At 40.3% G+C, this 143,700-nt stretch overlaps 4 protein-coding genes across 7 annotated transcripts; all 4 read left to right on the forward strand.

The window, feature by feature from the left end:
* Window positions 1–1,343: 1,343 nt before the first annotated feature.
* FBXO3 (F-box protein 3) lies at window positions 1,344–21,945 on the forward strand. Its single transcript, XM_082484955.1, has 11 exons — window positions 1,344–1,500; window positions 4,858–4,947; window positions 8,259–8,422; window positions 10,909–11,023; window positions 13,583–13,787; window positions 15,411–15,456; window positions 17,712–17,796; window positions 18,652–18,774; window positions 19,243–19,358; window positions 19,754–19,944; window positions 21,641–21,945. The coding sequence occupies exons 1-11, from the start codon at window positions 1,394–1,396 to the stop codon at window positions 21,764–21,766; spliced, it is 1,368 nt and encodes a 455-aa protein (XP_082341081.1). The 5' UTR covers window positions 1,344–1,393; the 3' UTR covers window positions 21,767–21,945.
* A 5,415-nt stretch (window positions 21,946–27,360) lies between these two features.
* LOC309673640 (CD59 glycoprotein-like) lies at window positions 27,361–34,107 on the forward strand. Of its 4 annotated transcripts, none has more exons than XM_082485486.1 (4): window positions 27,361–27,437; window positions 30,111–30,183; window positions 30,865–30,966; window positions 32,480–34,107. In XM_082485486.1, the coding sequence occupies exons 2-4, from the start codon at window positions 30,129–30,131 to the stop codon at window positions 32,671–32,673; spliced, it is 351 nt and encodes a 116-aa protein (XP_082341612.1). In that variant the 5' UTR covers window positions 27,361–27,437; window positions 30,111–30,128; the 3' UTR covers window positions 32,674–34,107. The 4 variants fall into 4 exon arrangements, with proteins under 4 accessions (XP_082341612.1, XP_082341610.1, XP_082341613.1 ...); XM_082485484.1 differs by lacking the exon at window positions 27,361–27,437 and adding an exon at window positions 27,590–27,643; XM_082485487.1 differs by lacking the exon at window positions 27,361–27,437 and adding an exon at window positions 27,669–27,685.
* Window positions 34,108–41,877: 7,770 nt separating this feature from the next.
* On the forward strand, window positions 41,878–88,338 carry LOC309674011 (uncharacterized protein). The gene is made up of 29 exons (XM_082485916.1): window positions 41,878–41,935; window positions 46,086–46,143; window positions 46,801–46,944; window positions 48,019–48,165; window positions 49,330–49,452; window positions 50,069–50,236; window positions 50,613–50,798; window positions 52,217–52,339; window positions 52,534–52,647; window positions 54,562–54,883; window positions 55,240–55,349; window positions 55,735–55,852; window positions 56,572–56,663; window positions 57,630–57,780; window positions 62,101–62,210; window positions 63,084–63,174; window positions 64,057–64,190; window positions 65,792–65,901; window positions 66,172–66,340; window positions 66,711–66,815; window positions 67,081–77,862; window positions 78,269–78,420; window positions 79,943–80,102; window positions 82,849–83,001; window positions 84,143–84,310; window positions 85,241–85,338; window positions 85,681–85,815; window positions 86,727–86,841; window positions 87,658–88,338. The coding sequence occupies exons 2-29, from the start codon at window positions 46,099–46,101 to the stop codon at window positions 87,814–87,816; spliced, it is 14,484 nt and encodes a 4,827-aa protein (XP_082342042.1). The 5' UTR covers window positions 41,878–41,935; window positions 46,086–46,098; the 3' UTR covers window positions 87,817–88,338.
* Window positions 88,339–92,751: 4,413 nt separating this feature from the next.
* LOC309673544 (actin, aortic smooth muscle-like) lies at window positions 92,752–106,917 on the forward strand (the record flags this gene model as incomplete). Its single annotated transcript, XM_082485341.1, has 8 exons — window positions 92,752–92,880; window positions 94,417–94,545; window positions 98,763–98,873; window positions 101,646–101,730; window positions 102,955–103,116; window positions 103,761–103,955; window positions 105,363–105,544; window positions 106,774–106,917. The coding sequence occupies 8 exons, from the start codon at window positions 92,752–92,754 to the stop codon at window positions 106,915–106,917; spliced, it is 1,137 nt and encodes a 378-aa protein (XP_082341467.1).
* Between the last annotated feature and the right edge of the window lie 36,783 nt (window positions 106,918–143,700).

Here is a 143,700-nt window from a genome sequence, read left to right on the forward strand (position 1 = left end):
AGCTGGTGGCTCTGTGGTCTGTGGCTCAGGAGAGGACGTGGCCGTGCATTTGGGTTCCAGACGTTCCCGCAGCAGCGACAACACTTGGCCATGCAGCCGTGCCTGAGACACTGGGCTTCATGCAGACCTGGCAGCTTGGCAGCACAAGACCTCAGGTTTGCAAAAATTTCCAGACTCCTATTGCAAAGCCGGGACTCAGACTCCTCCTCGAAGGTCTTGGAGGAAATCAGTTCTAGGGACAGTGTTCTGGAAAAAGATGCTTTTCTGAAATGAATTAAAATGAAATGAAACTATGCTTTTGCTGAAAATATATATCTTTCAATACACTGTGGAATAAACTTTAAAAATATCTGATATTTGCATATAACCTTAAGATGCAACACATCTTTTTGTTTTAAAGATATTCAACGCAGTAAATTTATTTTCCCATCTACATGTACCATGACCCTTTTTATTTCAGTCCTAGTAGATTCTAATCATCCATTAGAATCAGCCGACAGAGGCTGATACAAGCCAACACAAGCAGGTTTGTATTTGTCTCCTCGGTGCTATTCTAACATTAATTCTTATCCCTTTGGTAAATGGAATACCATGAAGGAATTGGAAGCAATCTGATGCTGGACGTAGTCAGTACCCCCATCTTCAGGGACATCTACGGTCTGATCCTATCAGGACATACCCACATGAAGATTTGGTGGTCCAAATACTTCAGCTGAACGCAAATTACTTTTCCGTTTCAGGAAAGCAAATCAAGAAGCTTGATCTCTTAATATTCTTTAAGAGCAAAGCACGGCAAGCCCCAGACTAGCTGAAGCGTTGACAAGATGGGCTCCCGCCAGTTGCCTAACCACAGGAGCGAGACGCCATCTGCGACGCCCGAGGGTAACGGGGACACAGGCCCAGGGCTCGCAGGTGGCCGCGGGCCGCCGAGGCCGCTGCTGTACCGGCACAGAGGCTGGAAGCCCAGTGACCTGAGCTCCGGGGGCCGGGAGAGCAGCCCAGCGGCGGGGGGCACCTCTCCCAGCGCGGGGGCCTCCACCTCACGGCCCCCACCTGAGCCAGGCCTCCTTCTGGGGGGCCACGTTTAACCGCCGAGATGGCACCGGGGGTTGCAGATGGCCACCTGCCCTGGCCCCACCGCTGCTCGGGGAACCTCCGCCGGGTCAGCATGGGGTGACGCGGCCTACCCCGCGGCCCGGTTCCCCGCTCCGACCCCCAGGCTGAGGGCTGAGGGGCGGCCGCCGGCGGGAGGAGGCGGGCGGGCCGCGGCCTGTAGGGGGCGCTGCGCCCCCCCTCCCCGTATCGCCCCCCCCACCCCCCGCCCCGGCGGCTGACAACGGAGCGGCGCGAGGGGCGGGCGCGTCCCCGGTGGCGCCGCGGGACGTCTCGCAAGATGGCGGCGCCCCTGGACATGGAGCCGTCAGCCCTCAGCCTGGAGCTGCTGCCGACCGACCCGCTGCTCCTCATCCTCAGCTTCCTCGACTACCGGGATCTCATGAGGTACGGGAGCGGGCCCGGGGGCTCCGCCGGACCGGCGCTGTCGTGGCTGAGGGGAAGGGAGGGCCGAACCGGGCCTCGGCGGGGGGTGGGGGAGGCAGCGGCGGGCCGCGGGGCGGGGCGGGGGAGCGGGGCTGAGGGGCGGGAGGCCCGGCCTGCGCTTGCCGGGTGAGCCGGGGCCGGCGGCTGGGGTCGGGGGAGCGGGGAGAGCTGAGGGGGTGAAGGCCGAGGGGAGGCGGCGGCGGGAGCTGCCGACGGTTTGGGCTGACACAACTTTTGGGTGCGCGAACGGCGGGGCCGGCGAACGAGACCGGGGGGGAGCGGTCTGGGGGGGGGGGGAGGGGGGCGGACGGGCACAGGGGTCCCAAAGCGACCGGATCTGGGTAGGAAAAGGGTTTGGCTCCTTCTGGAGGAGCTGCCGTGTGGAGGACATGTCCTAAAGCACCGTTCCCTTCCAGAAACAGTTCCATCTCCCCCCCCCCCCCCCCCCATCTTTTTTTTTTTTTAGCAAAAGGTAACGTTCCCTGGTTTTCTCACTCCCACCTATGTTGTCTTTGTGCCTAAATTACAACTCATAGAATGGTTTAGGTTGGAAGGGACTTTAAAGCTCATCTAGTCCGACCTCCCCTGCCCTGGGCAGGGACACCTCCCACCAGCCCAGGTCGCTCCAAGCCCCGTCCAGCCTGGCTTTGAGGTGAACCAATAACTGAATTTGTGAAGTCCATAATTCGCCGAAACTCTTGTGTATCTACGGGCAAACAAAGGGCAGTCTTGTTGCCAGTAAATCTATTCAATTATTTGAGCGAGCTGCTGTTTGAGGAAAGCCAAACAAAATGAAATAGGGCGATTTTTTTTTTTTTTTTCAGGCAGAAAAACCTGACTGAAAGTTGCAAGCTCTTCTTAGACACTTTACTAGATGGTTGAAGAGTTATGGGTGAAGATGAGAGTATATTTTCAGCTAAAACCTTACCAGTGAAGCACAAGCACTGGCAGTGATTGAAATCACAGTATTTAATCAAAGAGGGAGAAATACGTATGAATAAAATAGAATATTATCAAAATGTAAAATGTATTGTGTTTTGTAAAATGTATTTCCTTGTCAGGAAATCTAAGGACGTCAGGGAGAATTCTGTTACCATAACAGCAAAAAAGAGATTATGCTTCAGCAAAAATTGTAACAGTTGTTACAAGTCCAGCATGGATGACTTAGTAGTAGTTGCTAATGATGTAGTAAAGGCACTGCCTATTTTTGTTATGTATTTGGCAAAATGAGATAGATTTTGCTGTGCAATGACAATTAAATACTGCGTAGGTTTCTTATTTATAAGGTCAGCAATGGTAGTTTTGCATAACTGACTGTTTGTAGTACTGGAAGTGTTCATTGAGGAAATCTCTAGGTTGCTTACATTTGTTTTAGTGACATGTATATGCTCTGACCAGCACAAACGTTAGAGTTTCCCTAGTGTTCCACAGGTTGGTTAGTCTGCTGGTGGCCCTTAAATAATGGAAAAGCTGACAGATGACCAAATATTTGTGTAATTAATGAGAATGGCTTTTAATTGCATCTTTATCATGTTTGAAGCCACCTGTTACTGTGATACCCCAGTGACTTTCCTACCAGAAATTACTGCTTGATTGATAGACACCAATATAATGGATTTCTGCAAGGGCTTTGACTTTGGGATATTTCCCCATCCGTCGATTCCCCACCCCACACCCCCCAAAATATGTCCCCATTACATGAATGAAGCTCTTACATGGCCAAATGTCAAGGTATGAAGTGAATGTGTTTGTGCCATTTCACAGGGTAATGACAGGGCATACAGCAGAATCGCTTTACTTTTTTGAGGTTGATTTTTAAATATTAATACAATTACAGTTTAAACAGTTTATAATGGATATTGGGGAGGAAAAAGAAGATTGGATTGAACATGTAAATACGAATAATTCTGGAGTCTCAGGTGCAACATATTTTCACCAGCCCTGGACTTTGGCTGATTTTACTTATTGAAGACAAGATTGAGAGGCATCTTTATTTCAGTAGGTAACTACGTCCATTTACACTGCTGGTCTTTCTTACTTACCAGTTTCTGAACTACACTGAAAAAAACCCCAACCAAAAGTAGTAACTGTAAGCTTAAATTTGGTAATCTCATTTGAGGTATTTAGGTGTTAATCACAGCCATTAAAACACGCACCTTAACTGTTAGAGCAAGCTAGCAGAGGAAATGATGTTGCCACATCTAAATTGGTGGTGTCTTTTGGGGAGTTTCTTTAAAGCACAACTGATATTTCAGCTCAAACACAGAAGGAAAAAGGTTTATTGTCTGGTGTTCAGGTTAGATTGAATGAGGCAATAATTTCTTTTAAATTCTATGAATCTGTGAATAACACAATCATTCCCTGTATTACTGTTCTGCACATTGCTGATACTTTGCCGAACATTCTTATTCATATAAATACACTGAAATGTCTTGTTGTCGATACCAGTTGTACATTCCAGAAAGACTTTATGACTGTAAAAGTGTATATGGGAACAGACTGCATTTGATGGCACTTCCATCGCTGCTTTTAAAGAGCAAGTTAGCAGGCATCAGGAATATAGGTTAGCTTTTGCTCTCGCCCTGCATCAAGCCAGGATCAACTTTAATGATTTTTGAGGACAGTTTTAGACCTATATCCTACAGGTTTTTTAATACTGCATTTGCAATAGTGCTGTATAGTGGAAGATACGATTCTTTTAGCTTCCTGAAGTAGCAGTGTTACCTGTAATGCAATGGCAAGAGCTTATATATGGTCTTCTTTAGAGGGAGGTTACAGTACTCATTTCCAGGTCTATCACCCTTTGAATTTTACCTGTGTCTGTTTCTGGTCGTGAAGTTTGTTACTTAAACAATTTAAAGCGGAAAGTAATTTTGTAATACTCAAACTGTATGGTTTCAGTAGCTTATTGTTTGAGCTTTCTGTAGTATGGAAATAGTGGAAAAGATAAGGTAGAGCCTGACAGTTCAGATAAAGCGATTTAAATCATAATAACTAGTCTGTGCTACTGGAATGCATACTGCTGGTGGAGTGGAGTCAGACAATGTTTACGATGGGTAGGTCTACAGGATGACCTGCTTTACAAAATTACTTAATTGCTGACAGTTCTCAAAGTGTGTAGAAAAGTAGTTCATGACATATACAGCTGTAGTGAAGACTTTTAACCATTGTAAGCACAAGTCTAAAAAGGACAGTTAACTAACTTTCAAACTCTGCATTTATTTCATGAGAATGCACCGTGTTATACACTGGTCAGTATTTATCCCTGTTTATTTTGCTGCTCTTTTGCAATCAAATTTAATGGTTTTATGTTTATAGTTGCTGCTGCTTAAGTCGAAGATTAAATCAGCTATCAAGCCATGATCCATTGTGGAAAAGACACTGCAAGAAATACTGGCTTATTTCAGAGTAAGTGTGATTGTTTTAAGCCTTTTTTTCTGTGAAAATAAGGCTCATGTTATTGTGCTGTCTGTTTATGTTCATGTTACTTCTCTTGACTGTAAGACTGAATTGGTATTCACCAGCTTCTCACCAGCTTCAAACCGATGAAAAGTTAGAGGTGTCAAAAATGTACATTCATGCAGATTTTTTTAGGAAGTTAACAAGTATTAAAAAGTTTTATAGATGGGTGGAGAAGAGATATCCTGCTAATGCCTAGGCTGAAGGAGAAGCTGCAGCTTGAGCTTCTCAGACACCAAATGTTCTATGGAGGAAAGTAATATTCTGAGTGCTGTAATAATGATGGGTACAATGGGATGGTTGTGTCAAGGGTGGCCATGACTGGAATCACAGAATAGTTGAGGTTGGAACGCACCTTTTGAGATCCTCTAGTCTGACTCCCCTGCTCACGCAGGGTCATCTAGAGCAGGTTGTCCAGGACTGCGTCCAGTGTCCTGTCAGTGGGTACTGCTGAGAAGAGTCTGGCTCCATCTTTACTCCTTCCCATCAGGTAATTGTATGCATTGATAAGATCCTCCTGATCCTTCCCTAGGCAGCTCTCTCATCCTCTCTTCATGTGAAAGATGCTCTAGTTGCGTTATCATCTTTGAGGTCCTGCACTGGACTTTTTCCAGCACACCCACACACACCCATATCTTTTTTGTAATGGGGAGCCCAGAACTGGACGCAGTACTCCAGATGTGGCTTCGCCAGTGCTGACTAGGGAGGAAGGATCACCTCCCTTGACCTGCTGGCAACACTCTTCCTGTTGTGACCTATGATACTGTCTACCTTTTTTGCTGCAAGGCTGCATTGCTGGTTCATGGTCACCTTGGTGTCTGCCAAGACCCCCAGGTTCTTCTCAGCTGGCCGGCCCCCAGGCTGTACTGGTGTCTGGGGTTATTCCTCCCCGGGTGCAGGACTTTGCATTTCCCCTTGTTGAACAGGAGATTCTTCTTTGCCTGGTGAGGTCTCTGAACAGCTGCACAACCATCTGCTGTATCAACCACTGCTCACAGTTGTGTAGCATCTGTAAATTTGCTGAGCGTGTATTGTCCCATCATCTGGGTCATTAATGTGGATATTAAATAGTATTGGCCCCTGGATGGAGCCCAGGGGTATATCACAAGTGACTTGCCTCCAACTGATCACCCTTTGGGCCTGGTCATTCAGCCGATTTTCAGTCCACCTCACTACCTATCTGTCAAACCCATACTTTGTCAGCTTCTCTGTGACAACATTAGCAGGGATGCAGTTTTGAAGGCTTCGCTAAATTCGTAGTAAACAACATCCACTGCTCTCCCCTCGTCCATCAAGCGAGTCGCCTCACGTAGAAGGCTATCAGGTTGGTCAAGCATTATTTCCCCTTCCTAAATCTATGCTGACTGCTCCTGATCACCTTCTTGTCTTTCGTGTGTTTGGAAATGCTTTCCAGGAGGATTTTCTCTGTCATTTTCCCAGGGAAGTCACATTGGGCTGTGTAAAATATTTTACATACGTGGTTCTTGGGGTGTTGTGTTTTTTTAAAAAGCTCACTTTCTGTTCTGCTTGCTTGCATTGAATGTCTGTGAAGTGGAAGCTAACTATAAAGCTATCAATCCACATCTTTGTTAAAAAAAGCATGTTTTTCTCAAGAGCTGAGAAGGCTCGTGGAGTTGACTGAAGTGAATTAGCAACCAGTTTTGTTACTGCTTATCCCCTCTTTGTGTCCTGTTTTCTAGACAGTATCTTTCTTTTTAGATTGTAAATTGAGAGGATTATTAACTGTGTATGACTGCAGCGATCAATTCCCTATATTTTTCCATTATTCAGGTTATGCAGGTGCTCCTTGTATTACATAAATAGCCTAAGATGGCAGAACAGCTAGTGATAAGGAGTTAATGTATATGCATAAGTGGATGAAGAAGGTAATTTAGGAAAACCTTTCCAAAGTTGTCGTTTGCAATCTATATTATGTCATATGGACTGTATTAAAAATGAACAGCAAAGTTGAATCCACAAAGGTAAACACGCTGGGCGTATTCTAATTATATGCAACTTATGAAGATATAACACAACTTGTAAAATTTTGCCTTGAGATTCACTGCATGAAAATCCTAAGCAATATTCATACTAGAATCCAAACTAGAAAGAAAAACCTGGTGGGGGGGTGTGTCAGGGAAAGAAGGTAAGGAAATGGGAAGTTCAAACTGAGTACCTGCTGCTTTGGAAGAACAACTCAGTGTGTGTATAGGGGAAGATGAGGGGTTATAGGGCTTTGCTAAGGAGAACTGGCTCTGGGGTTGGTTTCTGAGATGCTGGCTTCTCCATAGCCAAGAAAAAATGAGTAATGAAGGCTGTAGTTAATTTCTACAAATAACATTTGGAGGGTGAAAATATGCTGAAACTTTCTCACCCGCTGAGAAATAATTCACTTTGGGATTTTATCTTTTGCCTCTTTGGTTTGACATTAGTTTATCTAACTTCCCAGATTAAACTTAACCTACTTTCTTCCCCCTCTTCTTGATCTCTTCTTGAAGAAGTAAGCTGCTTCTCTCCTTTTTAGAGCTAGAGAGATCTTAAAGGTGATGTGAAGACTTCTCACTGTTTACATTTTTATTTAGGTGTACGAAGCTGTACTAAATCTTTTAGATTCAGCGTGCTGATTGAAGGTTGAGGAGTTGGAATATTTCCTAAAACAGAGATGTAAGGGCTGCTACAATTTGGAGGCAAGCATCCTTTGTCAGATGTTAGTCAGGGCTTTTTTTGGCAGCCTGGCTTCCCATAGCCTGCTGTTGTGCCTGTGACAAGTACAGAGTATGCAGTAATTCCTTAAGAAACTGTCTTTCTAGATCAGTGCACGGAGTTCTTGTTTAACTCTCTGGTTTACTCCTTAATCCTTACTGGGTAAATAAAGCAGTTTGTGACTAATGCAGTAGATCAAAAAATGTGATTTTTTTTTTTTTTTTTTAAAAGTCTTCTCAGCATATGTGTGGAATGTGATGTGAATTACCTATTCACCAGTTTTAAGATTTGATAACACGCAGCACTCTGTTTAAAGGAATACTGTTTCTAAATTTTCCCCTGATACTAAGTACCCCAAATGTTTCCTAATTCTTTTCCAAGTTGCTGTTGAGTAGATACTGGAATTAATTGGGTTTGTGTAGCTCACGTGGCTGAAAGTGTTCCTGGCTTAATATTAAGCATACTGTTTCTTCCAAATAACAAATATTAACTTCTTGGGTTTAGAAGCCAAGTTTTTTAGGATGGTATTTAAATTTATTTTCTTCATGTCCACTTAGAGAGGAAAAAAGTAAACGAAATCAGACCTGGAAAGCTGTCTTCATCAGTACCTACTGTGACCTAGGAAGATACATCCGATACTATGCTACATTGAAAAAAGCCTGGGATGACCTCGAGAAATACTTAGGACAGCGGTGTCCTCGGATGATTGGTTCTTTGAAAGGTACAGTGTAATACCTGCCGTCTCTAGTAGGCTGGCTGACGCGTCATTGTTTGTGATTGAGTTTCATACTGCTTTCATCCTAGGTGTGTGTCTCAATTACCGGAGCCCTGAAAGTCAAATAGCTGTGCTTTCCCTTCCCCTCCAGTAAATAAGTAAATCGGACCACGTGTATAGTCCTCGCCCAGTTACTAGTGATCCATAGATTCTCTGAAGATTTCTTTTCAGAGAAGAAATCAAGATTATCTTTTTTTTCTAAGGACCACTCTATCTTCTTTATCTCTGGATAATCGGGAAATGAATACATTTTAACTGCTTTTGTCTTTGGTTGCTATGACTGAATTTTTTGTTTTCTTGTTTATTATAATTTTTTAGTCTAATAATACCATTACTTCAAGGACCTGGGACATGTTGGTGTGATTTTGTGACACTGTCTTAAGACCTAATTAAAACACTTTCACATGAAGGCAAGCATTTTTAAAAAAGCCAATCAGAAAGGAGGTTTTTTCTTCTCTTCTGTAGGTCTTGCTGTGTTCCTCTAATGAAGGTAAATTAGTGGCTGAACAAGAATTTACTTTTTTTCCCAAGATTCTGTTTTCAAATTAAGCTTGTGCTTTAATACTTGAAGTACTTCCAGTGTTCTGGTTCATAAATCTTACACAGCAAGACATACAGCAAGTTTGGACTTTTATGGTATAGGGACAAAATAGCTCTTACAGTTTCAACTGTATTTCATTCTTCTGTATGAAACTGACTTTAGATCAAGATGTTTGATTTAACGTGACCTGTGAAATTAAGAGAAAGCTATAGGCAATGATCTCTTTCCTACGTAAATCTTGCATGCTCCTTGGCTTGCTGGATAGTGCTGGATTCTTAAGTTTTGTGAAGTATTTGTGAATAACAGAGCGTGGTTAGGACTTAATACTTATTGTTTTCTTTAAAAAATTTTTGGTTTGTTACTTCTGATTGTTAGTGAAGGAACGCCTTTTTAGGAAAAGGCCAAAAGGGCACAGGCCGTAGCACTTGATGTAGATAACCTACCTTGATTTCTGTAACTTCCATGCTGCTCTATCGAAAACACAAACTGCACTCAGATATACAGAACCATTGAATTGTCAGTCAAATATTTTGCTAATAAAATGGAAAGTATCTGTGTTGGAGATGTTGAAATGGACAGATTTTACCACAGTTTTACTTTCAAAATCCTCCCAAAGAATTTGGTGCAATGAAGCTTCTCTTTGGCTACGGAAAGACAGAAATAAATTTTAAATGATCAATTTCCACACTTGTATAGCGATGGCAGGTTTTAGTAGGAGCTCTTCCATAACTTACAACTTTTTAATACCATTTGTACAGGATCTTGTTTCCATGAAATTATGCCATATAAGTGAAACCAATAACAAATATGGAAAGGGTTTCCAAAAAAAAAAAAAAAATCACCCAAAAAACCTTGATTGGAACAGACCACACAGGCCACCCAGTTGCTCTTTGGTAGAAGTGAGGGTGCGGAAACTCCCTGAAGTGTGTGTGGAGGTGTAAGAGTAGTTACTCCCCACCCCCTTCTGTTGATGATGATATGAAAATCCCCTTGTGACAACCCATTTATTACTTCAGATTCCAGGGAATGTTGGCTGCAGCCAACATTTCTTTGTTACTGATTGGACTGGAAACTGAAAGAAGCAACCCTTAGAATGATGAAAGACTAAAATCAACATTGCCTAAAAGTTTTAACTGGGACTTAGCTAATGACGATATTGTGGGAAAAAGGTTTATTTCACTTTATAAATACTTTCTGCTTAAGTCAGGCCTGTTGAGGTTTTGTTGGATGGGGATTGGTGCTGTATTAAGTAATCAGTTAATGTAATCAGCTTCTTTTCAAATTTACATAGTATTCATTTTGTGCCACCTAGCATACAATAAAGTCACCAGATGTTTACTTGAGTCCATGCTTGTTTGATCCAAAGCACTGACAATTTCCATGCTTTGTATTTGAAATACTTGATTTGTAGTGATTCTGGCCACAGGGGAGGATTCTTGAGACCATGCTAGTAGACAGCTGCGTCCTAAAGTTGAACCAAATTTATATTGCTTTTGTATGCCTGTTAGTTCAATTTCTCTGAATTGTAAGTGGCAAAATACTTTGAAATATGTATTCCTTTTGTGATGACATAAAAAAAATCCATAATGCTAAGGTTGCTGGGGCTACTTAAAATTCTCTTTGGCAGTTGAAAGCATGCTGTTATGGCTGAAATGTAGCTAGTTTTTGACTTATTTCTAGCCATGCAGCTCTGATGAAATGGTGTGAAATAAAATTTTGAAGGAGAGGTCTTAACACAAACCTGATTATTCACCTTTGTCAAGAGCAGCATACTGGGCACTTGGGGGCAGAGTAGTGAAGCAGCATTAAATCTGAGAGTTTCAGAGGAGCAGCAGTTCTTGATTCCGCCTCCAAAGCTGCCACTTATTACTCTGTTTCTTTTTGTACACAGAGAGTGTGCGGGAGGAAGATCTAGATGCCGTGGAAGCACAAATAGGTTGCAAACTCCCTGATGACTATCGATGTTCATTTCGTATTCATAATGGACAGAAGCTAGTGGTTCCTGGGTAAGGAGTGAAAACTACATACCAAGTTATTGATTCCTTTTGTATTTTGTGAATACTTTATTTATTAAAAAGGTAAAATGTCTGCTGAACAGGACAGGTGAAGCATTAAACGTATTGTAACTGAGTGACCGCTTGAAGTGACACTTCTGGAATTGGCTATCTTCTAGTCTCATAAGCAATTAAAAACACGGTGTAGATTTCTAATTGCTCAAATTACTCTTACACTTCAGTCCTTTTTCCTAGTAAAAACCTTTATCTTTTTGTTGTAGTAACTAAAACTTCCAACTGTTAGACTTTTAATCATACCACTGTAAGTTGTTCCCCTGAAGTTTTGCTTTGTATTACATAAGTAAATTAGCTTCTTGCACTGTTCAAGTTTCATTATTTAATAACTTTTTTCTTTAAAATAGTTAAGGAATAACTTTCAAACCAGGTAGTGATTTAAAGTAGAATCAAAATGTCAGTTCCGCAAATTAGGTTGTCTCAGTAGAAGATTTTACAATTTTATGCAGTTTCAGGAATTAAAAACTCCTTTTACATCAAGGTTAGAAGGAAAATGACCAAACATAGTTTCTTATTTTCCAGCTATAGAAAAAGTTTACAGGTCAGGACTTGATGAAGTGCCGCAAACATCGGTTGGAAAGCTGGGGCAAATCATTGCAGTGTCTGTAGGGGGCAATGCCTTCACTAGTAAATAAGGGGCAGCTTCCTTCAATTCTAGTGCTGGATGTGCAGAAGGGATACGGGAAACAGTTTTATGCAACCATAAGGATGACTTCTAGTTCTGTTTCTTTTCCAGGAGAGACTATTTTAGAGAGCAGATAGGTGCCCTAGTTCTGTAGACTTCAAGTGGAGCTCTGCAGCTTGTGTGCTTCCTGCTCTTCCTACTATTTCACTCCCACAAAGCCTCTGCTGTGGTGATGTGCCTGTGGAAGGGCTGCAGGAGCAGACATATGCCTTTGGGCATGCCTTTCGGCTTGAACGACTGCCAGTGGGCTGTCCATTGCTGTGCCCTCGAAGCGAGGACCTGAGCCTTACCCACAGGTTGACAAACGTTTTTGGTGGAGTCCTGGCTGGGGGACTACTCAGATCCCGTGTGGGATCCTGGAGCAAGGAAGGCTGCCATGCTGCTAGTGGAAGGTGTGGTCTTACTGTTGGGGACAGGCTTGCTTTCTTTGTGGGAGATGAATACTGGAAAGATCAGGTGTAGGTGTTGGAAGTCTATGCAGCAAGTTGTTGGCATGTTAGGTCAGAAATGGAGGAGATTCAGGACTAGTTGTCGTTAGATGCTTCGGATTTCAGCGTCTGGATATTAGCATTGCTTTTCAAACTGTAGAATGTGCTAATTCCAGGCAAGACTACATAAGGAAAAAGAGGAATAGAACCTGTTGCCCAGGATGGGAGTAGCTTATATCATGCTGACGTGCAGCAGCTTGCGCCTGAGTCACTGCTTTCATAACACCAGTAAAAGCTTAGCATCTGAAAGAGCTTACATCTGAGAACATCAGTGAAAGGCAAATTAGAAGGGAGTATGGGTGGGGAGGTGTACGTTACAGGTGTGTGTACTCTTCTTATTGCTAAGCGCACTGCTGTAGTGTGTGCCCTTGTTGATTGCTTTGATCATGTTACCCCTTTTTATCATTCTTCCATTGTCTGCCCCTTTATTACATTGAGCGTAGTTTGCTTGGGCTTTTTTTCACCCTAGCTCTCCTGTAGCTCAACATTCGTATCAATGTTAACTTTAGCTTCCGATGCTCACCTCCGTTCCCAATCTGGTTTAGACTAGTACAACATTTTTCCAAATTTATATATCCTTTTCTTATGTATAGAGAGGCTCCTTTTACTGTCTTCAACGTCACATTCTTATTGTCAAAAAACAAATAAAAAAATCCCATTCTTTGCTTGCAAAAAGCGAGAGGAAAAAATTCAGAACACAGTTGATGGCCTTGCCATGTCATGCTGATAAATATTGTCTCATTCTTTCCTTGTACGTCTCTTTATTTGTGTCTGGATGCCTTAGTTTTTATACTGGGATTATAATCTCTCTGACTCAACAGTTATTTTCCTTGTTTACTTCTCAGCCTGTTCTGCAAAGCATATAGAGCACCTTGCTCACTGTAGTTTTGATCAGTGGCTGTTACTATAGCAGCTCGGTAGTCTAATTGAAAAAGCGTGGATGCTTTGCTAGTAGTGAAATGAACTTGCACAAAACTCGAGATACGGAGCACTGGTTATTATTATATTATGCTCCTATAGGAAGCTTCAGCTGTGAAGGGCTTCTTTGAAGTAGTTGCAGGCATGATGGGTATCACCAATACAGTTTAAAATGGTGCTTTGGGATGCACAAAACATACATGGAAGTGTTTATCCTAGAGTCATCAAGCCTCCCTTTGTGAAGTTGGATGTTGTGAACTAATAACCTAGATGAAGTCTAACATCCAGGTGCTCATCTAAGTCTAATATACATCTAGAGCAATACTAGAATCAATGTGTAGAAATCATTGCATTGTGAGTTGTGCCTTCTGTTTATCTTTCCTTTTTTTGTTGTTGTCTGTGAAGTTTGATGGGAAGCATGGCACTGTCGAACCACTACCGCTCTGAAGACTTGTTGGATATCGACACAGCGGCTGGAGGTTTTCAGCAGCGGCTAGGTCTGAAACAATGCCTTCCTCTTACTTTTTGCATTCATACTGGCCTGAGTCAATACATGGCCCTGGAGAGTGTGGAGGGACGAAATAAATACGAGATCTTCTATCAATGTCCAGTAAGGAAGATATGTTTATACTTGTGAATGTACTTTTCTAATGATTGATGGTGCCCCTTTGCTTGTTATCAGATACCTGAAATATTTTACATAGCATAAGGTGAATGCTAAGAGATCGTAATTAGTTTGTTACTTGCCCCTGAGTTGCCATCTGGTTTTCATCAAAGCCCACAAGTGGAATGGTGAGTAAGTGAGAGACATTTACATGAAATTGTTAATGGCTGAAGCAGTTTCTATAGATTCATGATAGTGGACAACATTCATCCTTATTGGAAAGTATTATTTTAATGTATTCAAACTATGGCAGGTATATACTCTTGTCCCTGTTTCCATAAGGAAGAAAAGCTTCTCCATTATGGAAGATCAGCATCTGTCTATATCTTCTCCCTGAGATGTTAAATGTAAACTTACTATAGTAAATGATACCCTCTGGATTGTAAGCAAAACTTACTCTCCAGTGAAAGAACAAATTACTCTTGAGCAGCTCCTTGTAGAACATAATTAAGTATCTTTCATAATTCTGATAGGAGTGGTATTTTAAGATAGCCATGTTGTTGACAGTGAAGCCTAAGGATATTATACCTTACACCTTTTAGCCTGCCCTTTCCTTACCCATGCCCTGACATCCTCCCCACCCCAAAAAGAAAGCAGGGTGAGTAAAGGGTGGGGTTTTTTTTGTGTGTGGGTTTTTTTTTTTTTTTTTTTTTAAAGATGGGGATCTTCATCCTGCTATGGAGGCAAACGGCCATTTGCTTTCAAAGCATGTAGCGATGAGATTTTTAGGGAATACCTTGATCATGGATCACTTGAAGGAAGTTACGATTCCCCTTTGTATTGTGCTGCGTATTTAAACTTTCTGGATAACGCTTGGGAACTCGGAAGGTTACTTACTTATGTTTTGGTTCCTCTGTGGACAGTGCTGCATATTGCAGGGGAGAATATGGTAGTACAGGAGCTGGGGTTGTTCAGCCTGGAGCAAAGAAGGCTCAGGGGAATCTTATCAATGTTTATAAATATCTGATAGCAGGGCATAAAGAAGTCAGAGCTAGTCTCTTCTCAGTGATGCCTGCCCAATGACAGAAGAGGAGGCAGTGCTCACAAGCTGAAACACAGGAACCTTGATCTGGACGTACACAAAAATGTTTTTGCTGTGAGTGTGGCCAAACGCTGGAACAGATTGCCCAGGGAGGTTGTGTAGTCTCTGTCCTTGGGCGGGACATCATCCTGGGCAACCTGCTCTAGCTAACCCTGCCTCGAGGAGAGGAATTGGACTGATCATCTCCAGAGATCTCTTCCAACCTCAGCTATTCTGTACTTGTGTTCTAAGGCAATATTTTGGGGCTTCACTTCTTGATCCATTAAATCTGATTTTGTATGCATGAGCCTTAGTGGAATGTTCAAGCTGCATATTCAGTGACCACGTGAGCACTCATGGGGACAGGCATGTGTGTTTTATATATTTGAATATCTGACTGGGAGTGTAGTGATATATTAAACAGACAGGTTTTAGGTTTAGTGAATATAGGGAAAGTGTTGCCTTTGTTATATTTCAAGTGTTGAATATTAACCTTGGAAGTCTAATGCTCTCCTTCTAATACATCCATAACCTTCTTTCCCTTTTAGGACCAAATGGCTCGCAATCCATCTGCTATTGATATGTTCATTACAGGTAACACTTTAGATTAAAACATTTTGCACAATATTTTATTGCGCTGTTTAGAAAATGCATGTCAGTATGACTTGAACAAAGCAAGTGTTCTAAATTTTCTGTGCTACTTGTAAGACTCAAACCTGCTTTAAAACACCAGCAGTTACTTGAAATGAGATGCAAGGTTTCTCTATTAAAGCTTGTCCTTCTGCGTGTCGTGTATACAGGTCATTCAGTGTACTAACCTGTCTAACAAGATGAGCAAAACCTTTAACTTAGCTATCATGGGGGTGATGTATGCAGTTATTAAATGCAACACCCAAGTGGACAGAAAGATTGCCTTTTTTTTTTCCCCCAGAAGTTTTTGCAACCATGTTAGACGTTGAAAATATTTTGTATTGCTTAATTAAATCTAATTAACTATAAACATAGCTGCAGAAGAAAACCTTTCTGGATTTTTGATCTGCCTCATTGCTTTGTTCAAAGGGTAAAGGAGGGAAGGGGTAAACTGTGTAATAGTTGTTTGGTTATGTAGTAATCTGTTGTGATCATCTGTCTGACGTGTACGTTGGCTGGAACAGCGTTTCCATTATTTCTTTTTGTTAGTCCACTGGAATCTGGTAATTGTGGCTGTATCTAAATTCCTTTCAGTGAGAAAGCAGATGTGTAATAAATGGCACCAAAATTAATATTGAAATTTAGCCTTGCACATTTCTTAAGAAATATGTGTTAATGTTACAGTGAGAAACCACATTAGGCAATGTTATACCATTGCTGGTTCAGGTTGAAGGTAATCGAACTCTTAGCCACACTAATTTAGGAAACCTTTCAATGTACTGATTAATTGTATGAACTCATTTCGGCGTGAAGTAGTCAACCTGCTGTCTGTATTACAAAGGTCATTGCAGAATGCATTGTGTGCTTTAGAACCATCATACGGAAGATGCAGCAAAAGCTCAGGAGTTCAGTTACTTGCTTCTCTCCACTTGAGGATGATGTAATACTTCAAAGCTACTCTATGGTGAATTGGTGTTGTTGCTTTTATGGAATTAAGTCAATGATGAAGTGATCTGACATCATATTGAAGTGTATTCCACTTGGCTGAAAGGTTTAATCTTGATTTACCGCAGAGTGGAGTGAAAGTTTCATATACAGCATTTGTCTTGTCACTTTGAACGTGGCAGGGTCCACTCTCTCTGTTCAGAATTACTTTATACAAGGTTTGCATTTGTGGATTAGTGGTAGAAAGGAGGATAATACACTTGGAGTTCCTTAGACTTCCAAAAGATCAAAGGACATTACACATAGCTCTTGCTGAAAGGAAGGAGTGGTAAGTACACTTAATCTAACAGGAGTGGTAGTACTTGATAACATGTCAGTGAAGGCGATGATAATGATTTCTTAGTATTTCAGCTTAAATCCAGTTTTGTATCAGTAATATGTATCAGTAATACTGACACATAATTGAAGAACTCCATACTTTTCTATTGCACTTTATATTCCAATGCTTGGAAGATTTATGGCTGAAAAATTATTTTATGGAGAGCCTGTATCTCTCGTCTGAAACTCTCTTCTTTTGAAGAGAGTTGAATGTGACAGCTTGACTGTCTACTTAGAAATCAAGCTGTTCCTAATGAATGGCTGTAGGTGTATGAAAAGCTGTTCTCGGACAATGGCTGTAAGAGTATGAAAATCCCATGTTCTTTGGAATGACGTACAGCCGTAGTCTTCTAGGTTTGTAGCAGGAGCGCAGAGTATATCTGTGACTTACCCCTGGTTTTAAGGAGAGGGAAATTCTGCAGCTTGCTAGCATGTAACTCTGTTTGTATGGAAACCTGCGTATCAAAACTAAATCCATAAATCCACCAGCGGGCTTGCATGCCTCATGTAGGTAGAATAGTTGGAAACAGCTTTACAAGTAGTATAGGCCGCTGTACTTGTTGTCTTTCCCAGTCATAGCAGAAGAGTCGTGAGCAGGAAACCAGATGATGGGAGATACTAGCATTTGAAAACCATGATTATAATGTGAAATACTTAGCTAAGAGACTCTTTGTTTGCTGTGAACGTGCACCCTTAACTCTTAGTTCTTGGTTGGTTTCTCCAAATGATCTTTGTTGGTAGAATGGCCTGGAATATGGACTGACTCAGCTAAGTAAGTCTGAGAGTTTATTATAAAATATTCAAAGCTTTAAATTGTTTCCTTGAAATATTTATTGGAATGGATTTAGTGGTAAATTTGCCTGTTTTTATGAATACTTTTCTTCTTTGATATCTAGGTACATCTTACTTGGAATGGTTTACATCCTATGTAAACAAAGTTGTAACTGGTGGTTATCCTATCATCAGAGACCAGATTTTCAGGTATTGTGACTGGGATTTATAACCTCACTGCAAGGTTTTGATGCTTCTTTTAGAATGATGACTTCTTTCCATGTACTTACGGGAGTCTGATAAAAAAGCTGATGGTGGAGAGAGAAGAAAGGACATGAAACTTACTGTAGATAAAGCTGTATAAAGTTGTAAAACACAATGCTTAAAGAAACTTTTTTTTTTTTTTTTACCAGAAGCTTCTGAGTTTGTAACTTTGTGTTAACGTGACTGGAATTTTGCACTATAACTGATCTGAAGCTTAGCGAACAGCATAATATATATTCTGCTTGCCATGAGTGTGCTGCAGCTGCAGGACTGGCCTGAGTTATTAAAAAAGCAATTATTTCAGTTAACTGGTCTCTAAAATAACACTGTTGAATTTGTAAATAAACAGGACCTTTCTGGTGTTTGAATCTCCATGCGGTTTTTATTTCTTCTAATTATAAGCAAGAACCTTAATTCTGTCAAACTGAGATGCTATAGAACCGAGTTCCTGAGGTGTAAATTAATTTGCTGTAGGAGTTGCTAGTTCTTGTTTTTTAAATAGCATAATGACACATCTTTAAACAAGTGTGTCTTCATTGACTTCAGATCAAATTATACACCCAGCTTAATGCAAGCATTAATGGAGGTACAAAGAGATCCATAGCTGTAGGAGTTCAGGTCATGGGGAAGTATAGATCATGAAGACACTGCATACATCCTTTATTTAAATGACAAATAAGAATTACTTTTAACCTAGCACCACAGTGCTCTTATTAGTAATCAACTAATCACTTCACGTTTTTAGTTTTCTGTATTGAATATACAGAGCTATTTGCTGAGTTAATGTTTTCCTTTCTGTAGGTATGTGCACGATAAAGAATGTGTTGCTACCACAGGAGATATTACTGTTTCTGTGTCCACATCTTTTCTACCTGAACTCAGTTCTGTACATCCACCGCATTATTTCTTCACTTACAGAATCAGGTAAAAATAACAACTGGATTAACTCTTACAATACAGGAAAGACCTATGTAATGTTCAAAGCATCAGTTATTGCAAATGTATGGACAGCATTCTTAAACGTTCTAAAATGAATAGGATGTGCTCAACATGCTGTACTTTTTAATAAAAAAAATACTGAATCATTAGGACACCTGGTCAGGTATGCAAAGTATCAGTCAAGTTGGTAATTTAATTGGTGAAGTACAGTGATCGGTGAGGGAAAGAAATTATGAGTAACTCTTGTGATTTAGAAAGAGGTAAATGACAATAGATAGTGAAGCGGAGGCATGGAGATGGATCCCGACAACTGATTCGGTATACTTTGCCTTAGGACTTTTTTTTCCCCAGTCTACTTGGAGAGAGATCCCGAGGATACTAAAGCATTTCTTAAAATGTATGAAAGTAGTACCGTGAAAGTAGTAACCATGAAGTATGCTGTTTGGCTTCCAGAATTGAAATGTCCAAAGATGCTCTTCCTGAGAAGGCCTGTCAGCTGGACAGCCGATACTGGAGAATAACAAACGCCAAAGGTGACGTAGAAGAAGTTCAGGGCCCTGGAGTAGTTGGTAAGTAAAAGATTGCTTTTATGAACCCAGTAGAGAAAGTGTGTTTGTATTTAATGTACATGTTATGAAAGTTACGTTATTAGCTGTTCATCATGGTGACAGAGGGTAGTAGTTGTATGGTTCATATAAAAATAATTTTGTTGTTGAAAGAGAGAGATATCTATCTATCTGTTTTGTGTTTAAAGTCGTTTTGCAAGGGATGTCTGAGCATCCTGACAGCTAACCGCTCTTCAGACAGTTTTTTAACGTCAATAATGGCTGAGAATCATTTATGCATCCACTGGAATATAAAATGATCTTCCTGAATATGTTCTGGAGCGCAAGTGCTTTAGCAAACTGCTAAATTGTAGTTCTACTTCAGTCCTTAGTATTGTGATCTCATTTTTTACCAACAGGGGAATTTCCAATTATCAGTCCAGGCAGAGTCTATGAATATACCAGCTGTACTACGTTTTCCACAACATCTGGATACATGGAAGGGTATTACACCTTCCATTGCCTCTACTACAAGGACAAATTCTTTAACGTCACAATTCCCAGATTTCATATGGTGTGTCCGACATTCAAGGTGTCTACAGCACGAATGGTAAGTGCAGATGCAGTTGTGTTTATCCTAGATTAGTTTTTCCCTGACCTCCTGTTTTCTGAGAACACTTGGATTAATTTTAATAGGACAGTGTAACTGTGTGTTCGAACTCCAGTGTCATGTCACTTTTCAGTTTTGGTTCTTTTCTTGAAAATCGCTCTCTTTTTCAGAACCATTTCTCAAAAAAAAAAAAAAAAGTTGAAAAGTATCACTCAGTCTGAGACTTTGGCAATTCCCATTATATGAATTCTTCTCAGCTTCTGGAATGTCTATCGATAAGAAAACACTTCTGGTGCAAAAATTACAGTACTGAGTAGCATTCAGATTGATAACTCCATACAAAACATGGTCCAATTAAGACTAAGTCTGGCAACTGTAGTAATCTTTGTAGGCAGTTCGTATGTTGGTAAAGCCCTGAATCCGCATTCCTTTGACGTGTAATGCTACCGATTAATTAAAGACTCTTGGCTCTGGCTTTCATAGGACGCCATACGTGGCTATGAGTCTTCCTCCTCAAGTGCTCACCTCTTTCTGATATCAAGGTCAGACCTGGTTGTATTGGTGAGGTCAGGGGCCTGGTGGGTTCTCGACAGAGGTAGAACACGACTATTCTGTTCTTCTGTGTCTGAACACAACTACCTCTCAGGATGCATAGAAATATATCTATGTCTGTCTATTCAGGGCATGTTTCAGAGTTCTTAATTGTACCTAGAGACGTGGCATTGTGTTAGCTGTTGGGATTTCATAGTTCTTTTAAATATTCCACCTTGGTATGAACACACTCATCTGTTTTAGCCATAATAGCGTATCTACTTTCTTCAACAAGGAAAGCTTCAGTTAATGACGACTTAAAAATGATGGCAGGCCGTATGATGTTCATTTGTTCTCACTGAAAGTGCATTTCATGAAGTCACTTAATGACTTTGCACATCAGTAAGCTATTTAGCTGACTGTTAATTACAGCGTAGTTTTAGTTTGGAGACTGCAGGTGAACTATGTAATTTCTCCTTTTGGCATATTTAGAAAAAGAATGCTTTATTTAATGTATCGCTAGCATAGCCCTTGTTTAGTGACTAATTCAGATAGAACTTGAAAGGTTTTGTGCGGGCATTGAGTCTTTTCTCGGGGGTAGACATCTACTTGGACAGTTTCTCACGTTTTTCCAGGGATTTGACACTCTCTCTTAGTAGCTCTAACAGTAAGTGCCACCAGATGTCGTGCTTGTAACAGAAAATGGCATCTCTTAACTTGTGCTCACTTTTATGGGAGTTGTAACCTCCCTCCATTCAGCTGACTGTAAAAATAATTTGCTTTTCTCTTTTGCTCTACCTCTGTTTTAAAGGTAGTGATGACCTTTTGTTTTTAAACTACTTTTATTAAAAACCAACATAAGCTGCCAAGAAAATTGGTACAGCTAAGATACTGACTTGTGGCTTTACATAGTTGTGCATATGAAATAACGAAGGCTAATTGATACTGATGGAGTTAAAGGTCAAGTAGTTTGGCAAAATGATCTCTGTTGCAAACTAAACTTTGTAACTGTAAGGAGCTGGGTTTAGGATATAGAGTACGATGTCTGCTCCAGCTAATCGATGTGATAACACAGACATCAGATTTCTCTAGGTAATTGTTAATGCTTTCTTAGAACTAGCTGGAAGAGAAGATTTTAATTAAATATGGATGTGTTTTGTATTAGGAAACAAATCATAATGAATATGCAGTGGATGAAGATGAAGATTCCACAGACACTGACGAATATGAAGATCGACGTAGAGTGTTGGACATTCCTGCGCCTTCTGGACGCTGCCCACGTCATACCTGATGGGATTTTTTTTTAAAATAAACTGTTTTCAGAAGCTGAACTCTTTGGGGCTAGTGCATAAGAATATTTCTGACTATTGTAAATGAACTTTCTGTTGCACATCAGGGCAACGAGCATGAATGTTGGTGCCAGTTCTAATATTCATCAGAGTATAACTTCTTTTTTTCCTGGTTTGGAAGTGGGGAGGGGGTTTGGGGGGAGCAGAGGGAGGGAGGGAGGGAGGGAGGGAGAGGAAGAGAAAGGTGTTTGTGCTTTGTTCACTTTTTTCCAAAGTGCGAAACAGCTTGATAGTCCGAGGTAATCATATCTTACATTTTTAAACTATTGCCTATTTATGATCATATTGCAAATATGGTGTGGGGATTTGTTTTTATACGAGCATTTAAAATTAGCAATAGACAAGATGGCAAAAAAAGGTGCATATTATTATCCTTTCTCATGAGTTTCTACTCTTGATAACTCCTGCTAAGAATGAAACTTGTGATTCGGTCCGTGTATCCTATTTGGGTGAGATTGGGTGCTCTTATGCTTTTTTTTTTATTAACATAGAAGTACCAGAAAATTCTGGTCATCAAACTCATAAATTAGGAATGAAACTGGCCTTATTTTTAGACAATCTGTCTTTCAGCTTAATTTTATGCGAAGTGACTCTGATTGGATAATGCCTTTTGGAATGTAGTGTACATGCATAATCTGCCACTCGGTAGCCAAGAAATTTCTCAATGACTACAAAGTATGAATTTGTAAATAGGTTTTGAGTTTTTTCTTTATATGATGTTTGCTGTTCAGACTTTGTCATAGGTGACAAATTTATGTCGAAATATCATGTTCCCCTAAATCCACTGTGGATTTTTGTAACTACGCCTGAATTGAAAAAAGAAAAGAAAAGAAAAAAAAAAAAGGGAGCCTGACAGAACACCAGATGATTAGAAAATTTAAATATAAAGAAGTATCTGTTTGCTTTCTCACTTTTATTTTGTTTCCGTTGTCATTAATAAACAACTTAACTGCCTCCTTTGCTCTGAAGTGCTACATGGGACTCTTCTTGCCAAGACTTGAGCAGTAATTGTGCCACTAGTGGGGCTGTAGGCAGTTCCTCTTTCTGACATTCAGAATTAGTAACTCCTGTGAGGAAAACCGGTATATTGTGGTTCCAACTGAATGTTTCTGTTGTTGACTAGTTGCTGCTCATAGAGAAAGCCTGAGGGTTTTTTTAAAACCATGATATTAGATTCTCTATGTGCCCATCTTTAGTGTCACACAGCGTTTGGATCTTCCATGATGGTACAAGGTGGAAAACCAAACTTTGAGAATGACCCCCTACAATGGTCCTTCAGGTTAAACATTTAGAGAAGAAAAAAAACCTGGTGTTGTCCATCACAGAAGTCTGAACAGTGGTGTGAACGTCTGGAGAGGTTTAAAAGCATTTCCATTTTGAGGATTCCTCAGTATTAACTGTGAGGGGAAAATGTGATATTTGTGGAGTAGTGCTTTTTCTTCACAGAAGTTTCATCGTCTGTTAAAAGTATGAGTGAAGAGGAAATTGGGTGGAACTAGAACTTACTGCGGTGCTGTGAGTCTGTTGTGTGTTTCGAAGGACAGATAACTCTCACGGTTGGAGGCTTTGTGCGCTACCAGGATCTGTATGTTCTAGTTGAGCGATATCAGCACAAGGTCATAAGGCTCTACAGAAACACTTCCCAACTCAGGTCAATCTTGTTCTTCTCGGGGAGTGGCTCTCCCCTGGCTTGTTAAAGAGGAATTATAATTATTGCTTACTGTAAAAGAAGCCAGGGCAGAGGACAATGCGATCCTGTCGGCTGCTGAGCAGTGCGCTGTGAGGGTTTGAGGCCTCTCCCCCAAGCACAGCTGGTGGTCACAGGACTCCTGCGACCCGCGTGTGTATGAAGTGAAGATCGCCGGGTAGGGGAAATGACATGCTGCTGTTATTGTACCAAACACGGATGTATTTGTAACAGGAAAACGGTTGTTCCATTGCTTCAGGCAGCTATTTTAGCACATGGCATATTGCCTAAAGTCACCAGATGCAGTGCTGCCGCAAGCGTCGTAACTCTTCATTATGTGCATTTGCAGTAGGGCTTACGCCAGTGGTTCTCCTCACCCCACCCAAAACGCTGGAGCTTATGCCAGATTGCTATGAGAAGCGAAGTGGCCGAGACCATTGAAGAAAACAAGGAACCGGTTATGTTGCCAGCGCTGCTGGACTGCAGAAATCTTCGCTGAGGAAGCGGGAGAGAACTGGCTGTCAAGATCGCGCTTCAGAAGACAGCACTTCCCCAGGGCTCCGATTGATTCCGCCGGCGGGTGTTGGGTAGGTGCACTGGGAACTACCAGTACGGTGCGCCCAACCGCTGAACGCTTCCTGTGGTGGTTACAATTGTGCAATATGCACACGCAGATTATAACATATATATGTCATTCCCTTTGGCCACTGTCCCTCAGGTCCGGCCTGAAGTTCTGTCAGCTTCTCCTGACTCAGATCCTGACTGTTTGATGTTGGTGCTTGGCTGGCACTTCTCCAGGCAAGGTCAAATAAGCCCTGTGGAACATCTATGAATATGGGTAAAATCCCACCGCGTCCAACGTAAATCTGGAACTATGTTAGTCTTCCTTTTGTACGTGGGAAAGGCCCACATGTTTTTGTGGGCTCTTGCCGACTGCATAGTTTAATGGAGAGAACCTTTGGCCACCATTTCCTTGCTGGGATTGCATCACGCAAGAGAAAAACAAGTGGTGTGCCAGCCAGTGGGGAAAAAAACCAACCAACCAAACAAAAGTGGCTGTGCAAGTTGTGCCAGTGCTGGATAATTTTTTTTCTGTCACTGTTTAAAGCAATTTCTCATCATCAGTGCAAAGAACGTAAGGTGGAAAATTCAGGCCAAGTTGGAAATACCTTTTTTCTGTGATGATACAAACACATTTATCCTCTGTATGGGGGACTGTTCCCAGGTTTTGGGAAGGGAAAATAGGTAAATGTTCAGCTATGGCTGAAGTTCCTTGTTCCCAGTTCCTCATTGCAAAATTTTCTCAGTGAATTAATTGTAAAATGGTTTGGGTTGGAAGGGACCTTAAAGGTCATCTAATTCCACCCCCTGCCCTGGGCAGGGACACCTCCCCCCAGCCCAGGTTGCTCCCAGCCCCGTCCAACCTGGCCTTGAACACCTCCAGGGATGGGGCAGCCACAGCTCCTCGGGGCAGCCTGCGCCAGTGCCTCATCACCCTCATAGCAAAGAATTTCTTGCTAATATCTGATCTAAATCTCCCCTCTTCCAGTGTAAAACCATTCCCCCTTATCCTATGGCTCTACCCCCTGAGCAAGAGTCCCTCCCCAGCTCTCCTGGAGCCTGCTGTGTTGTCCCAAATCTGGGTTCTTCACAGGGGGTGCAAGGAGCTGATGCACATGCACTGAGTCGAGATATTTGTTTATTTCAGGTCTGCGCAGAGTTGGGCGCGAGGTGGAAACCCCACAAAGCTAGCACACCTTGGCTTATACACCGTAAGCTTTTATATTTTACAAAAATTGGCTAATTAGCACACTACGCTTATCATGGCAACTCAGGATTTCACAATAAGCTCCTGCTGGCTACTTGTATTCTCGCTTCGAATTAAAGGTATAGTACATTCCTAAATGACTACATGTGCTCAGCGAGTAGGGTTCTCCTCTAGGAGGCCTATAGCTGAAGATTTGGAGGTGTGGTTTTCACGTTGCAATCAGCTAAGTTCACCTAAAGGACACATACTTTTTGTTGTCAACACTTTGTAACAACCAGCAACCTTGCGGTTTTAAGGGAATGCCCCAGTTTTCCCAAGTTAGGTTCCTTGTGTCTTTTTGCTATCTACAGGCTGATACAACCCATTTGTTTTCTTGGATTGCCCAAGGTCTTCTCTTCCTTAGCAACATCTGATCTGCTTTGCCTTCATCACCTTTAGGCACTGGAAGGGGCTCTAAGGTCTCCCCGGAGCCTCCTCTTCTCCAGGCTGACCCCCCCCAACTCTCCCAGCCTGTCCTCCCAGCAGAGGGGCTCCAGCCCTCCCAGCATCTCCGGGGCCTCCTCTGGCCCTGCTCCAACAGGTCCGTGTCCTTCTGCTGTTGGGACCCCCTGAGCTGGAGGCAGCGCTGCAGGGGGGTCTCCCCAGAGCGGAGCAGAGGGGCAGAATTGCCTCCCTCGCCCCGCTGGCCGCACTGCTGGGGATGCAGCCCAGGGTGCTGGGGGCTTTCCGGGCTGTGAATGTGTGTTGCCGTTAACTAAGAAATTAAGGGATTAACTAATAAATTAAGGGAATTTTTTATATCAAGTCTTAATTGAGTGGATTATCATTTAATCAGTTGCATGCAATAACACACAAGAATCTTACTCTCGCATCTCTTTGCTTTTATTTATGGCTTAATCAGAGACAAGATCTTAAAGACATTTCTAAGACCACATTCTGAGCTGGCTGATAATCATCTTAACTGCTGTGACATACCAACAGAACCTGATTTAAGTTCTGAGTGATTTAGAGTTTACTTTAGGTTTAACAAATGAATGGGCAGTTGTGCTGTGGTAACAAAAATAGATCCAGAATACCTTTTAAAATACTACTGCTCGTTACAGGTATTTCATACTCTAATCAAGTACCATTTATTTAACTGCAAGTGGGGCTGCATGACGGGCATGCTTTAGGAACAAAGTGTTTGAGGGTGATGAGCATTTGATTGCGGTCCAGCTCATCCCATTTTCTTATTCCATTACTCCGTCCACCCAAGAAGCTGGGGGATGTTTGTTAATGGTTGGACTGGGTGAGCAGGTTGAGAGAGGTGATTCTACCCCTCTGCTCTGCTCTGGGGAGACCCCACCTGCAGTGCTGCCTCCAACTTTGGAGTCTTCAGCTCAAGAAGGACATAGACCTGTTGGGGCAGGGCCAGAGGAGGCCACAAAGATGCCCCGAGAGCTGGAGCCCCTCTGCTGTGAGGACAGGCTGAGAGAGCTGGGGGTGTTCAGCCTGGAGAAGAAAAGGCTCCGGGGACACCTTAGAGCCCCTTCCAGTTTCTTTAGGGGCTTCAGGAAAGCTGGGGAGGGACTCTTGATCAGGGAGTGGAGTGATAGGATGAGGGGGAACGGTTTTAAACTGAAAGAGGGGAGATTTAGATTGATATTAGGAAGAAATTCTTTCCTGTGAGGGTGATGAGACACTGGAACGGGTTGCCCCAAGAAGCTGTGGCTGCCCCATCCCTGGAGGTGTTCAAGGCCGGGTTGGACGGGGCTTGGAGCAACCTGGGCTGGGGGGAGGTGTCCCTCCCCAGGGCAGGGGGGTGGAACTCGATGGCCTTTAAGGTCCCTTCCAACCAAAACCATTCTATCATGCTATTCTGTGGTTTAAAATGTCCCTTTCCACCTAGAACCTCGACGATTCTATGACACCGCTCATGGTGGCGCTGCCACCTCCCCTCGGCCGCCTTTGGAACCCCAATTTCTGCACGTAGAAGGGAAGTGGTGGGCACTCAGTGCAGGTGTCACCGCTGGGGTAGCAACGAAGCGCAGGACCGCTGTGCTTAACGCCGTGTGTGTGTGTGTGTGTGTGTGAGTGAGGGGGGGGAATCCCTTCTCCCACCCATCCACCCCCATGAAAACTCAGCAGAGCGTATATATGTCGTGTCTATAGGGCAGAGGTGCGTTCCTTAAGGTTTCCGCGGCCCAGGTTAAGCCTTGCGCAGGGGAGGACCGCTCATCCCCCCCTCTCCGGGGCCGGGCTAACGCCGCCGCTCCGCCCCGGGGGTGGGGGGGACACCGGGCACAGCCCGTAGAAGCGGCACCGCCCCCGCAGCGGCAGCAGACGGTGCGGGACCGGTGGGCAGCGGGTGCGCGGGGGGGGCCGGTAAGAGGCGAGCGGGGCTTCTTCGGCGCTGCGGATGAGCAGGTTTGGGGGGGTGCGGGAAGCCCGGTGCCCCCCGCTTCTCCGGGACCGGGGGGGGGCACCCCCTGGTCTCGCCGGTAGCCCGGTGGCCGGGGCTGCGGGGCGGGGGGAGAGCCGGTCCGGCTGGGATGGGCGGGGGGGGAATAAGGGTGGCTTTGTTTTGTTTTGTTTTGTTTGTTTTTTTTCAATGGAATTTGGGGGGTGGGGGGTGGGGAGAAGAGATTTGGGGTGGAAATGTGTATTTTTAGCGTTTTAAGGGGGGGACGGGTGGGTTGGTGGAGGTTGGCGGGCTGCCCCCGGCCCTGAGTCACGGCGGCGGAGCGGCCGCACCGCAGTGCGCTAAGCGGGGCGGGCTGCGCAGCCCCGGGGCGCCCCGCCGGGGACGCGGGGGGCCGGGGCTGCTGCTGGGGGGGAGCCCCACATAGCCCCCCATGCCCCCCCATACTCCCCATACACATCCCCCCCTTCCCCCCGGAGCGACGGCCGGACGGGGTTTGGGGGCGCAGAGCCCGCCCGGGACGCGCTGCAGCCGGCGGAGGTACCGACGGGAAGGAGCATCCCCGCGGGAACGGGGCTCCGGCTCCCGAACCCCCTTGTCTCGCCCCTGTCCGCTCCCGGGTTAGGGTGGAAGCAGCAGCCGAGTCTTGGCCGTGTGTCCTCCCAGGTGGGACTGCGGAGAAATCCTTCTGTCGCGGCGAAAAGCCTTTCTTGCTCTTGCTGTTGCCGGGTTTGATTTGTCACGGAGGTGGATGGGATGCTTCACTTAAAACGGCAATTTAAAAAATGCTGTTTAGGAAATGTTTTCCGCTCTGTTTCTTCTAAGCGGTGTTGTGAATTGCTGTCTGTAATTTCATATTTTTTTTTTTTTTTTAAAGCTAAAATTTTCCTGTTGTCTCACCTCTTCTTCATTCAGGAGTACGGAAAAAATTACTCATTTTCACCGAAATAGATTTGTTGAAGCTGTTGTGCTGGCTCTGGTGATTTGTATTGATCTGCCTTGTATTTATTCTGGTCATGACTCGGGTTTTGCTAAAAGGCAAAACTGTTTTACCCTGCTGACGCCCCTGTGTGACTGAGGGCTCCTGGAAGATGGAGAGGTTCCCAGGGAGGTTCTTGCTGCTCTCCAGAACGGCTCTGGCTTTAACCACCAGCCTAACAGCACTCCTGCAGGGTCACGTCACTGGGGGATGAGCCTCTGGTCTTGAAAGGCTCCTCACAAAGTTGTTTACCTCAGAAAATCATCTCGACCTGCACGTTATGGGCTTGTTTTTCTTAGTTTTCCAGCTCAACAGTGATTCATACAGACAATAAAAAAAAGTGTGTTTTTCTTGATATTTTTTTTTCCCCAGTAGAAAAATGAACTAGACTTAAGGTTGAGAAGGATTTCAGTATTGTTTTGCTATGAAACCATCTTTTTGAGTCCGCAGTCAGTCTTCTGGGAGGAAAAAAATCCATTCCAAAGTGCTTATAGTCTCTTAGGTGCACATGGAAATACCTTCGAGCGGTATTAAGAGGGTGAAGAGCAGTAATGTGAATGTTCCACTGCAGTCTTATCGTAAGTGAAACTTGTCTGAACGCCTGGAATTCTTTGGGACTTCCAATTCCACTTGGGCTCTGAAGACAAACGTGAGATGGTGCCCTCCTGGCACCAGTATGGGCCCTCTCTCCCCCTCCGTCTGCTCGATACCTCGCCTGAAGAGCCTGTTCTCTGCAATAGCAGAGATTTTTTTAGTAGTAGATATTGTTTGTAGTTCAGACTCTGTGTGCAGAAGTCTATCCAATAACTCCTGCTTTGGAGGGTAGATAGATGGATTAGATAGACTACGTTAAAAAAAATCCTGACCTTCCTATCCCATTGTTACCTATGGGTTACAGCGATCGCGGAGGACTCGAGCCACCACTGCAGTCACTTGGGGGTGATTGCAGGTGTCGAGCCCTCAGTGAGAGGGAGAAATTTTGGGAGAGGAGAGGCAAAAGCCCCCTTAGCACAGCCCGATCTCTTGCAGCCCCACGTGAGAGAAGAAAGGAGCACGGTCTGGCTCCAGCGTTATTGGGGAATTGCTGTGGAAGGAAAAAGCGCTCGAGACCTAAATGGCCTCTCTTTTTGTTAGGTGCATTTGTGGCCGTGGGAAATAGAGAGACCTGTTGAATGGTGTCATCAGAGGGGAGAAAGGAGACCCGTCTGCAGCTTGTCGGGGCTCAAATCTCAGTTCTCAGCATAAACCCCCCGTTCTCAGAACAAAAATCCTCGCTGGGAACGCGCTAAGTTACTTTTCTCTCTTCTCTTTCACTGGTTTTCCTGCCCAATGCCTTCAGTTCCATACCGAATCGAGCCTTGCAGCCTTCATTCCTTGCCGTATATTTTGCTAATTTCATGTCGCTTTTAAATAGAATAAACGTGTAACGTCTGTTTGTGCCTTCAAATTAGGGCAGAAGCGTGATCAAGATGAACTGCATCCTGTTAACCGCCTGCCTTGTTCTGGTCGCTTTCTGTAGTTCTGGTGAGTATAAAAGAGGTGCTTTCCTGATGGAATGTTACGACAGGGGCCGAGGAAATCACGGAAAAAAAATTGTCGGAAAAGGAAAAATAACAAGGCAGGGCTGGATTATTTATCACCGCTTTGCGGAATGAGAGTAACCATGGAAGTAGGGCGTAGTTTCTGTCCGTGGTTGTTTTTGGGCGGAAGAGAGAATCGGGTGCGGAATCCGATGCTGCTGAATACGGCAACAGAGTGTTCTGGTTTGCTGCGAGAAGATCGCGTTCCTCTCCTGTAAATTGGGAACCAGGTGTATGGCAAAGAGAGAGAAATGAGATGAAATAAAAAAAGGGATAGAATAAAACTCTGCTGAAAGCGTCTCTTGTTGCGCGCCCTTTGGGAAAAGGCGGTCTGTAAGAGTAGATGAAAGAAGCAGATGTTTAGTGTATTCTTCTGCAGGGTCAGAAAGGTAAGTGTTTTTAAAAATGCTGTAAGTACGTGTTTCAAAATCTTCCTTTTAAAACTGCCGGTCTCAATTTGTACACTGACACAAGCTTGTAAATTTTAGCCTATGTCGAAAAACCAGGCATGTGTTTTGCGACGGATGCAGAGAGTCATTCTTCTTTTTTTTTTTTTTCTCCTGTTTAATGCTGTGACTGTTTCAGTGCTTCGTTATTCAGTAAAGATAACCCCCTCTCCTCTTAGGTTACACCCTCAGGTGTTACCACTGCGACAACAGCCCTTCCTTGTGCAAGACCAACAGCACGTGCTTAGCCACTGAAGATACTTGCTTGCAGATGAAATTTGGTACGTATAACGGTCCTGCAGACCTAAAATAAACACGTTTATATCAGTTTCCACTGCCCATACGCTTCTAGCTTGGCCTTAGCATGCATTTCTCGAAAGAAGGTTGCAGATACGTTTGAAGGTCATACTTACAGTAAATTGATATATTTTGACCTCCAAGCAACTGATAAAGATAACGATGATTTAGAGAGCTGATTTATACTTGTACAAGCGTATACATAGATACCTCTGTGTCCAGATTAAAATAAAAACAACAAAAAAACACCACCACCACCACCTAAGGGAGCTGGAAACAAATAGGAGACAGCGATGACTTATAAATATAAAACCTTTGCCCTGAGTTTGTTACACTTTAGAAACAGATAAAGCACACGTAACACACAAAATAAACCTGCAGGTGAAGACTGCGAGTAGTTTGTGAATTGACACTATTATAATAAACTTTTCCTGCGGGTGAAGTCACCTGCATCGCGGGAATACGGTCAAGGATATTCGGGGCATGGAGTTACTGTTCTAGTTGTTAATTAACATTTAAGTAATTCTTTTACTATGAGTGATGGGAGTTTCACTGGAAAAACAGAAGTACCGGAGTAATATTCTGCTTTCCCAGTTGGTTCCCTCGGCCCCAGGAAGACTCTCGGGCTGGCTCTGGTCAGTGGGAACCAGGATGGGATGGGGCTGCTCTGTTCCCCGGGATGGTCCCTGCTAAAGCGCACGAGTTGGCGTGGAGGAAGGAAAGCTTCTAACGCTGCTGGGCCAGGATGCTGCTTGCATCCTAAGGGATTTTCTCTGCTGCTATTTCCCTTGAGCCTAAACCTTCATGAGCACAAACTGTAGCGTGCAGCCTATGGCGGGTTGTCCGTTGTCGGAACTGGGAGTTGAGTTCTTGAGGTGTCGACCTAGGGAGGATGGAAGACAAGGTGTTTGATCTCTGGTGTCCAGGGGAATGAGTGAGAAAAGAGGAGGACTCTTCTGCTCTTCAATCTCTGTCTTCTCCATATCGCTTCTGGGAATGAGGCCGGTCAGATCTGATGGGACTTCCTTCAGCATAAAAACTAACTGGAGTTACTGGACTCGCTCTGAGCTTTGCGGAGGGAGAAGGGCCGTGCTGTAGGACAATGCAAGAGCAGTGCAAGTTGAGCTAGATGGTGACGCGTTGTCCTTCTCTGTTGGGAGCCCCAGAGCAGGCATCACTTGAGCTTCACCCTGTACCTCCCAGTGGGTCATTTGGACTGAACTGGAAGCACTGGTTAGCTTGAGCTAGAAATCTTTCCTACCCTATGGCTAAGAGCTACAAGAGAGCGCTGTGGAGGCAGGACCATGGCATGCTGTCGCTATTCACGCTACTGAAGTCCTACTGAAGGCAAATTTGGAAGCTTCTAAACACTTGAAAAGAGGCTAAAAAAAAGGGTATGGGGCAGTCTAGGCAGCGATTCTCCCTCTGTACCAAAAATGGTATTGCTTTCAATAGTCTCTTAATCTGTTTAGTTTTGTGTTTTTTTTTTTTTTTCAGGTAAATTGAGAACCTCCTCCTGCTGGAAGGCATCCCAGTGCAGTATGAATGATATTGCTGAATTCTTCCAGTTGGATAATTTTGAATTCTTTTGCTGCCAACACGACTTGTGCAACGAGGGCGCAATTACTGGGGTTAACAAAGCAGCCTTCAGTATTGCCTCCGTAGTGACCGTGTTATGGATGCTTCTGTAATAATCCCCATTTGTGTGCTGTACTTTCAAGCTGAAATTATACAAAATCATTATCTCTATTCTGAATTGTACTTCTCACATTTTCAGTTCGTACCCGTGGGCTGAAATGTTACCTTTTAATTGCTCATCACTGTCTCCAGTTATGGGAAGGAGATGTATGTTGTTACCAGTTATAGGGAATTCGGGTATTTTGGCCTGCCACATTCATGGGGAAAACAAGTTGTTAAGAAGTAGTGTTATCTTGTGGAGAACCCGGGCAAACTTCAGTGGATGATGTGAGAGGGAAGGAATACTGTAGGTTTTATGCTGGAAAACTATAGTTTCTTACCGTCCCGTAAATAGTAATTATTTTTGGTTGAGATTTCTGTGGGGTTTTTTTGGTGAGGTTTTTGGGGTTTTTTTCGGATGCTCCTTTGTCATACACCCTGCAGTGGATTTGGCCTCAACACAAGTAGTGTTGGATCATAAATATAAACTTGCTGCAGTCTTTGTGAAGAGTATGGAAATACTTAGTTTCAAGTGATGTAGACTCTTTGTTCCCGTCTCTGTAATTTATTTTTTTTTCTTTTTACAAGCCAATGATATAGCCTTGTAAGTACTGTTATTATGGGAGAAAACATCTACATTTCTTAAACCGAAACCAAAATAATGCTACATAAGCGAGGAACACTTTTCCCGCTTTTTATATTTCTGCGAGCATGCAGACAACACGTGCTAGCTTCTTTTGCAAGCTTCTTTTGTTCCCTTATACTTTAACCACGTCTAGGGTTTTAACTAAGCATGTGCTTCGCACTGAGTATTTATTGGTATACTGAAAATAGCTCATAAAATGCTGGGGAATTGAAATAGCACATCTAGTTTATTTTCCCACATAGTCAGCTTTTGGCTTTTGTTGGGAACGGCACCATGGAAACTTAACCCTTGAAGCTTCCACCTAAGAGTATTAAACGAAACCTTGCAGAACTTTATATTTTTACTTTTATGCAACTCTATAAATGCCAATGCAAAATATACATGTATTATATAGCATGAATAAAAACCGCTTGGTTTGTATGCGTAAGAGGTCTGGAGCAGAAATATTCTGTATGTTGCTCTGCCTCAGCGGTGGAGACAGACCTTTGATACTTCTCCAGTACTTGGGGACCCTCTCAGTACAATGCCAAATTCTCCTTTTTCTCTTTTGGAGCACTTGGCACGTCCCTGCAAGAGTCGTGGTCCATTGCCAATGGCACATTGTCTTTCTGAGGATCCTCGCTTGTGCTATCAGGGTGCCAGTGACACCAGTTCACCCAGTCACAACAAGGGTGTTACTCCAAACGCGTGATGTATTCTGCAGTATATCTTTTGGTTAAGCTTATCTTAGCTATGAAAGCATCCTGAGATCTCTCTGGTCACTCAAAATATGGAAGTCATGCTGTCTTTGATTAATAAAAATGTCAAAAAAGAAAATGGGGTGAGCGTGGTTATTTATCGGTGCACTATTTACCACTGGATATAACTCATCGTTTCCATGTGAGATGCATCCGCGCTTCCCATCCAGAGACTCTCACCAAGTGCAAGCAGACTTCCCTCACTTCTTCTCTGGTGCTGTGCGAAGTCGGTTAGTTTTGGCAGGAGTGATGGTTTGGTTTAAGGACCTGTTTGACGGGACAAGGGGTGATGGTTTTAAACTGAAAGAGGGGAGATTTGGACTAGATACAAGGAAGAAATTTTTTATGCTGAGGATGGTGAGACTCTGGCCCAGGTTGCCCAGAGAGGCGGTGGATGCCCCATCCCTGGAAACATTCCAGGTCAGGTTGGACGAGGCTCTGAGCAACCTGATCGGGTTGAAGATGTCCCTGTTCATGGCAGGGGGTTGGACTAGATGGCCTTTAAAGGTCCCTTCCAACCCCAACCGTTCTGTCCTTGGAAACGATGAGAGTTAGCAATCTTTCTCTAGGTGGACTAACAACGATGTGACACTGGGGAGAAGCGGTAGGATTTGTGGTCCCTCAGTCTCTTCTACTTGAGAATTGTCTCATTGGAGATACGAATATGCCATGATTTGGGGAAAAAAATAGTTCTTCCCTGTGTGACTGCTTTAACAGCTGAAGCGTGGCATGTAACGTGCTTACTGTGATGGCTCTCGGAGCAATTCTGTCTGCAGTTTTCTGCTGTCACGTGTTTTTTATTCTCCTACGTACCGATTTGATTTCTTTTTGGAAGTATTGGTGGTTTCAAAACAGTTCGCTTGAAGTGTGTGGCCAAGTTGACTAGAAAGCGGTTTAGTTCATATTTGTAAAGTCAGACAAGTGGAAACAATATTTTTCTCCCTCTTTCACAGACTAATTATACTTTGCACCTTTTGATGTGCATTCTCAGTCTAACGGGTACTAGAAATGGTGATGTGATATTGCACTAGAAAGAAGAAAACTCCTTGATTTCCCACATTCTTGTCCTTCCATCTTTTTATTTCCCATCGGATTAACAAAAGCACTTAAAAGAGAGTCATTTCTGCACAGTGTCTTTTCCCACTGATGCACCACCTTTTGTCGAGCTCTTGTTCACTTTAGATGAAAAAGTGGTATTACAGTGCTGACTCAATATACAGTTGGGGGAAGGTTTGTAGCAGAGAAGGTGTCTGGCGTTATACAAGCTGATAGATTCCTTATGCTTAAACCATCTTAGTCGCAGCATTTTTTCTCTACTCTATTGTCAATGTCTGTTTTGGTGGTTGGTACTTTTAAACTTGTTTGTTTGCCGTATGGTCCGCATATGTAAAATATTTTGTTTTGTTTTAATAAGCGCAAAAAGGAGCTCTGTATTTTGTCTGTCTGATAATAGCTCAAACAATAATTTTTAATATTTGTTTTTTTGATAGCCTTGAATACTTTCTTGTCTAATCTATCATATTTCTCCTTCCTTTGTCTTCTAGAAGCAGCTTTAGCAATGAGTCCTTGTGCTTTGCACTCTAGAAGGCCACTTCTTTTGTAAAGACCAACAGGAGTTTTGTTTAATTCTTGTGGTGAGAATGCGTGTAGCCAAGTAAGAGAATTCGCAGAGGCAACTGCCGTGATAGCAACCAACTTTTTTAAAAGTTACTAGATTTCAAGCGGGAAGCATCCCTTTCGTGCCTCTCCTGGGTAAGGTAGATCAGTTACGCAGGCTGATTCACATCTCGTGCCATTTACAAGCTAAATGACGATGCGAGGTTTTGTGTTTTGATGTATATTTGCGTCTTGAAGCCTGTGTGGTCTGTCTGGTGAGCTCTCTCCGGCAGAGAGAGTTGTTGAACAGCGACTGCTGCCTAAGCATCGGCGCTTCTCCCGCTGCTGCTGTGTTACGCCCAGATCTGGTGGCCAGCCCTCAAAGGTGGGCAACCAGAGCCGTCAACGCCTTAGATCAAATACGATCCCATTTAGTGACAGTCAGACGAGGTGCCAGGGATCAGTTCTGCACACCAGCATCATCACATCAGTGCAAACCGTTTGTTTTGCTTTAAGTTTGCATACGCTTTAAAGACAGCTCCATCTCTGCTCTGAGTTACAGAGCAAACGACCCCCATTAGGTTGCTACAAAATTTTCTGTAGCAGTAATTGGTCATTTGTGTGTATAACCTTGACACAGTCTTGTGATTGTTCACTTTTACATATGTCCTGATTCTGAAGTCAATGATTTTTCACTCTATATAACAGTAGAGTTAATGAGTATGATAATTTATTGACTCTTATTTATATCTAATTAGAGCACCGTTATTGGATGGACTGGAATTTAGCTCTTTTCCAGTGGTAACAGCTAATTAATAGGAACTGAAGGGCTGGTGGGAAGTCATAGAATCACAGAATGGCTGAGGCTGGAAGGGACCTCTGGAGGTGTCCGGTCCAAGCCCCTGCTCAAGCAGGGCCGCCTACAGCCCTGTATCCTGTAAGACACAGGGTAGTGAAAAGCGTAGTCAGGGTGACCGGCCGTACTACTGTGCAGATGTGCCTATTGCTCCCCGCATCCACCAGCGGGTAACTCGCCACTACTGTCTGGGTTGTTTTTTTTTTTTTTTTTAATTTTGTTTTGTAATTATCTAAATGGTTTGCTCTGTTCTGAATTAGTGGCATGATGAAAACCCCATCCTCATCTATTTACCTTTCAGGATGCTTTCTTTTTTTTTTGCCAATACATATAATTTATACACTAATCGTCCATCTAATCATCAAAGAGTATTCTTCCCTGCATCTAATTCTCAATATTCATTGCTCTCATAACCATTACTCCCTTTTTCGGTGGGGGCACGAGCTCACAAAGGAGTTATTTTTCCCTGTAGGAACCAGAAGAAGGAGCTCGCAAATGGAAGCTGCATTAGCAGCAAGCTGTGTGTGCAGAAAGTTGTTCTTGTGATCTGTCTTTGCCATTAATTCCTCCTTCAATCCCTCATCCTGCCTTTTGCCTTCTGCGTGGCGGTGACTAGCTGTCCTTTGACTTGAACTTGGCCGTGGAGAGCTTGGAAGCCGTGTGGTACTGGTGAGAATGTGGGGCTGGTGTACCTGAGTGGTAGGGATTTTATTTTATCCTTCTGTAGTTTTCCCATCACTCATCAAAGATATGGTGGGATGTCTCTGCGCTATTTCAGGATGCAGGAAATTGTGAAAAGCAGCAGATGCATGGGAAAAAAAACAGGCAGAGCAAGCGATTTCCTCCCACTTGTCGTTGGAGTGAGAGGAATGAGGAGGCTGACCAGCGAGGAGCTTTTATTTTGTGGAAAGGAGGAGGAATTGCTAAGATAATAAAGTAGAACCAAAAGAGATCAGCACATTAAGTAACTTGCTATTGCGCTAAGTGGGGCATCTGGATACTGCTGTTACGTAAATATTAAATGCATTTAATAACAGACGTGTTCCTCCAGCTGGAAGAGAGTTTAATGTGTCTGAATGTCTATGTGTTTCCGAGGGGCTTTGTGTCTCGCTGGTAAATACAGCCAGTCCTAAGGTTGGCATCATAGCAGGGGAGTTAGGCTGCAAGATAAGCCTGAACATCCCAACCAGCGTTATCTGTAAGATGCCCACGTGCGTTCGGGCAGAAATTAGTACAGCGCGCTTTCTGGCTCACTAACACAATGTTTAATATTGCACTAACAGGACGGTGACAACGGCATTCTGCATTTTAGAGAGGGAACAGAGAACAGCTAATTTGGCTGTGGGATCTCCACAAGAAGTAGGTTGTCATTTCCACTCCCATCTTTCCAAGAATAATTTATACACTGGGATAAAATAAAGACCTGCAGATGACATAATCTTTATGGGTTTATGTGCTGCACTGATTGTTACAGTATGACAACTTGTAGCATAGGAAAAACTGTTCTGGAGCCCATTTATAAATGCTTTGGGTTTTTTGCGCTTAAGTGGAATGAATAAAAAAATGTTTGGAGCAAAGTTTCAGAAGAAAAAATTTTTCTGAAATGAGAAACTAATCCTGAAGACTCAATTAGAATGATGATACAGGTGTAAATATATAGGGTACATTTACATAATACAGGGACCTAAACGCAGAGTGTTCCTGCAGACAGCACTGGTATACACATCCCCGTATACAAGAGCTGAAAATTCTGTAATTCTTGCTTCCTGCAGAGACTACAGGGCAGGCTCTGCTCACAGACCTATCTTTCTTTACATGTAAGCTGTCTATATTGACGTCTTTTTGCGTACACCTTCTGCTTCTGCTGCTCTTGGTTTCACCTCCGAGCCCCAGGTGTTTATTTACCTATGGATGAGGGCGGCCGTGCTATAACAACGGCCGTTAGCAGAATTCTAATATCGCAGCTACACTGCAGAAAAATCTCTGCTCAGGATTGAAGGAGGAGGAAAAATTACCTGAATATAGATGGACCTGATGTTTAGGACTATTGCGTCTGAGCCCACGCTCCCGCGTGTGAAAATCTCTACGTATGACCCAATGTTGGTTCTGTTTAAGCGGTTGAGTCATCTTGCGTTGACTTAGATGCTCCCAGGATTCAGACCCCAGCACCGTTCTGAGCCTGGCTGTGTTATTCATGGCACACTGCTGCTGGTCAGGAATAACGGCTTCACCCTTCCTCACTGCACAGGGTTGGTTTGATGCTCGATACAATTTAAAACAGCCACTTAGAGCACTTTGGTGGCTAAGGATGAGAGCGAAGCACGTTCATTCCCATTTTCTCCTTCCTGACAGCTATTCAGAGGTGCTGCTTTGGGGCAGGTTTTGAGAGAGACAAACAATGCTATGGAGATACCGCAGGATGGGGCTAAAATCGCGAAGGTTACGGGTTAAGTAGAGGGAGGTCGTGGTCAGATGCACTCCGGTGTTTGTTTTGGAGACTGCTGCAAACCTAAATTGACTGAAACAAGAAACAGTGCAAACGTGACTGTCTACCTTGGGCTCTGCTGGATGCACAAAGAGGACTAATTGGTAAGCGTAGCAATGAGAATACTGGCTTAAAAGTTGCCCTTGCTTTTTAAGGAGCCAAGTTTCCTTTGGGTTTCATTAAAATGCACAATATTCTTGAATCACGAGCTAGCCTGGCAGTGTCTTGAGGGTGCGACATGGTGCTTTTCCCCCTCCATTTTTATGATTCCCGAAGAAGCCTTTATTCTCACGAGTGCTCTGTGCCGCATTCAAGCCCCTAGTGCTGTAGTTCATTTCATGTTCGGACTCCTCTTTCCGGAGATGCTAACGTCTTCTGGAGAACTTCAGGCACAACCTCATCATCAGCTGCCACGTTACTAAACTTTCGAGGCACTGATGAGAACACGTACAACGCAGAGTAATCGTTAAGCTCACATCCGAAACAAATGAAGGCAGAGTCTGCAGCATTGCACCAGGAAAAGATTAAAGTGATGAAAATGACAAGCACATCTTGAAATCTAATAACTTCTAAAGTCTGCTGGTTTTCTTCCTTCACGCTCCCAGTCATTTTAATGTTGTAGTCTCCTGTAAATTAAAGCTTAGTCTCTGTTCCACAACCTATAGCATGAATTGATGCTTGCCTGGGAAATGCTGGGGCTGTCGCTGGGACACACCAGAAACCAGACAGTGCCAGCTACTGCTAGAGAGCTGCAGTTTCCACACAGGAAAAATTACTATCTAAACTATTACAGAAGGCAAAATATGAAAGCTGCTGCTGTCAGACACAACGTACAGCTTGCTTTTGTACTTATGAATATGTTCTACCCCATAGAAAGCTGGAGGTGGTTTCCTGTTTTTCCACTTAAAAAAGGACTTCCAATCCATTCCTCTCCCTGAAAGAAAGATCAAGATAACTATTGTTACAAAAATTCCCTTCCCTAACTATACAGCAACCAGTCTTTGTGGTATGAAAGTGTTTTAACTTTGTTAATATATATTAGTTGACATTATGTACTGTAATGGAATGAGGTAGTGGGATTTTACTGGAGACTTTGGCAATGTTAATCCATAAGTATAACAAAATAAAGGATTGCCTGGCCCTGGAAATAAGGACTTTGCTTCTTGGAAGCTTAGAGCTGTCTGTGAAGAATAAAGGATACCCCTGAACAACCAAGATAATGCTGTTATCATGTTGTACCTGAATGTTTGAAGGGTATAGGGATGCTGTGTAAAACTACATCTGGGGTGTCCCAGTTTGGGTCCTCGGTCGGCGTGGGCCGGTTGCGAATTTTCGTGATGCTATGTGCACCTATACCCTTACCAACCTTGAAGACCTCCACTGAATGAAATTCCTTCTCTCTACAAGAAAATGATCACAGGGCTTCGCGTTTTCCTAATGTTTAACTTCATCTTCCTTGCTAAAATTGAAGTCCATTGCGATCATTATCCCACACACGCAGAAGATATTCTGGTCCTTTTTGCAGGTCACCTTTCTCCGCCACATGAATTCTTCATCAGACTGGGAAAGCACCACCAGCTCATTCAGCCTTTCCTCGATCATTCTGTTCTATTCCACTGCATAATTACCTTTATCTAATTTTTTTAATTGTCTTGGGGAATCTTTTTTTTTTTTTCCCTCAGGAAACATTTTTTCCCCTGGTGTTATTTGCTTGCCAAGGTGACATTTTGAACAGTTTGCAGTCCGCTGTACTTTAAAACATCTGGAGGCTTTTGCTGGGAGTAGGTCTCCACTGGACTCTCCAGTAGTTCCCTGTCTTTCTTGAACTGGGGAGCCCAGAACTGATCACAGTACTCCAGATGTGGCCTCACCAGGGCAAAGTAGAGGGGGACGATGACCTCCCTCGACCTGCTGGCCACCCTTTTTTAGGTGCACCCCAGGAGACCATTGGCTTTGTCCTGATTTGAGCGACACAGGATTAATTTCTCTTTCAGTAACTTTACTTTTTGGTAAGGTCTCTTCTAATGCTTGGGAAAACTGCACTTTTAGAAGACTCTAGTGTCTGAATTGGTGAAAATACTCACTTTGTAGCCAGCTATGGTGTGCGGGTTTCAAGGTCTCGGTGTTTTTGAGCTCACCGGGTGCGGGGATGAGGAGGAGAGACCCGGGCGCTTGCCCCAAGCTGCCAACAGGGTTATTTCATGCCATGAATGGCACATTCAGTGTAAATGAGAAAGTTTGCTGAGGAGTTCTCTCTCTCCCGTGATGGCTGCCATGCTGAGAGCTCCTCGCCCCGGTGCCGGAGCCCCGAGCCCTTCCCTTCCTCCCGAAGCCGCAGCGCTGGCGGTGTCCCACATTGGCTGTCCCTGCGGGGAGCGCACGGCTTCTACGGATAGAATGGGCCGAGCATAATCCTTGTATATTCTATATTGGTATCGGGATCGATACTGGTTCTTTAGTGTTATTAATGTTAATTATCTAGTCTTACTTTATTAAACCTGTTTATCTGTTTACAAGTTTTTATGTTTCTATGGTATTTCAACCCTCAGGTTTCCTTGTTCTTCCCCAATTCCCCTCCCTGGGTGGGGAGGGGTCGCTGGGTGAGAGAATAATTGTCCCAACCACAATAAATTGTTGGGGGTTCCTCAAACCGTAACAACCTCCTTGGCCACAAGGGCACCGTGCACCAGCTACGACACCTCCTTCATCACCTCCGAGGGGGACCGGGGAGGGGACACCGGGACGGACATCCCCCCCCCCCCCCCCCCCAGGGAGAGGACGGAGTGCTGCGGGTGGGCCGCGGTCCTCCGCGCCGCCAGGGGGCGCTGTCTCCACCGCCTGGCGCGGCCCGCCGGGGCGTGGCGGATGCTGCGGGGGCCGCGCTGAGGAGGAGGAGGAGGAGGAGGTGGCGGTGACCGGCTTTGCGGGGCTCGGCCGCCCCACCGCCACCCGGCAGGTGAGGGGGGAGGCTGCGAGGGTTCGCTCCGCTGGGTTTTATTGCCTTCCCGCCGGCGGTAGGCTCTGCTGGGCCTTCCGGGGTCGGGGGAGGCCGGAGCCCCTTGGGCCTCTGGCGGAGCAGGCCGTGCCCGGGGAGGTGGGGCGGGCCGGGCCGGGGCGGGCCGGTCTCTGCTGGTATGTGTGGGGTCCCCTGTCCTGTGCCCGCGTCTGAACCGGTGCTCCCCGCCGTGGGGCGTGCTGTGGTGGAGGTGTTCAATATGGGGAGCCCCGCCGAAAACGGGGGGGGGGGGGGGGGGAGGAGGGAAAGGCGGGTTGTCGTGCACCTCCAGTCACAGGCTGCTGGTAGCACTGCAGTGCAGAAGAGCCAGGCAGAAGGAACTGCAGCCGGCTGCTCTGGTGGAAATAGCTTATGCTCTGCACTGCACATGCACCTGCAGTTATAGCCCCTTCCAAGTACCTAAAGGGGCTACAGGGAAGCTGGGGAGGGACTCTGTCAGGGAGTGGAGTGATGGGATGAGGGGTAACAGTTTTAAACTGAAAAGGTAGATTTAGATTAGGTATTTGGAAGAAATTCTTTGCTCTGATGGTGGTGAGCCCCTGGCGCAGGTTGCCCCGAGAAGCTGTGGCTGCCCCATCCCTGGAGGTGTTCAAGGCCGGGTTGGACGGGGCTGGGAGCGACCTGGGCTGGGGGGAGGTGTCCCTGCCCAGGGCAGGGGGGTGAGACGAGATGATCCCTTCCAACCCAAACCAGCCTATGATTCACGGGGGGCTCTGCACTGATACTTTATTTCTCCAGTGGTGTACTGTTAGAAAATAGTACTTCCCTTGTATATTATTTTTAAGAGGAAAACGTCATCGATGTTATTAAGAAATCATGTTTATAATAGACACAAATAATAGGTCTGTAAGTGTATTGTTGTATTAACTTTACACAGTGCTCGTGGTTTGATTAACACAGCTTCAGTGTTTGTGCTGACTTGCTGTATGTCATGTTTTTGCAGTTTTTATCCAACTGCTTTTAAGTCATAGATGGCACAGAGCATTTGAAAACAGCTTTAGCTTATTCAGCAGAAGAACCAACATCTTGGCAAGCCATCAAACAAGGATGCAAACAAAAATGTGCAGATACAATAAAAAAAAATGGTATTAAAATGCTTTTTGTTCAGTGTGCGTGTTTAAAGCACAAAGTTGTTCCAGGGAATAGGTTTTTAAATAATAAAACACCTGAGTTTTTACATACTTCTGCTGTTGTCTCTTTTTCTGCTGTAGTCTTGTGGAAGAGAGAAGAAAGGGGACTACCGTTACTTTCCTTGGTAGTAAGAGGAGCAGAGTTCTGCCTCGGTGTTTTCTTCCATTGTCTATTTCTAAAAAAGAAGGGGGAAGGGTCCTACCTTAATAGCTTCACAGTGAGAACTCCAGAGTGCTCTTTGAAGCCATTTTTTATGTCAAAATGACTTTGGAAGAGATGTGAGGAAAGTTAGACACACAGTAGTTCTGTGGGAGTCAGTGGACTGTTTCTCTGCCTGGGTAGTCACCCAAATAGGTATTTGTAACAATGCAGTTCAATATTTTACTGTGTAGATTGGTCATCTTCAAGTTGTGGGACTTCTGTGACCGCTTCAGTACGAGCCGCTGCTGAAACCTGTCCTGTCTGTTGTTGTGTGCTCCTGAGTGCCCCTTGTGCTGGGCCCTGTGATTTCTGACTCAGGGGAGTTAAGTAGGCTGGAAACTACCAAGATGAATAATACACGATTAGTTTTTCTTAGCTGGATTCGGCTGCAGCTAGTGCTGGGACAACGGAATGGATGAGTACGAAGGCAAAGCTGCCAGTGTGACTTTTCTTTTTGGTAACAACCCATTACGATAAGAGCTGAAACCCAAGTTGTGCTTTCAGCATGAGAAGAAACTTGTTTCATAAAATTAAGTGGGCCTCTGTTGTACATTGTGGAATTTGTGAAAGGTTTGACTACTACCTGTTCTTCTTCAGTGAAGATGAGATTAACGGAAACAAGCGCATAGTGGATGGCAAAGAATGGTTGTCAACAAAGTAGAATAGAATGGAATCATAGAATAGAATCGTTTAGGTTGGAAAAGACCTTTAAGATCGTTGAGTCCAACTGAATATGCAAGATGAAGAGCAGGATGGGGTACTGGCAGTGATGAAGCAACGTGAAACCTTGAAAGTGAGGGTGAGCGCTTTGAACTTACAGGGGAAGGACAAATTATCTGTCACTGCGAAAACTTCAGAGAGTGTAGCCACAGATAATTTGGATTCCCTCCTTCTCTTATGCTTGATGCCCGATAGTGCTATGTCCAGGACATAGGCTGCCAAAGGAAGGAAAATGGTCATAGGAAGCTCAGTTGAATTGTGTTTAGATGTGCTGCAGGGAGAGGGGATCGAGTTGAATAGTCCAGCATTCGGATTGCAGCTTCACCAGCCTCAGTGCTTCAACTTGCTCTCTACCACAGAAGAAAAGCAAAAAAAGATTGTAGGTCGACTTCATGCTGGGTAGGGAAAGTCTGTTCAGTTTTGTTTCCCAGCTTGATTTGAAAACTCGTCAATATTTAGTGTCTCTGATGTAAATAAAAATACATCAGAAAGTAGCAGTTAAGGTGTTCAGGTAGGAATGCTGGCACATGAAGTGAGCAAAAGTGATTGCATCAGTCAGAGCTGGAAATGAGCTAAAGTATTCATAAATTAAATACAAATGCACCACCACGTTACATCTAGTGAGTCATTTTGTACCTGGGTAACCTTTCTATGTATCTAGAAATGAGCTTTTCGCTGTGAACAGATTTGGTGGTACGGCTCTGGAGGAATTATGAGAGGAGGTTTTTACTTACAAATTCTGTAATTCCGATCCCCAAGGCCGTGGCTCGCTTGTTGATTTTAATGTTAGAAAAGATCCTTAGCGGCATCCAGTTTGGCCTTGTAGATAATGTAGGCCGTAGATTGCAGTCTGTGATTCCCGGTTTTTGCTTTGAAATGATAAACAGCTTTAAAAGCAGCCTCTGCTATCATTCTGCATATTTTTTAGGATAAGCTATGTGCTAACGTTTATTATAAATCGATTTCCAAATTCAGTACTGATCTCTGTATGCATATTTCAGAAGTCTGTAATGCACATTAGAAAGGACACATTATGTTCCTCGGGACATCGCTAGTTGAGAGTAAAAATTACTGAACAGGTGCAGCTCTCTTCTCACTTCATGCTGCGGTTGGGAATATTGTCCCAAGCAAGATATCTTAGTCAGCTTTTAAGATTATATCTCCGAGACACAATTTGGAATGTACTGCATGGGCTATTTTATAGACTTTGCCCATTTGGTTTTTTTTTTTTTCTCAACCGAGTCTGTCACTATTATTCAGTAAAGGTCTTAACCTTTTAATAGGTGCTGCCTTGCACCTATTTGGGCTTTAGGGTGTGGCTTTTTAAAACCCTGTTATGGCCTATACTTGTGTTTATTAGAAAGCTACACCTTTCTATGATCGGAAACCACAATTATGTGTATTTGGTGCCATTTCGAAATTTGTGGTACTTGACTGGGAACAAAAGCAGCAAGGAACCCTTGCCGTTCCTGGGGTTTCAGGTGCAGGTGTTTTGTATGCTAATCTGTGACCTCAAAGGTTGCAACACTCCTGTTTTTCAGGTACGCAGCAGTTGCACAGCAATTACTGCAGTTTGGTGTCCTTTAATGTTTTTAGTCTTATTTATGATTTTATAGAAATATGCATTGCTCTAATCCCTGTCATACTGCAGCGGCAGGCAGGGCTTAAGGTCTGGTTAAATAATAACAAACTATGTGTGGTGTATCTTCTATTTATATGTGGGAGAAGGAACTATGATGAGTAATACTTTATGGTATTTACTCGTTAAAGACTTCTTTGGATTATTTTTGGTAGTATTGACATTTTACTGACTATCAGTTTTTAGAAAAGGCATATTATGCATATTTTATACGTAATTTCATTATTTCTCAACAACTTGTCTTGGAGATCAGAGGTGCTGTCAGAACTAAACAAACAGCGTTATTAACAGTTTCAAGCATTTTACAGTGAAATATGTAGGGAGAAGTAGGAGTTAATTAGAGTTATCTGACAGTCACTAATACTTAACTGTGGTATTATTTCATTTCTATTTTTATAGCCATCGTGAAACTATGTGGAAATGGGGTAGTGGAGAAGATTCTCCTTCCAAAACAGTAGTAAGTATTGAATTACTATTAAAATAATATTTTCTTAAGAATTTCTGATGTAGAGAATCTTTGATGAAATACAAATTGTATACAATCGTATGTATTTGCTCTTTCGTAAAGAATTTGCTTATCTAGTTTTACCATGACTCTAAATGTCAGATTGGGTTCTTGCTTCCTGTCTGCTTGGTATTTACTCTCTCTTACTTAACACAGCCGCTCTATTCCTCTTCACTATGATGATCTTGCTTTAAGAAAACATCTATAAGAATTACCTGAACTTTATCCCAATTGTATTTTTTGTGTATAGTATGTTCTAGATCAATATTTTGTTGCCACTACTGTAACACTACTGCTGGTTGTTAAATGCAAATCCAGTAAATGAGGAAATTCAGGTTTAGATACCTAGATGCTTTGATGGTTTTGCTGTACTTCAAAGTAATATTCCTAAACTGATTTCTAAGATCTATAATTTAACGTGTCTATCAAGCTTGATAAAAACTATCTGGTATAGGTACATATCCTATATGGAAGTTTTATTATTGCACTCTAATAAGATTTGCTGAATGTGTTTAAAGAAACGCAAACAAACACCAACTGCTGACTTTTTTGCAGAAGCAGTACTGTCTGCACCATTTTGTTTGTTCAAAGTATACTTAATGTCTGCAGGCTGCAGCCTCGCAAGATGCAAGAAGCATGTCCGTGACAGATTTGACCGAACAGCTGACAAGCACTGAACAGCTGGTAACACAGCTAAAGGAGCTCGTCAGGGAGAAGGATGCTGAGCTTCGAAATAAAGATCTTCAGTTAAAGGTACCGTGTGTGTGTTCATGTCAAAAAGACCCCTTCAGTCCTGTTTATCATGAGCTTTTTTCATAGGTACAGGCTTATATTCAGTTATAGCAACTCTAGGAACGCAAGAAGCGCTGGTCACGATTAGCTGTTACGGTTCCTGGACGTTAGCACTTTTTTTCCAGTGTGTCTTCTGTTCCAAAATTGTATCTGGGTTTAGGTATTACACAGGCAACGTGTACTTTGGATGAGCAGATGCACTTAATAATTGCAAGAGACAGACTGACTTTCTGAGAGCTGGAGGTGCGTGGTCATGTTAGGCTAAATATGGAGAAGAACGCCGGCCAGATCATTACTGGACATTTAGTGAGTTGCCAGCTTACCTCAGACTGAATTTCTGTAGATAATTTTTTATTTCTACTTCCACTATATATGTCTTTTTGTTGTATAATGATCTTACTACTAATGCTACTATATATTATCCTCTGCTTTTGACTGGCATTAGAAAGGCTGGAACTAAAAAGAATTTATATCTGGTATCCTGAAGACTTTTAAGGGTTTGCAGTTCATTCCTCTGTCTTTTTTTAAACAGTCATAATGTTGGTCTGTTCCTGCAAGAGACTTATTTTTACACTTTTTAAAAAAGAGGTTTCTGTGGATGCAAACAGCCAAGTGTTAAAATACTGAATTTTCTAAAATTCGGTATAAACTAAGTCATTTCTTTAAACAAAATGAAACATGCTTTGATAGTATTATAAAAGTGTCTCTTTTTTTTTTTTTTTTTGCATCCAAAAAAAGCCCCAGTTCTTCTTGTTAAAAAATCAAGCCCTGAATTTGTACGGTTATCAAAAAATAGGGAAATTTCTAACATTTTAATGCCCTGGATTCTATAGAATAATAATAACCACCATGTGCAGAAAGTTTAAATAATGAAAGGAAGGTCGTTTCATATATGCAGACCTGTTGCACATGATATTATAATGTCTCTTAAGGGGAAATAATTTTTTGTTAATCACTTTTTTTTTTAATGGAAGAATTGAAGGATGCAGTTGTTCATGTAGCTAATTTAGTCCTTCGTGACTTTGATGTTTGTAGGAGGAGAAGGAATCTGCTGATGCCAAACTTTCCAAGTTGAAGCTGCAAAACAAAGCCAAGGTTGCATCATTAACTTCACAGTTGGAAGAACTTAAGAAACAGTTACCAGAATCAGGTGGCTTGGAGGCAAAAGCAGAACAAAAAAAGGTAAGTGTCCTTACATTTTAAAGGTAAGTGTCCTTACATTTTAACTTCTGCAAGGCTATAGACAGTTTTATGTGCTGGACTCATATGTGGAACTGAAGTTTAGATTTTGAGGTGTGTAAGATTAGGATCAGGGTAGACTGTGTGGATGCTGTCAGTCCATCTATCTATTTCTGTTTCATTCTTTTATCTTTCTATAGAAATTTAAAAATTGCACATTCCTTTCAAATAGTTTTAGTAAAAAAATTCTTACTTATCTTCATCTTATTAGCAGATCAAACTTTTAACACATGTGAATCAGGAAGATAAGTTTTTGTTTTCATTTCTTCTCAAAAACTTATCTTGTTACTTTAATGTCCAGGATAGAAATGGAAATACAAAAATGTGCTCCGTGGCAAAATGTGAATTAAATGTAGGAATGTCTCATTTAAGTGACCAGTGTTTTACCGCTAACAAAGATTCTTGGATCTGTTTATAGTAGCGCAGTTGTGTGAATAGACTTGTACTTCTTCAAAATAGCATATTTTGACTTCATACAGCTTCTAAAATAGCTTTAGTGAGGCTTTAATATTTCTAGGGTTCTTGTTTTTTAAAGCTGTGCTGAAAGGGAACAGAAACAGATCAGTTTGTTGAAGTTCCTAAATGTCCTCAAAGACATGCAGTATTTATGCTTCTGAACTACTTTGCTAGTAAAACATATTCTTAGCAATCGCACTTGATTTCTTTTGTAATGGCAAATAATTTCTATAACCCAGTAGTTATACAGACTGAAATTCTGATTGGAAACATTGCGCTTAGGAACAGTTTAGTTTACACATTTTTTTTCCCCCCAGTAGTCTTTTTTCCCTCTGAGTTATATGGACTACGCTTGCCAGACTATATGGGTTGCAATTGCTAGAGGAAATGAATGCCCTTATTGCCCATTTTAGTCCACTTTGCAGCAATAATTATCATTAATAATTTAAATACGAAGGTGTTTACAAGCTTGATGTAAATTCTGTGCCTGCTTTGTCTAGCTTCTACATGGAATATGTAATATATAAGAGAACTGAAACATAGAGCATGAGTAAAGAAAAAACTTTTTCTCGCCAATATTATCTGGATAGGTAGACATACAGAAGTCAGATGTTGCCTATTTACAGAATGCAAAACTCCCTGTTTTTGCAGGCATCAAAAGACGGTGACCAGGAAAATGCTGCGGCGAATCGTGGAAAAATACTAGTACTGAGAAGGAGAATAGAAGAACTAGAGTCCCAGATCACCCAAAAAAATGAAGAGTTACAAAAAAAGGTGATGTTTTATGGGATGCTAAGTGTGTGGTTTTGCACATTTGTAATGTAGGATTATGTTTAAATATATTTATTTATATTGTTGCATAGACAGAGAAGTTTATGTGCTACAACCTGCCTGAGCAAACGCAGTGAGGATTCTGTCATTGTCTTCAGTGAGCAGTGAATCCTCAAGCATGCTTTTGTAGTCGTTTGAAAATGAATGGAATAGGGCACACAGATATGAACTTTGTGGGTTAATGCTATATTTAAATCTTGTCTTTTGAACAAAAATGTTGTTTTGCTTCAGTTTTTCTTGTTGCAAAAATAAGTCATAACAGGAAGAAGTGTAGGCAAGGGATAATTTCTTGTTATGGTTTGTAGCTTTTCTGTGTAGTGATGTGTTTTGTGGACGTGACTGTTGACTGTGGGAAGTGGCAGGAATGTGAAAGCTCCAGAATTTCTGAGACACGGGCTCAGTAATTAAAGATTACACTTCAAATTGAACCAGGTTATAAATTTGATTGTATTTTTTTCAGTACCCTAAAACAGGCAATAAGGAAATAATACAAACTGTTCTTCTGTGCTGTAGATGGTGGAAGTATAGATTACAAGCGGTGCTGTCTTTTCCTTTTCAGAGTGTTGAGCTGGAGGCCCAGCGCGGTCGTGGGGCTGAAATGGATGCCATGCTGGCAGAGAAAGAAAAGAAGTTAGCCGAAAGAGATGCTTACATCATTGATTTACAGATAGCGTGTGGATCAAGTGGTGTTGCCAATGAAACACTCTTGCCCAATGAAGAATTGAAGGTATATTAGCAGCTCAAATATAAAAGCTCCCTAGAGGTTTGAAGGAATCAACGAATTCTGATCTGTTATACGGTGGATCCTTCTCTGAAGCACAAATCCTCTGCAGTTATTCATGTGAATAAAAATTCTTTACTGATTGTTTTCATTTATGTTAATAGGTCTATATTTATTTACTTCTTTTATCAGTACCACTTATATGTACTAGTATCGACTTCAGAATCTGCTGACAAATTTCATTCAGATTAAAACCAAACCTGGAATTTTGAGTTTAACGTTGCTTTAACTGAGGGACGGGCTACGAGGTGGCTTCATGATGATTACTATATCTTTTTTCTGGGTCCGTTCTTCTAATTGTCTTTTGGTTTGCATTCCAAAGAATCAGCTGGCTGTTAAAGAGTCATCACTAGAAAGCATGCAGATCCTAGTTCAGAACCTTACCAAAAAGGTTGGAGACAGTGAAGAAAAATGTAGCTTGTTCCAGGAACAGATTGAGAGTCTTAAAAATATTCAGAGCAAAGAGAGAGAGCGTTTCCAAGGAAAAGAAGCTACATATATGGAAAATGTAAGTAAACACGCTGTAAAAATATTTACACTCTTTGATGGAAGAAGTGGTACCTTGACTGTAGTGTTTCTATCTCAATAGTTAAGAAATGCCATTTTGGATGGCATCCATTAATTTTGGATGATTCTTGAGTAAAGGTCTCTACGGTGATCAGATGAAATGAGAAGAGTGAAGCAGTAGATGGTCTGTGCTGGTGATAACTGAAGTTGAAAGTTTTATGCAAGAAAGGAGTTTAAGGATGCGGCTGGTGGTTGGGCACGGCGGAGATAGTGTGTAACAGAGTGAAATGAGTTGAGCAGAATTCCTCTTCAAGAGCCTCCAAACATCTCTTTCTTGTGGCACTACATCTGAAGGTGCAAAAATGCACGCGTACTGTGGCTGGTAGTGTTTTTCGATTATTGTAATCATTCTTGGCACAAATGGCTATTTGGCAGATCACTTTCACTTGTGCTGTGCTATCTGGCACACTTTGTAGCATGGGAGTGTGTTTTTCTCTTGACTGAAAAATAGCCGAAGAGGTTTGGTATATGTAATGGGAAACTTTTCTAGAAGTTAGCAGCTGATTAACAGACCAAAACAATCAACAACAAATTGTTAAATAATACTTTAAAAAAAAAAAAAGTGGAACTAGGGAGCATGTTATCCATTCCTTGATGTTACCAGGCTCTTCCTACCATGTGTGAAACTATTCATCTCAGTATTTCCCACACCATATGATGTCTGAGTTTATTTTATCTGTCACAAAAATTCTGCTTTTGATCCTGAAAATGACCGCACCTGTTCAGTAGCCCACAGGGAATTAGTTTTCATACAGGAAAAAAAGAAAAAGACAAACAGTTGAGACTGTAAAAGCGATTTTGGTGAGCACAATGTCATCACTCAAATATAAATCTGGGTAGGACTTTATGTGAATATATTCAAAATAACATTAGCAAGATTCTAAAAGTTACATCCAGTTCTTATAAAAATTGTAAGATAGCTAACAAAGACAAGTTAGAAGTAGAATACAAGTTTCTGAGGAGGAGGCAGCTAGGTTTCAAAGCTGCCATTGGGGCTTAATTAATAGAAACTTGCTAGAAATGAACATGATCAGTGTAATCTTTTAGAAATTAGAAGTCTCAGAACAATGGCATCCAAAAAAGAAAGGTGAAGATCTGTGATGTTAAACAAAAATGAACAGTACCGTGCTTCTCATTTAAAGTTTGTTATTGTGGAATTAAAACAAATTTTATGTAAGTTGGAGGTTTATCTGCAGGTACCACTGACATCAGTAATCACTGACTGATTACTATACTGTTAAGTGGAAGCAAAATTGAGACAAGGTACACTATCTTGCTGTACCTTTAGTTAGACAATACGGTGTAATTTTACTATACCTTTGTGGAACGGTTTCATATTTACTTTCTTTTTGTTTCTAGATACGTGTGTTTCAAAATATTATCCAGGAAAAGGAAAAGGAACTGGAAGTACAGAGGGAAAAGCATGAGCAGGAGCTCTTTAAATTAGCTGCTAAATCTGATGCAAGTGCTGACCTAGAACAGGTACGTTGCTTTGGAAATTCAATAGCTTGCTTTGATTTAGTTAGATGTGGGAATTTGGAACCATGTAATTACTAACCTCTGTGGCACAGTTCAGATGTCTGGTTGGGAAGATAAAGGTAAGTCTTTTTCTTTCTCTTCTGAAAGTTTTAACTCCTTTATTGATTGCTTGATTTATTATTTCTTTTTTTTACTAGTTATTAAAGGCCTTGAAACAGAAGCTCCATGAAAAGGAAGAAGTCATGCTGGGAAGGACACAGGTGATAGACGTCTTGCAAAAAGAACTGGATGCCAAGGACCAGCAATTGAAAGTAAGAAATAGCATACGTGCACAACTAAACTCGTTGGGTCGATTACAAGTTCAAAAAGCAGTTTTGTTGTGCACAACAGATAGTTTTGCATAAAATATTTAGGCAGTTCTCTGTGAGGTTTTGACATGTGCTAGTAATGCAACCATAGTTGTGCAAACAAATATTAATTCCATTTAGGAAATTAACTTAAAGGAGAGGTAAAGCCCATAAAATATAAAACTGTCAAATCTCACCTGTAGTTTGTCTTGATTCATTTTGGGAACTTGCCATGTAGGGAAGGAAGACTTTCTGCTGTCAAAAGATTACCGCGTCTCTAGTTAGAGAATGCAGCAAGCCCCAAAACTGAGGCTTCCCCCCCTCCATCCCCCAAAGAGAGTGTTTTGCTAATTGTGTGCCTTTCCTATTGCTGTATTTCTACTGATTGCAAAAGCAATACCTAATCGAGGTTCTTTGTGTTTAAGCACCTAGTATGAACTTTGATTATAGCCTTTGAGTGCTGCTGCTTTAGTTGAACAGTGTAGAAAAAGGTCATTACAGTCTCTCAGACAGACTTTTGGGACTCTTTGCTAAAACAGGTACGTTATATCTTGTCTGGGGTGGCAGGTCCAGCATTTTAGTGGAGCTTTAGATTGGATATTAGGAAAAATTTCTTCACTGAAAGGGTTATCAAGCATTGGAACAGGCTGCCCAGGGAAGTGGTTGAGTTGCCATCCCTGGAGGTATTTAAAAGATGTGTAGACGTGGCACTTACAGACATGGTTTAGTGGTCACTTGGCAGTGCTAGGTTAATGGTTGGACTTGATCTTGAAAGGTCTCTTCCAACCAACACGATTCTATGATTTAGCTATACTATTTCCAACAAATTTTCCACTTACCAAGAGAGCTGCCAGAATCAAAATCTTACTAGAAATAGTTTTGTCTATGTACCCAGGTAGATGTCCTGCTCAGGTAGTTAAGGTCCATCGTAGTTTAAGCCTGTTTCGTTTGGCCTTCCCATTTGTTACGCCTCCTGCCTTATGCGGGGCTTTGTTTTTTTTTTTTCTTTTGGGTTATGTACATCTTCCTGCAGCGATGCTCTGCAAGCGCTGATGGTACCTAGTGCTAGCGCATTGAGGGGACAGAAATCACACCTTGAGGGTAGCGGGAAGGTTTGACTGTGATAACATGAAGTTAAAGTACTTAAAGCTGAGATTCCATTACAGTTTAAGCATTAAAATAGCAGGAAGCCTTGCTTAATTTACATAAACATTTTTAACCATATTTTGGAAATATTCTCTCTGCTGTTTTGCACAGCTTCTTTACCTGGACAGTTTATACTCCAAGGTTTACGTATCACGAAAATAGTTTTTTGAACAGTAGGCCTACTGTGAGTGGACTGCTCTGCTACAGTGAGCTGTAATCTTCTCTACCTCTTTATGTATTAAAAGAACTAATGTAAAGGCTCTAAAAGTAGAATACCTACTAACAGAAAACTAGTTATCGACAAAATATTGTAAAGAAGAACTCGATCAGTTTCCCAGCTTTAATATTAATGGATGTAGGTGACAACATCTGGGTGGCGTTGTAGTGAGCGTTCTTAATCTTTGGGATCACTGTTAAAGAAGTTTGCTTCTGTTTTTCTTTTATATTCCACAGAACCGAACATTCTTTTTTATTCCATTTTCATCTATGGGAGATGTCGCATGTAGTTTGCACGCAAATAGCGATGCCATTTTGCTGATGTCCTCGTTTTTGTCTTGAAAAGTCAGAGCTGAATAGCTATTGTAGTAGAGCCAGGTTACCAACACTAGCCCTGATTTCTCATTAGAATGTATGTAGGAATACAGATACAATATTTGGCAGTGGTACTAAAAATACTTTGCATTAAAACATAAAGTTCTTTTTTCTCTTTTTTTTTTTTTTTTTTTTTTACAGGAGATTAATGAAAACCTGAAACGTCTTCTGTCTGAAAAAGAAAACCTCCAGTCTAAACTGGATGCTGAGAAGCATGTAATGAGAGCCCAGTTAAGAGACATGATGGAGAAACATGAGCTTGAAATGACAAAAGTTAAGGAGAAATATAATGCTGAACTGCATGAAATTCAAGAGAAACATGAAACTGAGCTGCAAGAGAAAGATCAGGCCCTGTTTCAGCTTAAGAAACAAGTGGCAGAATTAAGTGGTAGTGGACAGACTAACTCAAAAGAAGTTAGAGATCTGGAGTCTATAACCAAAGAGAAGATGGAAAATTTGGAAGGTATCCTATTTAAACAGTTGTTTACATATGAGAGGTTCTTTTGCCCCAGACTGTTACATATTGTATGCCAATTTCATGACTGTTGCAAGTAGAACGACATTAAATTTGGTGGAAGAGTTACCGCCATGCTAATTAAGAAGTGTCTATGGTTAAATACTATAATAATGGGGGTTCTAGGAACACCAGGATAATCATACAAACTGTAAATTTCTCACTACATTTCTTGGTGTTATACAAGACAACTGCATTTAAAGAAAAATGTAAGTGCATAACTTCTAGTTGCTAAAGCAATGAAACATAAATCATGTGTTAATAATCTTTCTAGGGCTTTAAATTATTTTTGTCTTGTTTCTTAGTACAAGTGAGATTGAAAACAGAAGAGGCCAGCAAATCTGAAGCAAAGTTTCTGAAAATGAAGGCTTGGTCTAAGTCAAGAATCAAACAACTGGAGGATGAACTAAAAAATGTATGTGTACCATTATGTTTAATATTACGTGTCTGTTTTTAAAACTACTGTGCTTGGAGATTTGACTGAAAAAAAGTAAAATATTGGGTAAATATAATATTAAAATAATCTATTCAAAGTATCTTTATATATGAATAAATGTATAAAAATTGAATGGATGTAAAATGTTGATACAGGATGAATTTTAACAAAAAATAGTACAAACTGGTGTTACCAACATTCAGGAGTAAATTTTGTTAGAGATTAGCTAGCTTTCTGCACTTTCAAATATTAGAAAAGCAATTATTCTAAATCTTATTAAAAATCAAGAAAAAAATGTTGCACTGACTTTGTGTTTCTGGTGTTTTGGTGCATTTGAAAAACTCGTAACTATTTTTCCTTTTAGTTTTCATCAAAGGATAATGATGTGTCTGCCTTAAGCAATCGTGTCTCAGAATTAGAAATTGAAAATGAAGAACTACAATCAAAACTGCAATCGTTACATGAAATCAGAACTCAAAATGGTAGGAAAAGATATCTATTTTTCTTTTGCAAATGATTCAAAGTAAAGAGACAAAGATAAATGAACTTTTTCATTTTCATAGTGTATCTTTGTTTTAAAACAGATTCTGAAGTAACTTTATGCAACTTTGAACAATAGCATACAGTATTTAGGTCAGAGTTGCAGCTCAGCTTTTCCTTTTCTAAATCTACCTGTGCATAGTTCTTGTTGCGTTTAGGCTTAGGCAGGATATGTGTAAACTTTTCCAGAAGGTGTGGAGGAGGCATCTCCTTAGGAGGAAAAATGAGACCAAACATACTCGGAAAATTTATCAGAGTATATACATTAAACTTCTGAGTTTTAAGCAAATGAAGAGTTACCTTTTCTTTTGTAAGAGTGAGAGAGAATTTTTGCTTAAAACCTCAGATGGTTTAAAGTAGAGTTCTGCAAGAGATTTTTGTGTTTCACTTTGTGTTATTTTCTCTGACATCCTTTCAGTAAATTGAAAATGGTAGATTTTTCAGTTCACCAGTCTAAATTGTTAGCAGCTTAGATTTGAAGCACTTACCAATATTTAATAATCAAGAAGTCAGTTTCACGGGTAAATGGATAACACAGCCCAACACAGGTCTTCAAACTGAAATGAATGATCATCTGAATTTTTGTTTTGAATCTTTCTTTTAAATTGATCTTCCTATTAGTTTTGTGTCCTAATGAGCCAAATCTATTCTATTTTTGTAGAAGAATTGCTGACTAAGCTGGAAGTCTATGAAGAGCAGCAAAGGAAGTTGCAAGCTGATCTTGACCAAGTTACAAAGAGGGCAGCTTCACAGGTTAACTTTCAAATTGATTTGTATCAGTTACTGATTAACTAAAACAGTGCTAATTAGACTTTGAAAAATGTGTTAGCTGGATTTTGGAGCTGAAAATGAATTTAGTGATATATGGAATTGTCAGTGTCAGTAGCTGTTCGCTTGGATAACAAGCTGACGGGTTTTGAATTACTTAAAAATAGTGATTTCTACTTGCTTCTCCACCTACCTTACATTATATTTTTCCAAGCAGTTTACTATTTATTTAGTTATTTAACATGAGTCATCAAACTGTGGCTGTTATTTTGTATACAATATGGATAGCTTTCAGAAGGAAATATAGCTGTAACCTTGATAAATATACAGGTCTGGGTAACACAGCGAGAAGACTCAGAAAGTCTTGCTTAAAGGGCTTTAGATGGATTAACAGTATATTTAATCATGGCAACTTGGCAACTTTGTGCAGCCCTAGAGGCAGAGCCAGTTTGAAACAGTTAATTATATTTTGCTACAAAAGAATTGTTTTTTCCAAATTTTATGGAGAAGTTGGCTTTTTAGGTAAAATCTTAAAATATTTTTTATTGTGATGAGAAGGCAGAAACTTTTTTGTTCTGTTCACGGGGAAAAAAGTTAATAGGAATTTTTTATCCCACATAAAGACAGTTGAATATTGTTTTACTTTGAAACATTGCTAAGATGAAAATGTGCAACAAAAATATTTTGGGGAAAAAAGATGTTTTTAATTTTAAAATATTTCAGATTAAAAGTGCAACGGCAGTAGCATTTTGGTATTTTACGAAGTGGTGAGGCTTGCTTTTTCCATAATCTACAATAACAATTATCATCACTTTCATAGATTTTTATTTATGCAAAGTGGTGAATTATAATGGCTAGTTTTCTCCGTGAATGGCTTGCCAACTTAGAATGTTATTTACCTTTGCAGTGGGATTTCGTAAATGTATTGTGATGTGCAATTTCTTTTGTTAGGCCAGTGAATCGGGTAGCGTGGATGAATTGCAGAGTCAGCTCTTGGAATGGCAAGAAAATGTACCAGAGTCAGAGGAGTCCCGTGATCAAGTCAGGGAAGAGAAATCTGCTATGGCCTTGAGAATGGCTCAGATTGAGGAGGAGAGAGAAGGTGAATTGTTTGATTTACGATACAATTATCATATTTACATATACAATATATATATGTGTGTGTCTGCTGTACTTCAGACTGAACTGACAGCACGCCACCATGACTCCTTTCTGTAGTCATAAGATGTGTATAGTTAGTGAAATTGCTTAAATTTGCAATTTCTGCTTTTTCCTATGTCCTTGAATCTGTTTTTCATACATTCGCCTTTTTTGTATCATTTTTATGAGTAGATGTGCTTGTTCTGTTTGCCATCTGAGCTGCTGCTCTGTAAGAAGACTGCTTGAATTTACTTTGAAAGCTTATTGTCTGCACGGGAATGATCAGCGATAAAAAGTTCACCCTTGAAATATTAAAGCTGCCTACCTGGAGCAACCAGTGAAGGTGTGGGGAACTATAGCGTTGATTTAAATTTGATGAATGAAGGTGGTGCTTTATAGTAAATTGTACCTGAGACAGAGTTTCTCTTTTAAATATAATTAATGAGAAACCCTTCTTAGAATATCTAGTAATCTGTTAGTAAGTGTCACTTGTATAGGTCAGCTGAGTAACATTAACTGGCGGTGGTTTGGAGCTAGTTAAAGATACTAAATTACCTACAGAAAACAACATTTCAAGTAGTCGTTTTCTAAATTATTAATAAATCAGGTGATGAGAAAGTGAAGTGGCTTCTTTTAAAGCTTGTACAAGTCTGGTTAAATTTCAGATAGTTTTTACTGCTTTTTTTTTCCCGTGCCATCTAGCACTTTGTTATAATTTTTGTCCTGTTAGTTAACTGTGTGGGGATTAATGGCAAATTTTAATGTGCACAACCTACCGTGATAATTAATCCAGTTAGTTAATTTGAGCCTTCTCTTTTTAATCTGCAATTGAATTATTTTTCATTTATATGATCAATTTGGAAGCTCAGTATGTAAGCGCAGAAATGTTTTAAGGATCACGTCTCTTCTTCTTTGAGGGATTTACGCATGTAATGCTTTGGAATTGAAAGAGAATAATATTCCCTTCATTAAAACTACCTGTTATCTCATCTGTGGTAACTACAGATCCACATGCAATATTAATGACAGTTGTAAAATTTCATCTGCTTCAGTCCGTGTTTAATTTTGCATTTTTTCCCCTTGGGATCAGCATGACCTTTCTGTTTCTTTTTTCCTGCCGTTACACCTGATGAGCACTCAGCGTCCCTTCCCCCTCCACTCCTACCCTACACTGCGATTTGGTCAGCCAGTGAGAACGTAGTTTCCCATCAGTTTTGTGCATGCAGGATCCTGCAGCAATGGCAACTTGTCATGTACTGTTGCTGATTTCTTCTGTTGTTGCTTCTTTTGAGGAAATTGCCAACAGTACGTTATAAGATTTGCCATTGATGGTATGTGGTTTTTAGCAATACGTGTAACAAATGCTGGGTTTAACTTGGGTTTTTTTTCTGCCTTCCAATACCTGTTTCTTCATTTATATTAACTGAATCATCTTTCTTCACTTTTCTTTGTAGTAACAGCTGACTCCATATTTATGTTGTAACCTTATCTAGAGAAAAATTTCTTGGCTTGCTGCAAGCGGTTGTGGCTAAGTAAGAATCAAATTCATTTAAATATTCTTAGTAATACTTGAAATTCAGTAGTATTAAAAAAAACAAACAAACAAACAATTATATTCCATCTTATAAATTGCGGAAGTTTGCATGCATTAATAATAGCTACCAATATTTTAAGGAATATATAAACCCACTACTCCTTCCATCCTAGTCTATGACAATTTGCCATATATGGCATTTGTCTCTTTTGGGTTGAATGTTTGGGGAGCTGCGAAAGTGTAGAGGATGACAGTATTGATTACACTTATAGACTGGGGCGTGTTTCCTCTGCAAACTACTAATGATCGTCCCACTGTCCTTGGCACTGCTGAGGCTGCACCTTGAGTACTGCGTTCAGGTTTGGGTGCCGCAGTGTAAAAAGGACATTGAGGTTCTGGAGAGGGTCCAGAGAAGGGCAATGAAGCTGGTGAAGGATCTTGAGCATGAGTCTTACAAGGAGCGGCTGAGGGACTTAGGGTTGTTTAGTCTGAAGCAAAGGAGGCTGAGGGGAGACCTTGTCGCTCTCTACAACTGCCTGACAGGAGGTTGTAGAGAGGCGAGTGTCGGTCTCTTCTCACAAGTTACAGCTGATAGGACACGAGGAAGTGGCGTCAAGTTGTGCCAGGGGAGGTTTAGTTTAAAAGTTTTTCCTAAAGTCTATACTGTAAGAGTTATGAAGACTGGAAGAGGCTGCCCAGGGAAGTAGTTGAATCCTGGGATGTATTTAAAAGCCATCCAGATATGGTGCTCAGGGACATGGGTTAGAAGTGGGCCTGGTAGTGTTAGGTAAAGGCTGGACTTGATCATCTTAAAGGTCTTCTCCAGCCATAACGATTCTATGATTTAGTGTGAATGGCGGCACCAGGAAACATACACACATCATGAATGAATTTGGATGCAATGTGTATCTGAAGAAAGGTGTTCTGGGAAGTTTTTCAGTTTTTACGTTAGATGTAATTGCAAATGGAAACCTCCCTAAGCTGCTGCAAAACGTTAGGAATTGTATTTACTTACTAATTGTTGTTAAAGCAATGCTGAATTTAACTGAAAGTGTTTTAACACTTGCCTAAGTGTTCTAAATATTCTAAAGCTCTGATTTCTATACTTTCATTTTTCGTGTGACAACGGTAACTTTATTCTTTTCTTTCCATTATCAAATACTTAGGAGCCTAAATATTTCGGGTTCCTAAAGGACAGTGTCATATTCATTCTGATTATACATAAAAACAGATTAGCTCAATTTCAACTTCCAAGAAATTAATTTTTTTTTCTCCAAAGAAGGGATTAAATTTTTATCTGGACTAACTCTTACTTCTTGAATTGCTTCGCTGACTTCAATGGCAGTTCTTGGAAACAGAGCGTTAAGGCCTGTGATCAAAATTTGGCCTTTATTTTTACAGCTTTGAAGAAGTATGTATACTGATAAAAAAAAATTTAAAAGATGTAGAATTTATAGTTGAAAATAAACAAAGGTGTGTAAAATGAATGCTGATAAAGTGGCAGTGCCAGAAGCCAAAGTGTCATTAAAACGAGAAGTAAAATCCAATTTAGTAGTCCTACTTTAAAAGGGTCATTATTTTTTTTTTTTCTTTGACTGTTTTCCTCTAATCTTTTCTGACATGTTAAGTATGTAATTTTGAAATATTACAGGAAGAACTTAAATCTAGTTGGCGTTACAGAATTGTGTTTTAATGAAATTTGTAGTATCAGTAATCCTTGGACAACTCGGGTGAAAGCCGAGTATCGCCAGGAGGGCTGAATCGCAGAGGAGTTTCTGGTGTTTACCTCACCGATGCATCGACATAAGTTCTCTGACTCTTGCATGCTGTGAGGACAACTGTGGATTGATGTGGTTAAATTGAAAGCGAAATTTGTAATTATCTAATTAATCTAATTTTCAATTAAAGTATGGAGCCACCTTTACTTTCATTTCTTTTCACTGGCTGTTCTGTTTTGTCTGCTTTGCATGAAACATCTATTTCCTAATCTGTTACCCCAAACATGTTTTGTCGTATCACAAAACAGATGGGAATGTACTTTAAATGAAAAATCATTTCTAACAATGAACAGGATGCATACCTAAGCTGTCATAGTCTGAATTTATTCAGTGTGTTTTTTTACAAGTGATTCTGTATTTGTCTTAAAAAGAATGGTGTTATAAATTAATAAGACGGTTTGATGCCAGTTTGCAGTGTAACACGTGCTTGTGACTTCCTCAAATTATCTGGCTTTGTAGCTCATACCAAAATTAAAGTTGAAAGGGGCATATGTCATTTCCATACAAATGAATGTGATTGTTCAGATTATAAAAACCACAGCTGTTTCAGCTGATGCTTTATCATACAAATTAGGTATATTTTAACCTGGTAAATCGAAAAGAGATGTAATTTGGCATTTTAATCGGTTGGCATTTTTTCTTGGTATCAGCATAGTCTCACCCTTTCCGGTCTCCTGTATAAAGTCTTCATTTAGACCTGATGAAGAAGTAAAGTTAGACTTCAGTTTGCTTCTTCTTAGTGTGATATGCGGACTTTATTCTTATGTTCTACATAGTAATGTTGGAGGGAACTCACAAGGTGAACGCAATGGATTGCTGCTTTAATTTTGTTCCTGTCAGTCATTCATAGGGACTTCAGCCTGTCCCTGGTCTCTTTTCATGTAGTAGTGTCTGATATAAATGTAATTGCTTTCCTGTGGCACAAAACTGATTGAGGATGACTGGTTCTTTCCTGGCTGCTCTGATCCAGCCATGGTCTCAGGGCAACAGGAGCTGGAGGAGGAACTGGCCACAGTTCAAGGAATGGGCAGGCTGCAGCAGGCAAGAAGAAAAAGCAATCAGACCAGCAGGAAGCTTCAGGTGAGTTAAAAGAGGTAGCAGTTTATTTTTACCCGTACGTTAATAAAAATATGGAAAGTACTATTATTCATATGGTGCTTTACACTTAAAAACATTAAGGGCTTAAGAACTTAGATTAGTTACGTAGCTGAAAACTTTGGTAAATTTAATGATTGTGTATGTAGCCAGTAGATAAGAAATTCCAAAGGCATCCATCACACCTCTCTGTTCCTTCAGTAATGAGTCTACTTAATTTAACACTGAAAAATAACGAGCTTCCCTCTGGAGTAATGCACATGCTTGAAGCTATGTGCATGCTTAATATGTTAACGCCATTTTTGGTTTAGACACAATCTTTACAAATATCTTTGTTGGTGGAGCTTTACTAAATAATTATTAAGTAATGTCGGTTCATTCAGATGTTATTCTAGGTAGTCAGTGCTGTAACTTGCACAAAAAATGGTAAGTCTGTAAGAAGAATTAGGGTGCCATTGTCACATTAACATACCATTGGAAGAATAATTTTATGTTTAGTTAATTCCCATACTTTACCCTGCGATTCAGATTACCCCTGATGTAGAAATCGGGGGACCAGTTAAGGTATCAAAACATAGTTATCCATTGGCCCTTCAGATGCCTGAGGGTGTCTTCAAAGGCCTGGCAGATACCATACAAAACCTGTGGGAGACTTGGCTTTTCTGGAAATAATAGCTGGAAGCTGGGCAGGTTACTCCAGTGACCGTAGCAGTCCCATATACTTATATTTAGGCACCTGAGTCACTTGCTGAGTTTTAGGATGCTTAATTGAAACTCTTCTTTAAATAAATAATATGTATTTTACCCTTGATTCCTTTCTTCTTTAAATTAACCTCCATTGTCATGTTTTGTGTGTAGGAAGAATACAACTTTGATAGAAAACAATGCTTTCAAGAATTGAATGTCACCTTGGATAGCACTGATTCAGCTGAAGGAGAAAATATGGGAGGTTGGTGGCCAGAGTACACTTCACCTAATGCAGGTGTGATAGCGACTAGACAGTTTATTAAAGCATGCACAGCATCTGTATTTTGTGTCTATTTTTGTTTTCAAATTCAACTAACAGCCCATTTGTGGTGTATTCTAATCTTCGTTGAATTTTTTTGGCTTGCGTTTTGTTCCTTTTCATTTTAAAGCATGTGCGTGCTGGATGAACTGCCTAGTTCTGGTTCAGAAGTAGAATATAAACATGAGTAAACACTGAAATTGGTTGAGCATTGCTGCCCATGAAATACCCTGTGTGGCAAGATCATGGTTTTTTTTTGAGTTATGAGTCTTGTTCCCATGAATGTGTTTCCAACCTGTATAACAGCTATGTTGTAAGCCAGGATTACATTCCATTGCTGGATGCTTTTAATTTAAAAATCAAATTTTAATTCTTTTAATTCAGCTGTTTTTATATCGGTGGTAAAGGCTGCAAATATATGTTATTGTTAAAATGGAATAGACTCACTTGCAAATTTTGATACAGACCAGATTACTTTGCTTATTAATAATTGCTTAAGATCTGATCCTGCAAGTACATGAGTGACTTGTGATTAAAGGAGCATAAGTCACATTATTGATTGAGCCACAATATTGTTTATAATATTTCTGCCAGGTTCTCTGAGTTCTTGAGCTATGCAATTTTATTGTGGTTTTTCAACAGTTAAGGGTATTTTTGCCACCTAATTTTCGGAAGTGCAAGTCCTCAGGCATTTCCACTGGAAATGGTTGAGATTTGAGCGTGCCCAGCACTGGTGAGAGTTGGAAACAAAAAGCTGAAACTATTTCTAGACTCCAGGAGTTTTAGTAGACCTTTCTTGAAACAATATTTCTTCTTTGACTTAAGTAGGCTTGCGGAGTGTGGTTGAAGAGTTGGAATTGGAAAGAAACCAACTGCAGGAACAAATTGTGTTTCTAGAAGAGCGTTGTCAGGATTTGGAAGATAGATTGCAGCTTCAAGGTAGAATGGAGGCTCTTCAGGTGAGCTTTTGTATTTGCGTAAAATCCCGTGGTTTAAGAGAATCATTTTATTTTGTTTATATTCTTACAATCATAGCCTGGAGTAAGACAAAAACATCAATTTGCAGCTAGCAAAAATATCTAAAGCCTACTTGATGCTTCGTAATTATGTTGGCGGGGAGTGTGCACATACTATCTTGTGCTCTGAAGTTGAAGCCTGTCACTTCTGTTCAGCAAAAGTCATCGCACAGAGAAACTTGTTTGAAAGTAAGCTTTGCTATTTGTTTTAGGAACATAGTAAAGGGCGACATGATTTTCATTATTCTTTGTAGGGGGCCTTTGTCAGAAGGTCCAGAATTAGATTTTGTTACTGCTGGTATCAGTCTCCTACTTCTTGCATCCCTCAAGTTTCTTTTATATTAAGTGTGTGTATAATTGTTTTTTAATATATATATATATACACACACACATTTCTTGAAAAGAAACTGTGTCAAATATATAAAATCCAATTAATTTAATATTTATTTATATATACAATCTAAACCTCAGATGTTAATTTGCTATATAATTATATCGTAAAGTTATTCAACGAAGGCGTCAGAAGGAACAGTGAAGTAAATATTTATCAGAAAAGCTATTTTTAATGTTTCCTGATTGATAGTTTGTAAACCTTATTTCGCTAAATGGCTTAACTGATCTCTTACTCAAACCCCTTCAGGCTTGGTGCATTATTCATAGTTCTTTATCTGTTAAGTTGCGCATACATAAAAAATATTTGATTTTAAGATGAAAGACAACCTTATATTAATTATTACTTGAGAGTCTTGTAACAAAGCCTTTCAATACAGGTAACGTTTGGTGTAGATGAAGAAGGGCAGCTATTGAGGGCGGTTCAGGTGTGTTCTGCCTCCTCCAAAATGCTAGCTTATTTTCATTAGAGGTGACAAGTTTGCCATGTTTGTCATATTTGCTGTTGATTCTAGATGTGTTCTGCTTTTGGTTGCTTTTGTTAGATTTTTTTTTTTTTTGTGGTTTTATTTTTGAATTGGTGCAGTGGATCTGGCTAGAGTAGGAGATTTGTACTGTGGTGTTTGTTGTTGGTTTTTTTTTTTTTTTTTTTTTAAAAAAAGCTGTGTGAATGAAGCTTGCTTCCTTTTTCCTTTCTCCACAATCCCCCATATGCAGCTTTTTGCATTCCTTTGACCTAAAAAAATAGGCAAAAAAAAAATTGTGAGTTTGGTACTGTCCTCAAACCAACGAGAAAAGAATTTTTTCAAAGCAGTAGCTTCCACTGTTAAGATAAGTAAGCTGCCTTAACACAGTATGAGTGTGTGTGTTGCTTTGAGTATACAGCAATCATCCTTGAGTGCATGCTATCATAGCATTGCTGAAGGAGATACTTCTGACAGGTGGGTTGCATCTATTTGAACTAATATCACATCTAAACTCGTGATATTAGTGGTGTATTTTTGCACTGACATCTGCCAAAGTGCTGGATAATGGTCTCGATTACTCTGTAGGATGTAAATCTCCCGAAGAGTCAGATTTTCATGACTCCAGTTATCCTGTGCTATTCTGTGTGTTTGTATGTGATAATCCTCTTCATTGTTATTTTGTTGCAGAATGAAAATGAACGTTTGCAAACTCAACTCACCCAATTACGCAGCCAACAAATGCGGGATGTGGAAAAGCATCAAATTTTGATCTCGGGCTTGAATGAGCAGCTTAAAGGGTAAAATAAAGGTTCTTTACAACTCTCTACAGGATTCACTTTCTTTGCTTTAAGCTTCTACTGAGAAGTATAATCTCTTAAAACACTTGAAAGACAGTTACTTGTTTCCTGCTTCCGTTTGCAGTAATGTTAATTTTTGTACTTTGAAGTTTTAAATGGAAAGTGTAGAAACAATTATTTTTTTAGGAACATAGTTTAGACCTAATATGTCTAGAAAGCTTGAAACAAGCTTTGTTTTCAAAATTATCTAAATATGTATTTTCTTCTTAGATTAAGTGACAGAAATAGTTTCCTTGAAACTTCACTTGGAGAAAAAGAACAAAAACTGTTGAGCACAACAGAAAAACTAGAACAAATTGAAACTTTGAGGAAACTGCTTCAAGAAAAGGATCTTCTGAACAAAGAGCTTGGTGAAAAGTTTGTGCATACTGAGCAAAAAGTAAGTTAAGTTACTGTTAAATAGCATTTAATTTATTAGAGCTAGCGAGCATTAGCCATAACTTTCTATTTGTGTCCCAGCAGCAATATTGCTGTTTACTGTGTCTGAAGGTTTTTGCTGTTTCTTTACAGTTTTGTTCAATTCGTGTAATTGCTTTGCTTTACGTTGGGTGTAAGGATTTTTTTTACACCCATCACAGAGCTTTGCATGAAAGTATTTGTGCTTTATTGGAATGATAAGTTATCTTCGTTTATTAATTTCAAAGTATAAACTCCACTGTTATGTAATCTCAATATTACAAATCTAACGTCATGATTTTAATATAATTCTATATATTTCTATCACATTGACTTTTTTTTTTAATACTAAGCTGAACGAAGCCTTAAAGAAGTGCAGTGTTTATGAAGTGGAGAACACTGAGCAGAAAACAGTCATCAGTGATCTAACAGAAAAAGTTGCTACACTGAAGGAAAAGGTAACTCGTTAAAATAAAGTAAGGGAAGATATTTTATGTTCTTTTGACATGGTCCATTTAAATGTCAGCATTAGCTGCTAAAAGTTTCGTAGGCTAAACTTCCTGTATGCTAAAACAATCTAAAGAGTAACATGGTTATCTTGTGACTATACAGTTGGGTACAGATTGATTACCTCAGATACTTGTTCTACATGGAGTGTAACTTCCATTCTCCCTCTAACATATGTTTGAAGCATACTTGTAACATTATTTTCTTGATGTTTAGACTTTGAAACAAGATGGCGTGGTAGAGTCGATGCAGCTGGATCTGGACCAGACAAACGAAGAGCTTGACAAATTGAATACGAGCCATTTAGAGGAAAGATCTCAACTTATTCAAGATCTCCAGAAACGTGAAAGAGAAATTGATAATCTTAAAGAAGCACTGGCAGAAAAAGATAAGGAGATGTCTGTCCTGTCTTTGAATATGACAGAATATTCTGAACAGGTTATCATCCTGAAGCGTCAAGTACAATGCAAAGAGGAAGAAATACGAGGGGTAGAAGAAGCTTTATCAAAGGCTGAAAGGGAAACTCATTTACTGAAAGAAGTACAAACAGCCGATGTAAGAGATGCAAGCGTGAAGATATCTGTCCTTTCTGAGCAAAGTAATACAATGAGACTAGAGCTAGAAAGACTTAGCGTTGATAATGAAGCTAAAACCAAAGAAAACGAGGAATTGATAAGACAAAGCAGTGAGAACAGCATTACAATTAAGGATCTCCGTTCCGAAATCAAAGCCAACAATGTTGCATACAATAACAAACTGGCAGAGTGTGAGTCACAAATTACTTTGCTGAAAGAACAAATTAGTAAGTCATCTGAAAAGCTACAAGAAACCGAGGATAAACACAGAAAAGAAATTGAATACTTGAAATCTCAGCTTGAGGAAAACAATACTCTAAAGGAAAAATGGAATAATTTGCTTACAGAGAAAGAGAGTAAAGCACAGTCGCTTGAAAAGGAGTTAAAATCAATTAAAGATTCACACAACAAACTGGTTTTGGAAAATGCTAAAAAAGATGAAGAGTTGGCTGAGTTATCTAGGAAGCTTATAGAACGTACTGAACATCAGGAAACAATTAAAAAAGAATTACAAGAGAAACAAGAGTTCATTATTTCATTAGAGCAGAAGCTTGGGGTTTTGGAGCAGCAAAATGAAGAGACTAAACTTAAATTAACTGGAGATCTGATAGCCAAAGAGACATGTTGCAAAGAACTTAATAACCAATTAAATGAAATACATAAACAAATTAACAAGATGGAAATAGAGACACAGGAGAAAGCTTCAGCTAATAAGCAATTGCAGGCGGATCTTGAAGGGAAAGAAGAAAAATTGGCAGAGCAAATAAAAGCAAATGAATATCTGGAAAAAAGTATAGATATAGTGGAAAAAGAGAAGGAACAGCTAATCAGGGAAAATGAGAATTTGTCCAAACTCCTGGATGTAAAAGAATGTGAATTGTTAAAGAAAATCCAGACTGTGGCAGAAATAGAGAATAAGTTATCTGTTAGTACTGCTGAATACGAAAAAGCTCTTTCAGTACTAAATTGTGATAAAAACACCCTGGCAAAAGAGATCGAACAGCTTTCAGTACTTGCCGAGCAAAAAGAAAATTCAGTCGCAGAACAGCTGCAGGAGAAAACAAAGGAATGTAATGTGCTAGCTGATCAGTTGTTTGAAAGCAAGGAACAGACCCAACAGTTGCGTGAACAAATGCAATCACTTCTCATTCAGCTGAAGGATACTAGAGACAAAGAAATAAATAAAGAAGAAATGTTAAATAATAAGTTATCTGAATGCAGTAGCCTAATCCAAGAGCTCAGCCATAGTAAGGAAAAGAATTTGCTACTGCAGGAACAAATTCAAAGCCTAACTTTGGATTTTGAAGCTGCGAACAGGTCTCTAGAAGAGAAAATCCTTCAAACTGATTCATTACATAAGGCAATGGAAGAGAGTAAGTTTTGTGTTGTAGAATTGCAGGATGACATAAAAAATCTTAAAGATGAAAAAGCAAGATTATCTCAGTTGGCAGAGGAAAGAGACCTGACTGTAAAAAGTCAGGCTTCAGAACTTGAGAAGTTTCATAGGCAAGTGTCTGAAAAAAAGGAAGAAAATACGGTGTTAAATAATCAGCTACAGCTAGTAAGCAAAGAATTGGATGTGCTTAAGCATGAAAAGGAGAACTTTTCAAGCTTATTGAGCGAGAAGTCACGTGAATGTGAAGTTCTTCAGTCACGGTTGGTACAGCAACAGTCTGAAATTACTTCAGCAAGGCAACAAGCGCATACAGCAGCTCTAGAAAATGAAAAATTGAAAGTAGACATCGAAACAGTTAATGTTGCGGTAATGAAAAAGTCAGACGAAGTAGCTGCTTTAACTTCACACTTGTCCCAACAAAGTCATAATATTTTAGCTCTGAAGGACCAAATTGATGGCCTCTTGATTGAAAAAGAAAACTTAAAAATTGTCTTTGAAGAAAAAGAAACTCTCCTTTCTGAAAAGGAGGCTTTGATTCAGCAAATGAAAGATAGTAAAATGGCAGGAGAGGGGCAATATATGCAAATCATTTCAGATCTGCAGAACCAAATACAAGCCCTAGGTTTTGAAACCAACCAGCTTAGACACGCAATGCAGGAAAAAGAAAATGAGCTTAAGAGGCAAGCCCAAGAGTTAAAGTTATTAAAAGATAAATCTGAAGAGTCTGATGTACTTAGGGTTCAACTGTCTGAGAATATGGAGGTTATTTCTGACCTTCAGTATCAGCTTAGAAATGTGACAGAAAAATCATCCCAGTTGAATGAATCGATTATACAGAAGGATGAGTCTTTAAAACAGAAGTTGGATGAATACATCGGTTTAAAAGCACAGCTTGCTGAGGTACAGGAATCTTCTGTTTTGCAACAGAAACAGTTGGAGCTTTTAACCTCTGAAGCGGGGCAATTAAAAGTACTTCTTTCAGAAAAAGAGTTAGCTATCAACAGTATTTCATTATCTAGTGAGAATTTAAAGACACAACTTCAAGAGAAAGACAATGAATGTGAGGTCTTAAAGAAACAGGTGGTAGAACTGGAGGAAGTGAAAGTGAATTTGCAAAAAGAAATACAACAGCAGAAGAATGTAATAATTGAGATAAACCAGTCTTTATCAGAAAAAGAGTCATCTCTCACGGAAAATAAAAGTCTCCTCAAAACTCTGGAGGAGAAAGCAAGAAAAGATGAAGAGAAGACAAATTCAGTTTCTCAGCTCAAAAATCAGGTACATGAGCTAACACAAGAGCTACAGAAATCTAAAGAACTAGTCCATGAGAAAGAAAATGCCTTTTTATCTCTTCAGGAGAAAATTGAAGTACAGTATGTATTAAGAACTGAGTTGAACGCAGCTCTTAGGGAAAAAGAAGAAGTTATTGCTGGACTGCTAAATTCTTTAAAAGAGAAAGATACCAGTATACAGTTGGCAGATGGCAACATTAATGTTCTTTCTAGTGAGATTGAGGTTCTCGGAGAAAAATTAGAGAAAAGTGATATAGCCATGAAAAACCTTACTAAGGAATTTCAGGAAAAGAACGAGGAGCTTGATACCAAACAGAAGAAAATTGATTCTTTGACAATCGAACTTGACTCTCTTAAGGGCGAACACCAAAAAGCACTAGAGCAAGTAATTTCGTGGAAAGAACAACTACAGCAAAAAGAATTGGCTGTGGAGTCTCTGCATGTGAAGTGTGCTGAACAGGCAGATAACATAGCATGTTTGACGTTAGAATTGAACAATGTAAATTCCAAATCATCTCAAGACTGCCATGACAATGCACTTTTAATAGGTGATCTGCAGCGCCAGGTAGAGTCCTTAGAGAAAGAAAAAAATTGGTTGCAAGAAGATGCTGATAAACTGATGGCTGAGAACACACAACTTACTACATCTCAAAATCTTTTGCAAAAGGAATTGGAAGAGCTCCGAGAAATCAATGAAAAACTAGAAACCAGTGAGAATTATTCAAGAATGCAGATAGATGCTGTCAAACTGCAGATGAAGACTGAAAAAGAGAAGTTACAGATGCAGGTTAGTGTGAAGGGTGAAGAACTTTCTAAATTAGAACTTAAATTTGAAACTCTAGAACAAAATCTACTTGAGTCAGAAAACAAATGGGTGACTGAACTTGATAGGGCAACTTTACAAAATAATAATCTTGCTGAGCAATTAAGCAGTTTAGAAAGTGAAATGGAATTAAAAGATAGCAAAATCCAGTCTTTGCAGCAAGAGCTGGATCTTATAAAAGAGGAATTAACTCAAAGCTTATCTCCATTACTTAGTAGTAGGCTTTTATGTAAAGAAAAGAAGGCACAGACTTCAGATTCTGAACTGCAGCTAAGTGATAGTAAAATTCAGTTGGAAAAATTCTCCGCTCTTATAACCACTATTTTGAGCAAAGAAACAGAAGGAGAACAATTGCGACTGGTGCTTTTAGAAAAACAGAAAGAAATAGACACCATGAAAGATGAATTAAAAAGTATGCAGTCACTTGAGAAGCAGAAGGAGTTGCTGCAAAATGATATTGAAAAGATGAAGGGCAAATACCAATCTGAAATTGAATGTTTATCAAAAGAAATGGTCACAGTCAAGGAAACATTATGTAAACAACAGTCTCTCTTGCAAGAAAGGGAAGAGTCTTTTGCAGAAATAAATAAGCAGGTTGAATTTCTTCAAGACAAGATAAATAAATCAGAAGAAATAGTAAGAAACAGTCAAGAAAAATTGCAAGTTGAAGGTAAAAAAGTAGCAAGTCTCCTTGAAGAAATAGGGAAAAAAGATCAACTCATCGAAAACTTAACTTCCCAGGTAAATCAGCAGAAGGCTTTAATTTCTGGTCTAAGCCAGCAACTGAAAGAAAAGGACTGTTCTGTTACCCAGATCATGGAATCATTGTCTAATGAAATGCTGAATTTTTCTGAAGAGAGAAATACGTTAAATACCAAACTGCAAGACCTTGAAGCTGTGCATAATAGTTCTGTAGGAGAGCTAAACCGAGTATTGCAGGAACTTGAGGATTGTAAGAAGGAATTGGAACATAGTCAGGTTACGTTAAGCAGTAGGGAAGCTGTGTTTAAAGATTTAGTGAACGAAAAAGAGGAGATGCAGTTTAATCTTGAGAAAATGGGCAAGGAAAAAGAGAATCTGAAAAAGAAACTTCAAGCAGCATTGATAATAAGAAGAGATCTAATGCAGAAAGTTGGAAAACTAGAAAAGAGTGGGCAGGAAGAAATAGAAAAAGAGCAAAAAAAAGCAGAGGAACTGTTGAAAAAAGTTGATGAGTTAACAGACAAGCTGAAACTGGTTGAAGTACAGAATAAAGATTTTGAGTCTCATCTTGGAACTTTAAAGCAACAACTTTTAGAAAAAGATGCCAAAATAAGTGATTTGACTGAAATTTTGTCTTCGAAAGCTTCTTATTTAGAAGAACTTCAGGACAATCTTGCAAAGCTAAATGACGTCATTGCTGAGAAACAGAACGTATGTGAGCAGAACCTAAAATCTTTAGAGGAAAAGGACTGCATGCTCGCTCATATGCAATCTATGCTTGATGAAAAAGCAAGTGCGTATGAAGAGGAACGTTCTCAGCTGCTCTTAGCCCTTGAAAAGGTCAAGTCTGAAGTTAAGAAAAAGGAAGAATTGCTGAAAAATTCCTGTTCAGAAGAGCCTGGTTTAAGTGCTGGGGACAGGAAGAAGTGTCTGGACCCTAACAATGACATTAATGTCTTGAATCAATTAAAAAAAGAAAAAGAAGCCTTACAGAGGGAGCTTTTGGTCAGGAAAGAAGAGATGGAAAAAATTCAGAAAGAAAGGGAAGAGCACACTAAACTTGCAGCAGATTTTGATGAACAAAAAACCCACCTTGAGCAACTCAAACAAGAACATAAAGCACTCTGGGAAGTTCTTCAAATGAAATGTAAAGAGCTTGACTTCAATCAGTTAGAAGAGTACCCTTTAGGAAAAGAGCTGGCTTCACCTCAGGCAGTGCTGGGAGAAGCAGCAGCTGACCAAAGGAATTTGGAATCAGACAAACCAAGGAGCAAGGTTCAGGTTGCATCCTTAAAAGTGTCAGAAAACGTGATCACATCAGTGGCCAGTCAAGACACTGAGTTCAAAGAACTAAGAAGTAATTACGCAAAACTTCAGGAGGAAACAGAAATGTTAAAGAAAGAGTTGAGAAAAATATTGGTTGAATTTGGTGATGAAAGAGGAGGAACCGTCAGCTTAGACTCTTTGGGACAGCAGGAGCAGTACCAGGAGCAATGTACGGGCAGCTTGTTGGAGGACATAAAGCAGCTACAGAAAAAGCTGAAGGCGTATGAGGCTGAAGCTGTAGACGTTAAGACAGCACTTCAACACATAAATGATGAGAAAGAAGCACTTACTAAAAAAAGTGAAGAGGATTACAAGATGAGCCAGGAGAAACTGCAGAGGTTGAGAGTTGAAGCTAAGAAGGAGATTGCAGAAAAGGACAAGGAAATAGGAGCGTTGCGTTGTTCACTTACGGATCTCAAAGATAAACTTGATCTGGAAAAAGAGTTCTTAAATGAAGCTATAAAGGAGGGCCGTGAAGAAGCCTACCATTACAAAACAGCATTTGAAGAAATGAAGAGTGAAAAAGAGAAACTTCTCAGTTGTTTGGAAAAGTCCAATTTGGAACTAATTAATATGAAAAATGAGGTAAAACGTTTCAGTGAAGAAAACAAAAAACTTGTGGCAGAGCTATGTATGCTACGTGAGAAGGCTGAGATGAGTAGACCTGTGGTGTCATGCAAAGAGCTTAAGGAAGGAAATTATACTGAAAAAGAATTGGGAGAGTTTTGTTTGGAAAGTAATTCCTTTCAAGGAAAGTTACAAGACAAAGGCACCTGTTTTCAACTATCTCAGACCGATTACTCTGGGAAAACTAAGCCGAGAGAAGCAACAGAATGTCATACCCAGAAACAAATGCAAATGATTGAAGAGCCACTGGCAAAACCATCAAATGTTAATGATGCTAAACCACAAGAGCAAAGAACTGTAGCAGAAGAGAAGTCCAGAGAGCGCCTTCAAAGAAAATTACAGGCGGCTTTAATATCACGTAAAGAAGCCCTGAGAGAAAATAAATGTCTGAAAGACCAGATTGACAAGCTGATGTTGGAAAGGGAAGAACTGGTGAACAAGACGGGTATGCTTGAGCACTTGTTAGAGCTTGGTAGGGAAAAACAAGGTTCAAGTACTGTTTCTCTGTTGTCTGAAGAGGAGCGGCTCGTTTCTGAAAATGCTAGACTGTTGACTGAAAATGAAAACCTCACTGCGGCATGCGAAAGTCTTAAATCCACCATGGAGACTATAGTTCAGGAAAAAGAGGCCTTTTCTTTCCAACTAAATACCTTAAAAGATTCTCAGACAGTTGAATTAACAGGATGGAAGGCTAAACATAGTGAATTAAAGCAGGAGTATGAATCACTTCTTCAGGCTTATGAGAATATCAGTAGTAAAATAGCAGATATGAGGCAAGTTATTGATCTCGCTAGAAAAGAGAAGCAAGAGGCTATTCAAAAGCTCAGGGAAGGAGAATCTGAGAAGGAGGCTCTTGAGAAGCATTTACAAGAACTCATGGATGAAAATGAGCTTATTAAGAGTCAACTGAAACAACTCGGTGAATCCAAGAAAATTGAGGTCGACGAATTACAAAGTAAAGCAGAAAGGCAGATCCGTGAGCAAGAGGCAAGGATGCAAGAACACCAGGATCGTCTCCAGGAACTCACTGATCAGAATCATCAGCTAATGGAGGAAAATGAGCAGCTGAAACAAACTTCTGAAAACTTAAAGCATGCTTTGGAGAAAATCCAGAAGGAAAATGACATCCTTCATAACAACATCACTGTAACTAAAGCAGCTTTGGGAGAGCTCCAAGTTCAAGTGGAGGTGTACCAAACTGATATGCAATCTAAAATCAGTGATGCATTATATGAGAATGAATCATTGTTAAAGGACATTAATGTGTTAAAGGATAAACTCTCTGAAAAAGAACAAAATGTGCTTGTCCTAGAACACGAAAGACAATTAGTTTCAGAAAAAGCGCAAGAAACTGAAAAATCTTTGGACCATAAAAATCATTGTCTAACAAAGCTGGATGTGGAATGTAAAAGCCTTAAACAAGAAATTGTTAGTCTAAATGAAAAAGTTAAGATTTTAGAGGATGATAAATGTCTGTTACAGGAAGAATTAGAAAATGTACAAGAAAGTTCTTACAAAGTAAAGAATGAGAGAGAATTTCTTGAGACGGAATTGCTTAATCATGTTAAAAAGGTTGATCATCTTACTGATAGAATGAAATCAGCGCAGGTACAGAATAACTTGCTGTTACAGCAACTGGAAGAATTAAAAGCAGAAAAATGTAATGTGATCAGAGAGAAAGAAGAACAGCAGTTACACCTTGTAAAAATGTTTGAGGAGAAGGTGAAAAGTGCTCAGAGGGATAATAGTGGAAGTAAAAACAAAACGAAAGAATTGCAAGAACTCTTAAAGGAGAAACAGCAGGAGATCAACCAGTTGCAAAAGGATTCTATAAAGTTCCAGGAGCTGATCCTGGATTTGGAAAGATCTGTGAAACTGTCACAGTCAAAAAGTGAAAAATTTGAAAAAGACTTAAGTAATATTTCAGAAAAGCTTGCAAAATCAAATGAAGAAATATTTCGTCTCAAGGGAGAGCTTTCTTCACAGGTGAACTTGTTGGATCAGTCAAAGAATGAAGTGGACAGGCTTACAGATGAGAACGTAAATTGGAGAAAAGAACTTAAGAAGAAAGAAGATGAACTACAAATTCAAAAGAGAGAATATGAGAGAGAATTGGAATTTAATCTTCAACAATTAAAATTGGTTCACAAGAGAGAACTTTTGAACCTAGAAGAAAGACACAGTGCCCTGGAGAGAGAAAAAGATAGGGCGGTTAGTGAGATTCACGGTTTGCAAGAGGAGGTTAACATTAAGGACTCTCAAAACAAGAAGCTTCAAGCCGATCTGAACGCAGCTTTGGCACGATTAGCTGCTTTTACAAAGTGTGTGTCCTCTCTCCAGGATGACCGGGACAGGGTAATCACTGAAATGAAAACCTGGGAAATGCAGTTCAAAGAGGCCATCCAAAATAAAGAGAAACAGATAGAAGACAGTAATAAAAGAATAATGTCTTTACAAGATGAATTGAAAGACAAAATTACTCAGATTCAAGAGCTGAATATCAAATACTCTGTGGTAGAGGAAACAAAGGATGAACTGTATTTGAGGCAAAAATCTGTTGATATGCAACGCTGTGAAGAGCTCTGCAGAATAAAGGAAGAAAACACGTTTTTTTTCAACAGGCAGCAAGAATTGGAGAGTGTTCTTCAGTCCAAAGAAGAAGCCTTGCAAGCACTCCTTAAAGAAAATAATTCTCTTAATCATCTCATAGAGAATAGTAAAAGTGCAGGAAGAGAGATAAAAGCTCTGGAAAGTAGTTTTACAAGACAGGAACAAGAATTGCAACAGCTTCTAGCTGAGAAGGAAAAAATTAACGCTGAATTGCAAAAGCAGATTACCATTTCTGAGCAAATGAAGATCATGCTAAATAATAAAGACAAAGAAATTTCCTTACTCATTTCTTCAAAAGGTGATGAGATTTCTGACTATCTGAATCAGGTACAGACTCAGCATAGAAACCAAATCGAAGAGTATGAACTTCAGTTAAGGTCTTTGCAGCTAGAGAGACAACAGTCTGAGGAGTCCCGTCAGAGGATGGAAAATGAATTGAGGAATCTCCAGATGAAAGCAGACCAAGCAGGTCAGGATAAGGCTGCAATTGCCAGTGAAGTAGAGGCCTTTAAAAAATCAATGTCATCTCTTCAGAATGATCGGGATGATCTTTTTTCTAAATACAAAGAACTGGAACATCTTCACCAAGAGGTCTTAAGTCAGCGGGACAGACTTATAGTTGGCAATGCAAGTGAGAATAATGCTTTGAAGCAAGAACTAAGGATACTTCTCAATCAGATAGATGATCTTCATTCTGAAAATGCGATGCTAAGTGCGCAGTTGATAAAGTACAGGGAAGATCTTAACCAAGTTTTATCTCTGAAAGACCACCAGCTGAAGGACTTGCTTAAGCAGAAATTGGATTGTATTAAAAGCCTTGAACAAGAAAAATATGACCTTCAAAAGCAAATGAAAGAAATGCAACTTTCCAATCAACTGCAAAAGGATACTGCTGAATCTTTGGAGCATGAAAATAAAAAATTAGTGTCCAAAGTAAACGATTTAGAATCTTTAATTGCATCGTTAAACAAAGAGAAACTTGTTTCTGAATCTGGAGAGAAACTGCTAAGTAGTGATAGTGTTCAGAAAAAAGAATGGGTATCCGGCGGACAGTATGGAGAAAATCTTCAGAAGAAGATTCGAGAACTCCAGAAATCAAGAGGCAGAAATACTAAGGATGCAGATGAGGAATACCGTAAGACTCTCTTGACACTTGAAGGTGGAGATGAACCTGGTGCTTTTGCAGAGAAGATGATATTAGAAGTTCAATCTCAAAATAGTGAGCTGAGGTCCCAAAATGAGGCCTTTGGGAAAGCAATGACTGCTCTGCAAAATGACAGAGATAGGATAATAGAGGACTTAAAGGTACTTCAGAGCCAATACACATCTGAACTCAAGACGGAAAAAAAGAAAGGAGATGAACTCGAGGCTGAATTGGATGGCTTTAAATTACATCTTATCAGTATGCTCAAAGAAAATTCTCTTTTGAATCAGGTTATTTTTGACGCTGCAGATAAGGTTACGCTTGGTCAGATTGCTGATGAAATTGAAAATCTCTGTAGGACGTTAGTCAGTCGTGAGATGGAGATTAGCAGGCTCTCATCTGAGTGTGGGAATTATGTTCACCAGATTGAAGCGTTTTCCAAGGCTATGGCCAGTCTTCAGGATGACCGAGACAAATTGCTGCAGGAACTCAGCAATCAGAAGGTAACTTCTGAAACAAAACAGGGCACAGCTTCATTTCCCATTGGTTGTAACAGCATCCATGAGATACATGCTTTTAAAAGTAGTTTGGATATGCCTCAGAACAATAGGGAAAGATTGGTAAGTTTTAATTAGCTACATCACTTTGTATTTATTTTTTTTTTAATGCAGAGAATGCTTAGAGACTTTATGGGTTCTGAAGTTTAACTTTGTAAATTATGTGAGTGCTGAGAAAACATTGTGTGACTAGAGAACACGTGCTTAGAACTTTGGGAGTTTAGGTAATTATCCTGTTAAACAGGAGCAAGTGGGGGGAAAAGCATTAGTCTGTAATTAGAATTCTAGCACTAATAAAACTTGAATCATACAGTTTTCATTCCGGTTCACTAACCATGTTTATTAAACGTAGGCTAAAGAAGGAGCCAGCCTTGCAGCTGTTGAAATATCGAAACTGAAGACCAAGGTTGATGATTTGGAGAAGGCGTTGCATCAGACAAAAGCCTTCCAAGCAGAAACCGAGCGAGAGATTGCATCATACCAGAATGAGCTTGCTGGATTGAGGTATACATGTTAAAATTAACAAAGAGTACATGTGGCTCTTGTTTAGAATTCTTCAGTGACTTCAGAACCTGATGCAAACCAAGATCATGTGTAGTTTAGCAGGAAGTAGGATAAGAATATTTCCGTGTGAAGTCAACTTTCAGAGTTGTCTTTGTTCGTGGTTATCCTTCTATCTTTAGGTAATGGTCTCTTTGTTTATGTAAAATTTCAAACAGTCTTAATTGAATGTTTATCCTTCTGTTGGTGACTTGGATATACCTAACTACAGTTTAAGAATCTTGTTTCAATGCTTGGTATTCTATTCCGTTCTTAATGATTGATTATGGCTGAACAATTTCCCCCCAAATCTCCTTTTTTAAGAAATTTCTGAGGTGTCGCGTATTTGACTCAACTACATATTGAAAACTAACTTCATTTCACACAAGCATTATTTTTGTAGATTCAAGAGTCTGTTTCAGCACTGCTCACGTCTCGCGTCGACTGCGGCAGATGAATAATGTGACACTTCGGGCCTAATTCTGTGAATGCCTCATGAGGTCTGCTTCAAAGGAAGGCAGTAGGCATTTTTAAGTGGTGCTCAGTAGAGGCAAATCAACAGCATCTCAGGCTGCTGCTGTTCTTCAAGCTTTTAAACTTGTCCAGATGGTTGAAGTGCGAAAGCATGCTCTGATCAGTTCAGTGAAGATAATTTTGGCTGAATTGGAGGCCAGTAGGCAGTGTCCTAGTGCCTTACTGCATTTTATTGTCCGTAGTGCAATTTCTGGATCTCAAATTAAAGTCTGTGTAAGATGGTATCTGTCTTATACTAGAAGCTTTTGGGGAAGGGGGTGTAGATCAAAAGGCGAGCCCCACATTTATCTCTGCAAATGTGAGCGAGTTGGCACGAAATATTCAAACCTCATTCTAACTTGTCGACGTAACCAGTGAAGAGCATGAATAGTCTTTTCCCATTTTTTCCCCAAACTTTAAAAACATATATTAAGTTGCATTTAAAAGGATTTAAATTACTGTTATGCCCTTTGTGATGTTGCTCGTGTATAACAGCAGTTTCTGGAGATGTGGCATGTTTGTTTATTTCAGTCTTCTGAGTCTGGGGTGTTCCTTTGCAAACTTGTGTCCTTGCAGCAGGGTAGACTGGCTGTCGTGAGCAGCACTCGACACACTCGCGACCTGCAGTTGCTTTGCTGAGCAACCTTATTCTTTAGGTAGCTGAAGTATTTATTGTGTTAATAGATGTCGGTATCTTTGCAGGCAATGAACTTCTCTCGTCTCCCAGCCGATGAAGCAAACGTGATGTTATCATTTTCCAGGCTTTATCTGATTTTTTTTTTTTTTTTGAAGGTGACTTTAAACTGAAGTGTGTATTGAGAATGTTCATATAGTCCTCTATATTTGCATATAACAGTTCAAAAAAAATACCATTACTTTTTTCAGAATTTACAGTGAGTACAGCTTTAACCTTTTGATTCACTAGTGTGTAGTATCTTATCGTTTAACGTCTGGTCTACTATTTTATATTCAGAATGGAAAACAACCTCCTCCTCTCAGAGTCCCAGGCACTGCGAAATCAATATCAAATCACAGTTGCTGAGAAAGACAGACAGATTGCAGAACTACAGAAGCTGCAACAAGACACGATTGTTAAGAAATCAGTCTCCGCTGGCAGCAATTACCCAGTCAAGGTAAACAAATGACACGTAGCAGGAGCCACGAATCTACTTCCACCAGTTTATTGTATTAAATTTGCAGGCTGCTTTCCAAATGAGAACTATACAGTGTACGATAGTGAAGTATGGGAGGCTGATGAGTGCATTACCTGTATGTCAGTGTCGCCTAGGGTCAAATCAGCAAGTTACAACTGTTCCTAGCAAATGAGTCGCAATTATTAAAACCACTTTTTAATGCAGCAGTCTGATATACTGAGCAACTTCTTTTAAACAAAGAAAAATCATGAGTTTCTCATATGTTGATAAAATAACAGAGAAGATTCGCTCACATGGTGGATTTTAATGGTTAAAAACATGGAAAGCACCTTCACAAAAAAATGAAGTAGTTGTGAAGTGAAAGGTGAAGGTCATGAACCAATAATAGTTACTGATTCTTTGTCAAAAAGGAATAACAGTTTGGTGTGGTTACATTGTAAGGTAATGGCATTTGCTTGCTCCTGAGTTGCTCATGTTAGTAGATTACTTAAGTAATCTTGTAAATGATTATCTTAGCTTAGTTAAATCCAGACTATAATAAGAAGTTAAAAAAATATAATAATAAAATGGTTCAAACATGTTCTACAGCAGAGCAAGTGCTGATAAAGGGAGACACGTATTGGAAAGGCAAAGAAGAAATAATGCAAAGGTTTCTCAGTTAATTCTTTTAAATCAAGAAGAGGATGGGGAACTTTCAGGCAACTCAAGGAGGAATTCTTCTTATGTAGTAGCCGAGATAAAACATGTTACGTCCACAAGAGGGGATATAATTTTGGCTTCTTGTGACAATTTCATATCTATCATGCGTCCTTTTACTGTTCACACTTTTATAACACCAGTGTAGTTATTTGTTCCTATACCACACTTGTTCAAAAAAGAAGAGGGTGTTGTACTATTACTTGTAGGATGCCAACAATGTATTTATTGTCACTGAGTCCTCGCATGCTGATAGACTTAAATCACCTGCCAGACAGCCTGTACTACAACTGTGTTCTACCTGTTTCTTTTCCTCTCAATAGGTAATATCAAGTTGGATCTGTCTCCCCCAGTTCAGTGATTATTACACTAAGTATAGAAGCATCATAATTTTTTGAGACATGGACCGTCTTTTAAAATCCAGTTTTAGAATTGGCTAGCTGATGCAAATATTATTGGGGGAACAGATAGACAAACAAGATGACTTGCATATACGTTATTTTTTAGAAAACCGGTCCAAATAAGTTATTTGGATATTGAAGAAATGATAGGAAAACTGGTGGAGAAAACATGATTCTTGGGTGTAAATAATTTGTGGTACACTTCACCTCAGCTTCACAGAAGTATTATATTGCAATACAAAAATTTCAAAGGAGGGAGGAGGAAAGCAAGATATAGAAAAAACTTCCAAGAAGATAATTCAGAAAAGATTGGGATTTTTTACTTAAGAAAGAAAGAAATGGGGGAGTGGGGGGCAAACCCCGATAGTACTGTGGGATGTAAGTGAAATGAGACGCTACGCTCTCACTTCTTGTAAACCCAGAATAGGGGCCATTTGGTGACAAATACAAAACTAGTACAAGGATGTGGTCTTTCAGGTAATGGGAACGTTTTTTTCAGATATATTATAGCTACAAACTGTTTTCAGGGACACACTTTTTAAAGGGATCAAAAAAGGACTTTGTAGTTTACGTTGACAACAACAGTTTTCAGAATTTGTATACCTGATGCTACCAAATTTTCAAGAGCTAATAAAGTTAATTCATCAGAGCCTAAACCACACTGTAATTACTGCAGATTAGAATAGGACCTAACTGGGGGGAGACGGGAGAGATGTGCCTCATGGAAGTGTTCTTACTCTTCCCTGAAGCAGCTGGAGTTGGCTTCTGCCAGGAACAAAATCCCAGATTTAGAAAGGCAGCAGCTGAGACCCAGTCTGGCAATTGCTGTCTACTTTTGTAGACTATCATTAAAGGTTCAAGGGAAGTGTTTAGAATAATATTCTTATTGGCCCTTTCTGTGCCAAAGGAAGTAAACCGTATTCCTTTTAATTTCATTAAAATCAGTGGTTTAGTTGGTCAAGTTTGTGTCTCATATGCTGTTCGTTTTCTGTGGTTAAAATCACAAATACAAGCTATTGAACAGTAATGTTGTTTGGGTTATGGAATATTTTGTGTGCTAGAAGTCTTTATTTCATGATTGTATAGGAAAGTAGATTCCATAAAGCATTAGAAATGGCACACTTCCCTCCATTATTGGAGATTAACATCAAAATGTTGACGTGCCAGAGATAAAGCCGAAGCCGTGTACTAGTCATAGCGTTGGGTGTGGGTTTTTTTTCTTTCAAAATGGACTTTCAGCTTTAAATTCGTATTTACAAAATAGCTGTTCTTCTACAAGTTGTGAATGCCATACATTATTAGTTTGAAAATAATTTTTGAAAGGTCTTTTATATTTATCTGGCTTTTTCTGTTTTTTTTTTTTCCCTTTTTTTTTTGTGCTTCACGCTATTTGCAAATTAAAAATTATGTTGGGTTGCCTTTTCATTGTAATTTTTTTTTAATTAAAGTACTTGGGTTGAAAACACTAAGTAGAAGGGTTTTTTTAATATATATATAAAGTCTCTTGGAAATGTGGTATTAACTTGTGAGAAGGAAATTGTTTTGTAGTCCATATGTATATTTAGTGTTGTTGTATAATATTTAGAAAACTTCTGTACCATTTACCCTGAATATGCTCATACTTTAAGGTTTTAGAAACTGTCGCCCTCGCTGGAAGTGCAGACATGCCAGAGGAAATCAAACACATCTTAGCCGAGAAGAATCAGCTTCAAAATGACCTGCAGCGCTGTCTTCAGGAGATACACCAGAAGGATCTGCATTTTCAGCAGATTAATTCCAAGGTAACTTAGAACTGCAGTTGTGATCCTAAATAACTCGCGAACCTGAGCTGGCATCAACATAGAAATAGCGCTAAATTGGCAGTCTTGTATAATTGAAAGGTAGAGTGCTTTAAAACTTAGATTCTTCAAAACAACCCTGCTGGCTTAGACTAGAAATCGCAAACTAGATGTCCGTATTATCTTTCTGTCGGGCTTTCCTGACTTGTTATTTGACTGAGAGAGGTTTATTTGAATCTGCATTCTGAAGACGTTGATGGGGCACTGCTGAACTTCTAGTCAAAGTAAAATACTTTTAATTGTAGACAGAAGCAGATGTCTATCTTAGCTGGGACAAGATTTTAGCTATCTCACACCAAATTGCAAACACGTCAGAAACATTTCCTTACGCATTCTTGATGAATGCTTTTGTGGCTGTTAAGATGGTAAGAGTGTGTCCCCCTGCATGCATATGGGTGTTTGTGTTCGGTTTTGTTTGCAAAAGTGTGTAAATGTTCTTGGAAGTATTCCCTTAATATTTATCTCTCTTTGCTGGCCTGGTATTCGAAGCAAATTAGGTTTATGTTAACTTACATCTGTCACTGAGTCTGTTTTCACTGCTTCACCCAAACATTTTATAAACCTAATAGCAATTTTAACCAAACTTTCAAACAGGTGTAGAAATGTCAAGCTGCTACAAGTGAAGATGAGTGTTTGGGTAATGGGTGGAGACCCCAATTACAGTCTGTTTTTTGAAAAGATGAAAACTCGACTGCTGTGTGTTCCTGGACTGCCTGGTGAACACATTTAGATTATCAGGCTTATTTGGCTATCTGCATTGTCCTGAAGTAGCAACTATGTATGCTGCCTTTTGCCAGGTGGTGATACCATAGCTAACACAGTAGAGGAATGCATTGGGGTTTAAAACCCTGAGTTTCTGGTTTGGGTGTCTTGGCGGCAAGGGAAATCAATGCTCTGGTTTCATTATTTCCACTGCTCATAAAACAACTAGTTAAATCTTACCAAACTTTGAGCTTGCCAAAAAGCTGATGCAATTTTGAAACTAGTACTCAGTTGTTTTCAACATCCAGTCTCAAAATCTGGAGTAATTTCCTGGAGGAGATAATCCCTGATTTTTATTTATTTAAATGTTATTTTGTTTCAGGTGGTGCAGTCAGCGGAAGAGAATGCTGTCTTGTCTGCCCAGTTGAAGACTCTTTCGCAGACTCTAAGGGATAACCAGCTTCGTTACACTGACTTGCAAAATCGTTATTTAAGACTGGAGAGGGAATATCAGACCATGCAAGTAACATCTTTCCAAGGCACTGTTCAGGTAAACAAATACATGGAAATGTTTTAAGGGATTTTTTTTTTTTTTTTACTTCTGTGCTTACGCTTTTCTGGTTTTCATGCTAAAAATGAAGTAAATACTTTTTGTTATGCTGATTTAGTATTTTTGCTAGCCCGTGGTGCACTGAAGATAACGCTTTATTGTTGTAAAGTGTTTTTGTTTGACTTTTTCATTTAAGGAAGCTGAACATACATGCTTTTTTTGTTTTGAAGTATCATCTTGAATTGGTCTGCAGCTGGCAGAGGTAACTGGATGATCACACATTGGATCAGCAAAGTTTAGAGATAATTTCACACCAGTCGTGAATCATTTTGCAAGGTGTTTGTGTAATATTTTCAGAATTGAGATCTAGATCACCAGTTCAGCATTTCAGTACCCTTTGCCAACCCCTCATACATGTCTGTAAGCTTATGCCTTTGTAATCTCTTCATTTTTCAAAAGTTTTCCTGGACTGCCTTGGTTATTCAGTAACAATCAATTAATATAGTACCCTAAAATATCATATGGATACATATATAAAACAACCCTTACTCTTCCATAAACAGAAATACAAACAAGGAGAACTGTAAACTAAAATATAAACGAATATCTGCATTACTCCCGAAACTGCGGTCAGTGCTCTACTACTATGTAGATATGTAGATGCATTTCTCAGACGTTGTTCAGAGATTGCCGTGTTGTGCAGTGTAAATGTATCCTTCAAGTCCTGCAGCACACACAGGCAGTATTCTTCATCGACTTTCTGTTAGAGAACAGGTTTGGAAGATTGCAGTTCCAGAAATTAGAAGATTAAATGGCACAAAGAGTGGTTTGTTCCACTGCTTTATGGTGCTTATGGGTTTAATTGAAATAAAGATTTTTAGCAACTAGAAAAACGGTGACTGGCATTTTCTCCCCTTTAATATTTTGTAGGATGAAACTAGAGCAGAAGTTCCCCCTGGAGCGCCACAGGAAAGATCTGCGGTTATTGTTGAAATAGACAATACGGAGCTAAATGAACTCAGAAAAAGGTCAGGACTGAGAGCGTGTATTAGCAATATTGTTTTCCTGACAGCTGTGTTTGTAAGTGTGAAAGTAATGCTTTTCTATCCCTCTAAGGCATTTTGGGGGAAAAGGGAAAGGAGTGGATTTACAGTGGATTAAATGAACCATAGTCATGTTCTTGAATTGTTATTATCTGGTTTGGTTTTGTAAAGACAGATAACTATTGGTGACTTTTTATTTCAATATCTTATCTAAAGCATCTCGTTATAATTAAGTCTTTATCACAAAAAAGAACATTCATTCATAGAAATGAGAAAGTAGTTCTTTAAGTACGTAAAATATTGATTTCGGGTTTCATTTTGTCATAGGCTTGCGGAGACCGAGCAACAGTATGATTCGGTGCAGCAGGCGCTCTCACAGCTGACAGAAACACTGTCAGAAGAGAGGAGGAGGAGAGAAGCTGCAGAAGAGGCTCTTGGACTCTCTGAGGAGCAAAGTAACAGGTAAAATACTACTCTCTGTGAGACATTGGGGGCTTTTCTTTTGAAAGAGTGTCTGTAAAACGTATTTCTTTTCCTATACTTTTGAAGTATGTGACAGTTTGGTTGCTGCGTTAAACTCTTATGTGGGTATGAAATAACTCGCGTGTTCAGAGAGCCAAAGCTGTCTTTCGCTTCTGCTTCCCCTTGGACAAATGCATGCTGAGGTTTTCTTTTACACTCCGTAAGTAATGCAGTAATGGAGTAAATGCAAAGTGTACTACAGAACTGGAAAATGGAGTGTCAGATTTTTGTTCTGTCTTTTATCTTTAGTGAGATTAGTGATAGGTTTTCCTATGGGTGTTAGATGTCTGACAAAATAATAGAACAAATAGAGTAAACAAATAATAGAACCTGTTTGGGAGTCCGCAGTACCTGAAACGATGAAAATGCATTTATAACTGTGTGAAAAAGCTGGCTCTGACTCCATGGATCAAGAAAATGTTATGGGCTTTGGGATTTTTTTTTTTCTTTATTTAATTTCTTGCTTCAGATGTTGGACTCGGTAGTGAGTGGCATTTCTTTTTTTCCAATTTAGAAAAAAATCTCACATATAACAACTTTAGCACAGCCGCTGTTTAGATTTAAAATATCATTATCCATCTGCCTACATAAAGTGTCCATCACTCCCGTCATCTGAAAATCACCATTCAGTCAGCTAGTGACGATGGGGTTATTCTGAATAAATGAGACACCTTGAGAGTAGATTGCAAATAGAGATTGAAAAAGACCTGGCAACACAAAGTCTTACTGCTTTTTGTAGGGACATTCCCCCAGTAATGTAAGTATAGAAAATAATGTTTCTTATGTGAATACGATACTTTAAAAGAGCAGATAATTCAGGACTCCATTGTCTCCCTTTAATTTTTCTCTAGATTTGAAGTAAGCAGTTACAGGTCTGTACCTAGTGAGTACGCTGTTCAGATGGAAACTGAGGAGGAAAGAGAAGCCTTAATCATCAACCCTAGTGAGCATGTTATTGTGCGAAAGGTAAGTAAATGAAAGCTTTTAACATTAACATTGAATTATAAGCTGCTTAAAAGTGGCATGCATATTGTATACTGCTAGTTGCGGACTGGATTGTACTGGACGGAAGGCAGCACAACTCATCATCTTCTTCATGCTACTCCGTCCTTTTTCCTGTCTTCCCTCTGCCATACCTTTCTTTCCACTGTCATTCATTCTTGGAGTGCAGATTTGCCTTCTGAGCGACTGGGAGTCACTGATTTTGGGTTGTCCTCTTTTTATATGTAGACGCTAGTGTGAAGCAGCTGCTTGTCTCATCTGCCTTGTCTCTGAAAAGCTGACCGAGAAGTGCTCTTCTCTTGTTAGACATCATGGGGATGGGTGGGCCATAGAGGCGTCCATTCAAAGTAGCAAGCTGCTACTGAAACTGCACTTTATTGAAAAAATATCCTTAATTTCTTTCTGTTTGGGTTGTGGCTGGTGAGTTAAATACAGGCAGCTGTGTAAACCCCACCATATAACACATTACATCTGTCCAAATTAAAATGTGAGTAATCATATTTATGTTGCACATGTGGCCATTAAATAAAATATGTATGCATATAATTATGCAGTTATGTAATTACGTAATACGTAAGTATCTTGTATCCGTTCCTCTCCTCTTACCAATGCTGTTTCATTTGGCCTTTAAATCATTTATGCTTACAGCCTGGGCTGTTGCATCCTTTGCTGCATCAGAGGCAAAAGGTGTTTAGTGCCTCGGAAATCTTAAGTTACAGTGGAGCTTTTTCTCATCTGTATTCCTGATTACTTACTTGACGTTTTTTGTTTCCTAACCAGATGAAAGGAGGAGCCCTTTCCTTCAGAAGATGGGTTCGAGGGCGAAGTCTTTACTGTTCTAAGCTGCTGACCTCCAGAGCAAAATCCCGCTATTTATTCCTCACCTACCTAGTTACGCTACATCTTGTTGTTTTACTGTGCCTCACCGGTGTTCTCTGAGTACACTGCATTTTCTGGGTAAATTATTTCTCTATAGGTAATGGTGTGCCAATTCCAGATAATAGACTTTTCACATGCTGCTGTTAAGCTATGCACTGGACACAGTTGTATATATTCTTGTTACACTACGTGAATCTTACGCTTCTGAAAAGAAATTTGTGTATACCACAGTTGCTCCAAAGTCGACTTGAATTGCTCTTTATCAGTGGAATATTATATTTGCTAAGGAGAAAATATTCCCCTCTGTTTGCCCTATAAAGAAGCTGCTGCATACAAGTTATTTAAGATTGTTTGTGAGTACATAATGATTGATTACTACTGAATGGGTTGTAAATGATATCTTTTCTATATAAATTTTATTTTAAGAGTTAAACTATAAATTTTAAAGGAATAATCAGCTATTACTGTTTATTGGCTTCTTGTTTATAACAAGAGGTTTTATAGAGTGCAATAAAGAAAGGACTACTGGATTTTTGATTTATTTTTTTTTTCTTGGCTGAAAATAAAAGATATAAGACGGTTGTTCTTTGGCCATACAGTTTGTAATGGCTCTGGAAAGGTGCACCGATGTGTATATGGTAATGAGGGAAGCCGATGATTAAAGATTCAGAATTGAGATGACATGGAGAAATGTCTACAACTTCTTATATTCCTTTACTGTTGTTTAAAGGTGCAATTTCTGTAGTTTTTCCTTGTGTGGGTTGTTTGGGTTTTGTTGGTTGGTTTGGTGTTGTTTCTTGTTGTTTGTTGGTTGGTGGTTTTTTTTTTTTTTTTTAATTCACTTTCACTTGTCTTGGTGGGTTTACTTACTCTGTATCTTTGGGGCAAAATGTTACTCAGCTGCTCAGAACATGAAATTCAAGCTTGTTGCATATTAATACATCCGTGTTTTGTTACAATGTGCTCTGAAACTGCACAGCTCTTTCTCTGATTCAAAAAATAGCTTATTTGTGAGGACTGTGGAAGCTGGAAGGTTGTTTTCACACCCTGCGTTGTTTGTTAGTGTTTGTCCTGTCTGCTTTTCCGCTTACGTGTGTATAAAATGGAGATACAATCAAAGCAAGCTGAGTCTAAAGGAGTAGGCGTAAAGCCACAAAAAGGAGTAGCCTTTTTATTTCCTGTTTGCTAGACTAAAATCCTAAAAGTCTTGTGGGAAACGAAAACCCTAATGAGTATGGAAATGGAAGGATTCCATCGGTTTTACTGATGGGCAGATGCAAGGTTGTCTTTGAAGAGGTGTTAATGAGGTGAATTATCTGCTTAAGGTCCAAGCATTCTTGTATGTGAGGTTTGCTTGCGCAGCTGCGTGACAGGTTAGAAAGAGGGCTTGGGTGGCATTTATGTTTGCAGAGTTAACATTTACCAAATTGTATCTGTTCTGCGTCGCTTGTGTTTGTCAGGTGGAGCGGGAAATACTGCCAGCTGTAGTTACCACTGTAGGTAAATCCTCTAAATTTCCTTCTTTTCACGGTTCTTTAATATTTCTTAGTCTACTAAAGATCTGGATTTCGATAGAAACCCGATATATTCCTATATAATTGATGTCTGTTTTCGTAAAATGGTAATGGTTCGTCTCCTTTGAATGGCTGATTGCTGATTCAGCCCCTGTTTTCAGCCATGGTGTCACCCAAGTACTGAGATTTTCAGCTATTTTCAGTCTTTGCGCCGCGCAACCAACCAACAAGTACAGTTGAAACACGAGTACTGTACATGGTAAGACTTTTCCCTTTCCAGCTTAAAGATGGCTGTTAACAGAATGATAACGAGCTATTCTTAGCTAATTGTGTTATAATGAAGCAGAATGCAACGACAACAGTGGACCTACAAATCCTGCCGGTGTTACTCATCTAGTGTGAGGGATTCTTGTCTTCAGGGGAGAAAACAACCCTCTGTCGTGAGGCATAGCAGGTAAGCGAGTGGGAAAGGATCCAGAGATGTTAGAAATTCTGCCCTAATTTATCCAGGCCTTTGTGCTGTCACTGTGATAAGCGCAAACTGGAAAAAAAAAAAGGTTTCCAAAAATGGCTTGACACATGTAGATATTCTGTGAACTCCATTCCAGAAGCTGATATAAGTGTAATGGAAGGTGAGATCATGTCATTTATGAAGAAGCTTTTACAAATCATCACCGTTTCTACATTTCCAGGGTAAGTACTGCCCAGAGAGGTGTGTGTTTTTTTGGTTTTGGGTTTTTTTTTTTTTCATCTTACAGTTCATGATTTTAATGCTTCACTTCACTTGGTCTGAGATCTTTGGGGGATTTACACACTTGCTGGACTTCGATGCTGTTTGCCTCAGGTTTTGGAGGAATTCCAAAGGGTCTCCTGGTGTAAGGTAATTCAGTTTTGACTGCATGGTTGCAGGGAAATGGGCAGGTGTTCCTCATCGCTGGAAGGATCAGTAGAGTGCAACGAAACCTTCTTAGTCTATCTGAAACATGGAAGAACACTTCAATGGTGTTTGCTGCCCGGACATCAGTCCTTAAGCAGAAACCAAAAAGGAAATTCTTTGTTAATTGTATTTAATTTTGCACTGGGAATTAGAAAAATAAAAATTGAAACTAAAAATCAAAATTCAGCAAATTTAGGAAATGTATTTAGGAACGTCATCTGGTGAAAAGATTTCCAAATAGATGCTTTGTGAGAATGGTTATTAAACCTACAAATTCAGCAGCTGTAAAGCAACATAACTCAATCAATGAACATTTTTAGTGCTCTTTATCGCTTCATTCGCCTTGTAATTAAGTAATGATAAGCAAAGCAAGATAATTTATTTTTTTCTTTTAAGTGGGAAATTAACAAATTTGGTGATTGATTTTTTTATTAGGAAGTATCAGTGGCTTCTCTGGAGTCTAATCAATAGTGAGTAAAAGCGTAAACAGTGACTGCCAGCACTCCAAAGTGCAACTTGTAAAGATCGTCTGGGGTGTCCCTATGAAGTTTGTTTCTCCGCGTATGGCTGCACTGACCTTAGTTTTACATGTCAAGCTCTATATGAATGCTGTGTCTAGGAACGAATGGGAATATTATTTCTCACCATGGAGGACTAAACATCTTGGTCCTATCCAGCCCTTTTTAGAACCGAGGAGCGATGCTGAACTCAGAGCTTTGTCGCATTTCTCTACTTTAAAATTCTCTACTCTGAAATTCTGGTATCTCATCTGATGCCATTTCTGATGTATTTTAAGAACTGGGTTTCCCTTCTGTTTTGCACTGGTGCAGTCAGAGTGTGGGTGCAGTTCTGTAGTGTTGGATACTGCTGGTAAATGTTTGATTTATTGCATTCTAAAAGCCTTTTTCTGAGGGTTTTGGACAAAGATGGCAATTCATAGCAACAGGAATGAATGTTCAAAAATACCAGCTACTGGAACTAATGGTTAAATGTTCCTATATTAAAGCTGCTAACAATTTTTTTGTGATAAAATTACTCTGCTTCCTTATGTGAAAAAGAATCTACCAGTCACAGGCACATCGACAAGGATTAAAATGATTGTTCTCATTTTAAATAATGTTATATTGTCAGTTTACGCTTCTGTTTCATCTGGGAGTGTTGGGATCAATCATATGTCACAGTCTGGCTTTGTAAAGCTTACGGGAAAGGATTGAACACCAGGAACTTCATGCAGCTCAAACTTGAAAAAAACCCAAACCGTTGCTGTTGTTTGTAGATCTCCAGGGTATTATTGCAGGGATCCTCTGAAGAGCCTGAGAGATTTCAAACCCCACAAACGGGGCTGCGGGGCAGACCCTAATGCTGGTGGCCGTTCTGCCACTGCTCCTGGCCTGCCTGCGCCCAGAGCACTCCGGTGGAGCTGTAATGCCATCAGAAGTCAAATATGTTTTTTCATTAATTGCAAAAATGATGCTTAATACTTTTTTGCACTGTTAAGGAGAGACCTTTGCTGGACAAGTGCTGTTTTTCATTCCTTTCCCATTTCTGAAGTACCCTTCCTTACCGTGGGAAGTTGCCAGAGAAGGAAAAATAAAATCCTTACCTCTCCGTGACTGCCTAAAGAGGCCATCGTACAGTCCTTAAAATAACTGAGGAATCTGAAACAGAAGTCTAGGTGAAATTCAGACACCCCCTCCCCCCCCTCGGTGGGAGTTTTGCCATGAATTTCAATGAGTTCAGGACTTCGTCTGATGTGTTGGCCATCCGCTGAAGTTGAGTTGTTCCTGGGCAGGTGCGCCAGCTGCTTCTTGTTCTGTTTCCCAGAATAACCGCTTCGATAAGGTATTTACCACTTGACAAATATGGAATCGGTCCTGGAGCGAGCACTTCACCTTACAGAGGAGCTGTCATTTAAAAACACGCAGCGAATGCTTTTCTGAGACTTTTTGTGGGAGTTATTTTTAGTTGGTTGTTCGAGACTGATGATGACCCTCTAAGAAAAAAGCAAATTTAAACATGCCACTAGGAACAACTGCGGTCTTTGAAGTAATGAACGTTCGGTAATTCTTATTGAACATCTGACATTATAACCAGTAGGTGCATGTGACCAATTCATTTTTAACAAATGAAACTTCTAGAAGATAATTCAGCCTTGGAAGAGATGGGGTTATGCTTGCTTAAGTCCAAGTAGAGCTGAATGCGTATCCTCTAGCTGAAATGGTCACGAGGCCAATTAACAGAATATCACAGGACTCCTTGAGGCTACAGAAGAGATGTCTCTTTTGGAAACAAAGGCTGAATGTCCCGATTAATTTGCTTTGGTAAAACCTATTCAAGCAGAAATTTATGTGGATGCTTAAGATGCTTTGCAAGATCGGGGCGTTAGCATAGACTTTGCTGTTCAGGTTTATTCATTGCCAAAATTATTCTTTTTACAGCAGTTTGTCCTCTGAATGATGGAGAGGTGCTTCTGTCCTATGCCCTTCCATCTGCTCCTTCCCAACTCTCCAAATTACTGTTTTGCAGCCAAAATTGTGAGGCATTATGTGCGATGATGATAAATCCACTGCCCTTGTATGTGACAATGGTTCTGGGCTTTGCAAAGCCGTGTTTGCAGGAGATGATGCCCCAAGAGCTGTATTTCCATCCATCGTTGGACGTCCTCGGCATCAGGTCGATTGGTACCCAAATGGAAATGCTGTCTGGTTTGGGTGGTTGGTTTGCATTGCTTGGGTTGTTTTTTGTTTGTTTGTTTGTGGTTTTTTTTGAGACTTTAGACATGACAATGATAAAGCATCAGATTTATTCAGGCAGAACTCCCATTGGGCTTTGTAGGAGTTTGGCTTGTTAACTGGAGGATTGAGCTGCACGTCTTTAAGGTAAATTTTTTGATCCTTTGGAAAAGGATCTTCAGCCATAAAATGTTGACTGTAGAAGAACATTTGTGTTAATTGATATGAAGGTGTCTCGTGGAATGAAAACAACCACCATTTGTTGGATCACTTAATACTTCCTGTATTTATACAAAGAAAAAAGATAAGCAGAACATTGCAAACATAAGAAAACAAACAAATAATAGTGGTAAGTTCCTTTCCAAGTTACATTAAGCAACATTAAGCCTAATAAACTTCCAAAAAAGATCTCTAGCACATCACTTTATCAACTCAAACAAGACTGGAAAGGATAAATGTAGCTTTTCTTGACCCTGGAAAGGGTCTTTCTGCTTAATTAGTTTCCTAACGGTTCCTTTATAAATAGAAGATGCAGATTTTTGTTCGTTTTCTTCATATCTGAGAAAAATACTAAGCACTTCATGGAATGCATTTTGAACACCTCCGTGAATTTTTAAAGTTGAATATCAGTGGTCAAAAACACGTCTATTCTTTAACATCTCAAATTGTTCATTGGCTTTTATTAGTGATTAGAGCTGGCATGTAATTTTGCATAGTTACGCAGCTCAGCAGCTGTATGGTTGAATCCATGGAATTGAAATGTATCCATGAGAAAAATTAAATATTTTAATGCCAGTTGATGAATAATATTGTACCTCATATGTTGTTACATTATTTGAGGCAATCATGATAGGTCTCCTAATGCAAGCATAATAAACTGAGTAACACCATTATTTAATAAACGAAATTTCTTTTAGAAAAATCTGTTTTCTGTAGATCAATGCTTTTTTTTTTTTTCCCCCCCAAATGTATATTTTTCAAAACCATTTCACTGCCAGCAAGGGGGAATAATGTCAGTGTTTAAGGGTAATAGTGGAACTGCCTGGACTCAAAGTGCAACCAAATACATAAAGTAAATCTAGGGAGCCAAAAAGAGGTTATAACTTTTCCACCTGTAATTCCTTCCCTTTATTCCTTTGTGTGATGACAAGGGACCCGCCCCTTGCGGACATCCCTGGGTTTGCTGAAGCCTGCCTTGGCTGGGCTCCTGCGTGGGCTTTAGTTGCACCAGGTGTGAGATACCATCCTCCCTTTTTTGGAGCTGCCTTGCTCTTCCCGGTGGCTTCATGAGGGATGTTTGTACAGTGTAGGTGGTTACCGATACATTCACGATTTAGTTCCTTGCACGTTTTGGGGGTATGTTCTGGAGCGGCAGTAGCAGGTACAGTATTTCACGTGAAGTTTTAACTTAAAAATGATATTCTGTCTCTAATGTGTGTGATACACTGCACTAATACCAGAATAATATACTTCGCAGGGTGTTATGGTTGGAATGGGTCAAAAAGACAGCTGTGTAGGGGATGAGGCACAAAGTAAAAGAGGGATCCTGACGCTGAAATATCCCATTGAGCATGGAATCATCACTCACTGGGATGACATGGAAAAGGTGGGTGTTTATTTTTAATGCAATCTTGGTGAGGCATCATCTTACCCAAGACATACAATTTGCTATTAACCTTCTTGCAAACCAAAGGGAGAATCCTTGAGAAATTTGTAATTGCAGTGTATGTAAAGGGATGGTACAGTATGCTCGTACAGCAGTTGACCAGATCTTAGCACCTCGAGGGTTACTATTCTTTTAAAAAATAAATGCTTATTACTCATCAGATTTGGCAGTATATTGCAAAAGTATTTTATGCTTCGTACGTACTCTTATCAGTCTCAAAGTTCATACTAAGGCTGAAGGTTTGCCAATGACAGAAAGTAGCTAAAGGGGAAAAAAAAAATAGGTTGCAATTAATCAGAGGTGAATCAGAGAAATATTAAAGATACATTACTGAAGTTGGGAACAAAAACTGTGGGATGGAGGGGTGATTTTTCCCTCCTTAGTACTTGCCTACATGAACAAGAGGATGGGTGATGCCCACACCTCGTATTGCATATGACATTCTCACTGTCAAAGAGGAAAAGACAGATTGAGGCTTCCTATCTCTATACTAATTCTTTGAGAGTGGGATTTTTTTTTTTTTTCCCCCTGAAGCATGTTTTGCTGTTGCCAATTCCAGTTAGCTTTTAACGTCTGGATGGCGAGAAGGCGTCTTTCTTCCCTATCAAGTATGACTTTCTTGGCGTGTGGCCACTGCGATGGCCTCTCTGTGAAATGCCCGCTGAAGGATGCCCCAGAGCAGGCGCAGGCGATGAGAAGTGCTCGTGGCAGACGCTGGAGAGGCAGGAGGACTCCTAAGTCTGCTAAATATCTCTGGTATCCCATATGTCCCGATCTCTTCAGGAAGCATCTGAGTCGTACATGGAAATATTTTACCTCTTCTTTAGAGAGAGGAGTGCAGTTCAGTCCCTTGTCTCCAGGTGGAATGGTATAGGGAGGAAACCACAAGCAAACGCTTCTAGTAATGTTTTCCTGTGAAAATTACCACTGAAAGGAAAACGCGGGGTCGGTGTTGTTCTGTAGTCCCACTTGCTGAGATGAGGTGCGTACAATTAGAATACATATCTCTAAAGTCAGTTACTGTGTCATATTCATGAACCCAAACTGGAAAGTGCAGAGTGTTCCAGATGAACACACCGAAGTCGTTACAGGAGCAACAGCAGTACCTCAGTTCGTATTTGGAAATAAATTGCCCGCCTACTCCTCTAGATGGAAGCATAGTATTTGCATTTCATTATTTCACTGCTTCCCGAGAGGACACCTTGCCCGTTTCTGCAGAGTAGGAAGTCTGCCTCGTACATCCGTTCGTTGTTCTTCCTGATAATTTTCCTGCTGTCTGCATTCAGCAAGAAATTATATTTCCCTGTAGGGGAGAAAAAAAAAATTAAAATAAAATTGGAGGTCACTATTTTGTGTTCTTCCCTCAGCAACTGGTCTCTGCATCTGGAAATTGTCCTGAGTATAAGCCATAGCGGTATGTGTTCTTTCTCTGGGGAATGCTGGACGCTAGAGCAGACGATCTAAAGTCTAGTTAGGAAAAGGAATTAGAGGTGGTAAAAAAAGTGGCCTGTGCGTTGCTGTAGTGTAACCTTATGGCTAGATTGATTGTTTTTTAGGGTATAATGTGGTGGAGGCTTCAGGCAGTGCAGTAATTCAAATAATGGTCAGATACTATATGGGTTCTTGTGGTTTGAACTCTTCTTCTCTTTGTCACTTAAATGGATGAAGGAATTACTTGTGAAAGTGGGTCCGTAGCCCAAACTTACCTTCTTCTGACAGACAGCTTGCGACGTGCAGTCGCTGTCAAAGGTGCCCCGACTCTGAGTTGGGCTTAGACTTCTTGCTGAGCCCAGGAGCAGAGCGGGCCGGAAAGCGGAGGCTGCTTGCGAGTAAATGAGCAACAAATAGAAAACAGAAGCATGAGAGAAGGGCAGCGGTAGGGAAGAGACAAGAAACAGCATTGCTAACTTTAGTGATTAATGCAAATAAGAAAAAAAAGCATATATATATTATTTTTTTAATATACAGGCTTCCCTGATTCAATCAAATGATTACGTGCGTATCTCACCTTCCCCTGGAACTCTGTAACACACGTGCACACGCTTTTCTGGCTGAGAAAAGTCCTGAAATTCAATTCCTAAAGTTTTGGTGTGAAGGGAATGTGTGTGTGTATACATATATATAAAAACATATATGTGTGTGTGTGTTATATATATATGTGAGTATATAAACATATATGGCTTTTTTTTTCCCTCCCCAAGATTTTTTAAACCAGTTGCATGATTTTGATCCAAACCACAAATTTCTTTCCAGTGCTTGGAAATAATACTACTAAAAGCATCACGATGTAGAAGAAACAAGAGAATTACTGTGTAACTGTGCCAAAAATGGGACAAAGGCATAATAGTGCAGTGCCCAACCATCCACACGTTACAAAAAGCGGGGGGTCGCCAAAAGATTAGACTGAGTATGTGTGTGCACAGGAGAAAGCGAGAGCGAGGATGCTGCAGGACACACAGATACTCGTGTGAATCAGGAGGAGAACATGTAGGCGATGAAATGAAGCATTCTTCTTCTCCTGTGCTTCAGTTCACAATATTCAAATTGGGACTGCTCTGTTTTCCGCTGGATAATAATACAGGGCATTGTACATCACTCCTAATTTGTTCGCAGCAACTGAGCTGTCAACGTATGGGAGGGAAAGCGTTGGGATGGAGCGTTTTCTGGCTCTGATGACTATGTAAATCTTCAATGTAACTGTTAGAATAATTCTTTCTCAGTAATTCCTCTTTGCCCTTGTGCTTGCTGCTTACGTTTAATTCTCATGACCTATAAAATCCAACACTGAACTATATTTGTTTCCTGTGGAATATAATTATCCATTAACATGATGGTTATCATTAGGTCGAATCTAATGGGCTGCACAGTGCCTAATTGTGCCTGGTTTTTGAGGAAGAACCTACAAACTGCCCGAGGTTTAGGTAGTGTCCTGCTTTGAGTCCAGGTTTGTTCCTCACCGCTGGAATCACCAGTACTTCGTTAATTGTGTAAGCACGGAGGTTTCCTTCTCTTCCCTTAGTGCTTTCCTGCCTAAAGTGGCCATCTTCTTATATCTGATTTATGTCTTTAACTTTTACATGATTACTTTCTGTTTTATTCAACTTCTTCCTGTAGTTGTATTCTAATCCTTCAAATGGAAGATGGCCCGGCATCCCAAGCCCCAGTTCTAGAAACATCTGATAATTTTCTTTAGGAGACTGAAGTGAAATCGTAATTTATTTTAGGGCTGATAATTTTTTTAATAATTCCAGCTTTGTGGGTTCTTTGGATTTAGATAAGATCTTTTTTTCAGTTAAGTTCATTTTGGAGCATAGTAGTACTTGTTTCTAGAACGTTAATCGAATAAATTTACCCGTAAAACTATTCTGATGTTTTGTGCTCAGAAGTAAACTTGCTGGGTCAGGCAAAGCTGGAATATGATTAAAAATAGGAAGAAAAAAAAGAAATGAGTAGGAAAGAATTGAACAAGAAGATAAGAAATATTTCATCATGTTACTGAATAGTCTGTCTTTGAGCTGGCATCAAGAAAAAAAATCCCTTCTGTTCATCACAGCCGTAGTCCTCGGGCAATCAAACATGAATCAAACATGAAAAAAAATATGACAGTACTCTACAGACTGTGACTAAGGAATTTAGTTACTCTGTAGTAAGTGAAGAGTTTGATTCAGGATTTACTGGGTGAAATATCAGTGGCATAAAGGGCCTTTGGCTTCCGTAGAAGTAATTAGATTTCTAAAGAGCATCTTGGCAATGACTTGCAACTGGAGCCGTCTCCGAGCAGCTTGACGTGGGGAAGTCTTTCTGGGTCTGACAACTCAGTCCTTGGCTCAGCTTCTGTACCAGGGCACTGGGGGTGGGAGCTCACCGGTGCCCCCGCTTAGAAAGGATGATCTCTGCTCTGTTTAGAGAATCTAACTGGAAGGACTCGGTTGTGTAGGTTATGCTCTGTTGTGACATACATTAGAAACCCAATAGTTTCGGTTTGAAAATAGAGTTGAATTTGGCAGATTTGCTCTTGCATGCTTTCTGTCTATTTTAATATGCCTTTAAAAGAAAAATAAAATTGCTCACACCGTATTTGAAAAGCTTTCTCTGTATTTCTGTGTAGAGAAGAAATGACTTTCAGAACAGTTTTCTAAAGCGATTTTCATTTTTAGATTTGGCATCATTCTTTCTGTAACGAACTCCGGGTTGTGCTGGAGGAACACCCCGTCCTGCTGACCGAGGCTCCCCTGAATCCCAAGGCCAACCGTGAAAAAATGACTCAGGTAATCGTCCGAATGCTGTGCCACAGATCATTTCTGCATGGAAGCAGATAAAAATATAAATAATCCTGGGTATTCAACTTTCTTCTTAATCTGGGAGATAATCCCTTAGGGTTAGCGTGGGTCAGCACGCTGGCTAAGACATGGTGAGATAGCAAGAGTTTCTGCTGCTCACACAATACCGGTTCTCCGGATGGCCCTAAAATGTTTCCTGCTTGCGTGTGGCAGTGAGATGCATGGAACTGGCCTCTTAAAAACTGGAAGTCATTTTCTTTGTTCACAAGACTGTGTGCTCAGTTCTGGAAGTGGGGCAGCTGGAGGCTAAGGTGGCTTCTGACACTGAGTTTTGGTGCATAGGTAATGTCAACCCAGGATTCATGTTGTTATTTTGGGTGGAGTTAGGAGTTACTGATGTACTTAAATCTGAGGTTTGCAAGTGCTGTACCACTGGTCATGGACCAGCTGAATCGCACTTCTGTGTGAGTTTTGGGTCAATGACACCTTTTATGTGCCTACCTCTGGCCACCAAGAGTGCTCAACTTGTAGTAGCCCAACTCCTCAGCTTGTGCTGTACCAGCTCCTGCTTTCTACCCTGAAGACTGTCACTTTATCATCACTTTTGTATCAGACAAAATGCTGGTTATCATATCGGGATTGTGGGCTCTTTTTTAAGATTCGAATAAATATGTTTGAAGGCCATCATGCAGATGACTCTGTGGAACTCCCAACTGGAGCACCTCTTCAGGGATCAGGCGGAACAGTGTTCAAAAGCCGGAGTCTTTGTGTGCTGGCTTAGGAAAATGGGTTGTCTGAAGCTTTCAAACGTAAATGATGTTTTGCTGAACATTTTAGCCTGTGACATACCCCGTCCGAGGTAGCAAACTCAGATTGGAACCAAAAGTCGACCTCTGAAGTTTGTATATTTTAGAGCAGCCTTCTGGCCAAAAGTCCATATTGTAAATTTAGCTGGTGATGTAACCACAAGTGTGATTTAAATACAGATATATGTATAAAATCATCTGGGAAAATCAGATGTGGCTCTGCACTTCCCTTTGTGCCCACTTTTGGCATATATTTAACAGGAAGATTATGCATCAGTTCAGCAACAGTGTAAATAAACTAATTAAGTAGTGAGCTTGACAGCACGCATTGCTGGGAGGTAATACAACTGGGAGATAATAAACAACAACAGACCATAAGAAAAGCCGAGTTTATAACAACCAGGAGGTGTGGTTCATACAGTAGACATGTCTAGGACTATTTCTCTGTCATTATACTGTAATGATAAATCCTGTCTTCAAGATTGTTTAAAGGCTTATTGTTTATTACTGATTGCGTTAAATTCATTACCTTAATTAACTATGAAATATTGGTAATTTGTGTATTTTTTAATGGAAAGCATACTTTTCATTAAAAGTAGACTTCATTGGCAAAGGTATTAGCTTATGAGATGCAAAGTTTAAGTTTAACCCCATGATGTTGGTGGCTCTGACACGTACAGTGTGATGGTTGAGTCACCATCCCGGGGGGTATTTAAAAGACATGTAGACATGGTGCTTAGGGACATGGTTTAGTGGTGGACTTGGCAGTGTTAGGTTTATGGTTGGACTCAATCTTAATGGTCTCTTCCAACCTAAATGATTCTATGATGGTGGTTGAGTCACCATTCCTGGATGTGTTTGAGACGTTTAGATGTGGTGTTGGGGGATATGGTGTAGGGGAGAACTTTGTAGAGTAGGGTAGATGCTTGGACTCATGATCCCAAGGGTGTCTTCCAACCTAGACAATTCTATGATTCTGTGATGGCGCCAGCAGCACCACTGGCGAGGGGGTAGCGCAGCCTGGGGTAGGGGGCATTGGTTTAAGAAAGGATAAAGCACATAGTGTTGTCCAGAGTGTGTTAGTTCACTGTGTGCCCCTAATGGTTTTCCTTAGCAGAGCTCCAGTGGAAGTCCAGCTGGAAGCGAATGTTATTCCATCTGCTTGGATAAAATTGCAGTGTATCTGACACAGGAGATGGAAAGAACTGGAGCTTGTTAGACTAGAGGAGGTGGGGGATGAGACGAGAATATGGCTAAGGTGGCCGTAACGAGGAAAGATAAACTGTTGTCTTTGCTGGGGGGACAGAATGAGGTGCGATGTGTTTAAACTAGACCAAGTGAGGTTTTAGCTAGACACCAAGAAAACCCTGATAATAGTAAGTATAGTGTATCACTAGATTGGTTTGCCAGAGGAATCTGTGGATGGTCCAGCAAAGGAATTTCTGAGACAGAACCTAAGCCATGTCAGGAATGGCTGAGTCTTCCTTGAGATAAGAATAGAGAGTTTTTTCCACGTGGCTTCTTCCAGCTGTGTCTTCTATAGATCTTTCATGTATGTGTATATTAAAATAAACAAAACCAAAACCCACCTTCTGATTGCTGCATTCTTGCAGTCCTGCCATCAGGGTAAAAAAGTTATCCCAAGGTGTCATCTTCAGTTGATATTATTGGTAAAAATCTGATCTAGTCTGAGGTTCTGAGGTTAAAGGAAAGATATCCACTGACTTCCATGATTTTTTCATGAAATCCTAAAGAAAACTTAGCATGCTGTTCACAGAACCACCACAGTTCAGGAGGGGACTCAGGAGTAGTAACTAGCAGTATTCATTAAAAAAAAAAAAAAACAAAAACAAAACAACAACAACAAAAAAAAAACCACAAAAAAACCCAACTTACTGTCTCTTCAGATACTCTTAAACGTAGATCCTGAAGGTTTTCAAATTCTTCATTCCAGATCGTGTTTGAGACGTTCAGTGTGCCAGCCATGTATGTAGCAATTCAGGCAGTGCTGTCTCTGTATGCATCTGGAAGAACGACTGGTGAGTCTTTCTGGGAGTCGTATTTTCCACCTGTCCCCTTCTGGATGTATATACACGTACGCACACACAGATATACGTTGATTATGCTGCACCAGCTGTGTATTAAGAAGAACTGATAGCCATACGGAGACTAAATACTTTCCACCGTGCTGTGCAGGTACTTCTTTGTTGTTTTCTACTCCATGGCAGGTATGGGTATAGATTTATGACTTTCTGCTTCAAAAGCTCAAGTGTTTATGGCTCCGCTATATGAACAGATGAAAGATGACACAGTTTGATACTGCCCTTAATTGCACAGCACGAAGAGGCTCTATCTTAACTAGATTGTTCCAAACCCACGGTTCCTTCTTACTTTAGACCTACCTCTATTGTTAATCTCCATTCCCAGTAGAAAAAAACAAGCACAACCATTCAGAAGCTAAATGAAAATATTTCATTTAGATGTTGAATTTCAATCACCTAAAAATGTCTGCTGTTTAGTGATCATTAGAATTAGCATGGAGGTCTCTTCTTGCCATGTAGAGTCTGATCAAGCATGGAGACAATAAATTACTTTGTAGCAACCCTTGAGTCTTCATATGCTTTGAAAAAAAATTAAACTACCATCTGTATTTGTAGCCTGATGCCACAATAAAGTTTTGTATAAGATAATTGCCAGCTTACAGGAATTACAGTTGTCATAAATACTTGGTTTATCTTTAAATTCAATTATTTGTATGCACGTTTGGTATGAGAAATGCTTTATTCATTTTGAGTGGAAAACATGTACTTCATTTCCTATCCAAGAATATAAGTAACACGGCTGCGCACAGATAAACCATTGTTATATTTTCCCCAATGGGGTGGTTTATTTTAGTGGCAGATTCAAATTTTTAATTTTATAGATAGATTTTTAGTTACAGTTTGTACATTATTTCATGGCTGTAAAGTGCTAGGAGTTGTCTGAAATGAAAGCCTCTGCATCCGTATAAGATCGTTTTTGCTAGCATCCGTTCAGCAAGAACAATAGGATCAAATTGCTGAATGTTACATGTCATCTTTCCCCAAACGCAGTTGCTGCTTAGTTTGTGCTAATGAGCAGCTCTTTAGTTTGAGAAATGACAGAAGCAATTGGCTTGTGAGCACCTTTATTTGTTGTTGCGTGTTTCAGTTGTGAATGTGGAGTGTGTGGAGACCCTGTACCGGTGGGAAATAACCAGCTTCTCCTTTTCTATCACTTTCCAGGAATAGTTTTGGATTCTGGGGATGGTGTCACACACAATGTGCCTATCTATGAGGGCTATGCCTTGCCTCATGCCATCATGAGGCTCGATCTGGCAGGCAGAGACCTCGCTGACTATCTCATGAAAATTCTTACGGAGAGAGGCTACTCTTTTGGCACCACTGGTAAAGAGCTGTGCTTTGGATGCACTTTGCATACGTTTGCTCTGTTAGGAGTCGTCTTATGCAGGAAGTGCGTACCTGGCGAGATGCATCAAAATCCCTATCACTAGGTTGGCCGGGGAAAAACAGTTCACATCAGCAAACAGGATTCTCCTAACTCTGGCTTTCAGCTGAAGGACGTGGTTTTGTGGTAACTTGGCAGTGCTAGGTCAGCAGTTGGACTTGATGATCTTAAAGGTCTCTTCCAACCAAAATTTGAGCATCAAGGACGGGGATGACACCTCATTAGGAAGTCCTAAGTCACTGACAAATATTGGTTGTTGTGTTTGATCGTACCCCGTCCACAGACAAAGGAACTAAGTTAGTAGTTGGTAATGGATGAAGTTCTTGGAGGCTTGATCAAGGTTTTGTGACACGGACGTGTAAACATTAATCTTTACAATGTTCTGTAGCATATGACATCTTTTTATTTGCCGATGAGGGAAATTTGGTAACGCAAAGGGAAAGTAGTGTTGTTGAGGCAACAAAGAGGTCATAATCCAATAAACCATATGACTGTCAATGAACTCAAGGAAATGCGCGTGAGAAAAATCTGTCTCCTGGCTGTCATGTTGTGTGTTGATTGAAAACTTGTTGGCTGTCTGCAGCGGAACGGGAGATTGGAAGAGACGTCAAGGAGAAGCTTTGTTATGTCGTGTTGGATTTTGAAAATGAAATGGCAACTGCCGTTTCCTCCTCCTCCTGTCTTGAAAAGAGCTATGAGCTTCCTGATGGACAAGTCCTCACCGTTGGGAACGAACAGTTCCAATGCCCAGAAACCCTCTTCCAGCCGTCCTTCATAGGTGGGACAGGACTTTTCTTTCTAGGGACTTGACAGAGAATGAAAAGAAGAATTTCTTAGGAAGTATAGACAACCTTCAGCTGTAGGAACTGAGGTACTTATCCTCAAATGTCCTTAGAAACGTGCAGCTTCTATTGACTTAATCATTTCTTTAGAAGCTATGAACATGGCTGCTACCACTGCTGGACAACTGACGCCTGTCAGTTTACAAATACCTGAATCCTAAGATGATTTCAACCTCTTACAAATACAGGAGAGTTTCTAAGGTGATGTTTTAGAGTACTGTCAGAGAATCATGCTTTTTATCTTGACTGGCTAATATATAACGGCACGGTGCTGCTTATGGGAGTTTTTTATCTAGCTGCTGCTTCCAATTATTGTTTTGTTATATTAATCTGTCAGTTAATCGTACAAAATCAAATCATACATTATTTTGCAAGTAGTTCTGTCTGTAGCGTTAAAATTCCCATTCTATCCAGCGGATGTCTGACGTTACGGTAACTCGTGCTGCCCTCACAGATTTTTCTACTTCCCACTTAAATTCCACGCTTGAGGACTGAGCAAAATGGCTGCAGGCAGTTTGGCACGATTTCTGTTAAATTAAATGGCGAAGCTAGCTACGTTCGTGTGTAGAAATGAAACTATTCAAGCATTAATATAGCTCCAAGTTCTGTAGTTGAACATCAGCAGGAGTGATGATGAAATATTCTGTATTTGAACATCAGCAGGAGAAATTCTCTTTAATAGGTAGAGGGATTTGGCTGCCAGAAGTCTGTCAGGGATCACAGCTGGTGCTGGACAGTATCAGAAATGTAGCGATGGAAATCAGGATTTCCTGGATCACAGATCTTTGTTGAAATGTGCATGTTAAGCTACTTAAAAAGCCTAGTACTTAAAGTTCAAACCCTATTCCTGGGATTGTTTCTGGTCTGTTCCTTTTCTTTAGCAAAAAATAGTACCATAAGTTAACTTTACTGTACTGGCATTCAAATTAAACCAGCACTTCAAAAGCCAGGTAGCTCCCTGAAATGCCATGTGGGCTTCTATTTCTAGTTAACAGCATTAGAAAAGATTATAAAAAAGGCAAACTATTGCAGTAAAGCTTCATTTAAAATTTTTCCTTAAATAATGTTATTTTTTTTTTTTTACTTGAGGAAGTAAAAACCCACTATGAAATCATAATGGGGATCGTTTTCCCTCCCAAGCTTATTTTATTTCTGTAATTGCTATACTGAGATGACAAAGAAGTTGAGTATGTCCTGTCTTTCTCCTAAGCGTTGCATAGCTTTCTTTTTTTCCTGGAGTTTTAAGGGAGACAGCCTGGACTAGTGAGCCTTCCTTTCATTTTAACAGGAACAAAAAGAAGGGGACAAAGAGTAATAACATGTTGAAACTTCTTTCCACTCAGGGATGGAATCTGCAGGTATCCGTGAAACCACTTACAACAGTATTATGAAATGCGATATCGACATCCGTAAGGATCTTTATGCCAATAACGTCCTCTCTGGAGGAACCACGATGTATCCTGGGATTGGCGATCGTATGCAGAAAGAGATTACAGCTTTGGCTCCAAGTACTATGAAGGTTAAGGTAATCTTTAACACCTGCACTTAACGCTTCTTTTGTTAGAAAATTAGATCTTTATAAACAAATCAAAATATCCATAAATGAATGTCCAGGTATCGCACCTCAAGTCCCGATGTTAGGAGAGCCTTGGACAGCCTGCTTCATTAATACAGCTTTTCCTCCTACCAGCCAAAGCAGAATTAAAATAGGGATTTGAGAGGTAATAAAAATGGTTGCTGAAGCCATGGGAGTTGATAAGGTCATTTTGAGAAAATGTGAAATAACAGTTAAGGAAGAGAGTCCTGTGGGATTCCCAATGAAAAGGGGTTGAGAGAGAAAAGGGCTACTTGAAAGACACCAAAGGAACAACGAGAGAGGTAGGGATAAACGTAGAGAAGATGGAGCTGTAAATACTAAGGGGGCATGAACAATTTGAGAAGATACTGAGAATATTATGGACTTCAAGGCTTAGCTGTCTGTGAAGTCACCAGTGAAAAGGGTGCAAGGAGTTTCGCTTACGAGTTCTTTACTAAACAATCCAAAATCCAAGCAGTGTGCAATGTCTGTAGCTAGGTAGCTATTTGAAAGGACCCTTTTGGCATAGACTTAAGACAATGTGGAGTGAAACGGAGAGGCCTGTTTTCTCGGGCAACAGGCCGAACGGGCAGGACACGGAGAGGTCGGAATGTTGACAGGAGCATGCAGAAGCAGGGTTACATCCAGGGTATTTTAACAATTTAGCGGATAAGGGGGGAAATTGGCAGGAGGTCTTCTAGCTCTGTGTCTAGTGCTTAGTTTGATACGCAATGCCAGTGTAGCTCAATGTTTTGTTGGGTTTTTTTGGTGTGTTTTTTTTTTTTTGGTTTAGTTTATTTTTAGAATGGAATTCCTTTATCCTGAAAATGCTCAGACCATTCTGTGCAGTGTCGTCCCAGTGGTCTTTATTTACAACCCAGTTAGGTTGATATTTCAAAATTTGAATTTTCTTCCATATCTGTTTATGATTTTTTGGTAGCTGCGTTATGGGCCATCTGCAGGTATCTCATGGGCTGCCATAGTAACGTTATAGCATCTCTATCGACTTGAGGAGGAAGACAAAATATGGCAGTCTTTCCACCTCTGAGATGCTTTGCTTCATTATAGTTGTGCTTCTATGGTGGAAAGACTTTTCACCTAGTCATTTCATCCAGAGAGATGTTGACTGTGTTATCTGCTTGTCACTTTATTTACCACAGATTGCACTTCTCTTCTAGATCATTGCACCGCCAGAACGCAAATACTCTGTCTGGATCGGGGGTTCAATATTGGCATCTCTGTCCCCTTTTCAGCAAATGTGGATCAGTAAAGATGAATATGAGGAAGGTGGGCCCTCAGTTGTCTATCGCAAGTGCTTTTGAGTCCTTCCATCCCGTACTGTCAGTGATAAGTAGCGCTGCTTCTCTACACATCACCTGCCCTCATTCACCTCTGAGGGCGGCTTGGCTTTCTTCCACGTGTGAAAAACCACCACGCTGTATGGACGTCATACGAATTAGCAAATCACTTCTAATTTTTGATGCTAAAATGAGACTAACGTTTCGGTGATGGGCGTTTTCCAAGGTTAATAACAGTAGTTACACTACACATTTTTATAGACCTCCCTTCCTCTCCCCCGTTTGTAAGTGTTGTGCTGCCGTCCAGGAGGTGACACGCAGCGCTGCTGGGTCTCGGTCTCTGCTAATCGATGGGAAGTCTGAAGTATGCATATAAGTGGTTCTTTCAAATTCAAACATAATGCAAGATTCTCGGTAAGAGAAGGCTTATTTTATGCGGTTAAGTGGTACATGGGACTCTTCTAAGGGGGTTTATTTTACTGAGGATACGGTGGATTTATGGGGGTAGCGGTGTGCACGTGGGTACCAATGCTTTCAGCAGAGCTTGTATGGATGTCTTTCCTTGATATCCCGCAATTGTTTGCCGGGAGACTTTTGTCTCCCTGTGACCCCATCAGTAAGGAGCTTCAACAAGCCACAGTATTTCTGAACTTGCATGTAACAGGTTAACTTATTGGACATATTATTGCTTTGTTCGTCTCTCTTCCTAAGCAGTTATCTGATGTTTCATTTACTTTTGCTATATATGTGTCGTGCTAAGCTAAGCTAACGATTACAGAGTAAATAATAACCTTTTGAAAATGTTATTTAAAGACTCTGGGTTTAATGGATCAATAAAAGTGTAATTTTCCATGTAAGACTGCTGTGGCTTACATTAATTTCATAGTGACTAGTTCATCTGTTAATGATAAAATAATAATTACCAATTTATATTTTAATTTTATTACGAAAAGGTTTCATTTCCTCTGAGTTTTCTAGCTAAGCATGAAAACATAATTGTTTCACAGTTTCTATTAAAAAAAATAAAACCTTCCTGGATGACAAATTTTTTCATAATGTTCCATGTGAAGATTAGAGTCAGCTGTGAAGATTTAACTGTTTCAGGCAGATGTGTTCTATATGATTCTGGATGCCATAGACTTTAAATGAAGTGATGTCAGGCTCGATGTGCGTTTCATGACTTAAATCAAACCTATCAAGTTTTTGCCAGTACACACTATATCCTCTTTCCAAAGATGTGGAAAAGATTTGAGTTGGATTTATGGTCTTTTGAAAATGTATTTAGCGGATGTTTTAAGGAATCTTCTTCCTACTGTGTGTTCTAGCTCAGGGTGATCTCATTTCCTCAGCCGAATGATCTCTTAACGGTAAAAGCAGAAAGACGTATAAGGGGAGGATTCTTCAGAAGTCTGCTGTAGCTACCGCTACCTCATAAGTAAGAGAGATTGATCCAACCTTCACTCCCACTTTGGAACAGCAGTCAGTTCAAATTGCCCGTAGCCGTGTCTTCGCAAGGAAATGTAAATCATTGCAAATCTCTCAGCCTCCGAATGAATTTTATTTTAAGTTTCTTATCTTGTTCTAAGTTTATATGATTGCTTGCTGCATAAGTTGATAATAAATCACCTTATATAAAGAAACAGCACTGTTAACTGGCCTTAACGCCCGCCTTAGCAGCATAACTTATGTTTTAATCTGGACCTCTCGGAGGTGTGATGTTCAAGAGCGTAAACCGAGGTACTCAGATCTCTGGAACCGAGTTACACGTGCAATCCCCGCTAATATCAAAGCAAAATTGTATTCAATTTGCTAATAATCTACTTGTCTTCGTTTCAGTGTTAAAAACCAAAGGGTCTTCTTCAGGTTTTCAATTTTTTTTTTTAAAAATATATCCTTTCAGTATATACTTACAGCTTGTTAATGAGGAAAAAAGAAGAAAATGTTTAAAAGTGCATTTTTTTTGTAAGTGGCAATGGACATATGCGTTTATAGTGTTTGCATATAACCGAAAGAGTTCTTCGGGCTTTTCTTCTTCCCTCCCTTCCGCAGGTTTCCTTCTCTCCTTCTCCACAACAAAATTCTCTTCAGGCCTTGGTTGGCGTCTCTAGCTCCTGGCACAGCTGGGGCTGAGACGTGAGCTCTCAGTGGTTAGAATATGAATCCTCATCCCGCAGCTGACTCCTTTTTCAGCGTGGAAGAGCATGATTATGCTCTGAATGCCTCCCTAACAATCTGCATGTGGAATCTTATTCAAAATTAACATGCATTTTGAAAATAGAATTAATTATGTGCTAAGAGCAAATGCAGATAAAAATAAGTAAAACTATTAAGCTGTTTGTGTCGTTTGGCAAACCTCTGCGTCTCTGGGAGGAAATTGCCTTCGCCACCGTGCAAGTCCTGCTTTTCTGTATGTTGTTGTACAGAACACTATAGCTGTTGGAACCGAGAGTAGGGAATACCCATGGCCATGAAAATAGTTCATGGTTTTCTCCAAACACTCACCTGATGTTCCCAACTACTCCTTGGTTACCATTTCACTTTAAGATTATCTGTCAACCCATGGAGGTGTTAACATTTACACTCGGTCATACCTGTGCATGCCTTACTCTGTAATCTTATGTGGAAAACTAGTTATGGCTGGTGATAAGTATCCTAAATTTGGAAGAATTTCTACAGATCATGTCTGTGTAATATCAACACTGCCAAACATTCAGAAGTCATCTGGTTAACGGCTTTGTGTTCCAGTTTTCTAATTTAGTAGGTTTTGTGTGCTTAATATTCACTCGAGTTTTCTTCCCTACAGCCATAGAGACCATAAATATCTTCTTTTAAAAACAAACAAACCACATTTCTCTCAACTTTTCAAGTTAGGACTCAGAAGACACCTCCCCACCAAACTAATGTATCTTGAGGTTCATGATAAATCATGGCTTTACCGTATCATATCAAGTAGACCTCATGGGCAGAGGTAGTCCAGAAATTTTTAATCTTAAGAGCAGATGAACTTGATAGAGAAAGAAGAAAGATCGTCTTTTACAGTGAGACTTTTAGGTAAGAGCTATTTGTATTTTTAATAGATTCTGTTCTTTCTGTAAATAACGTCAGCTCGTGGATGAGACACTCCAAAGGTAGGACACTTCTCAGAAATGTGAGACAGCAAATCAAAGGCTACTAATAACTCTTTGTATGGCTGAGGGCAATCTACTTGATTCGGTCCATGATGCTGATTTAATCATGTTTTTCTAAAGAGCAGGTAAACTGTTACCAAGTGAATTTGCATCAGTTTTACTTCAAGGTAAACGTATCGAGATGGTCTGACTAGACGTTACCTTAAATCATGAAAATATTTGTGTCTTCAGAGCAGAAAGTGAGAGTTACTGTTATAAACTGTCAAGGTGGAAGGAAACTCAACAGCTTGCTCTGTACCCACCAAGAGCGTGTCAAATCCTCTCTATGCACAAACTGATGTGATGTGAAGGAGGCATGTTGCATTGGTCCGAGTTTGTGGCTGTCTTGGAAATAGCGTCTTGCAACAGAAATACTAATGATGATGACTGTTCTTCACCAGTTTTTTTCTAGTTATGAAGATGTAAACTCTTCTGCACCAAGAGCGTGCCTTTTCCTGCTGGCCGAAGCTGTCCAGTGGGGAGCGTAAGGTAAAGGGCAGGGACCTACTCCTGTTCCCAAAGAAGAATCCTCAGCTACGTTTGGATGGTTTGGGCAAAGAGTCTTCTCCAACTTCAGCAGTGAGCCATATTTAGTCGCGGATGCTATATCTTTGTTTTTTGAAGGTATGATTATTTTTTTTCAGTATATTTGCAAAGCAAAATTCTAAACATATGTTTTGCTTAATGCCACATCCTTTTATTTGACCTTTACTAATGCAGTCTTGTGTCTTTTCAAAATATACTCCTTAAGATCATTTTCCTAGCCCTCGTCTTGATTGTTTTACCTCCTTTTTTTATCCAAGAAATGTATGTCTTCATGTTCAAGACCCTTCCATAGCTTTAATGTTTCCTCTTTTTCCCTGCCAAATGGTTGATTTATGCTTCTGATCAGCTTCCCTTTTAATGTTGGTGCTACATCTTCACAACTTCAGTCCTTCTAAATGTGTCTATAGAACTTTGGAGGGCTGTGATGCCTCTGAATCTCAACCAGAATTAGAGGCTCGGATGGTTTTCTATCAAGTGTTGCCCTACTTTTTGCGACCCCAATGTTATCCCTTTTCTTAGATTAAAAAGTTCTTATGAAAAGGAACCAATTTTTGCTTTTGTCTTTGTACAGCACCTTTTGTAATCAGGTTTTTGGCCTTAGTTGGGCAGCTTTGCGGTGTAGGTGTACCGGAGTTACAACGTGCTTCAAGGCTGTCCGTTCTGTGTTCCTTAACCTTGTTGAAGTGGCCCGATTCTTTCACCTGCTCAATCTCTTTAACAAGTAATAGTATGAAATAGCTCTGGGTATGCGAAGCATTATGTTTGAATATAAGTCTTAAAAGTAAGAATAAGAGTATTTTTCAGACTGATATTTTTTCAGACTAATGTTGTACTAGATACATACGGTGTCCTTGTATAGCATATGAGGTTCATCTGAGAACCCTGCTGCTTATTACCCGACTGGTCAAGAAGGTGTCCCCTATGTACTTTAAATTTTTCCAAGTTTTTCTGAACTTCACAGTTGCTTCTTTTTAATTTGGTAATAGCTGCACAATAATAAGCTTTCATTAACATTCTCAAAATTGCTTTCCCGGAAACACGTTAATAATCATAGAATCATAGAATGGTTTAGGTTGCAAAGGACCTTGAAGATCATCTCGTTCCACCCCCCTGCCCTGGGCAGGGACACCTCCCCCCAGCCCAGGTTGCTCCAAGCGCCGCCCAGCCTGGCCTTGAACGCCTCCAGGGACGGGGCCTCAACAACCTCTCTGGGCAACCTGGGACAGTGCGTCACTTCAAAGTGACCCCTTCTCCTGTATTCCCTTTAACAAAGAAAACTTCGCCAGCTTCATTTAAATATAATTTCTTCTAAAGGAAAGAAAATCTTTCCTTTAGAGCGAGCAGATATTCCCCCTCATGCATTTTTTTTTTCCCCCGAGGAGAAATACCTTCTTTTCATAGCAATAACTTTTAGGGGAAAATACTCATACATATGAAGGTTACTGACTTCCGTACATATAAACTAGCATAGCTGCAGTTGCTTCTGCGCACATAATTTATTAAATCCCCTGAATATTTGACATCAAGCTTTTAAATGGGAATGCCGCATTACAAGTGATTTCTGAGACTTCACTCTCCTGTAACAGTACCTTTCAGTTCTGCGTTTCACACTGGCGATGCTTTACCGTTTCTGAAAACGGTATGGGATCCGAGGAGAAACGCGTGTCATCAGTTACGTCCCAGGTCTTGATGTTCACTCGTAAAATACAAGCAGCATTTTGAAGGTTTCTTTTGGGGGCTTTTCCCTCCATTTTTGCTAATAAGTTAGATGTTGCCTCTTTGGTGAAATAGCACTTTCTTGGAACTATAAACTAGGAAACTAGTGAGGTCAGCATGAGGGCTTTGCTGATGTTCTAAGAATCTCTAAAATCTTGGAGAGGTCGGAGTCAGAGGCACATTTTTTTAAACAAGAAAACCTGTTTTTAAAAGCAGTAGTATTTTGAGGAGACAAAGTATGTGAGCAGTTGGGTAGCTCCAAATTTCAAGGTAAATACAAGGGAAATGGAAAATCCTGAAACTAATCATTAACCTTTGATCAAAATTATTATTGGTAATTTTAATCGGGAATGCTCGGCTTCAAAAAGCAAATGACATCAGCTTTCCCTCACGTATGCGGAATAGGGAGGGAAGAGAGAAAAATGTATAATGCTGAAAGCACGTCACCTTTGCAGAAAGCTTCTTGAAATCACTGGGGGCACTGTACTTGGGATGAACTGACCCTTTTTTCTATCTGGAAAGCTTTTAATGAAAGAGGAAAAGGACCTGGTGATCTTCTACTGCAAAGGTTAATAACATAAAATACTGATGAGCATTTTATGTAAGAAGCAAAGCCTGCAGATCTCATTACCTGCGCCTCCCGATTGTGCATTCACGTCTGATGAGAGAAGTGAAAAATACATTTGACGCCTTTAAAGGGTGATAGTGGACAGCATTCACATTTCTGATGCCATTTCCTGTGCACTTTTCTTGTTAATAGAAATACAAAAGACCACCGAGGTCGCCCAGGCTGCCTTCCAGCCCAGGCGAGCTTGCTCGCCCACCAGACGCCGACAGCTGAGAGAGACGTGTCTGACTGCAATGAACATTGAGGTGAGGGCAACATCTGGGTCCCAATTTGTTGATTAGCAATTGCTGCAACTCATTCTTTGCTTGCATCAGTTGTAGGTAAAGATCTTGATTTCTGTTGCAAATCTACGGCTAGAAAATTTGGGGAGAGGTGCTGAGTAGTGCTGACTGTAGTGAGTGTGACAGCGTGGCCCAATCTTCGTCGCGTCGTGGGTGGGGACCAGTTTGCAAAGCGTTGTGTAGTGAAAATCGCTCGAATCACGTATCCCTCTAACTGGGGATTTCAGAAAATAGCAGTCCTGAGAGAAAGAAGACAAGAATCGTAATGTAGCGACAGCAAGTGATGGAAGTTGCAAGCTTTGACAGGAATTAAATTTGCAAAGGCGGAAGCCGTGCCCAAGAACGGGACAAGCTAATATGGAGGAGAATGAGATTAACGAGTTGAAATATCTCTTTCCTGTTTAAGGTTTACCTCGGGCAAGAATGAGTTTGTTGGTGTAATGTCTTGTTGAATTTTAATATGGAAATGTCTCCTGGCGTGTATTCCAAACACCCTACAAATAGTGATATTGATCTGACCTTCAATTAATATGAGAGGCCCTCTGCTAAAATCGGATCTGGGTTTGAATGGCAAATAGCTTTAATATTCTGAGGAGAGTGATCATTTACAAGCCTCAGCTTGAGAGTGTAAATCACCACGATTATGGCCTTTTTTTTATTGTTTTAATGCAGGCTTGCTTTCCCTGGAGCAAAGGACAAAAATGGTTGGTGTATCCTTTCAAAAAAATCAGAAGATGACAGTAGGTACAGACAACAAATAACATATTTGTACAAAAGGGAGTTATTTGAAATCCATTCCTGCTGTCTGTTGCCACATTTTTCAGCTATCTGCTGTCTTTTTGGCTAGAATGAGCACTCCTCATCTTTAGCCTTTGCACAACCCGTGGGTATCTGTCCCCTTTTAGTTCCCACAGAGCATCCTTTCTAATGGCCAACCTCTGCATCCCTTTCTCCTTGATGTGGTATCCCATATCCCGTCCTACAATAAGGGATCATGAGGCATTTGCACTCGCAACTCATTGCTACCAAGACTCCATAGCAAGCTGAGCCGTCTTGATACAGCCATACGGTATTTAATTAAAAAAAAAAAAGTAATTTGTTTTTTTTATTTGCTTGTAACAATAATAAAAATTTAATAGGAGACCTACATACCTTCCTGTTTTACCCGTTCTTGCAGTCTTTACATCATCTTTGTATCACCAGAGTCTCAATTCTCACTGCTTCGTAAGTGCATTAACAGCTGGGAGTCCTTGTGTGGCTGTCCGCCTGTATTTCAGGGAATACCTTAACTCAGGTGGGCGACAGTCTGCTTTTCTTACAGATATTTTTTTTTTTATAGTGGTCTTTTTCCATCTAGGCTGTTGGCAAATAACCTTTCTTAGCCATGAAGTAATATATAGTTTTGCTGAAGTTGCTGGTGACATTGAGCAGTTTTCTGTAGAACTGTTCGTGATCCAGGTGTGAATTTTGCAGGTTTACTCTCTAATTGATTTCCCATCTGGCCCAGAGAAAATTATGTTCTTACAGGACTTCAAAGCCTCCTAATTAAACCAGAGAAGAATTTCAGCCACTCGTAGCCTCCACTGGTCTGTAAAATACCCAAGCTGGAAGACAACTAGATCAACTTGACCAACTGGACCTCACGGTTTGACAACACTACTCATAGAGCTGGTGGTGATGTAGCGGGGCTAAACCTGCTCCCAAGCCACGGGACTTATGCCTTAGGAACCATCCTTCTCTGGCAGTTTGACCTTGGAAGCCTCACTTCTATTTAATTTAAAAAAAAATAAAGGAAAAAAAGTGAAGATGGGCTCCAGTCTGCCTAAACTTGCCTGGTTGGTGCCGCTCAAGTTCCAGATGACAATCCTGTCTGCCCACTCTCTGTGTTACTGGATGAATCCATCTACTCCTCTGCTCAATGGTGAAGAAGATGGATGAATCGGGTAGGGCTTTGCTATACCTTCACGGTGAAAAAGCACTAAAATGCTGAGGTCTGGGCTTGGATATTATTTTTTGGGGGGTAAGATTTTTCTTGTACAACAAAATATCAAAAATCCTCTTCTGATTTCTTACATAGACGTATGGTATGCAGTAGTCTGAAGGGGATGTATGGAGCTCGTCATGAGAAAATGTCACTGCTTCTCCTACTCCTGTTCCAGTTGCTGAATATCTTGCTGTTGTCCTTGGTAAGTACAAGAAGATGTGATTGTCTGAATATGTGCAATTCCCAGTATAGCTAACCACTGTTAGGGCTGGTGAGGAAGGTTTCTGTGTGGTACCTCTTTCACACTGGGAGTCTTGTAAAGAGCATTTTGCATTGCAGGTTGCGCACTAAATCGGTCGCTTGGCGCTCACACAGAGTTGCTGAATTAACATGATGTGACCCAGAGATGCAAAGGGATTTCTTTCATTAATGGTGCCGGGATGCTCGGGGGAGCACAAGATGCGTTTCCTAGACAACAGGCAACGTTACTGTGTAACTGGAAGAAAGTACAAAGGCTGAAAAGGGAGTTTATGAAGAGTAGGGATCAATTTAGGGAAGAAAACTGAATAGCAAAATTAAAGTTCTTTTACAAAATGTAAAACACATGAAACATAGAGACCTGCTATTGAGTCTGTGAAACAGCTGTGATGGCCTTAGAAATAAAAAGCCCCATAAAAAAGAACAACGACGAAGAAATGCACTTTCAAACACAAGTACATCACCTCCTTCAGTCTGTACGTGCTGTAACCTTAAAGTCACAATCCTTATCTGACTTATTTTTTCCCCAAAATAAAACAATCAAGAATGATAATCCTGATGGAATAAACACAGATGGCAGCTTGCACATTATCTTCTTCAGCTGAAGTTTTACTTCAGATTGTGTGCGGGGTAAATAAACAGCTGAAGTGCCGTCTCTCCTCTCTTCTGGATGATCGTGGTAGGAAGACTGTCGCAGACTTTTGGTTAATATTTAAGTGGCATTCCTGACAGCGGCATAGAGTGCAGCAGCCTGGGAAACCAGCCTCTATGTAGCCCTCTGGTTCATTTTTGAAGAACGGGTTAGAAGCTCGGATGCATCAGTTGTCTGTTTCAGTAGCTAGAAAAGTATGACTTAAATTCCCCTCATCTGACCAGTTTTAAATGATGAAAAAGATTATTTTTCTGGGCTTACAACTACAGCTACTTGGGCTAACCATTGCCCTAGAGAGCTAGTTTAGGATCCTAAAGGTGTATATACATATATTTTTAGATTGCCGTTCCATGGAAATGGGAGCTGATCTGTTGGCTTGCTGCCATCAGAAAGGCACGGGCTTTTTCTCATCTCTTCTCCTGCCTTTCCTTTTGCCTAGTCTGCGGTGATTTTTTTTCATAAGCTGATTCACTAACCAGATTTAAAAAAAAAAAGAAAAAGCCTCTCTTGTCTTGTTTTGACTTGTTAGCTTTCAGATGGTTTAGCGGGTTGAATTGTCTTTTGGATAGTCCTGGCAACCGTCAAGGCTGACATAAAGCTAAGTGAGGCAGTGGGAGACGAAGGGGGAGTTGGCTGCCCCTCTGCCCCTTTCGTTGGCAGGATATTGTTGCATCGCCCTCCTGTCTCATGGAACTGCAGCGTCAGGGGAGAGAATTTAGTGTTTGCTGAGAAACGGGAGTTCTTGTCTACATTCAAAATTCAATAACACCTCTTTCAATGGTCTTGGACGAGGACCCTTGCATCCCATCATTCATCTGAGGTTTTTATAGCCTTTTACAATTAATTCCCATGAATTAACTAATATGACAGGAAAAAGGAAATGCTACACCATCATCAGGGTAGGCAAGGAGGAAGGGAACTATGTGCCAGTCAGCCTCACCTCCGTCCTTAGGAAGATTGTGGAGCGGTTCCTCATGAAAACTGTTTACTGGCACATGAAGAACAAAAATGTGCAGAGCCAGCATGGATCTACCGAGAGCAAATCGTGCTTGACCATCCTGATTGACTTCTGTGATGAAATGACAGGTTTTGTGCATGAAGGGAGAGGAGTGGGTGATGTTCACTTTGACTTCAGAAAAGCTTTTGGTACAGTCTTGCATATTACCTTTGTAGCCAAATTAAGGAGATGTGAACTGGATGGGTGTACTACAAAGTGAGGGAAACATTGGTTGAAGGGCAGTGGGCCGTGCTTCAAAGTCTGGCTGGCATCTGCTTACTGGTGATGTTTCTCAAAGATCAGTACTGAAATGACCTAGATTGTGGAATCACTGAATGGTTTGGGTTGGAAGGGACCTTGAAAGGCCAGCCAGTCCAACCCTCCTGCAATGAGCAGGAACATCTTCAACTACAGGAGGTTGCTCAGAGCCCCGTTCAACCTGACCTTAATTGTTTCCAGGGATGGGGCATCTCCCACCTCTCTGGGCAACCTTGGTCAGTGTCTCACCACCTGCACCTGGATGATGGGCCATAAGGCACCCCTCAGCAAATTTCTTAATGATGCCAAATTAGGGAGGGTGAGTTGATGTGCTGGAAGACAGTGTACCATTCAGAAGGGACTACAGGTGGAGAGGGGTTGAGGGAAGTGAGTTTGTTTAACATGAAGAGGAGGGAGGGAATCGAATTGTACTTTTCCACTGCCAAAAAGATGGAGATGAGTGGGTAATAGAGAAGGAAACCCTTCCCAGAACTGCACAGGCAAAGGACAAGAAGCAACAGTCACAGGCTGAAAAAGGGAAGTTCCAGTCAGACTTAAGGAGAAAATAGTTCATCCTGAGTGTGGTTACGCACTGGCATAGGCTGCCTGGAGCGGTCGGGGGATCTTCATTCTTAGAGGTTTTTTAAAACTTGACTGGACAGTGCCATAAGGAACCTGATTTAATTTACAAGTTAGCTCTGCTTCAAGCAGGGGGTTGGACCAGGTGAACTTCAAAGGTCTTTTGCAATCTAATTTTTTCTTTATCTGTGATTACTTTGTCTCTTTAATAAGTAATTAGTTCACTTGCCCAAGCTCGCAGGAAAAAAAAATCGGCAAATCTGAAAACAGACATCAGAACGACTGTGATAAGAGGTCGGTCTTTTAACCGTGAAACTCTTTCTGTGTGTGTGTGTGTCTCTTTCCACATCAGCATCTGGTAGACAATTGTTAAGCCACTGCTGTTGCTACAAAACTTTATCTAACCAGTTATGCTTTTGGTTCTCTTTGTTGAAAAAGAAGAATTATTGGCGAAATACTAGCAAACACCTCTGACTTTATTGCTTGCCTTTAATTAATATCTTGTTCTCTCTCTAGTGTTTACTAGGCAAATATCACTCTACGAGGCTCACAGCGGGCAAATACGTTGGTCAAGTTTGTTGGAAATAGAGGGTACATAAACGTAGAGCTCTGGGACGCTGCAGTTCATCGAGCTGCTGGTTTAACAGGTTTTACTCTCCACTGCCTGCCAGTGGATGTCACACTTACACAAAAATGGCGTTAAGTCATGAGCCAAATTTCTACTTCTTCCGTTAAAAGAAATGTTCTTGCACTAAATCTTTACAATCTCCTCAAAGAAAGCTTTGACTTCAGCAGGACTGTAGCCTGAGGGAAGACCACAAAATTCAACATCGACCATATATTCAATGAGGATTTATTTGCTGTTTTATGAAACTAGACCGACGACTTCCCAACAGACTCAAGCAGTTCTACTGGGAAGAATTGTTAAATTTCCCTGTGAGAAAAGCTTTCTCCGCCGTTTTATCAGTGAACTGTATCTATGCAAGGGAATTCTGTTATAAATAGAGCCAAATGGCTGTAGTTCAACCACAGTAATGTTTTCATCGTTATTTCATTATCAGAGCAATGCGGTCCCGGCGTTTTCGTCTTAATTCTTCCCATTGTGACTTTACATATTCTATCTCAGCACAACATCAGGGTGCGGGTGTTGCAAGGCAGGGAGGTACTGCTGCTGTCCGGCTCCTGTGCCCTGAGAAAAGCTGTGTCAAGGTCGTCACGTGAGTTTGTGTTGAAACTGCGGAGCATTTAAAAATGAGCGCTAGTTCAAATGGTGCTCGATGCAGAAAATGATGTGTACAAAAGTATCTTTTAAAGGCGGTTCTGGGTACTAGAGAGATTATTGCTGTTCCCTGAGGCGCAGGAAGCTTAAGAGGCTTTACGGAAAACTGTGCGGGAGTTCATTGTCAGAATCCTGGTCTCTGGGGCCAGCACCACAAATGCAGAGCCATTTTTCTTTTTATATTCCGTGGCTGAAATCTCAGGCATAAAAAAAAAAACAAAACCAACCAACCCCCCCCCCCCCCCCCAAAAAACAAACAAACAAACAAACAAAAAACCAACAACCCACAAAACCTCTACAGAATTTGTGGCTAAATGTTTGCTATTGACTTTGCTGTCCAAGACACTCACTTCAAAACTGATTCTTAGAAGCTAAAATTAGATTTTCGTCATATTTAAAGCCCTTGGATTTGTCTTGGTCAGTAGAACTGAAATAAGTAAATGGTTGGCAGCAACCTTTTGGTCCTACAGAGGTGTCCTGTTAAGGACTACCCGATTATAGACCATCTATCGACCACAATGGCATCACAGTTATATTTATTACTATGTATAGTTAGACTAAACATTTTGGCTGGCAATATTTTAGATTATTTAAAATACTAAAAAAATATTTTTACAAAGGTTGACTGCATATCAAAAAGTCTGGTGCCATATTGGTAAGAAACAGATCCCAGATACAAAACCAGCGGGCCATACGTAGAAGATGCGTACAGCTGAGATAGGTGAGATAGACCGCTACTCAGTTTGCTGTGCATAACGCACAAGGTGAGCTCCCGTTCAGCCTGACTGGACTCGAGCTGTTCCCTGCGGCAGGGGTCCTTGCGTGACCGAGCAGAAGGCCGCATCCAGTCCCCTTGAGCTGCGGGAGCTACGCGTCCACATGTCCTGCGTGCTACTACTGCGTGAAACCATGCCGTGAAGTCCATCGGCCGCCTGTGCGTACCAACATTACTGACCCCGTGATGAAAATGGGTGGCCTCAGGTGCAACCTGAAGAGAACCTTCTCAGTTAGGCAAGAGGGGAGACCAAGAAATACCTTTGCGTCCCATGTGGTCTTCTGTCACTGTTAAGCATTTCTTCCTGGCCAGAATGATGTCTCCAGGGAAGGACCTCCTCCACGCGCAGCAATGGCGGAGCCTTTAATGGAAAGGAGTATGGATTGTGTTCCCGGAGCCTCCTGCTTTGGCAATGCAGATGTAGCTTCAAAATTGGGAGTGATATAATACTCAGATTTCCGACGTTTAGCAGGAGAAAGGATGCTAATTTGTATAGCGGTGCACGGCCCAACTGTGCCGCTTTCTGAGGAGAGTGTCTGATCTCCTACTGACATAATCCTTTGTCAGGAGACGGCAGAAAAACCGTGTTATCAGCTGTTACAACAATGGTTGCGGGGCTGAAAGAACCTCTTCTATCCTGATAATTAGGTGGGGACTTGTCTAGCAGTACAGCCCTACAAAGAGGGGAATTTGGGAAGCTGAGGTTGACTAGGAGGGAGAGAGGAGGACCGTCAGCAAGCTGAGCTCAATACAAATTTAAATGAAACATTTCAGGCCACACTGGCAGTGACAATGAAAGCGGCGTTTCCTACTGCCGGAAACCGCATTGTAACATAAATGACTATTTCTTTTCTATTTGCTTCCTTTGGAAGATTTTTAAGGGCCTCGAATATGCTTACAGTGGTGATCCCGGAGGCAGAAGTTTTGTATTTGGATCAAAATCTGTTCAGAGCAGATACAGGCGGTTGAACAACCACAGGTTAGTCGGGGAGGGAGGGATGGGTAGAGACTGAGCTATTTGGGCGCTATATTTTGTTACGTGTATGTGTAATAATTCCACTCTAAATGTAAGTGGGTAGTGATTTGAATTCGTATCAAAAGGGGATACGTGCAGCAAGTCGTAGATATTGTGACATTATAAAGCTTCTAATGTAATATGTGTAATATTTTAAATAATATATTTACATTATAAAGCAACATACAAATGTACAATATGAAGCATCTAATGAGTTCTAGCCATTAATCATGACAACTGGTTAGCAAAAATATTTTTTCATAAGCAATATGCTGAATTTCAGTGTCTGAAAGGAAACCACCTGTTTCCAGTTGTTTATTTCACAATCAAAGGAGAAAGAAAAGTAAGTTCCAAATATTTCTTTTAAACGGAGACTCATTTAAAAACAGTCTTCACCTCTCCAAATCAAACAAGCAGACTTTAAGGATATTATAGTTTCTGTTTGATTTAAGTCAGTCTCTTGCTTGAAAAATACATCTGCTTCAATAAGCTTTATGATAGTTATCAAGACGCCCTAAACCGCCTCAGAGTCCGCAATGTCTGGAATCGCTCCAGGCAAAAATATCCTGAATTATCTGTTGTGTGGTTTTTGGTATTTAAATATCTCATATATTGGTAAATTCTGTTAACGTTTTCCTTATCGATATAGCTTCTCTATTATTTAAGTTATAAAATCTCCCTTTCTATCGCAGCGTCGTAGATTTGTTCACGTTGGGGGGGGCTTTGGGAGGTCTCCGGCCCAACCTGCTGCTCAGAGCAGGGTCGAGCCTGAATTCACACGAGGCCGATTCAGGGTTTTGTCTAACCGGGTCTTAAAAACCTCCAAGGACAGAGATTGCACAACCTCTGCGGGCAATCTGCTCCGATACATAATTATCCTCAGAAGTTGGTTTTTTCTGCTATAGCGTTGGAATATTGAATACTTCCTGAGGACCGGTGAGAAGTAACTCCCTTCTGTGCCGCGAGTCTCGGAACTGAGTTAGCTGGATGATAGTTGGACTTATTTTGAAGGCGGAGATGGCAAAAAGGAACTCTGCAAACGAAGAGCTCTTGGGTTATATCAAAAATCTTCCCTGGCCAGAGGAGCTCTGTCCCCTGTCCTTCCGCCGCCGCCTGCCTGGGTGGTGGCAGCCCCTCTGCTGCTGGCAGAGCCTGGCGGTGCCTCCCCAGTCATTCCGTTAAAGTACCGCATTAAGAAGTATAAAGTTGTCTGCTGCTTTTATTCTTCCTCGTAATACAGCTCAGCAATAATATAGAGCTTTTCATGGTCATTAACTAATACAGATGTTAATTAATTAATCATGCTTGCATATCCCTCTACTAAATTGCTTGTCTACTAAAGTTTATCCTTTCTATTCCCTAAAGGTATTTTATATATCGGTGAGGCCTTCTGTTAATCTTCTCTTTTCCACAGCACGTTTAACCTTCTTTCGCTTGTCATTTAGGGTCGTTAAGGCTTATTATCGCAGTTATCCTCTCTTGAACCTTCTGTGTTGTCCATTTTTTTTTTTTCCCTCTAACCAGAACTGTATAGTTGCCCCAGATTCTCTTCTGATTAAGTGTTAAAAAAAAAAAAAAAAAAAAAAAATCAGGAAAAACTGAATCAGGGTTAACTCTCCCAGAAACCAGAATGTCGAGTCATTCTCAGGAATTCCAACCTGACTTTCTGGTCCATACCCAGATGCGGTGCTGCCTGCAATTGCTTTGATTTTTTTTTTTTTTTTTTTAATTAAATAAGAGTCATCGCTGTTTGCTGATTAGGCATTTACTAGTAAGTTGTGTCCCATTTCTGTGGACACATGGCAGACACGCTTCAGAGAGAAAATTAGGAGTTTGGAAAGAATGTAAAAAAGGTTCCAGGAATGATTTGGAATCTCAAAATGGTGATTGAATATGAGAAACTAAAGTAGTTCAACCTATTCCAAGGCAAGGTAGCTTAGAGTAAGCCTGTAGGACCTCCAGGGAGAGCTGAAATCGAACCAAAGCGCAACAAAAACCGGAGATTGAAAACCGGAGACAGACTAATTCAGAGCGCGTTTAAGATTCACTGAGAGTAATTAACCATCAGAACAGTTAACCTATGGATATAGTGAATTTGTTGAAGTATTTAAATTGAGACTAAGCATTTTTCCTAGATACATGGTTGTCCAGCCAGAAATCACCGGGTGAGATTCTTTGGTCATGCGTTCTATGTGAAGTCAGAATAATTCATTACAGTCTCTTTCGGCCTTAAATGTAACCCTCTAAGTCTCCTATGCTCAAAACTTCAATTTTATGGTTTTTTTCCCTTTTCTAGGTGCTTGGGGAAGAGGTATGGCTTATTCCTGATTAAATACAAAGCATCATCTCTCTTGGGATTCTTGCCCACACACATTCCCCAGTGTTTTCCAGGGAACGGTGCAGAATAGGCCATGTCATTCAAGACCCATTGCTCCCTCGGTGTCCTGTAACGTAAGATCTCTTTTAATTTATTCCTGTTCTTTACGATTTCTCTGCCACCGTAACATTGCGTTGAGTGAAGTGGGATTGTTGTTGTTGCTCCCCGATTCCTGTTTGCCTTCCAGCTGGTTGTTCTGTCAGCAGGGTGTCCTGCAGGCCGCGTAATTATACCCACAGATTCTCTCCCTCTAAAATCTTTCCCGTTATTGCCGCTTCTTCAATGAGGCAGTACGAGATCTGTCGGGCAAGCTCGCTGTGGGTAAATGCATGCTGACTGTCTGCAGTTTAGGTATAATTTGCTAAATGTTCCGTGCCAACTGTTTTCTGCTATTCTTATTATTCAGATCATGCTTGTAGAGCCTTCTAGTTCTGGGGTTTTTCCTCTTTTTACTCGATACCTGTGTGTAACGTGGACTTTATCCTGCTACTTCTGCCTGTTCTGGCAATCCCAAGGAATCTGTTACTGCTGTTAAAGCTGTACAGTAGTGTTTGGCTGATTTCTGCCTAGTCAGAGATTTGAATTGTCATTTGTTTGCCGCTCTTCCCCCTTTGTTTTGCGTACAGCCCCTCCTCGCTCTTTTCATGAAAACCCAGTGAAGGATAATGAGGCTTTATACCTCTTACGACAACTTTCTTCCATTTCTACCTCTATTTTATCACCCATTTTTCCAGTTTGGGGTTTTTTTGTTTGTTTGTTTGGGTTTTTTTTCATAAATATGCTTCTCTCGTCTGCCTGTTGCTCCTAGCCTGTAAGCACATCCCATGTCGCAGGCATTTGGTCAGCACATTCATTACCAAAATCCCCCGATTTCTCCCGCCTCCTGCTGACAATGGGCATCTTCGGTGAGCAGTGAGTTAATCTGTTCCTCAGCGTTACGTGTTCCAACTCTTTTGTTTCACCCAGGATTTACAGAGTTGAAAGCTATCGATGTCCTTGCTAGAAAAAAGGTATTTCAGTGCTGCTTGTAAAAAAACAAACAAGCAAACAGTACCCACCCACAGCTGATTCACTTTTGGAACAAGTAGATGATTGCTTTTCTCTGTACCTCGTGTCTGTGCCACAAGTATAACATCTCTTCAAGGATAGGATATCATAGCTTCTTGCTAATGCATTGATGACCCATTTTTGGTTTGTATCGTGCTATTCAAAGACAAAAGAAGGTGAGACCATCTGAGGGAGCTTTCGTGATTAATTGGTCTGTGCTACCTGTCCCAGAATGCAGACTGAAACTGGAACGCTCCGGCTCCCAAAGCTAAATTCACAGAAAGCAGCTGGGGGTTCTTCTAATAAGAAGCAGAAACGCACACCTGCCACTTAATATGTGAATGATCTTTAAAATACCGGCTTGTTTCCACCAGATCGAAGCAACAATGGCTTTCGATGCAGTCATTTCAACCCGTTTGCATCCTCTTCCCTGGTGTCTGTCACAGCCGTAGAGAGGCGCTTTTAGGAATGATGCGTTCCCGTGCATTATGTTCACGTTCCAGTTTAAAGCCCCCGGCGGTAGCTAATTTCCACTCTTTTGGCTGTATAAGATCATCTCTGATAAACTGTTCGTTTGGCACATTAATAATAACGGAGAATCAAACGAGCTACAGCACTTGTACCACCACCGTGGTACTTGAGCAACTCGCTGTCAGGTGTGAATTTGTTTTCCAATACTGTGGCGGTGAGAAAAGTGATATCGCCTTTACATGCAGAGGGAATAGAAGCATACAGATACGCAAACACTTCCACCTCCGCCTGATAAGTAACATCAAAATCAGCAAGCCTCCTCACGGGGGTCAAGTTAAACATTCAGACGAGTATTTATTTGAAGAAATCAGAGTAGAACTACTGCTCTTTCGACCCAGGAGCATAACAATGCTTGGAACAGATGGGAAAGGGCTCTCCGGAGCCGCGTGCCAGCACTTATAAAGCTCTGTAGCCGAATGGAAGAGTATCTCACTTAAAATAGTACTTAAAGGGAGGAGGGACAAGAGGAGATACAGCCACGGCTGGGGGATAATTCACTGGCCCCTTTGAAATCTGTAAAAACACAGTTAGTAATTTAGCTGGAAAATACTTTGGAATGACTTAATCTGCTCTCAAAAAGAGACCGTTTGTTGATCCGTGTTTATGTGTTTGGTTTTGGGAAGGGAGGGTAGTGTAGGGACCTTTTTGTGCACTTTTAAGATGCATAAGACACTTTTTTACTTTTTGTTCCCTTTAGAAGCCTTAAAGCCCGGAACTTGTGGTGGTGCTCTGCAGATGTCACAAACTTCGCAGAGGGAGGGGTTTGCAGCGGGTTGACTTGAGGCGCTGTGGGAAATAACCGCAGAAACCCCGTGACTTTCTCCTGCTGCTGTTGCTCTTCCACCTGGGGAAAACCTCCCCCCTGAGTCTCAGTCATCTCTGGCTATCAAAATGCCGGCTCACCGGGCTTCCCGTAGTTCCAAAGTCGTGATTCGTACAAGGGAGCTGCGCCCAGCTGAGCCGGCGCTGCCTTTGGGTCAGATTGCCTGACTTTGCTCCGGTCTTGCCCAGCGACGGGTGGCCGTCTCGACCCTGCCTCAGAGCGACGCCGTTTCCACCGTTCAAGTTTCATAGTGCAATGAAGCAACCGATACCCATATACAACAGCTGTCGCTGAGTGTGTGAAAGTGGAGAACCTTAATTATTTAACGTTGTAAAGTGTTCCAGGGATCTAACCTGGCAGTACAAAGCCTTTTCTTGTTTGTTTTCAGAGGGACAGAGTATACAGGTGAGCGTAAGGGCTCTCCTAATTATTGACACCTCCGGATAATTCTATTCATGGGCAAATATACCATTTCCATACGCTGCCCAGGCACCCGATATCAATGGCGATGTCGTTACGAATAGGATGTCTGCTTCCGTACCGACCCGACCAGGAGACACAGGCAAAGAGTGGCTTATTTCTGTTTAGCAACTGTCATGTGTAGACTCCAGTAGAATCATAGAATCGCTGAGGTTGGAAGGGACCTTTAAGATCATCAAGTCCAACCGTTAACCTGCCCTGGTAAAACCACTTCTAAACCACGTCCCCAAGCACCGCATCTACCCTTTTTTTTTAAACACCTCCAGGGATGGCGAATCCACCCCCTCCCTGGGCAGCCTATTCCAATGTTTAATAACCCTTTCAGTGAAAATTGTTTTCCTAATATCTAATCTAAATACAGTAGCTGTATTAGCTGTCACGCGTTGGACGGGCAGCAAATTTGTTTTCTAAGAAGCACAGAGGGTTTGTTATTCTCTGTCTGGTAATCGTTCTGGACATGAAATGTGGCACCTTACGTTTCATATTAATGCCCAAGCAGCTTTCTGAAGGGAAGGCTCCCACAGCTGCCTGCTTGGCTCGTGGCAGCCTGGGAAGGAAGGGATTTTAGTCATGGTGGAGGATAGGCTTTAAAAAAGGTTGTATGTATACGATACGAGATATATATATATATATATATATATAAATATATATAATATATATGGCATTTAAGTTAACTGCAGGTGGTTGGAAACTGCTGTCATGTACAGAACATAGACACTTGAAATAGCGAAAAGGCTATAGCCTAATTTACAATTATATTATGAACACTGTCATGAACACAGCTAATATATAATGATGCACTCATACGTGGGCTTTGGCTGTTGTCAGACCCTGAGGAAATCCAATCTGTTACAGCCGTCCTAGAGACTTCTGTGCCAGTGCACATAAATTCACTTTATCTTTAGTGCTGATGATTGATATTTAGCCCTCTCGGGGCACTACCAATATCAAAGGTGCAGCAAATATTTTACATATTTTCTTATAGAGCTAATCCAACCCAACCTCTGAGTTCTGCCACAGTACTACGACCCAGCAGGATGGGTATTGCAATCAAGGATAGCGCGTAGCTCCTTATTTCTGGGTTACCATAAAACGATCTATTATGCCCTGCAATCTACCGACAGACAATCTGGGACAACAAGGCACATAACATCATTTTGATATTTTGAGAAACGGGGACAAAAGAATTAGAACATTCTTGTTGGCTGCCTTAAAAATTTTCTTTGTGACAGCAAGTAAAAATTTTACAGTAGGGAAAAATTCCTAACCTTTTAAACTGCAATCTTTTTTTAAAGGAAAAAGGCACTTTATCAAAACTTTGTACAGTAAATGCAGCTATTTAAAAAATAAATTGAAACAAGGTATTCTGAACCTTCTAGCAATAAAGCCACATGATTGCATTTCCCTCATCTGTATAATTTACTGCCAAGACAATGTCGATGAAATTTAAATAAGATTTTAAATTGTATACAGAGATAACAGGAATTTAGCCTCTGTTTTAATGGTAATGCATATCCCAGCTTTCTAACACAAATTTAACTATAGAACTCGAAATCACTGTTGCTGTATTTAACACACTTGTAAAAGTTTATGAACAAATACAATTCATCTTGACTTGATAAGTGGCCTGATGTCCTGTGCGTCAAATTTTGAATTACAGAAACAAACAATACTCTTTGGGAATAATTATTTTTATTCCGCTGCTTTTGGATTTAATCCACTTCTCTGTTATTAACTTTCACCGAATGTAAAACTTTATAAGCAGCATGCAAACAAAATATTTGACGCAGACCGAAGTTGTCTTTAAAATACCATTTAAAAATAAACCATTGCTTAAAAATATCCAGGAAACTGGATTCAAAGAATTGAAAAAATGTGAAGACAATAATTGTACTGTAATTCAGAGGAATGGATCGAGCATCCCCTGCCAGGGGAAGTTCAAGGAACAGCATCCCTAAATTCAGGCTGACACTGGGGTGTAAGTTCACATGGTTTTTACCTTGTTGACATATGATTGTTTCATGCTGTCTGGTTGATGAGGACAAGTTCCACACGGAAAGCCAAAACCTCCTTTGTTTTTTCCTAGACTGTAGTATGAGTTTGGTGGTCAATTTATTATGTAAACCCTCAGTAAATGTATGCTGCCTACTGTGAAACGTGGAGTATTCTGTGTTGATGATGAAGGAAAATGCTGAGACGGAGATTATAACTAAGATGAGGCTTTATTATAACTGAATGTTAAGTAACCTCAGTGATGATGGAGGATAGACATGTGTCCTGTTCTTATCAGGCTAGTAACACTGACTCTAAAAACCACAACTGGTGTGAGCTAGACTCTTCTAGACCCTTAAAGGACCCGTCACCCGTACAAAATGCATGCCATAGGAAATAAAAATTCGACTATACTGCATTTACCTTTCTTACCATGCACAATTGAACCCTTTTTTCCCTGGGATTTTGTGGAAAGACCTCCACAGAAAAACTCAACTCATCTGCCTTTCACTGTGAGGTTAAGGTAACAATAACCGACTTTACTGCTGCCTTATTGAGACCCAGCATTGACCATCCCCATAAATTCTCTGCTACTAGCTCTATCCTCCACTTGGGATAAAATAGGTTTTCAAGATGTTGCCAATATAATTTATAAAGGAATATGTATAACTAAGGAAAATTTTCAAGAAAGCAAGATTAAATTGGCTAAAATGAGCCATTGAATATTTTTAATTGTCTGAACGTTGTCATATTTCATTTGAGCAAGTACGGCAGATAATAAACGGAAAATTATTCTGAAAATCCAACAGCGAGCATTTCTGTATCTCGTCAGAAGTTTATCTATAGCATGATTTTTAATGTCAACTGTGAGTCGTCTTTAAAATCTGATTTTAGACAGACCCTTAAAAGAGTGCAAACAAGAAACTTCACTGGCTTTACCGGAGCAATATATGGTTCCTTTAGCTCCCTACTGATGCAGAGATTTACTCAGATGCAAATTCAAGCAGGGAGATGGTATGGAAGCTGAATAGTGAGAAGCCAATGAGTTCAGCGTGACATTAAATACCCTGAGCGTGTCACAGTGGGCTCAGCAGAGTTTCTTCCTAGTACATGAAAGTCTTGGATTTTGCAAATCAAGACAGACTCTCTGACAGTATGCGCGTGCGTTACCTTGTTCTCTACTCTGCAGGCGTGCATCACACTTTGCAGAAAATTCAAGAAGACAACAATCTTAAAATAGCACAGAAAAGCAAAGATGCAAGCGGTGAGAAGGAACTCCTCTCTGTTCTTGTGCTCCTTGGAAATTTATGGGCCCGCAGCGGTGAATGCCGTGTGCCATCCGGGTGAATTTGGTGCCTCTTCTTGGCTGAGACTTGTGAGTAAAGTTGGGTTCGGATTTCCTTTCTTCACTACCTCCTTTACAGATTTCAACAGGAGATTTCAAGAGTAAGTCAATCAGTTAAAATCTGTAGGCTCAATCTCAAAAGCAACAGTGAATTCTTTTTTAATGGGTAAATTAGTTTTATCTTCTATATCCCTGGAATAAGTTGAAGCACATTTTCAGGCTGTTCACAACTATCTGCAATAGGTAACAACACAAAAAATGATTAAGAAAAGAGTGGAAAAAACACAAGCAAACAAAAAGAACGTTTCTAGTCTGAAACTCAGAAAATTAAAGTAGATACTTATTTTTTAGGTTAGTTAAGTGATTGAGCAAATTGCGTACTTTCAAAGAATATAATTTCTCCCTGGTGAATTTTCTTGCTCTTTTAATTTACAGAACTGCTCTGAAGTACACTCTCTTTTTTCACCATGAGGTTTATTCATGTTATGAATAGCCATGAATATTCAAAATTTAAGCTATTATTTGAATGCATTTGGCCAGATACATTGTATGTAATTCCTGCTTCTTTATGGGAGAAAAACAGAGGAATTCATTGTTCAAATATTTGCATCGACACATTTTCCTTTTGTTTCTAAACAATATTCATACATTTGGCTTTTAAATGATTTTTTTTTAAGAACATTGGGTTATGAAAAGTTGATTGCTCAGATCTTTCCGCAAAACACACTCAATAATGATGTGACTGTGGTGTGCCTGTCTTAATTTTGAAATAAGTAAGAATATTCATGATAGATTGTTCTGTACTTTATGCGTAACTTTTATGAAATGTACTGTTTTATGCACACACGGCTGTGAACCATTCGACAGTAAAAGCTGCTCAGCACAATGGTTGTGCTGGTGTCTCGGTCCTATTGCTTCTCAAGGCAGCTCGTTACAGCGCTTACTGGTAATGGCATGACTCTTATTATTAAATATTCAGGAAATTCTTATTGAAACCCCGCTTTTCAGCTCTTTTCATGGCATAGTTCGATACCCAGTTAGAAATAATATTCCCTTGAAGGATTATTGAGTCTTGAACTTACAGAGCAGGTTTGTAAATCACACAAATACAGTTGATAAGTTTACAGTGTCTCGTTTGCCTTTTAAGCTGATAATTCATAGAATCATTTAGGTTGGAAACGACCCTTAAGATCATCAATTGCAACTGTAAACCTAACACTGCCGAGTCCCCCACTAAACCATGTCCCTAAGTGTTGTGTCTACATGTCTTTTAAATATGATCCCATGCCCAAGTCAGGACCGTTTTCTTCCATAGCTGGGGTTTCTTAGGTGACCAAGTGCATCCCTAAAGGGAAAGAGAGCAGTCTGCTCCGGTCGTTGTCAGTTCTAGTATAGCAAATATGTATAACGAATGATTTTTTTTTTTTTTTTTTTGGAGAGCGATAAAAACTGTATGAGATTGCAAGGACTTTATGTATGTTTTATAGCAGGAGCAACCATTAGAGAAAAACTACACTGTTTTCCTCTTTCATGCTCCCTTTCTGCTTTCAGACCGCATTCCCTGTGAAGTCAAGCAGGAGGTTTTTTAGTTTCGGCAAATGTCTCAGTGAAAAAAGTTAGCAGTACAATTATGTATTTATGCAGGGGCATTAAGCAGATCCCAAATGTTGTAAAGCAAACGATGTTGCCAAACAGGAGGTTATGTATGTTAATGCAGTACGTTTCCCATTCATATCCCCTAATCAAGCAGGAAAGTCAGGGTACAATATTTTTGATGTAATTCACTGAAGTCAAAGGTGGGAGTTTCCCAGGTCTGACTCCACTGGCTGAGTCCCACCAATGATTCATTCCATCTTATTTCCCGGAGAATGGTTTTTTCAGCAATGTAAAATTAAGTTCTGAAAATGCTCAGTGGCAAGCCCGTAGATGCTATAAAATGATTTAAATGAAGTTATGCTGGTTACATGTCACTGCCATTGTCTGAGTGGTAGAAAAGCAAAAAGTTTAATCCCTATGAACGTGTTGGTTGTGTGTTTGGTTTGGGTTTTTATTAGAAATATCGCTAGGGAGAACGGACTTTTTTTTTTTTAAAGGAATAGTAAAACAATTTGCCAGATGTTGGGGCCTGACTGCCCTTTGTGCGTGTTTTTGTTGTAAGGAGATGTCAGACTGAAACGGATAGGTCAGATTAGAAAATTCAGTATGTTGCTACTAAGTGTAGACACATTTTGAGAGCAGGTAATTTTCCAGTTCCCAATACTTCTGGAAGGCTGGTAGGCTTCTGGTGCCTAGAAATCTTCTTCCAACTGAGATTGTTCTGGTTCCCGGAGCACAGATTGACTCCTGTTCTCCCCGAAGTTTCACGGAATCACGGAGTTTCAGAGTTGGAAGGGACCTCTAGAGATCATCTAGCCCAACTCCCCTGCTAAAGCAGGATTGCCCAGAGCACATTACTCAGGACTGCATCCAGGCGGGTCTTGAAAATCTCCAGGGAAGGGGACTCCACCACCTCCCTGGGCAGCCTGTGCCAGTGCTCTGTCACCCTCGCCGTAAAGAAGTGTTTCCGTGTATTTGAACGGAACTTCCTGTGTTCTAACTTGTGCCCATTGCCCCTCGTCCTGTCACTGGGAACCATTGAAAAGTTTATTGCCTTTGAAAGTAATAGGAAAAGATAACCATTTTGAATTAGGGAAGAGTCAGAAGTGGAGGAACGTGCAATCGTGTAAAACAAGTACTAGTTAAGAGCAAGCTGCCTTCTGACTCTGAAAAAAGAAAAATAAAAAAGATGGGATTTTTGGTAAAACAGACAAACAAAAAACGGCGAAGAATTGGCTGCACCATTGACTCAAAGGATTTATGTTATGTAAATCAATTCCCGTGGGAGGCTATAAATGTTACGGTGCTCTAAATTAGCCGAGGATGGTGACGTCCTCTAAATTAGGTGAGGATCAGGTTGTCCTCAGACAGCCTTCTAACTGAAGGAATGTATTTCCTATCGTTACAGTAATCTGCTACAGAAAATTAAAAACTAAACTAAACTTGAGGCCTTTCCCATCCCTGAAACAAACACTGTAATCATTTACCTTCTCTCTGACATTCTAGTAGTTACAATTCGGTTTAAATACTAATTAGCTTTTAAGTACTAATTAATATTAGCATTTTCCATCAAAGACTTAAAATGAAAAATCTAAAAATACCATAATGGAAAAATGTTTTGATGAAGGAAGGGTATTTTGCATCAAATGAAGAATACGACCTCCACCACTTTTAACTAAGGAAAAGCCATCTTTTTCCACTCGGAAATACTGTTTTCACCAGAGTTTAGCTAGAAAAATGCACACTGAAAAAATTCCTAATGTGCTTGCTATAATTTTACTTTCAACATCTGAAAATACTTTAAAAGCAAGATCCCAGTCTGGTTGGTTATTTTAGACACAGCTTAGATTTCTTCTCTGTTGAGTAAAGCACACAAAGACCTGTTTATCTTCAAGAATTTGCTTAAATGCAGTTGTTACTAGGTATACGCATAAACGCTTTGCTGAATAGGGATAGATTGCTGCAGCAGGCTCTAAATGAACTAAGAATCAAGCGGCTAAAGGGACGCTTTGGGTAAACTGTGCTAAATTTTAGAGAAGTTGAGGTCGCCGCTCCAGCGAGCACCATGCATCCATCTTAATCACGGGAGCTAAAGTTATAATCTCCATTTTTCTTATCTGGAAATTATAGTGCAGGTGGAGGCAGCAATTTGCTGGTGGCTTATATGGTAAGTGGGATGTGATTTTCAGGCCACAGCCAAAGGCGGAGAAGTGGGGCTTTTCAGGAACAATGTCTATTCCATTCTCATAAGGGGAATATTTTCTCTTTGATCTGAGATTTCCATCTGATATTAATGAACGCTACGTATGGGCATTGAGGAAAGAGCAGGAGCCAAGATAGTCTGGTTCTCCAAACTTCCTATATTTTTGAGTTAATGGGCCAAACCACTAGTCAGCCCTCCCACTGACTTCATTGATGAACCTGTCCCGTTATTCCGGTGTTACTGACCGGACGTGTTCTTACTTGACTGTCATATGGCCGAAATAGACTGGCGAGCACCAGTATATGGAGCGTGTGTGCAGAGGACCATGACAGAGACCAGTGTGGCTCATTATGACCGACTGAGGGTGAAAAAGTCTGGCTGTGTAGTGGGCTGTTTTAATTGAGACCTTCTCCAAAATACTTATCAACAAGGACAAATCCTTCAAATTAGCTTTCCAAAGCCATGTTTTGTTTTGATTTTTTTTTTTTATTTAACTTCAGCTGAGATGTACAATGAATCATTTTCTATAATCAACGAGTAATCCTGAGAAGGCAGGAAAATACTTCACTAATGTGTTCCAAAAACATTTATAGCTGTCACATTTCCATAATATGAAACTGAAGAGTTGCAAAGGGAAACTGCTAAAACATAATGTTTTCCTGCAAGTCAGTGCTGAATTCTATGAAAAACTCAGACTTTGCAATTTGAAGTGGTTGATCATGATCATCATGTTCTGTGACAAAACTGAGGAAAAAAAGAAATCCATAAAATAATAGCACGCCTGTTTTTCTTAGACTAATTCAAGGAGTTGGATGATACTTTGAATATGTGTAATACTGAATTTGTGTTCTGAGGTTTTGGTAATTTCAGGTTCACCTTACCATGGCTAATTCATGGGTGGAAAATACTCTTTTTTCTTTATCTTTTTCTTTTTTTTCCCCTCAGTAACTTCTCACTCTTCAAAACATTCTCTCCTTTTATGGGTGCTTTCTGGTAGCTCTAATGGAGTCCAGGGCTCCAGGAACTGCCCCTAAGTCGTTCTTATCAAGCAATAACGAAGTGGGTACAGCAAATGCAGTCGCTGACAGCCTGCCTTCTTATCTTCTATCAGACAGGATCCAAGGAACAGACCCTCTTCGAGGCATGTCGACTACTAAAATGGGTTGTGAGCCATGATTTTGAAGTTTTTTGCATTTCTTTGTTATTTATTTTTATAAGCTTTAGGACCATCAGCAAGATAGTTAAAACATCCTGGATTATGCTGGAAGAGTACATACCTAAAAAATATCGAAATATATCCAAATGTCTGTCATCGCTGAAAAGGTTTTGAGCAAGCTGGGAGCAAACAGCTGTTTATTGTTTTTTTTTACTAAAGTTAGGACAGTAGTAAATCCCTCTTTGGAATGTGAAATAAACATTAAGAGGTCAATTGATTTATATTTTACCCTTCTGTAAATATTCTTAAACAGCTCCATTAATTCATGACATTAAGGAATAAGAGCTATAGCAGTCCCCCTCATAACCTTACTTTTAGCATCATCTGTCCTTCCAACCTCCTCTAAGACTTTTTTTCTCCTGAAAACAAGTACCTAGAGTCAGCATTTTGCATACCATAATTTATCTTAGCAAAATTTCATTTTTGTTTATAACTCTATGAGTTTATAACTTCATGAGTTTGGTTTTAATTTTTGAAGAGATGAACAACAATAGCATTTTACTGAAATCTGGCAAAGCTTTCATGGACTTCACAGGAACCAATATACTATCCAATGTGGGTGCGTATGGAAATATAAGACTGCCTGAATTGATCTCCTGCTGGGCTGTGTTTCAGAGAAGACCTCTGACTTGGAAATATGGATAGGGGAAGAGAAAAGAGCTGTAAGAGCTGAGAAATCTAGCAGAAAATAACCCATTCCCTGTTTTTAACAAGTCCTACGGAAACTATGACTTCTTTCAGGCTTCTGCCTTCTCTTTACCAAAATCTAGCTCTTTCTCTACACAGTGAATTAATTTAGGACCTAGTGTTGCATTCAAAACTCTTGCTGTGAATCATTATACTCAAAAAACACTAGAACTTTGTGCTGGCTCCAAGGATTCATTCACATATAACGCACTGCAGAATAAACTGCAGCCAAAGGAATCCTAGAAAGAGCCTTGGGAGGGTGCCTCAGTAAATATTGTAATAAGTTTTTAAAATGTATTTGGTTAGCATCCTTGCTATTGCTTTACAGTACGCTGGCTTTTACCTTGAAGTGAAAAAGAGAAATATTCTATACAAAGACCTAAACAAAACCATTGGGTCCACAGAAGAGTCACTGAACTTGATACAAATCCACGCTACTGCTGGTCGCGGCATCAAACTCTTCCTCGCTATGACCAATGCCTTCAACTCCTGTTAAACGCGTCATGTTCACAGACAGATGCCGGAGCCGGTGATGTCTGGGTTTCCATCGCATGGCTCAGACACCCAGCTGGTGTTACCAGAAGCAGCAGAAGCAGCACACCGTATGGGGCCTGCAAATCTGAACTTGAACTTTGCTTGTTCCAGGCGAAACTCGCTTGTAAATAATAAATAAAATAATTCGTTCCACTTCAGTATTTCTCCTGTCGAATCTGTAGAAACCATTGACAAAGTTGGTCTTGCATGTATTTCAGAAAATTTCTCATTTTAAACTATTTGGGATGGTCCTATGAGCCTCAGGGTCACGGAAAAGAAAGTTATTAGCAGTTTCTTGGTTTGACTTCTTGAATTCCTAAGTCTTTCAGCTTCTCACTGTCTGCAGTTCAGGTTTTGTTTTTCTACTGCATTGTCTCAGGTGTTTTCCTGGAAACATGAATCAAGCTGAAATTGTGTAGCCATTGCACCCATTCCCGGAGTTTTGCAATAGAGACCTCTGGTTCTGTTCTAAGCCCTCCCTATTATCTGCCAGTATTTATACGACTGCGTTATGTACAAGTAACTGTATCTGCAGGAAATGCATAAAAAGCCAGTGAAATAGTAATCTTTTTGTTTTCAGTTGTTTCATACCCGGATATTTATTTCAACACCAAGTGATTTTTCTCTTTCTTTACATTACCTTGGCAAAAAATTTATTACACATTCAGTTGTCTTAAACTGTTGCTTGACCCAAGAGCTGGAAGAGGTTGTCAGGGTGTCTCCAGGAGATGGTTAGTGACATTTTGAAGCTGGCACGTGTGGGAGCTGAATTTCAGAGAGCAGTGAGCTTTCTGAACAGCTGCAACTTTGCTCTTTTTAACTGCCTTTTGCGGGCTTGAATAACTGCACTTTCTATGAAACGAAGTAAAGCAGTGGTGAAGGAAATTAGATGTAATGACGATAAAAATAAGTGAAGGAGAAAGAGGACATACATGACTCTAGTGTAACTTATCTTTGACGTGCTGATCTGTTATTTTTCACTGAGGTAAAGGTGAAATCCATTAACTGGTGGTCTTCCAGTGAGGACAGAGAGCTGACAAGGCATGAAGGGCTCAGGCCGGCAAAACCACAAAGTACTTGATCTTTGAATGTATCCCTTTTATTGTCAGCAGCAAAGATGACTTGACTTTCATATGTTCCCTCTACGTGTGAGGAAATGAACATAAATTAATAGCTACAGTAATTTCCTCTGGGTAAATCTATCTAAACGATCTTAAATATTAGAGTGCTGAAAGGCTAATGGCTTGAATATCTGACATGATGAACATCTACAGCTGTTTGTGAAGCCAAAGGGAGGTCTGGGTGCTCCCTGTCTTTGAAAATCAGGTCACAACACCAGCGATGTCTTTATACAGAGAACTCCTTGATTTCAGTAAAATTTACATAAACTTGCGGCAGGATAACAGCCTGATGGACCAATACGATACCCGAGTTTCTAAAAATTATGAGGCTTGGAAGTGCTTGCCTTGTTTGCCTTCCAAGAGATGTTCGACTATGGGTGGAGTGTTTCTATACCCAGCTGTTGAAGGCATCAGTGTTTTGCATTTATTCTGAAGAGTGAAACAGCATGTAGACCTGAAGAGTAAATTGTAGGAAATGAACTTGCAATTCCCATGTATGAACTCCCCTTGCTAGAATTATCGCTCAGTGATAAAACAAACTAAAATGTTCATGTCAAAGTGATTATAATTTTTGTGTCACAAGGTATTTGTAAGTCTGTTACACAGGATGGCCACGTTTTTATTTTGTGTTCATTGGGGTTTTTTGTCTGTAAGGAAAATGATTTCTTGTCAATATTGTCATGTTATTGGTAGTCTCACCAGAATATGCATTTAAGGGAAATAATTTTTTTTAAAGACTTCAAGATTTGCCTACACTGTATTCATCCATTAGGACTCTGTGCTTGTGTGTTGTAATGGTCCAGAACTGACTCAAAATACAGCTTTTGTGTATTTTCTCAGCTTCTCGTAGGTTAACTGTACCGATAATTCACTCAAGATACAGTTGGATAATCAAAGTGACCAAGTTAGCAAATTTTGGAAACTGCTGCCCAGTAATGATTATGTACGTACACCCAGTCTTTCCTACCAACGAATAAAATAGATTAGCCATAAAGATCCAATTAGCTTACTTTAATACATGGCTATTTACATTTGAGTTTACCTGCCCCCTCAGCTGAGAAGTGCAGCCACGTGTGAATTCCTCCACCATTGCAATGACAAGTAAACCAGTTCATTTGAACTACAAACTCTTGTACTCAGCAGACAGCACTCTTGCTCACTGACTTGCTACCATCTACTGTGGTCTGTGTTGTCGATTCAAAGGAAGGAGTGATTGTGCCAAGCCAGCAAAGCAACAACAAACAAACAAAAAAAAGGGGGAGGGGGAAGTATGTTTTTACGTTTTCTTTCTTTTCTGTTTGCCCTGGGTCTCTGTAATGTGGCCACCATCAGACAGTATTCACATATATTTCAGTGTTTAAAATTGATTTACAGTTTGCAAGAGACTGAGAAGCAATAAAATCTAAGCTTACCTAACACCTGGTAGCATTAACTACAGATCAGAAACTTCGGACTAATATAAGAGGGAACATAATTTGGATTTAGCAAGAAGCAGGATTCATAAATTCTCCATCCACTCTGACTAACTCATGCCTTTGAGAAAGTTTCTTCATCTCTATTTTTACCTTGACAGATCCACAGGGAAAATGAACTTTTATGGGAATGCACTGAAGGTATTTATGAACTTTGAAAATTCTATGTAAATAAAAACAAGTAGTCAATGGTTGGTAAAGACATTTAAGTGTTAACTCTAAAGAAAATAATTTATCTGCTTTTCTTTATAAAGGCTTGCTTAGTTCTCCTTGAGATGCTGGTTAGGGGATGCTGAATAGAACAAAGTAGCGCTCCCTTGTTTACAAATGGGAGATTATATACCTGTGTAATAAAAGAGCGCTTTACCAGCGAGCATCTCTTCCCTGTCCTGAGCAACCACCTCATTTGGCTGAGGCAATCTGGATAGAGTGTACATTTAGCTTGCTAGCAGAAAGCCTTCCTGGTCTCTGATGAACTCTCTCTTTTAACAACAAACTTCAATACACTCCTGTTTTTAAAGACATGGGGTCTAGGTAGCCCCTAGGTTAAATGATAAAACTCTGTAAAAATCTGGTTGTGTAACCTTCAAGCAGACACCGACCTTAGTAAATGGATATTTATGGCTCTAAGTGGTTAAATGTGGCATATTCCTCATCCCGAGGAATAAGTTTTGAGGGAGAAAACCCTAACGTGAAGAAAATGTTAGTAAATATTCCTATTGGCATGAAAAGGAGAACATCTGCTAAAGTCACGAGTGGTTTGTTGCCTGACTTAGCAGCAGGACAGCCTACAGCTGATTAGCTATGGCTTGATAAGAGAACAGGAGTGCAGTGGATAGAAATGTTTGTCATTTGAAGTTGCCTGAAATCACTCTAAAAGCATTAAAAACACAATACTTCCCTTTTCTTTTTAATTTTTTCCTTGGTATCTTCAGAAACCGCTTAATGACTGCTTAACTATTAGTAGTACATCTTCAAACTGAAATACGTGAGCATGCAATGTCCTGATTTGATCTTGTCTTCACTAAAATATTTAAGTAAGCATTTGTCCATTCCTTCCCAGAAAGGCACATAAGCACATGCAAAACACCAAGCACATCTTCCAAAATGAAGTTTAAACATAAATTTAGGGTTTCCCACACATGCTGAGGCAACACCGAGATTAGCCAGAATATAAAATCTGCATTCTTTTGAATCCATGTTGTGGGTCTGGTCCTGAGAGCTATGATACCAGTCTGAACTTTGGACCACAAGCTCCAAACAGTTCTTTCCTGCTTTTTTTCTAAACTCACTTTGTGCATGGATATCTCCAATTTAAAACGAATCTGGCAATTCAAACACCTTTGCATCTCAAATATCCTATTTAAATCTCAAATATCTCAAATATCTTAAATTCTTAAAGATTTGCTAATGTATGGAAATAGGAATAACTTCCACTATGTGTTTTGCTGTTTTTCTCAATTCCCTGCAGCCTAATCTGGAGGGGAAGTGTGCTGTGAGAGCTACTGTGATAAACTGACCATTGACTTAAGGAATAATTGTTTTACGCTGAGGGTGGTGAGACACTGGCCCACGTTGCCCAGAGAGGTGGTGGATCCCCCATCCCTGGGAACATTCCAGGTCAGGTTGGACGGGGCTCTGAGCAACCTGATCTAGTTGAAGATGTCCCTGCTTATTGCAGGGGGTTGGACTAGATGGCCTTTAAAGGTCCCTTCCAACCCAAACTATTCTGTGATTCTGTGACTTCAGTTGTTGTTCCTGTGAGGTCTCTATGGAAGATTTTTCTCTTCTCTGAAAAGAAATCAAATTTGGGTAATCCATAATGTCTCTCTATAGGTATGTTTAATAAATACTTATACAGCAGTTTAAGCATTTGGCCACTGATGCAGCATGTTGTTTTAAGGTGACATATGTTATCTTCCCAAATGGCACATCCCCTGATACTGCCTGTCTGAACATTTCTCGGATGGGGAAAGGAGAGGCCCTTCTGTTACTATGGGGGTGACGTGACGAGCGTCACATCGTGCGCGCTGGGATGACGGCTCAAGCCACAACTGGAGGACCCTTCCTGGCTTTGCTGAAATTGCGCGGGGAGAGGATCTACCTGGATCTATCTGGCTGGAGGACAGGAGCTTTCTCAGCCTGAGGCCACTTTCCCTCTCTGCCTCCAGGATCCTGGCCTTAACAGGCCATGAAGATTCAATTGCCTGATGTTCTACAAATGAGCCTTTCAAAGGTAATTTTATACTGGCTAGATAGTAAGAAGAAAGTTTGTTATCCCTACCTTATGCAGTTTTGCAGGTGAATAAGGGCAGGCTTTTTTTACTCTCATGGCATAATTTATATTTTGTGTAAGACGCTTCATTTTGGCATAGTTCTTGAGAGAGTTAAATGCTAAATGTGCCTGAAAGGAATACTTTAATTTTTAAAAATTATACTTATTTTTATGTAGCGAGAAAATCCATGTAAACAGCATTTGAACAAGGTAAGTAACACTTGCGTTTCCACAGTATTTGTGACTGACACACAGCTCTGAATCTTCTTAGGTCATCTGTACTTACCAAAAAGTGTGGTAAATTATCTACTTTTCTGATTATTTCTGAAAGCGTATAGATGACTTCTGATTTTCAGTTATATTACTACCTAGATACAGTAAAGAACAATGGTAAGTCTTACCTTATCTACGTTTGACAGCGGATAATGGATCTGTTCTCCAAAAAGCCAAACAGGACTGGAAGGACAGATGCAGATCAGGACACCGATCCATCCAGGCTGTAAGAAAAGGACTGTTAATGTACAATCTACTGAACACAATAGTGTGTCTTCGTTTCTTTATTCTACACTAAGAACTAGTGGCTCCAACTTAAAAAAATATAAAAGTAGCAAGAATCCAGATATAAATGGCAATTACAGAAAGCATGGAGAGACTTCATACAAGAAAAAAAGTTAAGAGACTGGAATTACTTAATTTATAAAATAGATGTGTGTACAAAAATACAAATAAACAGCATAGTTGGTCACAAGAGTTGGGGAACATTCAGTGAAAGCCAGAGGTACTAGCTTTAAATTCCATTTTTTTTATTTTGTGTTCTATTTTATTATTGTCATCTATTTCAATTAGTTCAGACAGTAAATCCGATTGATTAAAGGCTTTCAGTGAATGAGGGCTCAATGTGAAGCAGAGGCGCGCAAGCGCAATGTCTGCTCGCACCCAACAATAAAAATGAGGAGATTCTTTATTTAAAAATGGCATCTGTAGCTGGAAGAAGCTGTGGTGATGTGGAGGGACGGCTGGGCGGTGGTGCAGCCACTCTGACACCCGCTCGGGAGCAAGCACAGCTCCGGGGAGGAGGAGAAGGAGGAGGGCGACCACCCGTACCTCAGCTCTGGACTAAAACACAGCCTTCCTTCAGGGCTTCAGAGCAGATTAAATGAGATATCTTGATACTAATCTTTAAAAATCTTGGGGTGGTTTACGTGCATCACGAAACCAATTCTATTGGTGTTGCTTGTTGTCTCTGGTAAATGGGTGCCAGTGGAGCGATGTAACCAACCACAGGGATAACTGTGGAGGTACCGATGGAAGATGTGATCTGGAAGGTCATGGTTATGTATAATACTCATGACAGGCCAAGTACAGCCAAGTTCTTAAAATAAACTATTGTGTAACTGTGTCATTATGTATGTAACCTGAGGAGGAAATGAATTAACCACTGAAATCAGAACACGCATATTACAAATCACAAATTTATCAGAAGAAGAAAGAAAGACACTCAAACTTTCAATACAGAAAAAATAGGTAATTCATTGTTTAATGTTTGTTATAGAATAATAATAATTTTTGCTTGTATACTAAGTTATAGAATTATTTTCTTCAACATGAACAAGGTAAGGAGGGGAAGTTAGGGAAGAATTTTTTTCTCTCTTTTTTTTTTAATAGCAAGAAACTTGCAACAGATGACTCCATGGTAATTTACCTATGATGGAGAAAGAGAACAGATTTATTTCCTTATCAGTCATTAATTTAAAAATGTATTTTATCTTGGAGTGCAAGGAACCTAATACAAATTGACACAAAGTATTTCTATTTAAATGACCTGTTATTTTAAAGGGCACAATAATCTTACATCAGGACATATTAGTGTATTTTACACCTCTTCCAGATATGTGTCTAACTGGTGCTTTTAATGACTTTCATTATTTTTGAGGAACGTAAAGAACTGCTGGAGGAATCTGTCCACAGTCACAGTAAAAAAAAAAAGTGCATTAATTTAACTTTATATTGGTTTAAGCTGAATAAGGTGTCTTATTAAGGCCAGCTAATAAACCATTTTTTAATAGAAGGGGGAAGTAGTTACTGAAGAAGTATGGAAGCAAAGATGTCAAAACATTGCACCCAAAAAGAGCTTAGGAAGTCTGACCTTGAGAGTATTGAACAGAGCATAGAAAAGGATTGGGAATTCAGTGGTGAAGATCTTATGGGCAGGACCATTTAAGAGACTGAGGAGTTTGAGATCTTCTCTGTAGGCAAATACATTCTTCAAAATTATTTAAAAGATTTAAGTCCGCCATGAAAGTGTGTTTTATGGACTTCAGTAAATGTGCAAAAAAATTCTAAATAAAATTCCTAGCTAATTTATGCAACTTGATCTTTTTGGAAACTTATAAAAATGCCAAGGAATTTTTAGGTTTTTTTTAACAAAGTATTTCACTTCTTACCTCTTGTACAAGAAATCTGAGTTTGGAGCCTGCCACGTTGCTTGAGTCCAATCTTGATATCTGTAATTCAGCCACATGCGGGTTCTGTTTGAGTGGAGTTTTAAAACTCTTGTACTATGTCTAATAATAAGTCCAATGCTGAACTTGCATTCAAAATTATCAGAATGCGCTGAAACTTAATCTAAACCAAAGAGAGATTAAAAAGCCTTTGAAGCTTCCTTTGCTGTGAATAAGAAACATGGGTTTCATCCCACCTAACCCTCTCAGCCTACAAAGTCTTAGTTCTCCAGTCTGTTATAATTCACTGTACTTCTATAATAAATGGGAGAAGCTGAGCAGCTGCCGGTGGCCTGTCTTGGACAATGCCTGGGATCGGATGAACCCCATCGGTAATGGTCAGGAGTTGCCTTTTGCTGGCTCAAGGAACAGAAGTGCAGTAGCCCAAAGTGCTGCTGCAGCTTTATGGGCTTCCAGAAGTTTTATGGACAACCATAAAAGGTTATAGACTGGTTTAGGAAAGTAATAGTCA

This window comes from Vanellus vanellus (assembly GCF_965231255.1).
Source record: "Vanellus vanellus genome assembly, chromosome: 6".
Classification (NCBI taxonomy): domain Eukaryota; kingdom Metazoa; phylum Chordata; class Aves; order Charadriiformes; family Charadriidae; genus Vanellus; species Vanellus vanellus.

Bases quoted from the DNA above. Each gene is read 5' to 3' on its own strand.
- FBXO3 (XM_082484955.1), top strand. From the start codon at position 1,394: ATGGCGGCGCCCCTGGACATGGAGCCGTCAGCCCTCAGCCTGGAGCTG. The intron at 15,457-17,711 runs GTAACACTTTAG...TTTGATATCTAG, and splicing joins TATTGATATGTTCATTACAG to GTACATCTTACTTGGAATGG. The intron at 18,775-19,242 runs GTAAAAATAACA...TTTGGCTTCCAG, and splicing joins TTCTTCACTTACAGAATCAG to AATTGAAATGTCCAAAGATG.
- LOC309673640 (XM_082485486.1), top strand. From the start codon at position 30,129: ATGAACTGCATCCTGTTAACCGCCTGCCTTGTTCTGGTCGCTTTCTGT. The intron at 30,184-30,864 runs GTGAGTATAAAA...CTCTCCTCTTAG, and splicing joins GGTCGCTTTCTGTAGTTCTG to GTTACACCCTCAGGTGTTAC. The intron at 30,967-32,479 runs GTACGTATAACG...TTTTTTTTTCAG, and splicing joins TTGCTTGCAGATGAAATTTG to GTAAATTGAGAACCTCCTCC.
- LOC309674011 (XM_082485916.1), top strand. From the start codon at position 46,099: ATGTGGAAATGGGGTAGTGGAGAAGATTCTCCTTCCAAAACAGTA. The intron at 54,884-55,239 runs GTATCCTATTTA...CTTGTTTCTTAG, and splicing joins GAAGATGGAAAATTTGGAAG to TACAAGTGAGATTGAAAACA. The intron at 66,341-66,710 runs GTAAGTTAAGTT...TTTAATACTAAG, and splicing joins TTGTGCATACTGAGCAAAAA to CTGAACGAAGCCTTAAAGAA.